Here is a 104,687-nt window from a genome sequence, read left to right on the forward strand (position 1 = left end):
TCATAAATATTATGGATTTTAAACATTTATGTACATATAAGTATATCGGCTGAAAGATTAAATTCTTGTTAATCTAACTGCACTGTCCGATTTACAGTAGCTATTACAGCGAAAACATGCCATGCGATTGTTTGTGGACCGCGCCCCACATCAAAATGTTTTTCCACCGGCACAGGTTTAATAAATTCACATATAACGTTTAAATATTAACTTACTTTTTGAAAATCTTCCTCTGATTTATCATCCAAAGGGTCCCAGCTATAACATATAGTGTCGTTTTGTTAGATAAAATCCTTCTTTATATCTCAAAAAGTCTGTTTAGTTGGTGCCATCAATTTGAGTAATCCACTCATTCAACTTGCAGAGAAAGGAATCTGAAAATCTACCCCTAACTTTGTTTCAACATGTCAAAATACATTTCTATCTACTCCTCAGATACCCTAAAATGTAATTAAACTATAATATTTCTTACGGAAAGAAGTATGTTCAATAGGAAACTGATTTTAGCAGGTGTGTAATCTCTTCATGGCACGCAAACACAAATTTACAAGACTGCGTCCTTATGCTAAAACAGATATTTCTTATTAGTTTTTGAAGTTACAAGCCTTAAACCTTGAACATAGACTGCTGACACCCTGTGGAAGCCCCATAGGAATTGCATACAGGGAGCAAATTTTCAATATATCTTTTTATAATTTATTTTATTTCACCTTAATTTAACCAGGCAGGCTAGTTGAGAACAAGTTCTCATTTACAACTGCGACCTGGCCAAGATAAAGCAAAGCAGTGCAACAACACAGAGTTACACATGGGATAAACAAAAGTACAGTCAATAACAATAGAACAATCTGTATACAGTGTGTGCAAATGGAGTAAGGAAATGGAGTAAGGAAGGAGGCTGCAGCGATCGGTGAGCTGCTCAGATAGTTGATGCTTAAAGTTAGTGAGGGAGATAAGTCTCTAACTTCAGCGATTTTTGCAATTCGTTCCAGTCATTAGCAGCAGAGAACTGCAAGGAGAACTGCAACCAGTGAGATATACCTGCTGGAGCGTGTGCTACTGGTGGGTGTTGATATGGTGACCAGTGAGCTGAGATAAGGCAGAGCTTTACCTAGCAAAGAATTATAGATGACCTGGAGCAAGTGGGTCTGGCGACGAATATCTAGCGAGGGCCAGCCGACGAGAGCATACAGGTCGCAGTGGTGGGTGGTATATAGGGCTTTGGTGACAAAACGGATGGCACTGTGATGGACTGCATTCAGTTTGCTGAGTAGAGTGTTGGAGGCTATTTTGTAAATGACATCAGGAAAATCGAGAATCGGTAGGATAGTCAGTTTTACGAGGGTATGTTTGGCAGCGTGAGTTGTTTGCGAAATAGGAATCCAATTCTAGATTTAATTTTGGATTAGAGATGCTTAATATGAGTCTGGAAAGAGAGTTTACAGTCTAGCCAGATACCTAGGTATTTGTAGTTGTCCACATATTCTAAGTCAGAACTGTCCAGAGTAGTGATGCTAGTCGGGCGGTCGGGTGCGGGAGCGATCGGTTAAAGAGCATGCATTTAGTTTTACTAGCGTTTAAGAGCAGTTGGAGGCCACGGAAGGAGTGTTGTATGACATTGAAGCACGTTTGGAGGTTTGTTAACAGTGTCCAAAGAAGTGCCAGAAGTATACAGAAAGGTGTCGTCTGCATAGAGGTGGATCAAGGAATCACTCACAGCAAGAGCGACATCATTGATATATACAGAGAAAAGGGTCAGCCCAAAAATGGAACCCTGTGGCACCCCCATAGGGACTGCCAGAGGTCCGGACAAGAGGCCCGCCGATTTGACACACTGAACTCTATCGGAGAAGTAGTTGGTGAACCAGGCGAGGCAGTCATTTGAGAAACCAAGGCTGTTGAGTCTGCCGATAAGAATATGGTGATTGACAGAGTCGAAAGCCTTGGCCAGGTTGATGAAGACGGCTGCACAGTACTGTCTCTTACTCTTGCATTTCTAAGAGGATGGTCTCTCTCTCAAAAAAAAAATCTGGTTGGTTTTTCTTTGGATTTTCTCCTACCATATCTGTTGTGTTATATTCTCCTAAATTATTTTAACATTTCTATAAACTTAAGTGTTTTCTTTCCAATGGTACCAATTATATGCATATCCTGGCTTCAGGGCCTGAGCTACAGGCAGTTTACTTTGAGCACGTCATTCAGACATTAAGTGGAGAAAAAAAGGTGCCTAGCCCTAATTAAGAACAATTTCTTATTTTCAATGACGGCCTAGGAACGGTGGGTTAACTGCCTTGTTCAGGGGCAGAACAACCTTCCAGTTACTAGTCCAATGCTCTAACCACTAGGCTACCTGCCACCCCGCAAAATAGAAGAGTCATTATTGCAGATGGTAGAAACAACTCACTTACCTTAAATTGATTTTCAAATGATTAGATATAAAATTCACTAATATGCTTTATTGGGGGCACATAGGCCTACACAGTGGCTGCATCTTTTGCGCCAGGTTAAATATACCATATATAATTCCTCTCATAAAATAATGAAATATGACAGACTGCTATTCTCAAACCCACTGTTTTGGATGACTCTTGGAGACGAGGACCAGACCCAGTCAGTCCGGGACGATATGACCAGACAGGGCTTGAAGTCAGTGTGACTGTATGTGCACTGCATGGTCGAATGTTATAGGGAGAACTAGAATTAGAACTAGAAACTAGAATTTTTACACAGGCAGATTAGCAGCAACCTGATTTTGTTTCCCCATCCATCTCCCTAAAGTAAACTAGGTCTGACCCTGCTAGATGAAAACCAGTAGGACAGAGGTTGGTGTGGTTTTGCTGACTAAAATCTTACAATAGTGCACACTGATTAAACCTGATTGTCTAAGCAGTCTGTAACATGGACGTTCGGCTTTCGCTCTGTTCGGGCAGAAGTATACACAGAAAAACAAAACAATAATCTCATGCCATAGTGTGTGTAGTTTAGTGGTAATAACCCATAATCCAGGGTCACCACGTGTGACTCAGGTACCAGCTCTGCAAAGCTCCATAAACAGAGGAAGACATGCAGCTGGCATCATGCCCATCTCACCAGATGCAACAGTCAATATTGCCTTTTCAGTCTGAAAAGGAGCAATGGGAGGACAGAGAAACAGATGGAGATGGGAGATCAAACTAGCGATATTGTGTGTAATAAGAGAGCGAGGGAGAGAGACGTAGGAATAGGTTGTTAAGGGCGTGACACAGAGACAAACAAAGCAAGGGCACTTATTTTCCATTGCTGGGCCTACAACAGACAGCACCAAGCGAGTCGAGTCAGATTAATTGGCTTTGACCATGACATGCACCCGTTTCTCTCCGGAAAGACCAGCGCTGCCGCTATAGCTTCCCCTATCCCCCAGCTAAGTCTAACTCTGCTCGGTCAAGCTCTTGAGGGTGTGTAGGAGTGGGGCTTTGGGAAGGTGGATTGAAGATGTGGGTTTGGTTTTGAGTGACAGATTGAGAACAATCGCTAAGCATGGTTTTTAGTACAGTGGTAATTGGCTGTATTGTGTACCAGCTCTGCAAAGCTCTGAGGCAAGTTTGTTTTCACTATGTTGTCATCCTTGTGTAGTCATATTTCTCAGTGCTGGCTGTGTTTATGCCCTGCTGAAAGAAAATAGCATAGGCTGGTCATCAGCCTTCACTGTGTTTTGGACACAGGTGACATTAATAAGGGATCATAGCTTTCACCTGGATTCACCTGGTCAGTTTATGTCATGGAAAGAGCAGTAGTTCTTAATGTTTTGGACACTCAAGTGTATATAATACAGTGGCTACCTCAGGTCTGCCAGTCATGTTATGCTGGTTTGCAAAGCGATGTTTAATTCATATTGGAATCCAGCCAGAGTGGGGATATCCAACAATTATTGTAACTTTTATTCACCCACAATCTGCAATCAGAATGACTGCCAGGGTAAAAAGATTAATAAATGATACTACCTAAACAATCTAAACTGGAACAACCATTTCAGTAACAGGTGCAATAAATCCAACTAACAGATTGGATTAGAATTGTTTTATCTTTGTGCAGCATAAGATTGATCGATTCATTAATGTACATGCAATATCAAAAATCAAACTTCAATAGAGCTTGCTGGGAAATATGATAATGATGGCCATGGTTTTACCTGACTAGCTTGACCAGCTAGCTAGACCATGCTGGACCAGCATACACCAGCTTGGTCACCAGCATAAACTGGTCACCAGCATACCAGCATGAGCTGCTCACCAGCATCATCAGCTGGAGCAGCTAGTCGGCCAGTCTAACCAGACAAGGGGTGGGCAACTTTGATGGGGGTGGGGGCCACCAAAAATCTGAACTCATGAGAGGCCGCAGTGGCTCGCGGGTCTGCGTACCCACATCCATACTCACACATGCAGCCTTTTGGGGGACCTATGTGAAATTTTGTTTCTCTAACAAAATCAATAGCGGCCCCCCGATCAATAATTTGACCCTGATTACTACAGGTGTAGATAGATGAGTAAGTTAGTCTAGCCAACTAAAACATGTTAGCTGACATGGGCTAATTGAGTGACTGACAAGAGAAAAACTGCTGATGCACATTCAAATTTAGAAATTGCACCCTGTCTATTCTACTATTCTAACTAAGTTACTAAGTTTTTAAAAAATTAGCATTGTGTGGAAATAGATCCGCGGGCCTACAAAAGGGGGGCCAGTTGCCCATCCCTGTGCTAGACCATGCTGGTCAGACCAGATATACCAGCTTAAACCAGCATGAACCAGCTTGAAATGTAGGCTTTTTTTCAGCAGGGCGTACTTCGTCATCAGAAAGTTGAACTGAGTTAGTATTTCATGGGAGTGTTTCCATTGAACAATATAAACTATGAAAATCCTGGAAAAGGGTCTCAAATTCCATACAATTCATAGAAAAAAACACTTACTTCACAATATGTGTTCCTTGAGCATTGCCCTATTTGCTCCAGTTGGCAAACACAGCTACCTTTCAATTAGGGCAGTAGCACTGACACTTTTCAGGTCAATTAGGCTGCGTCAGCCATTCCATCACAGCCTCAGTCACTGAGAGGAGCACTTCCTCGACAATGAGCCAGGGAGACAGTCTGGAGATGACACAGGGAGACACACCAACGCAGACAGGCTCACCTGTTTCTGACAGGGACAGAAGTGTAATGGGGTGCACGAGCCATCTGGCGGAGGTGACGACAGCTCTGTGATATGAACCCTGGTAGGGGTGGCGATGCACAGGAGTTATCCCTGCTGAGATTCCCATTAACAGAGAGACTGGACAGTGCTGAGTGACCCACGTCCAGGCGAGCACAGGGGGGAAATTAAGCTAGAGCAATGTTAATAAATTGCCTTGGACACCTGACATTTTCTAATGGGAATCTGAACCAAGTAAGAAAGCAATTAACAGTGATAGGATAGACGGACCAAGGCGCAGCGGATGTTGAGTTCCACATATTTATTATAAAGTGAAACTTAGCAAGAACAAAAAAGTACATCAATAAACTAACAACGAACCGTGACTACATAATGCACAAAATAATATCCCACAAACACGTGGGAAAACTGCTACCTAAATATGATCCCCAATTAGAGACAACGATTACCAGCTGCCTCTAATTGGAATCATACAAATCATCAACATAGTAAAATAAACTAGAACACCACATAGAAATAATAAACTAGAATACCCCCAGTCACACCCTGACCTACTACACCATAGAGAAACAAGGGCTCTCTATGGTCAGAGCATGAAAACCATGAACAACAACAGGGCCCAAAACACATGTGGAACGTCAAAAAGAGAAAACTTGAGAAGTCTTATCACTTATCATGGAGATGAGATTAAAAAAATACAAGGGTTTTAGAAAATACAAAAACATGGCTTTGGTAAAAAAAAAAGGTACTTTGTGAAAATTCCCTAAATGTACATTAGTTGCTACCTGGAGAGACAAAGAGTCTAGAGCAAAGGTATTCACTTCCTGCTGGTTTTCTGTTCTACCTGATAATTCATTGCAGACACCTGGTGTCTCAGGTCTAAATCAGTCCCTGATTAGAGGGGAACAATGAATAAATGCAGTGGAACTGCTTCAAGGCCCAGCGATAAGTATGACGGGTCTAGAGGATAAAGCTGGGATTGAACTAAATCACCTTGAGGCCACTCTAGCTGAGAAGAATGTTTATTTCTCCCTTTACTCTCAATTCGTTTTTTTGAACTTGCCCAGAGGAGTCTTTTCCTTGTAGTCACCAGAGTACACACTCCATTTGAACAGACTCTAGTCTCTACACACTATGTTTTTTGGACTACAATTTAACCTGTTGTGTGTGTTCATGATCAGTCAAAGTAGTTCAGATGATAATCAGTGAATTATCATTGTGCTCAAACTCCTAGCCTGGGTCAAAATCAGCTGCTAGAGACAAAGGAATATGCTCCTTATAAAAGTGTGAAACATTCAGGTGCACTGAATTAGATGTACAATGAATTGTATTGGAACATGCTTTGAGTGTTCTTGGATATCCCTGACCTACTAGTGATATGTCTGTGTGTACTAGATGGTTGTCCATGCTTACATGATCCTCCAGGCTATATTCACCTCTATTAAGAGTGTGTTCCTTATTTAAAGATCTAGACATTGGCGGATAAGGATTAGAGAGGAGCAAGGATGTGACATTCTCCTGATCCTCTTAACTACACTAAACAAAAATATAAATGTAAACATGTAAAGTATTGGTCCCATGTTTCATGAGCTGAAATGAAAAATCCCAGAAATGTTCCATACACAAAAAATGTTGTGCACAAATTTGTTTATATCCCTGTTAGTGAGAATTTCTCATTTGCCAAGGTAATCCATCCACCTGACAGGTGTGGCATATCAAGAAGCTGATTAAACGGCATGATCATTACACAGGTGCACCTTATGCAGGGGACAATTAATGGCCAATCTAAAATGTGCAGTTTTGTCAACACAATGCCACAGTGGTCTCAAGTTGAGAGAGCACTCAATTGGCATGCTAACTGCAGGAATGTCCACCAGAGCTGTAGCCAGATAATTTAATGTTAATTTCTCTACCATAAGCCACCTTCAATGTTGTTTTAGAGAATTTGGCAGTATGTCCAACCAACCTCACAATCGCAGACCACGTGTAACCGCACCAGCCCAGAACCTCCACATCAGACTTCTTCACCTGTTGGATCGTCTGAGAGGGGTTGTTGGGGTGCTGAGGAGTATTTCTGTCTGTAATAAAGACCTTTTGTGGAGTAAACTCATTCTGATTGACTGGGCCTGGCTCCCCAGTGTGTGGGCCTGGCTGCCAAGTGGGTGAGCCGATGCTCTCCCAGGCCAACCTATATCTGCACCCCTGCCCAGTCATGTGAAGACCATAAATTAGGGCCTAATGAATTTATTTAAATTGACATATTTCCTTAAATGAACTGTAACTGTAAAATATTTGAAATTCTTGCATGTTGCATTTATATTTTTGTTCAGTATAGAAGAGAAAGCAGATGGACTTGAAGGGAAAGTGATGTATGTTAGTCCGTTCCTGAGTTAATGCTGCGTTCAAAACAACTGGGAACTCGGAAATCTCAAGACTTCCAACTTTGGGAAAAAAACTAGCTTAATCTGTATGGACCTCGCTTTGTGCACGGGGGAATTGTGATGCTGAAAAAGAAAGGGCCTTCCCCAAACTGTTGTCACAAAGTTGGAAGCACAGAATCGTCAAGAATGTAATTCTATGCTGAAGATTTCCCTTCACTGGAACTAAGGGGCCTAGCCCCAGACCATTTGGAGTTTGGAACTCGGTAGTGAGTGTTGCAACCGAGGACAGACGATTTTTGCACGCTACGCACTTCAGCTATAGGTGGTCCCGTTCTGTGAGCTTGTGTGGTCTCCCACTTCGCGGCTGAGCCATGTTGCTCCTAGACATTTCCATCTAGCAATAACAGCACTTACAGTTGATCGGGGCAGCTCTAGCAGGGCAGAAATGTGATGAACGGACTTGTTGGAAAGGTGGCATTCTATGATGGTGACACATTGAAAGTCACTGAATTATTTAGTAAGGCCTTTCTACTGCCAATGTTTGTCAATGTAGATTGCATGCTGTGTGCTTGATGTTATACATGTTTCTGAAATAGCCAAATCCACTCATTTGAAGGGGTGTCCACATACTTTTCTATATAGAGTGTATTTTTAGTACTGGCTAACCACATTATATGAAGAAGGCAGGCTACTCCCCTAGTAAACTGGGATCCAACAATAGTAGAGAAGATAATTGCCTCGACTCCCTACTGAGTGAATACTCAGGTCATGTTCCACTGCTTGGATATTTCTGACTCCTGACAGATCATACAATGCCTGATAGGTATTTATCAGCTAACCACATATAGGTTGCGTTCCCCTGCTCAGACGTTGCAAGCATCAATCAATGGTTGGGTATCACGTCATTGATTTACAGATTGCTATAACATAATAGGGCCTGTTGACCAATCCTGAAACAAATTATGAAGAAAAAAAGACCAAAAAACATGGTAAACCAGTGTGAGCCACTTATCCCTGACCCGTCCTGTTTATGACTGCACGTCCCAGTCCAGCCCAACCCAACCCAGCCTTGCACTCACTCCCATATTTTTTGAACAAGTCAAGTGACGCCACTACTCCCTGTAGCCATATTGTTATTACTTTCAAGGCAACGAGTGAGCTGCTACCCGCCGACAGCAAGGTAGAGGGCGACTGACAAGTGTGGAATTTCATTAAACGAAGCTACAAGTTACGTGTAAATTGCTGGCCGAAGTTAAAGTCGGGTATGTGCTTTGTTGGAATGATATCTCACTATTTGTGTTATATTCTTAGCCAGTCACAGCTACTGTAGCTAGCTAACGTTAACTCACCACTTGTCCACTGCACTGCGCTAACACTACAGCAGCTAAGTTAGCTAGTAAGTTGGAAACGGGACCGAATGGAGGATTTAGCTAGCCTTTGCATTAACATTGTGGCTAATGAGCGTAGCTAGCAACGAACTAAATAAATTGATCTAGCTAGCGCTACACCAATTATGAATTATTTTGAGATAACGTTGGCCAAGTTAACCACGCGAGTAATCTTTAGTAACTAATGTTAGCTAGTTAACCAGTACACCATAGACGTCGTTAGCTAACTACTTTAGCGCCCATTGACGATATTATATCGTCTGACTGGGGGTGTTTTGTTTAAGAGCCCCGACGCTTGTTCTAAACGTTAACGCATCGTTTGCGGTAGGGTTTTGAAAACATAAGAAACGTATCTTTCATATCAGTAGGTGGGAGAAAGTACTCAATTTTCATTCTTGAATAAACCTAAAGATACCGTAATAGAAAATGACTCAAGTAAAATATAAGTCACACAGTCAAATACTACTTGAGTAAGCTTATTTGGTTTTAAATATACTTAAGGATCTATCAAAAGTAATTGGAATTGCCAAAATATACCAGATCAAAGACGGTAGGTATGAACAGGGATGTTCTCTTGATAAGTGTGTCAATTTAACCATTTTCTTGGCTAAATGTAACAAGTAATTTTGGTTAGCAGGGAAATGTATGGAGTCAAAGGTACAATATTTTCTTTAGGAATATAGTGAAGTAACACAAATATTTTAAAAACATATAAACAAAAGTACAGCCCCCCCCTCCAAAAAATGTAATTAATTTAATCTGATAGTCATGGAACCTTATGACATTGTCCACACAGGGCATCTGAACACACAAAATACACCTGGATGATTTTCATTATATGTTGGGTGTTTTATTTAACTTTTGTACACCTGTGGTGTTCCCGGTCAACAATGACCAGTCATTAGAAATGAATGGGTGAGATGACAATTAGTGTATAAAATTGAGTTCAGGCACATGCCCATTCATCAGTTGGACACTTCCTCTCCCAGACCCCCACATGCATGTGTGTTTGAGCACACACACACACACACACACACCTCACTCCCCTTCTTGGCTTCCATGGCAACCCCCATTGAACCTTTCCCAAATAGAATCACCTGTTGGCATTCTCACAAACAATTGCAACATTGTTTCAATAATATTAAGAACTTTTCTTGCAGCTCTGGTATGTAAAAGCTTTTTTGAGGCCTTGCTCACAATTCATTCTGTGGCAGCGCAATGACCAAACAATATACTGTATGTGAGGCTCTTGATCGTCATGACACTGGTGAGGAGGAGAGAGTCCTTGATAAACTGACACAAAAGTAGTCTGTGATAAATGGCACTATGTTTCATCTGAGTATTTGTTATAGTCAAAATAATCCATACATTATGCTTTTTTTTAAAAACTCAACCAGTTGTATAAGCCTAAAGGCTATAAATAACAAATAGAAGTTCAAACTTGTAATGTTCACATGAACTTAAGTTGATAAAAAGATCTAACACAACATTAGGTGACTATGTATTATGGATTTATAATCAGCTATCGTGGGGTGGTCATTTTGTACCGAGAACACAGAATTAATTAACATGAAACAAACACAACAGGAGGTTTAAAGTATTTTTACTTACAGTAGAAGATGGACGTTTACTTACACCATAGACAAATACATTTAAACTCAGTTTTTCACAATTCCTGACATTTAATCCAAGTAAAAATTCCCTTTTTTAGGTCAGTTAGGATCACCACTTTATTTTAAGATTGTGAAATGTCAGAATAATAGTAGAGCGGATTTATTTCAGCTTTTATTTCTTTCATCACATTCCCAGTGGTCAGAAGTTTACATACACTCAATTAGTATTTGGTAGCATTGTCTTTAAATGGTTTAACTTGGGTCAAATGTTTTGGGTAGCCTTCCACAAGCTTCCCACAATAAATTGGGTGAATTTTGGTCCATTCCTCCTGACAGCTAGTGTAACTGGGTCAGGTTTGTCGGCCTCCTTGCTCGCACATGCATTTTCAGTTCTGCCCACAGATTTTCTATAGGATTGAGATCAGGGCTTTGTGAATCCTTAAGCCATTTTGCCACAACTTTGGAAGTATGCTTGGGGTCATTGTCCATTTGGAACACCCATTTGCTACCAAGCTTTAACTTCCTGACTGATGTCTTGAGATGATGCTTCAATATATCCACATACTTTCCCTACCTCATGATGCCATCTATTTTGTGAAGTGTACCAGTCCCTCCTGCAGCAAAGCACCCCCACAACATGATGCTGCCACCCCCTCTGCTTAACGGTTGGGATAGTGTTCTTCGGCTTGCAAGCCTCCCCTTTCCCTCCAAACATAATGATGGACATTATGGCCAAAAAGTTCTATTTTTGTTTCATCAGACCGGAGGACATTTCTCCAAAAAGTACGATCTTTGTCCCCATGTGCAGTTGCAAACCGTAGTCTGGCTTTTTTATGGCGGATTTGGAGCAGTGGCTTCTTTCTTGCTGAGCGTCCTTCCAGGTTATTTCGATATAGGACTCGTTTTACTGTGGGTATAGATACTTTTGTACCTGTTTCCTCCAGCATCTTCACAAGGTCCTTTGCTGTTGTTCTTGGATTGATTTGCACTTTTCACACAAAAGTACGTTCATCTCTAGGAGACAGAATGCGTCTCCTTCCTGAGCGGTATGACGGCTGCGTGGTCCCGTGATGTTTATACTTGAATACTATTGTTTGTACAGATGAACGTGGTACCTTCAGGCATTTGGAAATTGCTCCCAAGGACGAACCAGACTTGTGGTCTACAACTTTTTTTCTGAGGCCTTGGCTGATTTCTTTTGATTTTCCCATGATGTCAAGAGAAGAGGCACTGAGTTTGAAGGTAGGACTTGAAATACATCCACATGTATACCTCCAATAGGCTAATTGACATCATTTGAGTCAATCAGAAGTTTCTAAAGCCATGACATTTTCTGGTATTTTCCAAGATCTTTAAAAGCACAGTCAACTTAGTGCATGTAAACTTCTGACCCACTGGAATTGTGATACAGTGAACTATAAGTGAAATAATCTCTGTAAACAATTGTTGGGAAAATGACTTGTGTCATGCACAAAGTAGATGTCTTAACCTCCTTGCCAAAACTATAGTTTGTTAACAAGACATTTGTGGAGTGGTTGAAACACTTAGGATGGAGTCATTAGTTTATGTAAACTTCCAAATTCAACTGTAAGTACTTTACACCACTGCAAAAAAAATCAAAAGGTTAAATGACCTTTTTGTAGGGTTAGGGTACCCACAGAAACATATTTCTATGTTTACAGCCTTTGTTTTCAGCAGTGATGGGGAAACGAAGCTTCCTGAAGCATTGCATATTTCCAGCCAATTGTGTCAAATAGGTTCATTACTCAAGGCTTTGATCAACACTGTGTACACTAGTGGCACCTGGGAGTCAAAACAATTTAGCACAGCCAAATTATTATAGATGACATCCCACATGCACAGTGTAGCCTTTTTGTCTTCTTCCGAAGCTGATACCTAGCCAATCAGGTGTTTGGCGCCAGGTAGCCTAGTGGTTAGAGCTTTGGGCCAGTAACCGAAAGGTTGCTGGGTCGAATCCCCGAGCTGACAAGGTAAAAATCTGTCGTTCTGCCCACTGTTCCCCGGTAGGCCATCTTTGTAAGTAAGAATTTGTTCTTACTTGCCTAGTTAAATAAAAATAAGATTTTGTTAGACGAAATGAAGCTTCGGATGTCATTGATCACGTGCCTTTGATAAAGTGATACAAAGCATCGGCACACTGCTTAAAAATAAACTGCTTAGCGATTGCCTCGGAGCACCGGTATTAAACGTAACATCACTAGTTTATGGAAGACCGTGGACTAGCTAATTAGCCATCTGCATCACTGACACGTGTGTAAACAAAAGACAGACGCAACAAACATCTTGTCGCTGAAAAATACTGTCGGGTGCAACTGTGTTAAAACATTGTATAGTAAGTGTGTGTTTTTAATCTGTGAAATTATTTTGTTGTGAGATGAAAGTAGAGTGATTTCTGTTTCTAGAACCGTACTGCAATTGAGAATCAATGCTTTCTTAAGGGCCCTTCCTAACACTGCAGAGATAATTGTATAAATAATAGAAAACAAGGAATAAATACCTAATGATAACTTGGCTATATGCACGGGGTACCAGTACCGAGTCAATGTGCAGGGGTGCAGGGGTATGGGGTAATTGAGGTAGATGTGTACATATGGGTAAAGTGACTATGCAACAGGATAAACGCAGCAGCGTTTGTGACGAGTCAAAATAGTTAGTGCAAAAAGGGCCAATGCAGATAGTCAGGGTAACTATTTACTAGTCGTATGGCTTGGGGGTATAAGCAGTTCAGGGTCCTTTTGGTTCCAGACTTGGTGCATCTGTACTGCTTGCTGTGCAGTAGCAGAGCGAACAGTCTGACCTGGGTGGCTGGAGTCTAACAATTTTAGGGAGTTTTTTTATTTAAGGACACTGACTAGTATAGAGGTCCTGATGGCAGGGAGCTTGTCCCCAGTGATGTACTGGGCCGTACGCACTACCATTAACACCTTGTGGTTGGATGCCAAGCAGTTGCCATACCAAGTGGTGCAACCATTCAAGATCCTTTCAATGGTGCAACTGTATAACCTTTTGAGGATCTGAGGGCCCATGCCAAATAGGGCTGTTGCGATCAGAACATTTTTTTTCAATGTCAAAATAAAAACGCGAAGTAAACCAAACTTTTTGGTCCTTTAAAAACCTGATGTATGTAAAATATTGTGTGCTATATGTTGGAAAATATACTGAACAAAAATATAAATGCAATATGCAACCATTTCAATAATTTTACTGATTTACAGTTCATATAAGGAAATCAGTTAATTGAAATAAATTTATTAGGCCCTAATCTATGGATTTCATGACTGGGCAGCCATGGCTGGGCCTGGGAATGTGTTTTCTCCACAAAGGGCTTTATTACAGTCAGAAATACTACTCAGTTTCATCAGCTGTCCAGGTCAATCCCGCAGTGGAAGAAGCTGGATGTGGAGGTCCAGGGATCTTTTTTTATTTCAGTTCATGAAACATGGGAACAACACTTTACATGTAGTATTTTAGTTCAGTATCAATCAATGTGTCTCTGGATGACTGATGTTTGTTTTCAACATTATGTATGTTTTCCTAAAGAAGTTGAATCTGCTTTGTGTTTTATTTTCTTGCCAACTCCTTTTGCGATACTGGTATCATCATGAACCTATTGCCAAATTTTTTCAGCCTCCTGAGGGGGAAGAGTCGTTGTCGTGCATTCTAAGAGGCATTGTTGCACCTTCTTCATGACTGTTTGGACCATGATAGTTCCTTAGTAATGTGGACACCGAGGAACTTGAAGCTCTCAACCAACTCGACCCTCTGTTTCCTGTAGTCCACAATCAGCTACTTTGTCTTGCTGACGTTGAGGGAGAGGTTGTTGTCCTGGCACCACACTGCCAGGTCACTGAACACCTCCCTATAGGCTGTCTCATCGTTGGTGATCAGGCCTACCACCTTTGTGTCGTCAGCAAACTTAAAGATGGTGTTGGAGTTGTGCATGGCTACAGGAGGGGACTAAGCATGCACCCCCGAGGGGCCTCCATGTTAAAGGTCAGCGTGCTGGATGTGTTATTGCCTACCCTCACTACCTGGGAGAGGCCCGCCAGGAAGTCCAGGATCCAGTTAGAGGGATGTGTTCAGTCCCAGGGTCCTGAGCTTATTGATGAGCTTGGAGGGCACTATGGTGTTGGAATGCTGAGATGTAGTCAATAAAAAGCATTCTCACATAGGTGCTCCTCTTGTCCAGGTGGCAGAGGGCAGTGTGGAATGCAATAGAGATTAACGCTAGGCTCCTTTAGTCCATTATTGGGCTAGTTAATTAGACAGAATTTAGATAGCTAGCCGTTTTGTTGTTTATCACCACATCCAGTACTTAAGTAGCTGGAGAGCTTACAATGGCCATAAATAGGTTCAACTCACTTAGCTAGCTACCTAACTAGTAATCATGACAAATATCAATCACCATTTAAACTTGTAGAAACTTGAATGCAGAACACCACCACAATGACAGCTCAGCTATCATTAAATGTACTTTATCCTCATCCCGGGGAGGCAAGGGTGTGTACTTAAAAATACAAATAAATTCCTTGCTCGGTTTGTAGAGCAGAATAGTGGGTTTCGATTCCCGGGACCAACCTTACGTAAATATATGTATGCGTACTGCAAGTCGCTTTGGTTAAATGCGTCTGCTTATGGCATATTTTAGCCTTCGCACTACACAACTGATTCAAATGATTAACTCATTAAGCTTTGCGGATTTGAATCCGTTGTGTAGTGCTAAGGCTAAAATATGCAACTCTTTCAGTTGCCAGGACCAAGATTAAGAAATTGCGATTACGACATCAGTTAGCTAGTTTTTCACCTGGTCAGAGCATCAGCCTTGTACAATTATGTCAAAATTAGAGGTATTGAGCAATCTAGCAGTTGCTTTTGCTCTGGTACGAAACACACACGACTACCCCGTGCCTGATGCTGCTCACTCATAACTGTAGAGTAGCCTAGATGGCTTAGGGCAAAAGGACAACGTTGTGCAAGTGTGTCAATAGGCCATTGCCTATTGAATGAAGGTGCTGTCATTTTTTCCCCCCTCGTGTAGTTTCACGTGGTCAGAGGCAAAGCATAAAATGTGCATCTGAAAAGAAGCACCTACAATAAGTTGCTTGACAGTGGTTTTATCCCTTTTTTTTTTTTTAGCTTAACGATGTGAAACCAGTTTTCTACCAGCTAGGCCTAGGTGAGGCTAAATGCAGTCGACTTGCCCAGGAGGAGGACTCCCAGCCTCAGGCAACTTGCTGCTCTGCCGCACCGGTACAGGATGTTGCTCTGGTTCCTGTAATCCAATATGGCTCTGTTTATAAATGGATGCAGATTAAATACACTAGAATACTTCCCACTCTGAAACAAAAAGGTTGCCTTCGCTTTAGTAGCTCACAGGTATTGCTTAGCTTGCTTAAGTTATCGGTGTAGTGTATGTCAATTGTGCCTATCTTTCTCACCAGGAAGTAGTTCTGTCACAGAAAGGCCTATAATGTAATAGTAAATAGTTTCCTGTCGCAACAGGAGGGTTTTTCATATTATGTAAGCATTTCACTTCTGCGTTTGTTGTGCCTGCCTCCAACCTGGCGTTTTTGAAAAAGCACAATTCAGACTCACTTTTGCAGGGCCTTTTTACTTCTGATTTATTCTCTTTTGTCTCATTGAGAGGATTTCACTTGTGACAACTTCACTTTTAGCCACATGAGGGTAAACAAACAGTTAGTAGCCTATTTTTTTCTTGCTATTAACAGACAGTTTTATTTTAACGTGGCTAACTGCAAGCCTTACCACTCAACCTTTTTACTCTTCTTTGCTACCTTTTGTATTAAAATGTCCCAGAAGTGAATATGATGAACGCATAAGCACATCTGAATGAGTGTAACAGATGTTGTTATGGTGCATTCCTGTGTAGATAAATCCTCGCAGTTTCTGCTCCTACAGACACCATGGTTGAGTTTAACGAGCGCTACCAAAAACCTGGAAAGCGTTTGGAAGAGCAGCCATTTCACATGTCATCAGAAAATATCATGTGTTCATACTCAAACCCCATATGGAGCTCAGCTACCCTTTTTTTCCACTTTAAACATCAATCTGTAGTGAATGCTGCTGCTGAGGGAGCGATCATAGCTTTCTGAGTGAGTGGTATGAGTAACAACAACTTCTCCACATAGAAGCAGAGAGCTTAAGGATCAACCACATGACACAGTGCCCTTTGACCTCTACTACAACTCGGTTGGAAAGAGGCGTGTCAGTCGGAATCTCCATGGTGATTTTACAACCCTGTGAGCAGTCTGAGCTAATGCATAGACTTACTAAAGCTCCCACGCTGCCTATACTGGAAATTGTAGAGGTTGAAATTATGTTGTCAACCTATAGGCCTAGCCTAAGAAATAATGTTAAGACAAAAAGGTACTTTGATCATTTATAGCGTGTCAACTTTTGGCCTGAGAGGCAGCTGAAGTCAAAGGGTGGTGACCTCAAAGGTTTAAGCCAAGTTCATTTGGGTCAGGCACTTTGTCTTTGACAATCATTCAATGATTTTTGTCAATTCAAATCGAATCCCATGATCCATCGCCTGTTCCATTAAATCGATTCAGAGGTTTTATGTAGCCTAGCCCCACAACACTGGGGGGTGGCTTCCCCTCTAGTCAAAGTTAACATCCTTTCTGCCAAATGCTTTTTTTTACTAGCTTCTTAGTCAGCAAAGTTATGGCAAGGACTAAATCTTTCCCTCCAAGGTTCTCGGTAGAGAATAGTAGCTGAATAATTATTTGCCATTTTAAGAGTAGAGTTTTTTTTTTATATATATACATTTTTTTTGTCCCTCAAACCAGTGTTTATTTTTTAAATTTAAGCTGTCACCTGCACAAGGTTATAATTTAGCCTATTTACAGGTGGCTTCACTGTAATAATTTACACAGTGGAATGTCCCACACCTTCACTTGAAGGTAGAGGTCCCCTAACAAAGGTTAGACTGAAATTCAAATCAAACCTGGTTGCTGTTGGATTGATAAGGGCCCTCCCTGTATTCTGTAAATGCACTGCCCTTTTGCTCTGGTTTAGAGAGCACATCCACAACAGGCCCAAGCCATTGTGCATGTCACGAATTAGGCTTGGGCAGTATACCATATGTCAGGGTATTTGTAAAAAGCCACGGGATGGTTTTTCAATACTGTTGAAACTATTTATTCGTTTTTTTTAATACATTTTAATATTTGTAGATACTTTTGAAGTAAATACCTGTAGTCAACTTGTGCAATATTATAGGAGATAAAGAACATTGCGTAATATAGTTAACCTGTCACATTTTTATGAAGTTTACGGTAGTCCCCAGTCACGTGTCACATGGTGTTTGTTTACAAGCAAACTACGACGAGAGATCGGAGCCTTGTGAGTCACTCACTGTTGTGTAGCATGCGCCAGGGGATCTGATTACAGTATGGAATTCAGAACTAAATGTTTGCCAGCTAGATATCTTATAACGTATGTTAAGTCTAAAATGTGCGAAATGTCTGCAGTTGTGCATTTGGTGTAAATTTAGTAGCTATCTAGCTAAGTGGTTAGCTTATTCCAAAATCAAGCATTAGCTTGGTAGCAGCAGAGAATCCCATCCTGGACCAAGAGCCTTGCTGGCAAATATTTGTTTTGTGTGTGCAGCAAAATTAGTGAGTAGTATTTTTGAGTTACTTGTTTAGTTCAGAAACTGTACAACGTGTTTACAAAGCGCTCTTTAGTATTTAGTTGGTATTCTCTATTGGGATTTTACAAATGCCGTGCATTCGGAAACTATTCAGACCCCTTCCCCTTTTCCAATGTTTGTTACGTTACAGCCTTATTCTGACATGGATGAATCCTGTTTCCATTGATTATCCTTGAGATGTTTATACAACTTGATTTGAGTCTACCTGTGGTGAATTCAATTGATTGGACATGATTTGGAAAGGTGCACACACACACACACACACCAGTCTATACAAGGTCCCACAGTTGACAGTGCCTGTCAGAGCAAATCCAAGGCCGAAGAAATTGTCAGAGTGCTGAGACAGGATTGTGTCGAGGCACAGATCTGGGGAAGGGTACCATATTGACTGTAGTAGCCTAAATGTGAAGTGAAAATGCCATCATGCCACTATATCATCATTGTTTTGAAAGGTTACCAACCCCCCTCCCCCCATATTTGCAGTGACGGGTTTGACCTCAACTTAGCCCTGTCCTATTCAACAGGTCAATGTGCCTGCACTGCACACCTGTTTTAGATATCACATAAACAGCCACTTCACACAACATATTTCCAACCCCCTTATCTCATATTGTGATAATGTAATCCTCTGTAGACATGCTGTGCTCATGGTAAGCCATGAGTGTGTCCTCTGCTGTAAGGCTGTATTTCCTCCGCAGAGGTAAGCGAGGATGAAGTTGTTTGTTGTAAGCTGACAATAACACAGTGCAGTAGTGTTGTCACGATACCAGAATTTTGTCTTCGATACGCCTTCTTTATTTGTTGTGGTATCGAGTATCAGCCAAAGTCAAGTAATGTCACTTGATCCAGACAGATCTTTTGAGTTCAATATCATTGCATTACAATGAGTTTTGGTTCAATTTTTTTTAACTACATAACGCTAATCACTTATTTGAGTGGTAAATCTTAGGGATGTGCAACTTTCCCTTTCTTGACAATTCAGTACATACATGGGCTCCAATACGATACAGGAACAATATGTTTTGGTTTTAAACGACTCGGTTTGATTAGAGGAACGAAACGATACGATTCGATGCACTGACATTTTGTTGTATAAACACATTCGTTTTCCATTCTAATCTGCAGCTAATGGAGCTTATGAGCTGGGTGCCTCTAAGCTGAATCTGTCTGAGCTGACCTCTCTCACTGTGTGTGTAAATGATGTGTATATGTCAGCGCCTGAGCTGAGCCATAAGCAAGACTCTGCATCTTACTACCCCACCTATCAGATAATGGGGCTAAAGTTTGCTTTTTGTCCCTCAACTTTCGATCTGAAATCCCATCACCAACTAATTTTGTCATTTAACTAGGCAAGTTAGTTAAGAACCAATTCTTATTTAGAATGAAGACCTACCCCAGCCAAACCCTAACCCGGACAACGCTGGGCCATTTGTGCGCTGCCTTACGGGACTCCCAATCACGTCCGGTTGTGATACAGCCTGGAATCGAACCAGGGTCTGTAGTGACGCCTCTAGCACTGAGATGCAGTGCCTTAGACCGCTGCGCTTCTTGGAAGCTACCGGTATCTTCTTGCAAGTGTTTTAGCCTGTAATGCTATTGAGTGCAGTGGTTCCTCAGGCCAGGCTAGAGCTAGCAAAGAGTAAGTGGAGCAGGGCGGTTGCTCTCTCGCTGTTAAGGGACATCGGCTGCCCTGATAGACATACTTGATCCTCTCTCAATCAGTAGATGACGTTAGGCACATTTGACACTGACAGAAAGTAACAAATTCTAGTAACAAACTTTCATTTTCTAGTATTGAAAAACGACTGAAAGCTCGGTATACCGTGCTACACTACAATGAAATGGTACCTGTCAGTTCCAAGGACTCAACATATTTTTTTCTGGCTGTCTGACCCTTGGTGATTGTGGCTGGCTGCAGAGTGGGCATTAGCTCGGAGAATGGAGAGCAGAGACTTGGGTGTAGTGAAGTAGTAGCCTGAATTCTTTAGGTGTCTCTGTGAGGAGGCATAGGCCTGTAGCTGTACTGTACTTCAGCTTACATAAACACCTGCTAGTGGGGGTGGTGGTGAAGTCAAATGTCTCACATATACAGTGAGGGTGTGCTTATCCTCTCATACAACCTGTGCTACATGGTCCAAGGTGTAGTGAATCATGAGCTTGGCAGTCACACTTTCACTTTAATAGCTGAAATGCTTGAGGCGGATCTTCTCTTCCTGTCTGGTTGAATTATGCTATCCTCCGTCTTTCACGCAATGCTTCCTTCAGTTAAAGGGGCAATCAGCAGTTTCTACATACATTTTAGACTTATGCACTGAGTGTACAAAACATTACAAACACCTTCCTAATATTGACTTGCACCCACCCACCTTTTTTTTTGCCCTCAGAACATGAAATCTCCAAGGTGTCGAAAGCGCTCCACCGGGATACTGTCCCGTGTTCATGCCAATGTTTTCCACAGTTGTCAAGTTGGCTGGATGTCCTTTTGGTGGGATCATATCAATAAGGGATCATATGTTTCAACTGGATGCACCTGGTCAGTTTATCATGAAAAGAGCAGGTTTTCTTAATGTTTTGTACACTCAGTGTGAATTATATATGCCCATTGATTCTTGAAGAATTTAACTTATAAATGTCTCATGACCTAAGTTCAACTGTCGTACCCCATCAGAACCCAAACTATAAACATGTTTTACTCCCACTGTTTGTCAACAAAGTAAATACAAATGCTATATAGCCTTAAAACATGGTTAAAACTATAATTTTGATATATAATGGATGGTGAATCCTTGCATCCATAGCTCTGTCTATGAATTTGAGTGGTTAGATTTCTCAAGCCCCATCCTTTAACTTTTTACTGAAACTGGTGGGGAGGTCACTTTGTTATTGTTTTACCTGCTGATTGCCGCTTTAAGGTCATGAATTCGTGTTTTGGTGAGCGGTGTAAAAATCACTTGATGCTCATCTCTTCAGATTAATGTGTGCAGGGTAATTACTTCCTCTGTAGGAGGAGGCTGTGGCAAACTGTGCATACACCAAAAACATGAGCCCCTCCCAACAGTGAGGTTGATAAGCTACCACACCACAAGAGTTTATAAACCCAGAGGTGCAACATCGCGAGACTTCCAGAAACGTCTGTGAAATAGACTAAGCAGACAGTTTGGGGTTTGAGCAGTCAATGAGAGAAGTGAAATTCTTTCTTAGTAGTTAATTTTCTCAGTATAAAGGCACAACCTAGATTCAAGTCAATGTCTTAATAAGTAGTTGAACATGTTTTTACTCCAACCTCGTGAAATTGACAAACTAACACGTTTTGATTTTCGTCAAAAACAACTTTATATTGAGTGCCTTTGCTTTGACGGCCTGCACATGCGAAGTTTGGTGCCAGACGACCGTTAGACCTGCTGACGTGTTTCTACACATGAGCTTAGCTAGCCAACGTCGCCATGACATCGCCTACAAGCGTGATCGGGGATTTCTATTGGCGAAGCAGTTTCTGCCTGTCTTTGACCTGTCATAGGCAAAAGCAGCAGCATCCTTGTCAACAACATAACTCTCTTAATTGGTTTTGCTTGTTTTGGAGATTTCTGTTTGGGTTAGAGCATACAAACACCTCTCTTTCTTCCGGCACTTTCATTCTCTTGGTATCGGAGTCAGTTCTCTGTCTTGCCAGGGTTCATGAGACATGGGCCGGTATAGAACTGCATTGCACTTTGACTCAAACGGTGATCCTCAACAAGTTTTCTAGTGTCTGACAGTTAGGCTAAGTAATGTTGTAGCCCAGCATTGAGAAGAAAGGTTGAATGCTGCTTCCCTCTGTCTGCTTCATGAAGACAAGGGTTTTGCAATGGTGACCCATCTGGGGAAACCTTGGGTTATTTTTAGATGTACTGTCTCCCAATTTGAGACTGAAAGAAGACCGTTTTGCATTGGGTGCCTCTTCTGTTCAACGTTACAGGAAGGTAAGGGCAAGGAACCATTCATTATGAGAAAGCCTTTTTAAAGCTGTTGTTTATAGGCAGTGTCTCCTATACCATTAGTTTATTATGACCATTACACCATGTAATTGGATGCCCTCCTGTCTATGGAAAATGTTAGCATTATTGGCCTTGATGTTGCCTCAGGAAGATGTTGGGTGGCAACTGTGTTCATTAGGCCCTCCCCACACACTCTTATAAACCTAACATAGAAAACATTGTGGGGAAAAGAAGAACTAACATGAGTGTTGACTTTCCCTAAGTTGTCCTATTTTCATGTCTGCCCAATGTTGGTTATATTTTCACAACCTCAATCTGCTTCTTGGCGAAATGTCTAGAAAAATAAACTTGAAAGAGTGAGAGGACAGAGCTCGTAATTAGGGATGCACGATATATCAGTGAACATATCGGAATCGGACAATATTAGCTGAAAATGCCAACATCGGTATCGGCCGATGTCTAGTCTAATGCCAGATGTGCAAAACCCATGTGAAAGCTGTAGTGCATACTAGAGGTCTACCGATTACGATTTTTCTACGCCGATACCAAAAAAACTGATACCGATTTAATCTGCTTTATTTATTTTTATATATATATATATATATATATATATATATATATATATTTATATTTATATTTATTTGTAAGAATGACAATTACAACAATACTGAATGAACACTTTTATTTTAACGTGATATAATACATAAAATCAATTTCATCTCAAATAAATTAAACATGTTCAATTTGGTTTAAATAATGCAAAAACAAAGTGTTGGAGAAGAAAGTAAAAGTGCAATATGTGCCATGTAAAAAAGCAAATGTTTAAGTTCATTGCTCAGAACATGAGAACATATGAAAGCTGGTGGATCCTTTTGACATGAGTCTTCAATATTCCCAGGTAAGAAGTTTTAGGTTGTAGTTATTATAGGACTATTTCTCTCTATACAATTTTGTATTTCTTATATCTTTGACGATAGGATGTTCTAATAGGTACTTTAGTATTGCCAGCCTAATCTCGGGAGTTGATAGGCTTGAAGTCAAAAACAGCACAATAAGCATTGCGAAGAGCTGCTGGCAAACGCATTAAAGTGCTGTTTGAATGAATGCTTACGAGCCTGCTGCTGCCTACCAACACTCGGACTGCTCTATCAAATCATAGACTTAATTATAATATAATAGACACACAGAAATACGAGCCTTAAGTCATTAATATGGTCAAATCCGGAAACTATCATTTAGGAAAAAAAAAAAATATTCTTTCAGTGAAATACAGAACCATTCTGTATTTTATCTAACGGGTGGCATCCATAAGTCTAGCTATTGCTGTTACATTGCACAACCTTCAATGTTATGTCATAATTACGTACAATTCTGGCAAATTAGTTTGCAACGAGCCAGGTGGCCCAAACTGCTGCATATACCCTGACTCTGTTGCACAGAACGCAAGATGTGACACAATTTCCCTAGTTAAAAGAAATTCATGTTAGCAGGCAATATGAACTAAATATGCAGGTTTAAAAATATATACTTGTGTATTGATTTTAAGAAAGGCGTTGATGTTTATGGTTAGGTACACATTGGTGCAAAGACTGCTTTTTTTCACGAATGCACTTGTTAAATCACCTGTTTGGCGAAGTAAGCTATGATTCAATGATAAATTAACAGGCACCGCATCGATTATATGCAGCGCAGGACAAGCGAGAACTACACAGGGTTGATGATATTACTAGTTAACTAGTGATTATCTTAAGGTTGATTGTTTTTTTGTAAGATACGTTTAATGCTAGCTAGCACTTTACCTTGGCTCCTTGCTGCATTCGCATAACAGGTAGTCAGCCTGCCACGCAGTCTCCTCGTGGAGTGCAATGTAATCGGCCATGATCAGTGTCCAAAAATGCAGATTACCGATTGCTATGAAAGCTTGAAATCGGCCCTAATTAATCGGCCATTCAGATGAATCGGTCGACCTCTAGTGCATACCTATATAATGAAGGTACATGACTTAATGATGCAAAATTTTGCGCTATACGTGCAACACAGCATTCCTAAACTACCCCACAATGTCTGCTGTGTGGATGGAGCTGTCAACAAATCAAACAGTCATTTGAAAGAGTAACAACATTTCAGCGAGACAGCTCAAAGGCAAAATCTATTAAAGCTACGATAATGGCATTCGTAGCCCTTGACAATCAACTGTTCGCCGACTGGTCGAGCAACCGGTTAACACTACCAAGTGCTCTATTTTTCAGATGTTGCCCTAAAGCAGGTACAATGTAATAGCGTCAATGTATGTCAAGAAGCTAATAGCATACTATGGAATGCCGTTTGGGTCTTTGCGTGTCAAAAAATATACAGTAGCACTGTCAAAGCTGTACAAAAATTCAGCAAACAAGCAAAACACCGGCTTGGTAATAAAGCATTATTTGTTTGACCGCAACTTCTGTGGTAGCTCATTTTAACTTGTTACCTAGCTAGTACCAATACAACGCAGCCTGAAAACAACGACCAGTAGAAACTGCAGTCATTTTCATTATTCTTAGCAATGATTTTAGGAATCCGTGTGAGTAAGTATTGTTGTTCGCCTATTGAAATTGAACTTCAGTTCATGAAAAAAATAGCTAGCCAGCTACTTAGCTTTGGGCGACAGGGTTAACGTTATAAGCAGCCAGCTAGCTTCATCTGGCTAGTGAGGCTCGACCGGACCGGGTTATGTGTTGTGAAGCTAGCCACAATAAGGATTAGTAAGCACAATATTGGAATTTTTAGTTTGCCCCAAAAATTTAAGTATTCATTGACAGTGATGCAAATTAATACAAATAGTAGAATTATACTGTTTGAAGGCTAACCGCAAAGTCCGCTATTGTGGCTAGCTTCACATAGATGGGTCCGACCACCATTTAATCCAATAAGAACTGTTTTATAAATTATGGATATTTTAGATGACACCGAGCTATATAGTTAGCTAGCTAACTATAGCTACTGAAAGTGTCATTTTTGGGGAAGAAAATTTTTGCATCCATGAGCTAGCTAGCTTTTTTATGACCAGCACTGTAGGTGCGCGAGACAACTTTACCAGCATCATAGCATATGTATCAATGAATCGTTGTGACATGAAATACGAGTGATAGTGTAATCAATGTGTAATAACTATGTAAAAAAAGGAATGAACACGTTAAATTATGTGATGTGCAGTCATTCAGGCCCTGATTGGTCAACAAACTTCTTTAACACATAAAATAGTGTTAAATAGTATCTTTTTGACACGCAAAGACCCAAATGGCGTTCCATAGAAAAACTGGTTGAGAATGAAAAGACTGAACAAATGTACAACGAAACAGCACAGCAGGTAAGTGAAAGAATTAGGTTTTGATTATGTTTTACTGGAAATGGGGACATGCGTAAATGCCAACAAAATAACTTTTTGATGTGTGTATAACCTTTATTTAACTAGGCAAGTCAGTCGAGAACAAATTCTAATTTACAATGACGGCCAAACCCGGACGACGCTGGGCCAATTGTGCGCCGCCCTATGGAACTTCCAAACACTGCCGGATGTGATACAGCCTGGATTCGAACCAGGGACTGTAGTGACGCCTCTTGCACTGAGATGCAGTGCCTTAGACCACTGCTTGTGTATGTTAACTTTTTAACTGTACTAGAATTCTTAAAAGGCCAAAGTAATTTTAAATATCGGTATCGTTTTCTTTGGCAAGGAAAATATCAGATATCGGTATCAGCCAAAAATGTCATATCGGTGCATCACTACTCGTAGTCTATTAATCATGGGTGTATCTTTAGCTACTGCTTCTCCCGTAACCTTAGGTAGGCTATAGCAACAAGTGTTGGCGTCAGCTAACCCTGCCATTCAAAATTAAGTCTTTAGTCCTGTTACTCCAACATCCTAAACTATGAGGAGTACGCTGTAAAAGGTTGTCCTTTTTCCCAACCTGTCCACGATCTGGTGTCGCTGATGACGGAGGGAAAGCTTATGAGGTTTTGAAAGGACCAGCTGGTGATGGGGAAGCCCATAGTCAACCTGGTGCTGGGATAAAGGTCTATTCACCACCTTGCTACCCTCTGCTACCTGGTAACATTCTTCCACCTGCCAACCTGGTGACCCTCTGCCATTTGCCAACCTGTACGTCCACTCCGAGACAAGGCACAAGAGCAACCAATCAGCAAATGACAAACTTAAACACTCCCAAGTGTTGTTGCTACCTGTTGCGTGGTGTCTGACCAGAGTCCAGGTTTGTGTGAGGGGCTGGTTATCCTGTATGTGTTTTGGCTAGGTACTTTTTTGCTATGTTATTTTTGTTTGAGTTTTAATAGAACTCTTGAAATCAAGTCTGTCATTATTAATAACAGTACTAAATCTTTCGGGGACATACACACGTGTTTGATGCGATGACTGACGAGTAATTACCCTGTTCCAGTGCGTATTTTCTTTCGTCACTGATCATTTGGACAAATCACAATTTCACAGGTGTGCTCATCGTTAACATTTTAGAGAGGGGAGGGGACATTTGGCCCATAAACTAGCCTGTAACCTGCAAGGAGAGGTGGTTGGAGCTACAGCTCTGCTTCCCCTCCTCGTTCTGGTGTCTTTTCTAGCTAGTCTGCCCTAGGAACTTAATCGAGCATCTGCAATCGTGCAATTTCTTGGGATTTTAGTTATGGATTTCCGAGATTACTCGATACTAGGTAGTGGACCCTGTATACCCTAATCTATTTGACAGCAGCACATCTATAGCATTAAAAGGTTGAAGTTAATTCAGTCCGTATGTGCTTACTCTTTCAGGCAGTGCACTGTTTGACCCGTTGTGCTGAAGGTGGTGTATGACCCGAGCTTAGCTGAAAGGACATGAGATGTTTTTCTGTCTTCCCCATCTGTTTACTGCGTGTCACACTGAAGAGGAGGCGGCGTGAAAGTGAGACTGATGTCTTGTAGGTCATTATGCTGTTATTTTGGATGAGAGCTGGAATCTGCATCTTCAGAACTAAATCTATTCAATCCACTGAAGCAGTACATGTACTATAGGCCTAAGACATGTTAGGCCTGTTACTGTATAAAGTTAATGCAAAATCTTTAGCCTCACTCTGAAGCACTTTTCTCTGAAATGGCATAGGCCTCCCTTTCCACTCTGTGTTTAACTTTGCAGAGGTGAGTCACAGTAGTTCAGTCACAACCAGGATTGGCAGTTGGTTTTGTCCCAACATGTTGGGCCCTTCAGATGAAAATGACCACGCCTAACCCGGTGGGCGCAGAGCATCACACTTTAATGCTGAATGTCAAAGCGTCCTCGTATGCTTTTTCCATTTACATGTAGGTGTTTGAATCGATGCCTCCATGCAGCCTCACCACCGCAAAGTATTGCTTTTTTTTTTTTTTTTTTTACAGTGTAACGAGATCAAGATCATCTGTTGTAATCAGACGTGTTGAAAGGTTTAGGCCTTCTCTCTTTCTATTGGGCATTAAGTACCAATGAAGAGACCAAGCAGTCTTGTATCTTTCTCTTAACCTAACTCCCTATGATTTATTTCCCTGACACAATCCTTCATCTCTTTTTTTCTCTCTTTCTTTTCTTTCTTTCTCAGGCCCGGCTCTAGATCTCATCTTCCTCTTGACTGCAGCTGAAGCTTGTCGTCATGGCAGTAGGCAGTGAGGCCTCACTAACAGGGCTAATATGTCTCTAAATAATGTCCCTCCCCCGGCAGGGGCACATAAGGCCCTGTACTCTATGGCTCCATATCACCTGTTGTCAATAGTGTTAGCTCTCTGGGCTAGGTGGCTAATGCACCGATCACTGTGAGCCTGTGTGCCCTCCCTGCCTGTAGCCTCGCCCCAGTGCTTATGTTAGTCTTAGCTCCTGCTGCTAATTAGCACAATCCCAGAGCAGCAACAGTGGGGCCAGGCCTGGAGTGAAATTGCGAGTGAAACCACTCCATATTAGAGATCTGCCAGCAGTGTGTTTACCTATGTTTTGAATTTGTCTTGGTATCAAGAGATGGCATAGTTGAGTAGGCTATGTGTATGTGGATCTGTATGCTTGATTTGAGATTGTGGTGATCAAAAATAATGTGCCTTTAGTATCGTATGCATGAGACGCATGTGTGCATCACCAGTTCAAACAACTGAAGTCTGTCCCTCTTGCAAGGTACCATCCCCAGGCCTACAGGGCAAATGCAGCCTTTCTCATCAATTACCTTTGACTTACAACTACCATTCAAAAGTTTGGAGACACTTAGAAATGTCCTTGTTTTTGAAAGAAAAGCATCCCAGAGTCGCCTCTTCACTGTTGACGTTGAGACTGGTGTTTTGCGGGTACTATTTAATGAAGCTGCCAGTTGAGGACTTGTGAGGCGTCTGTTTCTCAAACTAGACAGTAATGTACTTGTCTTCTTGGTCAGTTGTGCACCGGGGCCTCCCACTCCTCTTTCTATTCTGGTCAGAGCCAGTTTGTGCTGTTCTTTGAAGGGAGTAGTACACAGCGTTGTACGAGATCTTCAGTTTCTTGGCAATTTCTCGCATGGAATAGCCTTCATTTCTAAAAACTAGAATAGACTGATGAGTTTCAGAAGAAAATACTTTGTTTCTGGACATTTTGAGCCTGTAATCGAACCCACAAATGCTGATGCTTCAGATACTCAACTGGTCTAAATAAGGCCAGTTTTATTGCTTCTTTAAACAACACAACAGTTTCAGCTGTGCTAACATAATTGCAAAATGGTTTTCTAATAATCAATTAGCCTTTTAAAATTATTAACTTGGATTATCTAACACAGCGTGCCATTGGAACACAGAAGTGATGGTTGCTGATAATGGGCCTCTGTACGCCTATGTAGATATTCCATAAAAAATCTGCCATTTCTAGCTACAATAGTCATTTACAACATTAACAATGTCTACACTGTGTTTCTGATCAAGTTGATGTTATTTAATGGACAAAAACGTGTTTATTTCAAAAACAAGGACATTTCTAAGTGACCCCAAACCTTTTGAACGGTAGTGTATATGAATATACAATTACACGCTCCCACTCAGTGCCTTTGCTCGGAGTTGGGTCAAAGCAGAGAAATGTCTGTGTTTGCTTTGCTTGTTTTGGATTCACTCCAAAGAGTGGGAGAGATGAGGGGAGCATCTACCTTTTGGGATAGAGATGAATCAGGAGGATGAGCTGCAGGATCAAATCAAATTGTATTTGTCACATGCACCGAATATACCAGGTAGACCTTCAAGTGAAATGCTTACTTACAAGCCCTTAACCAACAATGCAGTTTTAAGAAAAAAGTTTTAAATAAATAAAATAAAATAATTAGAGTAGCAGTAAAATAACAGTAGCGAGGCTATATACAGGGAGTACCAGTACAGAGTCAATGAGCAGGGGCACAGGTTCGTCGCGGTAATATGTACATGTAGGTCGTCTTAAAGTGACTGGATAGCCATTTGTCTAGATGATCATGAGTCTTATGGCTTGGGGGTAGAAGCTGTTACAAAGCCTTTTGTGTTTAGACTTGGCGCTCTGGTACTGCTTGCCGTGCGGTAGCAGAGAGAACATTCTATGACTAGGGTGACTGGAGTCTTTGATCATTTTTAGGGCCTTCCTCTGACACCTCCTGGTATAGAGGTCCTGGATGGCTGGAAGCTTGACCCCAGTGATATACTGGGCCGTACGCACTACCCTCTGTAGTGCCTTGCGGTTGGAGGCCGAGCAGTTGCCATACCAGTCAGTGATGGTGCAGCTGTAGAACTTTTTGAGGATCTGAGGACCCATGCCAAATATTTTCAGTCTTCTGAGGGGGGAAAAGTCTTTTGTGCCCTCGTCACGACTGTCTTGGTGTGTTTGGAACATGATAGTTTGTTGGTAATGTGGATATTAAGGAACTTGAAGCTCTCAACCTGCTCCACTACATTGAGTAGCATTCTCACGTTGGTGTTCCTTCTGTCCTGGTGGGAAAGAGCAGCGTGGAGTACAATAGCGATTGCATCATCTGTGGATCTGTTGAGGCGGTATGCAAATTGGAGTGGGTCTAGGGTTTCTGGGATAATGGTGTTGATGTGAGCCATGACAATCCTTTCAAAGCACTTCATGGCTACAGACATGAGTGCTACGGGTCGGTAGTCATTTAGGCAGGTTACCTTAGTGTTCTTGGGCAAATGGGGCTTTCTGGTTTCATGCCATGGTTCTGTGAAGCTGCAGATGGAGGTGTCCTCAGGATAGAGAGAGCAAGGGAATTAGATTGGGGGAGACCGATGGTGTCTTCTGGGCAGAGAGCGAGGTTAAGGAGGCGAGCGAGTAACGGAGAATGTCATCATTAGGAAAGTTAGATAGGAGCAGCTTGGTTTTTCTACTGGTATGTCAGAACCTGTTAGAATATAATGTCACAGTGAAATTCTCTACTGGTACATTAAAGGGATTGTTCACCCAAATTACATATTGGTTTCCTTACTCTAAGTGGTCTATAGACAAGGTATGACAGCAATCCATGCTTTGGTTTCTGTTTCAACATTTTCCAAGTCATGGGACTGATATTAGCGTTTTTCGTGCTTCATGTTTAAAGCATCAACAAGTGACTTTATTGAGCTTTACAATCAATGTTAGATACTTTCAGATAATTTGGATATGACGTGTGAAAAAAGCTATCGGTCCCATGACTTGAGTGGGATTTGTGCCTCAAATGCCACAATGTTAGCATGTGGAAACCGTGCCAGGCAAACTAAACCAAAGCGCGGATTGTTATACCTTCTCCATCGACTGCTTACAGGGCATAATTTAGTAATTTCGGTGAACTATCCCTTTAAGACCCATATTAAACTCTTTTTGATTTTGACACCCATCTTCTGTGGACACCGTTATTCTGCAGCTATCAACCTTCATTCAAATGTTTGTCCAGATCTGTTTTTGGGGACGATGGGAGTTATTAATACTAAGTGTTTGCGTCTCTGTGTGTGTGTGTTCATCGTTCTTTGAAGCAGTTTTCCCCTATAATAATTTAGCAGCGGTGCCGCCACTGAAAAAATACATATTTCTGCCAAGATACGCTTTTAAGATCAGAGTGGCAAGTCACAACAAGTTGCATATCTTCCTCAGATTTTCATCAGCTCGTCCGAGAACCTCCAAGGTAATTTGTAATCCTGGAAGTGTAGCCAACCCATAGAGAGGGAGAGGATTCTAGTGCCCAAGGGTCCGTTTTAGCATGGGCAACGCTATTGAGGACTTTCACCATTTTGAAGTAGTTAGCATGGTGGGACTTCCTATGAGTAAAGGAAGGACCACATAATTCCATACAGGTCATCAGGAGGGATCAGCCAATGAATTATACTTGTAAGAAAACATTCCATAACTGCAGGTGGCAGTAAATGTATACCTGTTCAAACCGCACACTTCAGGTGGCAATATGCACCCTTTCACTTTGTTTACTAACTCATAGAAGTAGTAGAGGAAAAACATTTGCCTACTTCAAAATGGAGATGGCCAACCTTATTAATAGATGTATTTAATAATTGTTAGCTAAGAGTTACATTTACATTTACATTTAAGTCATTTAGCAGACGCTCTTATCCAGATACGTTACGCTAGTTAAATAACCTTTTGGGTTAATATAGAATGGTCTGGTGATGTCATTGAGATTAAGAGAGAAAATGAAACTGTCCTTGATTTTCAGATGAATTTTAAAGGAAGATAACATGTATTTTGGAGTAGGATGTTCAACAAAAACAATGCTCATTTTGAGTGAGTCTTATGTTAATAAAGCAGCTGACTAAATGAGAGGCCTAGTCCATGGACATTTTGCTAGAAGTTCTCTATTGAAACGTGTCTGTGTTGCCTGCCAAATATTTCCTATATCGCTTTTCATATTCTTATAATGCAATGAACTGGATGACACTTTTTTTTCCACTTTCAATCTTTGTATCGCAGCTTTGAAGGGATATTTGCTAAAAATTCAAACACAACAGTTTTTCTCTCCCTCTCTGTCTGCTCCAGGCGAGGCTAAGATGGTGGACCGGCTGGCGAACAGCGAGGCCAACTCCAAGAGGATCCAGGTAGTCGAGGGCTGCTTCGGCGCGGCGGGCCAGCCACTGGTCATACCGGGCCGCGTACTCATCGGTGAAGGTGTGCTCACCAAGCTGTGTCGCAAGAAGCCCAAGGCGCGCCAGTTCTTCCTGTTCAACGACATCCTGGTGTACGGCAACATTGTCATCCAGAAGAAGAAGTACAACAAGCAGCACATCATCCCGCTGGAGAGCGTCACCATCGACACGGTGGCTGACGAGGGCGACCTGCGGAACGGCTGGCTCATCAAGACACCCACCAAGTCCTTCGCTGTCTACGCCGCCACCGCTACTGAGAAGTCAGAGTGGATGAGCCACATCGGCAAGTGCGTGGGCGACCTGTTGGAGAAGAGTGGCAAGGCACCGACTGGCGAGCACGCCGCCGTCTGGATACCAGACTCAGAGGCCACCCTCTGCATGCGCTGCCAGAAGATCAAGTTCACGCCCCTCAGCCGCCGCCACCACTGCCGCAAGTGCGGTTATGTGGTTTGTGGCCCGTGCTCTGACAAGAAGTTCCTGCTGCCCAGCCAGTCATCCAAGCCGGTGCGTGTGTGTGAGTTCTGTTACCTGCAGCTGGCCTCCGCAGGAGGGGGGGTGGGCTTAGGCCCATGCTCGGACTCCTACAGCCGGTCAGGGTCAAAGTTCAACAACATGTCGGACGACGAAGATGAGGAGGACAGCAGTGACTGAGGAAGGCCTTCCTGACAGCCTTCCATCTTTCCCCTTTTAGTAATCAATTAGCAATATTCCACTAATAATTACTTTTTTTTTTTATCCCTCCACAGCTTAAAAATAGCGTAGGAAGATTAATTCATTGGACAGCAGTGTTTTGAAGAAACATTCTCTTTTTTCTTCTTGCTGAAATAAATGTTTTTAACGATAATATAGTGAAATGCCTGATGGGAATTGTAGTAAGTTCGGTTAAAAATATCCCTCACACTATTAGTAGTATGGCTGTTTCCTGTATGGCATGCTCCATAGTCCATCCTCTTTGTTCTCCATTAAACAGTGGACCTCACTACAGGAGTGAATGATGCTAGGAGTAATGTAGCCCCTCTCATTGTCCTCTCTGCTAATGTCATCCTCGCTTCTATTACATTCTTGATTTAATTTCCCCTTATATTTTTTTAAATTTTTACCAATGAACCTTAAGAGGTGTGTTTACATGCCTCAATGCTGATATTTCTGCGGGGAGAAGTGATTAGCATTCAGTCACACTTTACATAGTCTTACCTACCCCTTTAAATATTTCAGGTAAAATACCTGTAGGTGCTTTTTTTTTCTCGGTTTTTAAACTGCTTCAGTATTTTCTAACATAAATAACCCCTCCTTAACTAACCTCTCAAATGATTACAGTATCAAAGCCAGAAACGTGAACAGTCTGATATGTTGTCTGTTGATTTGTCTTTTGTAGTTAGTTGCTTATGACAAATCGGCTAAAGCTTTATAATTGTATGGTGAAGCTCCTCTAGGTGTGTGTCTTAGCATAGAGTGGTGGCCAACTTTCAGTTTTGAAGTTTTTCTCCACAGCTTAACTTGTAATAGCATGTATTTGAAATGCACATAGTCAATCATCCCAAAAATGTACCTCATACAGACCTTAATTTTCACACAGTGCCTTTTGAGAAAGTGAGTTGTCTGGGCAGGACTGTTTGAATGAGATATTGCATCAGACCCTAGTACTGTAACTTCTGTTTTGAGGCTGTGTTCTGTCGGTATAACCCTAAGTTGAATAATGGCTGTAGGGAGAAGTTTGTGTGATCATTGTGTGTGTAGATGCACTAGAAAGCTTTACTTCTGATATTTTTTTACTAAATCAGAGAAGAAAACATGCACCTAAAAATACAGTCATGCTTTATAAGGTACTGTCCAGTGTTGGAGATGGGTTTTGGTTCATCTAGAGTATTTGGCAAGTTTCTGGCTGGAGTTTCCACTGAGTGCCTCTAGAGTGCTGTGAGAGCAGAAACTTGACCTGTGATGATCAGGAAATCAGCCCATTGTCTTACTGTGGTCTCCTCAGTATGTGACTGCTTCCTAACCTGCCCTCAAAGTTCCAGGGTATCCTGACCTGTCAGAAAATAAAGCTGAACTGAACTTGCCTGACCACAGAGAACGGGATATCATTGCATAACGTACAGGAAGTGTCTACCATCGACTTCTCTCAGAGGAACCGAGACCATCCCTGCCCCCTCCTGTCCCTCTTCCAACTGAGCTTCCCTATAAGGTATGGCCAGTCTGTGTCAGCTGACGCTGACATGTGAAAGGCTTGTTGGAGGACCAACAATGACCTACCCGCAACCACCATCACTTTTTCACGCTGTGAAGCGAACGTGAAATGCACTAACCATTTCAGGTTTTACACTCTGGGCCAGACAGATCTAATTCACTTTGTCTAGGCATAGTTTATCTTCCTGTGTTTCCATGGGAATCCTTTCTCTCCTTTTAAAGCAACTTGTTTTTACACTTAAGCAGTCAGGCTCACAGGTGGCATAGACTTGGAACTAATTTGCAGTCTTTCAGAGTAAAGTGGAACGTTTATCCTGAGAAGTGTGTGTGTGTTTCAGAGTGACAGAACTGGTAAAAGGGATCATTTCTTTCCTTTTATTTTTTTAGCTTCTCTAAGAAGTAACTGTAGAACCCTATAAAAGTCAATCTCTTTGGCAAGCAATAAGACGTCATACAGTACTTCGATGTAAATCTCCTACCCCGTTGTCTCTGATTATCAGGTTGTATTGTTGAAGAAGCAGATGCTCAAAATACTACATCACTCACTCTATTGAAGGTTTATCATTATACTCACTTAAGCAAGTTTTGCTGTTGATCCTATTTATAGATATTGGGCACATCTATATTAACGCAAATCCTACCATAATCTGTAGTTTCCTTAACACGTTTGTTCTTTCACCTCACTTAATGAATATTTTGAAATGACTGTTTTAATCCTGTTGATTTTGTATATTTGTATAGTATTTGGGATTTGTTTTGTACAGTATACTATGTAGTTATACAAATGCCGCTGTTTCAGGTCTCTTGTGCTCGTCTCGTCTTCATGTATGGACCGGATTAAACACCAGCACTTTACTCTCTTTCTCTGGAGAGAGGTCGTAAACAAGAGCTACTGTGCCCCTGTGACCGTAGACTGACAGGACTGGATTTCCTGTATGATATCACCTCAGGAGAGTGAGCTAGGGGGACCTACACAACCTGAGATTTAACATTGTATACCCATTAAGCAAAAATGATGTCTGAACACAGAACTGAGGGAACAATGTGAGATTTCTGAAAGAGAGCATACCATACTGTTTTGAGTTCGTTTTCTTTGCCTGATTATCTGGTGTGGTTTGTTAACCACTCAAGTCTCATGGAACTGAAGTTCTCTCGATTGCTATCGGGTGACGTTTTGTCTTCTCTCAGATTTTGATTTTGATTTAAATTCTTGTTTAAAACATCTTTAATAAAGGGCTTAAACCTGAATGTAATACAGCATATCATCGTTAGATACTAATTTTCTCAATTGAAATATATATGTATAAAATAACATATTGCCTAAAATCTGTCTTGTCTTCTTCGGCTTGTTGGAAAAAAAGTCCTCATGGCTTCAGAGGGGAATGACTATTTACCATGGCGTTTAGAGGGAGCTTGCTAGGTGGTGGTGACAGTCTTCTCGGGGAGCTGAGAACTGACTGCTCCATGACCTCATAGGCTGCCTGATAGTCACATGGCATGTAGTGCTCATAACAATCATGCCATAATCCAGCAGCCAAACTGTTCTCAGTGCAGTTTTCAAGCTTTGTTTGTCCAGTGATTCAATGAGAAGCCCAGAAAATTCTGAGATGGTATTTTTTTATTTTCTTCCTTGTGCAGATCTTAACATTAGTGATTAAGTCAGCGTCGTCCGGATTAGGGAGGGTTTGGCCGGTAGGGATGTCCTTGTCTCATCGCGCACCAGTGACTCCTGTGGTGGGCCGGGTGCAGTGCACGCTAACCAAGGTCGCCAGGTGCACGGTGTTTCCTCCGACATATTGGTGCGGCTGGCTTCCGGGTTGGATGCGCGCTGTGTTAAGAAGCAGTGCGGTTGTGTTGTGTTTCGGAGGACGCATGACCTTCGTATCTCTCGAGCCTGTACGGGAGTTGTAGCGATGAGACAAGATAGTAACTACTAATTAGGGAGAAAAGGGGGTCAAATTTTTTTTTTAAACATTCAGAAAGAAATGCACCAAGCATTTCTGAAAGCTATTTGAATCATTCTGAAGATGCCATGTTCATAGCTGTCCTTTCATTTATTTATTCGACATCTTACATTCATACGTTTCTGATGAAGTATCAAGATGCCCTCAACTAAGCCTGTGGTGTCTTGACATAAAGTCAAATAAAATAAAGATTATAGGGATGGTTGTTTGTCACATTTTCCAATCCCATTCCCTGAAACAATACATGATGTATGAAGCTTAACTTGTCTAACAAGTGCAATTTTTAAATGTTTTATTATGGAGTATTTTACTGTCCCCCTCCCCGCAGTACAGGTATATTAAAACTTTCAGGTTGCAGTTGGTTAAATGCCCCTAAATCCAACCGAAACACCATCTAGCCCCAAATCCTCCGATACACCATCCAGCCCAAATCCCGCTCACTACAGCCCCTGGCTAATCTCCACTGTACAGTTCCCATGGTAACCGCAGAGGGCTGCAGCCTGGCCCTTGCTGTGATTATGACCTGCTGTTGAACTTTGACCTCTGTCTGGGAGAATTTTCAGTGCTATTGAGTTTTTACTGAGACTTCACAGAAAATATATATTTTTTAATCCCATTGAGAAACTTGGAAGGTTTAGCGTTTGTATGTTGATACTTGTGATAATGTTGCAGATGGTATTAGTTTGACTAATTTATCAGACCATTATAAACTTGTGGTAGTTATACATCTTCAGAATTTTCTTACTAAAATGATGGCAAGGCTATTGACTGGGGTCAACCAACCCTAATGGTCCAAGCTGGGGGGGATTCAGCCCCTACATGGCAAAAAAATTGTGTACAACATCTTCAGAAAAATAAGTATTGATTGCTTAAAACCTACGACATCAAGCTGAGGAAATGGCTCCCAGCCTGATTGTCTGTCATCAGGACTGATGTCCATCCGGCCTCTATCACTGGCAGGTCGGCAACCAAAGACTCGTGGAGGAAGAGGAAAGAGGTATCGATTAAGCTAGCTGCCAGTGGGATGTGGCAGGTTAACGCCACTAAGAAAGAAAGATGTACTTGCTCAGGTCAGGTTGGGGGTGTGATCAGCGGGGAAGCTAGACCACGTTGTCTGTGAACAACATGTAATGAATGCACAGACAACCATTAAGTGGAGTGTTTGGTGTAGAAGTGTGACTGCTCTCTTACAGATGGGAGCGATGGCTGGTCCTGATGTAACTTCAAAAGCTGCAGGGCGCTTCCTACTGGCAGACGTTTAAACTGGTTGCATGTAGGTGACTGTAGCAGTCTTCTACAAGTCACAGTGTTCATACTGAGAACAGAAACTGACATTGTCACATGAGGCTGGTGGGTATTAGGCAGGTTACTCCACACATGCTTTACATCCTCTTGCAGCGGTTTTGAACTCTGTACGGTTGGGATTCCTTCTCCTGGCGTTCTCCTTTTCTACTTTCTTTTTGACTGAGAGGTGCAATAAAATGCTATATTAACTCATTTTCTATCTGAGAGTACCTTATTCACACCGCTTGTGTATGAAAAACTGATTCAAATGAACAGAGGTAGAAAAGCTGTTTTGAAAGTCAGCTGTACGTGTTCCATGTTTCATTCTACAAAGTCCCATTGTTTCGCTCCACAGGTATTAATGACCTTACTGTTGTGTCAAATAGCCTGCCTTGTCTCTCCAAGGTGGAGTCTGATGAACTACCCTGCATCAGAAACAGAGGTGCATTGTTTCAATAGGGATGGCTGTTATAGGAAATGCATGAACATACTTGAGGAAGATGCCCGTTGGGTTCCCACAAAAGTCAGTTCAATAATGTATGTCAAATACATTTCAAAAGAAAGAGGCCTAGAGAACAATTTTTAAAATGAAATGTTTTAAGTCAGCTTTATTTAACCAGGTAGGCTAGTTGAGAACAAGTTCTCATTTACAACTGCAATCTGGCCAAGATATAGCAAAGCAGTTAGACGCATACAATAGAGTTACACATGGAATAAACAAACACAGTAGAAAAATATATATACAGTGTGTTCAAATGAGGTTGGTTAAGGGAAGTAAGGCAATACATAGGCCATGGTGGCGAAGTAATTACAATATAGCAATTAAACACTGGGGTGATAGATGTGCAGAAGATGAATGTGCACGTAGAGATACTGGGGTGCAAAGGACAAGATAAATAAATAAATGCAGTATGGGGATGAGGTAGTTGGATGGGCTGTTTACAGATGGGCTATGTACAGGTGCAGTGATTGTGAGCTGCTCTAGCAGCTGGTGCTTAAAGCTAGTGAGGGAGATATTAGTCCCCAGCTCCAGTGATTTTTGCAGTTCGTTCCAGTGATTAGCAGCAGAGAACTGGAAGGAAAGACAGCCAAAGGGGGAATTGGCTTTGGGACTGACCAGTGAGATATACCTGCTAGAGCGCGTGCTACGGGTGGGTGCTGCTATGGTGACCAGTGAGCTGAGATAAGGCGGGGCTTTACCTAGCAAAGACTTATAGATGACCTGGAGCCAGTGGGTTTGGCGGCGACGTATGAAGCGAGGGCCAGCCAACAAGAGCATACAGGTCACAGTGGTGGGTAGTATATGGGGCTTTGGTGACAAAACAGATGGCACTGTGATATATTGCATCCAATTTGTTGAGTAGAGTGTTGGAGGCTATTTTGTAAATGACTTCTCCGAAGTCTAGGATCGGTAGGATGGTCAGTTTTGAGGGTATGTTTGGCAGCATGAGTGAAGGATGCTTTGTTGTGAAATAGGAAGCCGATTTCTAGATTTCATTTTGGATTGGAGATGCTTAATTTGAGTCTGGAAGGAGAGTTTACAGTCTAGCCAGACACCTAGGTATTTGTGGTTGTCCACATATTCTAAGTCAGAACCGTCCAGAGTAGTGATGCTAGATGGGCGGGCAGGTGCGGGCAGCGATCGGTTGAAGAGCATGCACTTAGTTTTACTAGCATTTAAAAGCAGTTGGAGACCACGGAAGGAGAGTTGTATGGCCTTTAAGATCGTCTGGAGGTTAGTTAACGCAGTGTCCAAAGAAGGACCAGATGTATACAGAATGGTGTCGTCTGTGTAGAGGTGGAAAGGAGAATCACCAGCAGCAAGAGTGACATCATTGATGCATAACAGAAAAGAGTCAGCCCGAGAATTGAACCCTGTGGCACCCCCATAGAAACTGCAAAACAATGAAAAAAGAGGGCACATAGCTATCAGAAAAGCTTCAGCTATGCAATTATGACTTTAATGATGTTCTTCACTGACAGTAATACAATGGAACGAACTTGTAAAAGAATGCATTGACCATTAATAAACCGAATAATAATAGTAACCGTGATTATGATTGTGTAATCAGCAGTGCTTCCCAATGATGAATCATAGCTAACTGAACACAGGAGGTACAACGGCAAGAGTATGTTGTACTTTACAGTACAACCATCCCCACACATTTTAAATTATGCCTCTGCTGTTTTCAAACATCTTGCATAGCAGGTGACTGTCAAATAATGCCAGGATCAGCAAGAGTGAAGCTGTTGCAGATAATTGGGGTACCATCATTTCTATAGAAATACAGTAAATCAAATTCAAAGTTAAACTTCCTCTTCCAAGGAGTTGCTCTGTCTCCGTCAAACAGATTACATTTGATTAAATGGATGTCTTGTTGACGAGTGCAAAGATGTGTGAAGCACACCACCAACAATCACCCTTCGCCCGTCCTTGTCAATTAGCTCCAGTGAGCAACAGTAACAAGACAACTAAAGAGAGAGAGAGAGAGAGAGTCTTGACTTAACTATTGCGCAGAAGAGAGACAGTAGAATGTTCTCTTTGGCTAAGTGATCGTTTATTCTGGTCTTGTTCTGTGTCGAGTGGTCAGAATAACATCACATCAACAGTTGGTGAAAGTGAGAATTGTTGTTGAGCCAAAGTCCCTTCAGAAGTTCCGTGGAAACCCTACGTCATCGGAGTGTTAATCACCAACTTGCCATGTAATCCATGTGAGTCATTGTGGATGCTTACTGAGGTATATGATCTGTAGTACAGGGATAACGGTATATGGAGAGTTGTGAGGTAGTGGTGTGTGCTTTGATACACCAATCAGTATCATGGAGACCTGACCTACTGTATAGTACTGTAAGGACTCAAAAGGGTTGTGAACCTGTTCTGGAGCAGGATCTATTGGGTGGTGGGTTGCAGAGTTGTTACACAACCCTCCCCTATTGAAAAGCATGTCAACACTGACTCACTAACTAGTCCTTCATAGGACTTCTGGAGTGATGGTTGTCATGGTCACGATTCCACTTCTGCCACCAACGTAACAAAGCTTTGGCCTCATGTATAATGACTATACAGTATATTGGCCTTGTACAGTGTGTATAAAGGACACATTTGTTACAAAAGCACAAGAGAAATGAACATACATTATTGTCTTTCTGGATCTGCTACAACATTTCAAATGAGTTTGGGCCATGTTCTGGGCCCAGGCCTTCTGCAGGCTCATCAGACTGAAGGAGTCTGTGTTTGTGTATGGTGTAACCACATCTCATTGTCAAACGATTCATGATCAATGGAGGAGAACATCAAGGGTGTAATAATTAGTCCAAACAGTTGTTTTGCAATGAAAACAAGAGTTTCTATTGGACAAATTCAGGTAGGTCCCTCCCAGTTTCATTCCGTTTAAGAAAGGTTTTGCAACAGAATTGGTGTAATGAATATGCCCCAGTTGTGGGCGTACTGGAGGTTTAATCATGTGTACTCAATGACACCCATAGGACAGGATATTAGTTGGTTATGAAATCACACCTACTCCTCCCTTGGGCATTCTGTCTGAGGCAATATTGAACACTATACCTGAGGTCTCAAAGTGGTTTTGGTTGTGGTGGGAAATGCGTCACAGAATAATTTTATTTAAGTAAACAGCCAGACTTAGCAGTCATGTCCATTCCTGTCCGCAGTCCAGCTGTTTTAGAGGGAGATAATGATTTGTTGTGTTAAAAGTGTTTTTGTAAATTGCTTGTTAATGTAGTAGGTAGTATAAGTAGGTAGTGTTACCATTGAAAAGGGTATCTGTAAATATGCAAAACTATTCAAACCAATAATTGACTCATTAATGAAATGTCTCATTAGATAATATAGGCATGCCTTCTATAACTTTCTCCAATTATAGCAAGTTACGACCTTGTGCCTCATGCAAATCAGTCTGTTGACATCCACCCAGCCCTCGAGTGGTTCAAGTGGCTTTCCTGTTCAAACCAAAAGCCCCGTGGCGGTAGAAAATACATTTAGTTAGGGGGAAACCCTGAGTCTGATATCAAGCCAGGGCTGAGTACCATTCCAAAAACTGTGACCTTGTCCATCTGGCCTTAACCAACCTCTTTCACATTGGAAGGTTTAGCTGCTGCTTTCGCCTATCTAGTACTTTCCATTCTGCAAGGTTTAGTCGTCAAGGGCAGAGGAAAGATGTAAGGTTTTTGGAATGGAATGCAGTCCAAGACTAGAGCCACACAACACCTCAGCAAACAGGTGAAAGTAATACAAGGTTGGCTTGGGTAAATGAAAGCTATTTGGTTAGTTTCTCTTCTAGTGTCAAACTTGGCAGTAGTTACCAAATGCAATTAGGTCGTTTTTGACAAAGGTTTCAAAAAAATTATATTTGATTTATCGTGCATCTTCAGTAATCTTTGTCCAGGGGATGACTCATTCCATGTTGCTGGAAACATTTATGATGCACTGCACTCGGCAAGAAAACGCCAATGTATGAGCAGTACATCATGTACACACATACTTACCACCCCCATAGCTATCGACATGGTTTGAAAGTCTTTGGTGTGAAGAGATGACACACTGACCATCAGCTATGTCCAATAACTCAGCATGAGAAACACAATAATACTGCACCACAGCCTATTTGTCACCCTACCTTCCTGGCTATGTTGCTGGTAACCATTCTATGGTAGTTTCGGTATATGTTACATTTGTCATTTCTCTGTGGGACAGTGTATCAGACACCTAGTCTGGATAAATCTGGAAAACCAGCCCAGTGATAAACATGCAGATAGGACTGACTGTGATGGTTGGAGGGGCGGAAGTAGTCTTCTTATTTGATTGAACATGAGAGGATGCAAATTACAGTATTTAGTACCCTGTTGAATGTTGAAATAAAGAATTGTTCAATATTCTTCCTTTAGAAGTGGGGTATATACAGTGGGGCAGAAAAGTATTTAGTCAGCCACCAATTGTGCTGATCTGGAGATCTGCATGGAGGAATGGGGCAAAATACCAGCAACAGTGTGTGAAAACCTTGTGAAGACTTACAGAAAACGTTTGACCTCTGTCATTGCCAAACAAAGGGTATATAACGAAGTATTGATGACCAAATACTTATTTTCCACCATAATTTGCAAATAAATTCATTAAAAATCCTACAATGTGATTTTCTGGATTTTTTTTTCTCATTTTGTCTGTCATAGTTGAAGTGTACCTATGATGAAAATTACAGGCCTCTCATCTTTTTAAGTGGGAGAACTTGCACAATTGGTGGCTGACTAAATACTTTTTTGCCCCACTGTATATATACACACTACACATGTTGACATGACTTCACCATAGTTCACACATTTTTCAAATACAGTTGTTTATTTTCAATGGCATACTGTAATTACTGACTGAAAGCATGGTTTAGAAAGGTCTTCTGAAACTGACTGAGTGTCATGAAATTGGATGACAGAACTAGTCTGTCATCCAATCCTTATTTTGGTTGACAGAATGAGGTGGACTTGAACGAAGGAAGATATTTGACGTCCATTCGGAACAATTGTGGATGAAGTTAGATTCAGAGCGAGTGACTGGTCTGCCTCTATGGGTAGAGGTGAGTCACAGTACAGTGTTAGGGGACTATTTCAGCGGCAGCTGTAAGCGGAGATGTTGCCGAAGCAAAGACATTGTTCTGAGTCGTTCTGCAGAGTTATTTGAGGAAGGAAAGCGAGGAAGGCTCCTGCCACTCTCATTTGAGTATCTTACCTAGTTATTTTCTCATCTCATTTAGCTTTTTTGTAGTTTTGTGTTTCCCAGATAACTGGTTTTACAGATGCTCCCAGCCCCGTGGCTGCAACCTTTCTAATTTAGTGCACCCTGCGTGCACAACCCATGTTGAATTCCTAGCCTCTGGCAAAGTTTGCAACTGCCAATCTGCGGTCCCTTCACTTTTTTGTCCCTGACGGAGACATGGATTTCCCCAGAAAACACTGCTACTTCAGCTGCTCTCTCGTCATCTGTGTTCTCACATAGTCCGAGAGCATCAGGTCGTCGCGGTGGTGGCACAGGGCTACTAATTTCTCCTAAGTGGAGATTCTCTCTTTTCCCCCTCTCTCGTCTATCTCCTCATTTGAATTCCATGTTGTCAGTGTCACTTGTCCACTCAACTTAACATTGTTGTTATCTAATCGCCCATCAGTCACCCTTGGAGAATTCCTCAATAAGCTTGACACCTTGATAAGCTAATATACCGACGCTGGCTCACCACTCATCGTACAGGGTGACTAACCTCCTCACGCCTGACTTCAATTAATTTCTTTCCACCTCTTTCTTTTCACTCCTTTCCTCTTTTGACTTCACCCTTTCCCATTCACCTCCCACTCTCAAGTCAGGCAATACACTTGACCTCATCTTCACTAGAGGCTGTTAGCCTACTAACCCCAATCAATGCCTCTGATCACTACTTTGTTTCCCTTGGTGGTCAGATGTCATGCACAGCCGCAATCTTCACTCTTTCTCCCGCTACTCTCTCCTCTTCTATCCTATCCTTTCTTCCTTCTAAATCCTTCTCCCTCCTGTTTTCTGACTGCCTCTTCGACTCTATTATCCTCCCTTTCTGCATCCTATGACTCTACCTGTCCCCTTTCCTCCCGGCCTGCCCACTTGACCACATCCCATCCTCCTTTCTTCAGACCTTCTCACTTCCCTCATCAACTCATCCCTGACCACTGGCTGCGTGCCCTCTGACTTAAAGATGGCCAGAGTCACTCCCCTTCTCAACAACCAACACTTGACCCCTCTGACTTAAAGATGTCCAGAGTCACTCCCCTTCTCAACAACCAACACTTGACCCCTCTGACTTAAAGATGTCCAGAGTCACTCCCCTTGTCAACAACCAACACTTGACCCCTCTGACTTAAAGATGGCCAGAGTCACTCCCCTTCTCAACAACCAACACTTGACTCTGACGTCAAAAAACGACAGATAGTATCCCTTCTTTTCTTTCCAAAACACTTGAGCCATTTCTGACCAACTCTCTCGTTATCGCTCTCAGATCGATTTTCTTGACCCTAACCAGTCGGCTCACTCAACTAAGACTGCTCCCCTCTGTGCCACCAAGTCTCTTCGCTCTGCCAAAGCTGACTCTCTTTCATCTATAATAATCCTTGCGACACTCATCTCTGTGTGCCTGGCAGAGATGAGTAGGGTATGAGCACCCACCACCTCAAGCTCAACCTCAACAAAACGAAGCTGCTCTTCCTCTCGGGAAAGGCCTGCTCGCTACAAGACCTCTCCATCACGGTTGACACCTCCACGGTGTCCCCCTCCAAGAATGCAAAGCAATGACTATAAGCTTTCCTTACACAGGAAGTTCTGCAGGTCCTAATCCAGGCACTTGTCATCTAGACTACTGCAAATCTCTTGTTGGCTGGGCTCCCCGCTTGTGCCATCAAGCCCCTGCAACTTATCCAGAAAGCCGACGCCCACATGGTGTCCAACAGTCCTAAGTTCTCCCATGTCACCCCGCTCTTCCGCACACACAACTGGCTTCCATTCGAAGCTCGCATCATCTTCAAGACCCTGGTGCTTGCCTACGGAGCAGCAAGGGGAACTGCCCATCCTTACCTTCTGGCTATGTCAACCCTACATCCCAACCCTAGCACTCCGTTCTGCCACCTCTGGTCTCTTGGCCCTCCCACCCCTGCGGGAGGCCAGCTCCCACTCAGCCCAGTCAAAGCTCTTCTCTGTCCTGGCACCCCAATGGTGGAACCAGCTACCCCCTAAAGTCAGGACAGTGGAGTCCCTGCCTATCTTTAGAAAATGTCTGAAACCCTACCTCTTTGAAGAGTACCTTAAATCAGGGCTCTCCAACCATGTTCCTGGAGAGCTACCGTCCTGTAGGTTTTCACTCCAAACCAAATCTAGCACACCTAATAATTAGCTGGTTGATAAACTAAACCAGGTTAGTTACAACTGGGGTTGGAGAGCCCTGCCTTAAATAACTCTCACGCACCCTGACGCTCCCTAAAATGTATTAAAAAATGGTACTGTTTAACACGAACCCTGTTAAAGAGCCTTTATATACATTTATTGGGCAGAACAGACACCATTATGTACAATAGAGAATGACTGTTTTAATGTGTAGGAGTAAGACATTGAGCATCTCTTTACAGTACTCACCCCCAGCATTACAGATTTTGTGGTAATCAATTTTCCATCCATTCCTTATAAGTTGCTAAACGATCACACTTTTCAGACGTGCGCGTGTGTGTGTGTGTTAGAGAGAACACAAAGTTAGAGAGAAATTACTTCCACTCTAGTGAAGGTACACTACATGACCAAAAGTATGTGGACAATGGCTCGTTGAACATCTCATTCCAAAATCATAAGCATTACTACGGAGTTCTTCCACACCGATCTCGCCAAACATTTTCTGTATGGACGTGGCTTTGTGCCTGGGGGCATTGTGATGCTGAAACAGGAAAGGGCCTTCCCCAAACTGATGCCACAAAGTTGGAAGCACAGAATTGTGTAGAATGTCATTGTATGCTGTAGCGTTAACATTTCCCTTCACTGAAACTAAGAGGCCTAGCCCAAACCATGAAATACAGCCCCAGACATTATTCCTCCACTATGCATTGGGTGTGGCTGCTCGGCCATGGAAACCCATTTCATGAAGCTCCCAAAGAACAGCTCTTGTGCTAACGTTGCTTCCAGAGGCAGTTTGGGACTCTGTAGTGAGTGTTACAACCGAGGACAGATGATTTTTACCCACTTCAGCACTTGGCGGTCCCGTTCTGTGAGCTTGTGTGGCCTACCACTTCACGGCTGAACCGTTGTTGCTCCAAGACGTTTCCACTTCACAACAGCACTTACAGTTGACCAGGGCAGCTCTAGCAGGGCATAAATTTGATGAACTGACTTGTTGGAAAGGTGGCATCTGTTGAATGTCACTGAGATCTTCAGAAAGGCCATTCTACTGCCAATGTTTGTCTATGGTGATTGCATGGCCGTGTGCTGGATTTTATACACCTGTCAGCAGCGGGTGTGGCTGAAACAGACAAATCTACTCATTTGAAGGCTTTCCACATACTTTGTATATATAGTGAATGATAACCACTTATTACTAAGAACAACAGCAGTTTGACTTCCTCCTCACTTTATATTCAGATTGTTTGGAGGGTGGAAACTGTTTGAACTGTGTTTGGAGGGTGGAAACTGTTTGAACTGTGTTTGGAGGGTGGAAACTGTTTGAACTGTGTTTGGAGGGTGGAAACTGTTTGAACTGTGTTTGGAGGGTGGAAACTGTTTGAACTGTGTTTGGAGGGTGGAAACTGTTTGAACTGTGTTTGGAGGGAGCAAATCACAGGTGTCTTTGTCCATAAACACACACACACACACATAAACACACACAAACACACACAGCTGTTTTTAATCTCTCTCCACTGCTTTCTTTCATCCTTGTCTGAGGGTCATTGCCAACAAAGCACAAATTGATATTTGGGCAATTTTCTAAAATGTTTTCTCATTGGGTGTTTATGCAGAGCTTTAAAGATATGGCTATTGACCAGAAAATGCATACCTAACCTATTTGTTGTGGATTCAGAGAGCTTAGGGGTCAATAGCTGAATTGACAAATATATTTTTTACCAAACTAAGTAGGCCTAGTGATGATAAAAAGTTTGACTGTATAGTGTAAGGTCATATTAGGCTTTTTGTAGCTGATTAAATTAGTCAAGGGTTTGTTGTTGATCAGCTATAGTTTGATCAGTTGGTATGGGTTCAAACAAAAGCCTGCACTCTCTGTGGGTCTCCACTCTCCATGGACCAAGATTTCAAAAACAGTTGTAGGGGTGTGAAGATTTTGTTGTTAGCATATTGTTAGCATATGACGTCACAAAATGCAAAGTAGGGCTGCTTTTCTCTTGGCTTTGAACCTTTCTCTTCATTTCTAACCCATGAAATGGAGGAATGGGTCATATCAGGAATCTCAGGTAAAAGCAACAATTTAAGGCGATTTTGAAAGAACTAATAGCGCCCTCTTTTGGGTTTTCCAAGTACAGGCACAATTGAACTCATAAAGCAGGTGTGGGAATCAAACTACATTGACCTTGTTATTATCAAAAAACTGAACCTAATATTTAAATATCTGTTGAAAAGGAGGTTATCATTAACTGATTGCCCCCCTCTGTTCTCCAACAGCTCTGACCAGGGTTGGGGTCTGAATGGAGGCGGAAGAGGAAAAGGTCTGGGTTCCACATCGCCAAAACTGCTTCCCCCAACTTAGAATGTAGCAGGTCCAAGGAGCCAAAGGCTTTCAAGGAGCTATTTGCTGTGGCAGCTCCCCCTGCACCCATGGTCCTGTGCCGGCTCCCCCTGCACCCATGGTCCTGTGCCGGCTCCCCCTGCACCCATGGTCCTGTGCCGGCTCCCCCTGCACCCATGGTCGTGTGCCGGCTCCCCCTGCACCCATGGTCGTGTGCCGGCTCCCCCTGCACCCATGGTCCTGTGGCGGCGTCCAGGGAACGTTAGCCAGAGATGCAACGCTGTGACCTCCAGGGCCTGGGGCCGAGGCAGGGGAGGTTGGATGGAGCCTGTATGCCATGGTCCAGCCCTGAACCAGACTCAAGGCCCCTGGCCACTGTGCCTGGTGGGGGCAAAGGGTGACTGCCCCTCCACTTCCCGCCCTAAAGCCAATAAACGCCACCGCAAAGGTAAAAGTGACCACCAAACAGATTCAGAAATAATTTCTGGTTCCATCAGGAGGGAATTCATTTTCACAGCTTTGTTTCATTTCAGCCTGGCTGGAAAAGCTGTATGTAAAGGGGGCATTGCTGGGGAAAGGGGGCTCAGGCTCCGTCTATGCAGGGACCCGCAAATTTGACACATGCCGGTGAGACAACACACAACTCTTCCCTTTCCTGTGAAAACACATGTTGTCTGTGTGACACTTAATATTGTTTTAGTGTCATACAAAATCTAAAGCCAGTCTGGTTACACAGTCTGTTTCTGCCTCAGCCAACTTGTTGTTGTCCTGCTTGTTTAGCAGAGCAACAAATAACTGATATATTGTTGAAAGCAGAAACAGACTGGTAGTGTTATACATGTTTCTACTCTTACATCGTCAATCTTACACACTCGCAGACTCACACACTCAAGGGATCTAATCATTATAGACAGCCTTACAGATTTATATATTTTTAGAGTTTGAGACATTCTGTCTCATCGATGCTATAACTTTTGATTGTCGGCTCTCTATGGCAGTTGACTATTGATTTGTGTTAGTTTTACACGGTGCTCGACTTGGGTAGGAGCTCACCGGAGCTGAGTACCGGCTCCTCACATTTTCTACTGCTTGGAACTCCTGTTCCTTTTACAGAATAGGCCTGTCAATACAATGGCCCAAGGCATTTATTACCGCAGAGCAGTCTCAAATGCTGAGTCACAGCTCAGTCCCATTTGGGTTATAGCTCAACACTGGGCCCTGTGTTTGTTCCTGTGTCAGGTCACATTGACTTTGGATGGCCATGTCACAGTACAAAAGAGTGTGATCCACTACTCCAGAGGAATAGTTGGTCTCCATTCTCTCACCATTGCAACTGCTTCAGTTGAATCTTGCCCCCTGGTGGACCAGGGAAGGTGAGTGTGTGCTTGATCCACTGGACAAGAGTTATGGGAGTTTAGGTGTAAGATGGAATCGAGAGCAGCCTCTTTGTTTTAAACACCCATGGCTGGTTAAATAAGCTACAGTTGCTTCATTCAAAAGCACTGCTTGACTTGAAATAGGTGCCGGTACTCATTTTGAGTCCGGTACTGATTACATTTAGGTGCAGGATCTCCACAATACATTTGAGCTAATATTCTCACCTAGGTCATCCTGTTACAGTACATTTTATTTCTCTGTGGGCTGTCAGTCAATATAACTGACAGCCCCCCCCCGGTCTTTCGCTCCATCTATCCTGCAAATTTAGCCCCTTTCCTTTCCTAACAGTGGCAGTGTAGGAAGGTAGTTACACAACCTCACCTAACTTTTATTTCCAGTAGAAAATCTCAACTTTCTTTTCATTTAGTAAGATCTTGATCTGCTCCCTTGCAAATCAGGAAAAATGACCCAGTCATTAAACGAGCTTGTAATTATACAGAATAAATATATAAATGCAACATGCAACAATTTCAATGAGTTACAGTTCATATGAAGAAATCAGTCAATTGAAGTACATTCGTTAGGCCCTAATCTATGTATTTCACATGACTGGGCAGGGGCGCAGCCATGAGTGGGCCTGGGAGGGCATGAGCCCACCCATTGGGGAGCCAGGCCCAGGCCCAGCCAATCAGAATGAGATTTTTCCCAGCATAAGGACTTCATTACAGACAGAAATACTCATCAGTTGTCCAGGTGGCTGGTCTCATGATACCGCAGGTGAAGAAGCCTGATGTGGAGGTCCTGGGATGGCGTGGTCTGCGGTTGTGAGGCCGGTTGGACATACTGCCAAATTCTCTAAAACGATGTTGAAGGCTTATCGTAGAGAAATGAACATTTAATTATCTGGCAACAGCTCTGGTGGACATTCCTGCACTCAGCATCCAATTGAGCACTCCCTTTAAATTTTGATATCTGTGGCATTGTGTCAGAACTGCGCATTTAAGAGTGCCATTTTATTGTACCCAGTACAAGAACCATCTGTGTAATGATCATGCTGTTTAATCAGATTATCGATATGCCACACCTGTCAGGTGGATGGATTATCTTGGCAAAAGGAGAATTGCTCACTAACAGGGATGTAAACATATTGGTGCACAACATTTGAGAGAAATAAGGTTTTTGTGTGTAATCAACATTTATGGGATCTTTTATTTCAGCTCATGGAACATGGGACCAACATGTTGTGTTTATATTTTTATTCAGTATAGATTCTCCTGTTTCTCCGGCCACAATGTGGGACGCTGCCAAAGCCACACTAAGAGGTCATCTAATTGCATATGCTTCCTCTAAGAAAAAAGCAATGGAAGCACACAGGCTAGATCTTGAGAGGGAGCTAGAATGCTGTGAAAAAGTACATAAACAATCCCCAGACAGCACCTCCTGGAGTCAACTTAAAGCAGCCAAACCCAAACTGAATTTGGACTATACTCGGGAGATTTTAAAAAATGAATACGTTTTCTTTACTAAACAGAAAAACCATGAGTATAGCAATAGGCCGAGAAAACCCAAGAAAGATCCATTTAACTTTTCATGATTTACTGCAAACTATATACCTCTGAGAGAAAACACACGGAGGCAGAACTCCACTCCTTCCTAGAGGGAATCTCGCTACCTAAACTATCAGATACCGACCAAGAAGTTCTCAACTCCCCCTTCACTCCTGAGGAGATCCTGGAGGCAATTACCTCCATGCCACCTAACAAGTCCCCAGGCCCAGATGGATTCCCCAGAGAGTTCTACAAAGCTTTTTGGCCCCAGCTCAGCCCTATTTTCATGCCAATGCTGGATGATTTTTTGCAAAAACAGAGTTCTCCCAGACTCAATGCACACAGCTCGCATCACAGTGTAGCTCAAAAAAGACAAGGACCCTCTATCCTGCTCGTCCTTCCAGCCCATAAGCTTGTTGGATTTCGACTACAAAATAATTACCAAATTGTTCGCCAAAAGACTAAACAATCTTCTTTCCAAAGTTATAAAAGCAGACCAAACTGGATTTATTAGAGACAGATACTATTCTGATAACATTCACCATCTTTTTGATATTATTGATCAAGTAAACGCACAGAAGATCCCTGTCCTGCTGGCTTCACTGGATGCTGAGAAGGCGTTCGACAGGAGGGAGTAGAGCTTTCTGTTCTCAGTCTTAGAAAAGTTCAATATGGGCCCAGACTTTATTAAATGGATCAAATCACTATACTCTCATCCAAATGTCATGGTGACTACTAACGGACTGAATTCTGACAGATTCCCTTTGGGACAGGGGCACAAGACAAGGGTGCTCGCTATCCCCCCTGCTCTACTTGTTGGGGGCGGAGCCGCTGGCAGAGTTGATAAGGAGCAATCCAAGTATTATGGGTGTTTCTGCAGGCGGCCTGCCGCACAAGATTTCGCTTTACACAGATGATGTCTTGCTCTGCATATCCAACCCTGAGACATCCCTCCCATTTTAGACAAAATTGCTCAGTATGGCAAGTTCTCAGATTATAAAATAAATTTAAACAAATCCACTGTCTGCCCTCTCAATCTTACACTCACCAGCTCTATGAAGACACTGTGTCCATTACAATGGAAGACACAGGGGTTTCAATGCCTTGGGATCTTCATAACACCAGATCTGAATAGCCCTTTCAAGGAAAACTATCTTCCACTCCTGGATCGAATCAAGAACGATCTCCAAACCTAGATCTCCCTCCCAATTAGCTTAGTAGGAAGAATTAATGTCATCCGTATGAACATCCTCCCTAGACTGAACTATTTTTTTCAGATGCTCCCATGCTATCTCCCAGTTTCCTTCTTCAAAACAACTAACCAAACCATCACCAAATTTATATGGGGCAATAAAAAACTTAGGATCAAGTTCTCCACTCTATCGAAACCTGAATCTAAGGGTGGTCTTGCCCAATCCTGTGGTTCATTGCCACTAAGCTCAATTATATTCATTAATAACTTTAGTGAAGTGGGCAACATAGCCAAAACCTTTGATTTACAGCACCCTACTAGCATGGAGGTCCTGTAAGAAATACCTGGGCATTTCCTCCCAAATATGTTCTCACTCGCCCATAGTAGGCAACCCACACTTGCCAAAAGTCCTGAAGGATGCCAACTTTTATCTTTGGCAAACTCTCGGAATCAGGACCTTTTCAGACCTATTTCATCAGAAAACCACAACACTGAAATCCTTTCAAGAGCTCTGCAGTGAATTCAATGTGCCAAGATCCCATTAAAAAAATATATATATTCAAATTAGACATGTAATTTCCTCCCAAATAAATGAGGAAATTAAGTCGAAACCCTTCTTGTCACAGCACAATCCATTAAAGGCAAAATATCTTATATCTATAGACTCCTTTCTGAAAAAGGAGGCTCCTCCTTTACTCCTTTGAAAATAATCTGGGAAAAGGACCTTGGTCTGACTATTAGTGATGAGTTATGGGCGGAGGTTTGCGACAGGGTATACTGCTCCTCTACTAATGTAAAAATGAAAGAATCTAATTACAAATTTTTGTTCACATTTTATTACACTCCTTTGAGACTCCATAGAATGAAAACGGACATCTCTTCTAACTGTAAAATATGTACCTCTGAAAGTGGAACCTATATGCATGTATTTTGGAACTGTAGAGAGATTGCCAGATTTTGGCAATCTATACATACTGCTGCACAGAAAATACTAATGTACAGTTTTATATGACCCCTGTATCTATCTTCTTAATGCCCAGCAGGACTTTGTTCTTGATCCTGACAGAGAACATTTGCGTATGACTATTACATACTTTGCTAAGAAATGTATTCTTCTATTGTGGGCCTCTAATACCCCTCCTACGTTTAAAATGTGGATTGACCAGATTGTTGACTTTCTCCTTGAAAATCTCACTTATGACCTCCGCAAGAGAGCCCAGGTTTGATAGACTCTGGTCTCCACTACTCAACTATATTTCAAATTGGACAGAGTGAATGGGGTGATTAGGGAAATGAGCAGATACATGTTGTGTAAGGTGCTGTAAAATTATTTGCTCGTCGTCTCAGCTAAGGCTGGAAATAGCTAATAAGAACCTTGATAGTGCTGCTGCAAGTTTTATATATATATATATATACATTTTTTGTAATCATTAAAAAAAAAAATATTTAAATATTTTTTTTTTTTTTTCTATTTTTTTAAAAGTCTGTCACATCTGTGAATGTGGAATGGGTGGGACTGGTCGCTGGGTAGCCTAGTGGTTAGAGAGTTGGACTAGTAACCGGAAGGTTGCAAGTTCAGACCCCCAAGCTGACAAGTTACAAATCTGTCATTCTGCCCCTGAACAGGCAGTTAACCCACTGTTCCTAGGCCGTCATTGAAAATAAGAATTTGTTCTTAACTGACTTGCCTAGTTAAATAAAGGTTAAATAAATAACAACAGTCAGCGCTTTCCTTTTAGTTGCCCAGCTGTTCCTGTGGCTGACCGATGATTTTGCTGGCTGACAATTGTGGCCAGCTTGTTTTTACTCCTCACATTGAAGTTGCTGTATCAGACTGTCATGTTGATGATTAGGATGCTCTCCAAACTGCTGTACACCATCTCCAGAATATCTTGACCATCTACCTTGTTCTCTTTCTTTCTATCCTTTAACCCAGATTTCTAGTTTGCAAAAAACTGTCCTCACAAAACAGACTATGCATATGTCCGAAAAAGGGAAGAATTAAGATAAAACTGAAAATACATTTTGACCTCAGTCTGAAAGTCTGGTAAATGATCTAGACTTATTCAGAGCATAGACAGAGCTTGGAAAAGTCTCAAACCTTTTGGGGGTTATTCAAGCATAACATTGGCTCCAATCTCTACTGTTTTCTGATAAGTACAGCCCCACTGCAAATGCTGGGGCTAGTTCAAAAAGTGAGATATATCTGTACAATTCATGATTGAGTTGTGAAAGACATTTAAATAAAGCAGATGATCTATGTAAAACTTCAAAATATAAAGATTGAGACAAAGACAAGTTGGGGAAAAAAATCACAAGTTCTCTTTGAAATATTCTTACAAAACAAATCAAAACATGAATGAATGGAAGAGAGATGGTTGCTGAGTTTCTTTAAAGGAGAGTAAACTAGTCCTTTTCGTTTCTTTTTCGATTCTATTCCATCTATTCAATTTAGCTGAATCTCGTTGATAATTACTTTGTTCACATTCTCGTATTCCTTGGCAACATATTAGCTGCACTATCAAACCAACATGTTTGGTATTCAGTCAGTGTCCAAAATGATCCATTTAATTTCAATCGAGATGCGGCTCTGTCAGATGAGAGTTGATTATTTATATTAATAGAATCTTATGTGTGTCTGCCTGCTGGGCTACTGAACTGAAGCATACATTTCCCAGAAATAGTTTTCCCATCAAAAAACTGGAGAAGTTAGATATCAAAGCTACACACTATGAATGTATTTCCTAGCAGGTAGCTGTCCTGTAGCACAACAGTGTAGACAACCAAAGAGTTCTTACCTTTATGCATTTGAGTTTCTTGAGAACATTGTTTAGTTTTGGGAACAAAACAATTCTGTCAGTGCAAGAGTTGTTTTTATTAATACAATATGTGATTGAATAGGGTTCCTAAGTTTACAAAGGGACACCAAAAGTACGATTAAATGGGGGTGAAAGAGGGTAATTGTAATTGGAACGTAAATGATTCACATTTGATTTCAGAATGTTGTACTATTTTGAATGCAGAATGCAATATTCAACCTGTTTTGGGGTTTTGTTCATTTTGATTAATATGAATTCAAGTCTAAATTATCACTCTGAAGCTGAAACATTGTTTCCTTCATTAATCAATAGGAATGACAGGAACAGAAATAATAATTGTAATGAAAGAGATCAAGAGACCATAATACCAATGTCATTGGGAGGAACAGTGATCATTTGAATAAGATGAGAACAGCTCAAGCCCCACTCTGTGACAGGTAATCTCCATTGCCCATTGTCTGATTGTGACCACATTATGCTAATGACGGAGTCTGCGTTAATTTATGCAAGACCCTGAGGGCAGTGGGAGGCGATGAAGTCACCAGACTGGAAAGGTAGGTAGGAATCGTATTATTATATAAAAAGGAAGAGACATTTAGTCATGGGAACTGACCTTCATGGCATCGTTTGGAGATACTCTGCAGGGATAACAATAAAAGGTACTGTAATACAAATTTAAGACATAGGTTTAACTCAAGTAATAATTAACATGATGAAACACTAAGGTTTTTCATTGTCCTCAGCTTACCTAACGGAAAAAAAGGCTATATGGTTGTTGTATCAGTCACTAGGATACTCAGTTGATTATATATTTTCCCATCATGTCACAGGCATGTCTGCAGAGCTGTCATTTAGGAGAGACGTGATTGACATATGACTTAAAAAGTCTACTCCGCTCCCAGAACAACTCTGGGCAAGTCATCCATCTGTCACATCCTGACAATGCTTTATTTAACTTGCCATCGGCGGATTAGATGTTGTCAGTCATGTATCAAGCTGAATAAAAGCTGCCCCAAAAGATACAAAGTAACGAGATGTGGGGGTGAGAGAGGAGATGAAAGAAGATGACAGAAGTGAATGTCATCATTGAAAATAATCTTGCAGCAACAAGAAATGAGAATTATAATTAATTTAAAAATGTATAGGGGTTGATACATTTTTCCTAGGGGAAAATCAAGTCTCAAATGTCTTTTTAAACCTCAAATACACTACTAGTTTTACATTTCCTACAATGCAGGAAGGTTGTCCTGCAACAGGGTGATCAAATTAAGAACCTACATCTGTATGTTGACTCAATATATTATGGTTGATACAGTTATTGTATTAAGTCAATCCCCAGGAAATGAAAGTGAAGTCACCTCTCATTGAGTAGTGTATGTTTTCCAACAAACTTTCAGACTCAATGGAGAGCATTAAGAAACCCAAGGTCTTCTGGCACTGATGAATCAAATGAAATGAGAAGCCAACTGAATAGAAACCCAATTCTAAAGGGTGTCATGGTGAAACAGGGTCAAGGTGTGTGAAGCATGATTCACTTTCTCTAAAGAGTTAAATGGATAGGGAGGTTGACTAGGCTGACTCTTGGGAGCTCTGCTGTGGTGGCTAAAGGCAGTGTGTATTGACGTCCCTAAACCTGCCTCCAGGCTCCAACCATAGAGCCAGGCCTGTACTGGCAGCTTCAATAGTACTAATTAGATTGACTGGAATAGGCCCGGTCTGTGTGGATGAGGAAGGTTCCACGATAACTTCCTGCCTGGCCCTCAGGTTTGTGAGGTGTCTTCAAGGCCGGGAGAAATACTTTTTATTTCAAATAAAATGATCTTGATGACTTTTGGTATATGGGTACTCCATTATATTCAAGGCTATGGTACAGCCAAGGCTTAGTCCATTCAAGTGCAGTTCAGCTGCCTCACATAAAAGGAAACGTGTACTTGTTAGAGGTAGTCTTTATTGGTAATAATGGTGGCCTTTGCATACTGAAGTTCAGGATGTTTGTGAAGTTCTATCATAAGATAGATTCCATTACTGTGTATGGGGACAGCTTCTACACAACTCCTTTATTTGCTCAGACTGTCGAAGCAGACAGGCAGACCTTCCATGCCTTCCCCTACTCTGGGCCTATAATTTACCAGCTGAATGGTACTGGAGTTGGTCTTTGTTCACAATCACACAAACAAAGTGCTAAAATTGTTCTCCAGCCCATGTAAAACTGATGAAAATGTATTAGCTTCGATCAATTTTTAATTTAGACTGTAATAATATCGTTTTAGTATTGCCAGTGGCTACAGCTTTTCTCAAAAATGTTCTGGCATATAAGGCTTTTCAAGTAGATGTATTGTTGTGTTGGCATGAATCCTAAAACAGGGTTATTTGGCTCCGATTCATTTTACATGCTCCTCTTTATCAATATAAGGAGATCATTGTAATTTGGGTAAACATCTTTTAAATTGCATATGAATTTGAGTTTGTTTATTCAACCTTTTTTGAGTGTCGTTGGGAGGTTAAAATTAGTTGTCGAGGGGTGTTAGCCAACAATGAAATATCTTGTAGTTGTGTGTGTACGGCAGTGGGTGTATCTCACAGCCAGTCTGTGTCTGAGAAAGTAGTGCTCTACAGACAGAAGCCTATTTGATTTTGTGTCAGAGACGATGCTTGTGGAAAACCACAAGTTGCAGCAGTGCAAACAGAAATATAGTGAGTACACAAGTTCTGACATATAGAACACTGCTTTATTCATGATAAGATCAGTAACTTGCATTATTTGTTTGATTGTTATTAATATTAAAAGAACAAAGTTGTTTCCGGTTGAGGAGTATGCTCAAAGGACCCCGGGCCTAACTGTTTTCTGTGAGATGGAACTGTTCAGGACAACAATACTTCTGTCAGTTCTGGTTCTCTCTCAAGGTAACATAGTTTCATCTAATATTTCTACTTTGATTGTATTCAATTATATTATCTTCATTGGCTCTTTTGATGGAAAGTATGACGGTTGTACTCTATGTACATCAAACACAGCATCAAATGTATTTTACAATTGTTTGTATGAGTTGTTTGTTAATACTAAAGATATGCACATCAAAATAGTTGGCAGTGGAGTCACATTTGCTTTCTTATTATGCTTCAACATCACCATATTTTAAAATGAATTTGTTTGTTTCGTTTTATTCTACTTTTTGACAGCCATGTGTTGGTGTGTTCAAACAAGTAATAAAATATTTATACAAAAAGGGCTGACCGGAGTGATGCCAACTAGTTGTAGGCTAAATGCTGCACAATCTTACAGAGGATTACTTTACTTGCCAATGTAAGAAGTTTACTGCAACAGCCAATACGATTCATCGAACACCAGCTAGCTAAAATTCAAAGACCGCTTGACGCAACATAAAAGTACAGGGAATTCAAATCAACCAACCATAGTGAACAAGAATTGGCTGAAACGTAAACATTTTGTATGAATCACTAATTTGTCACAGAGATACATAAACAAAGTGACAGTTCAGAATGATTTGCTTTCCGAGGAGGAGAGCTGTGACATGGGTTAAAGCATGAACAACTATTTTGCTTCACAAAGATGATTCATTATCTGCATTGATTCCTCAAACATTGCTAGTGTGAAATTGGTTTTAATTCAACATTGAGCCACAGATGTTATTCATGGCATATCCATCTAACAACTAAATTAACCAACTGAGGCAGTTGATAATAGCTGTTATGAAATCCAACGTAAATATAGTGATTTACAGACTCCATATTATATCCTTCTAATGGGACTATTGTGTAGCCACCTTGAAATACCATCAACAGACAGTTTACAAAATGGAAAAGATTATTCTGATTAGAGCCAAATTCAATAACCTGTTGGTAATTTACCGCTGCCTGTCCTGGTCTTCATAAAGCATTGACAACACGTGGTAAGATGAAATAACTGATTGGACAGCTGCATGAATACTCTCATAACTACACTACGCATAACTACAATCATTTTTCATTTATCTTAGTTTACTTTGTTTTTTATCTTTTCAGGCTTTCTAAATAAAGACTACTCTGTTCCGGGGAACTTCTCTGGGTCGAGAGAGACTGATGAGCAGCAGACATCCAATCTTAGTGAGTTCCAGTTTTATTTAAATGGTTGGTATTATGCTAAAAAGATCCTCAGAACCCGAGCCTCCAATCAAGCTTCATTTGGTTCCGGAGGCCACTGCAATCTACATCGATCTTACTCTCTGAATACCACCCCCCATTCCTTCCTAAACCCCAAATTCCAATCCCTCGTGCCCATCCAGTCAAATTGCTAGGTGCTAAAATAGAAGGATGAATGGATAAGGTGTCTGTGTGCTTCTTAGAGGGAGGAGACAACCTCAAGCAACGATCCTGCAGAGAACTTGATTGCTCACAAGTCATTATACTGAGATCGAAATTATATGAGGCAAAGGCATTTGTTTTACTATAATGATACAGGTCACCATCAAATAAGCCATAGTGAGACGATATTTTCATTGTTCTGAGGGTTATGATGATGATGTGTAAGGCTCCTTTAGGGCAAAGTGGGAGGAACATCCCATACAAATATGCTCTCTCTAACACACAAACATGCTCTCTCTAACACACAAACATGCTCTCTCTAACACACAAATATGCTCTCTCTAACACACTAACATCAAGGCGGTGGCCCGTTCCTGTAGGTTCATGCTCTACAACATCCGCAGAGTACGACCCTGCCTCACACAGGAAGCGGCGCAGGTCCTAATCCAGGCACTTGTCATCTCCCGTCTGGATTACTGCAACTCGCTGTTGGCTGGGCTCCCTGCCTGTGCCATTAAACCCCTACAACTCATCCAGAACGCCGCAGCCCGTCTGGTGTTCAACCTTTCTGGTGTTCAAGTTCTCTCACGTCACCCCGCTCCTCCGCTCTCTCCACTGGCTTCCAGTTGAAGCTCGCATCCGCTACAAGACCATGGTGCTTGCCTACGGAGCTGTGAGGGGAATGGCACCTCAGTACCACCAGGCTCTGATCAGGCCCTACACCCAAACAAGGGCACTGCGTTCATCCACCTCTGGCCTGCTCGCCTCCCTACCACTGAGGAAGTCCAGTTCCCGCTCAGCCCAGTCAAAACTGTTCGCTGCTCTGGCCCCCCAATGGTGGAACAAACTCCCTCACGACGCCAGGACAGCGGAGTCAATCACCACCTTCCGGAGACACCTGAAACCCCACCTCTTTAAGGAATACCTAGGATAGGATAAAGTAATCCTTCTCACCCCCCTTAAAAGACTTAGATGCACTATTGTAAAGTGGCTGTTCCACTGGATGTCATAAGGTGAAAGCACCAATTTGTAAGTCGCTCTGGATAAGAGCGTCTGCTAAATGACTTAAATGTAAATGTAACACGCAAACATGCTCTCTCTAACACACAAACATGCTCTCTCTAACACACAAACAGAAAACAAAAAGAAGAAAAGAATGATCAATTGTCATTTGTGTCATAGAGGATATCAAATGGTCCGTAGAGTCAGATTTTTAAGGAAAATGCTATCAATCAGTTATAATCATACTACACTAACCTGGTTTTCATTCTCTATTTGTTGAACCTAAATGAAGTGCAATTCCACATTTAAACCGGGAAAAAAGTGAAGACTAAAGTGTGATATGCAGAACTAAAGGCTCCAGTGTCACATGGTTTGAAACCACTGAGTATTTGGTCCCGTGGTGTTTCTAGAATCAGGTTGGTCGACTTCAGTGTCCCCCTCCGAATTCACCACCCAGTGACATTTCCACAGGACATGACTCACAGGATGTGGCTGCTCTGCTGAACGTCTGCAAAGAGCACAGCAACCGATAGGCCAACAAACAGCTAGGGCATTCAATGTGTGTGTACTATGCTGTATAACATGTACTGTACATGTGACTACACTACATGGGGAAATATAAACAGCCATCTGTATTTCACTCTCATATTGATTCTGCATCTCCCCACCCCTCCAGCCATATCTCACCCCCCCAGGCTATCTCAGCACTGCTCTGGGGTTGTCGAGGTGCTCCATCGAGGGCTGTGGAGGCCGGTGACCTTTGACCTTGGGTCTGCAGAGTGGGCCAAAGTGGTGGAGGACATATGTACCAACCTGAGCTGCGGGGCAGTGTATGAGCTCCGACAGAATGGCACAGCTACTTTAAACTACTCCAGCTCAACGTGTCTGAGCCAGTGTGTCTACAGAGACCTACTGGTGGAGAACTGTACAGAGCTCTCATACACGGACTGCTCTAACCTGACTGAGATAACCTGTGGTAAGACCCTCATTGCAAAGCTTATGAGTGGATCGGCACAATTTATCTTGAGCAAGAGTAATAGCTACCACTGTTAACAAGCAACCCCAAACACATTGTTGCAGTAACGCCTGCAAATTGCATGCCATGGAGAGCCATCATATGGGCTGTCTCAAGTGTTTTGTGGACGCTTTGCAACAAGTTCCTCCCTTCAGCACGCTTCCATTTTCAAGCTGCTTTTTAATGATCCTGAGCGAGGCCCAGCTTCTATCTAGGTATTCTGATGATCTATGAACTGATTGGTTGATCTGTTCATTCCTCAGGGCACCAGGCCGTGCGATTGGCTGGAGGCTCACACCACTGTGAAGGACGGGTGGAGTTGTGGAGAGAGGAAAAATGGGGAACGGTGTGTGACGATAGTTGGGACCTGAGAGATGGGGGCGTGGTCTGTGCTCAATTGGGCTGTGGCTCTGCCCTAAATGTGAGTGGGGAGGACGGGTCCTTTGAAGCGGGTGTTGGTCTGGTTCTCTTAGATGAAGTGAACTGTGGGGGGAGCGAGAGGAACCTATGGGAGTGTCCCTCCATGGGGACAGTCAACGACTGTGGACACAAAGAGGACGCTGCAGTGGTTTGTTCAGGTAAGCCTGCAGCTATAATATTATCATTGTCAGTTACTGTTTTCAGAATCATGTCATAGTGTTTTTATATTATCTTTAGATTGGTCTGAATATGGATAGTGCAGTAATAACATGTAAAACACATTACCATGACTGAACATCCGGTGTCTTGGTGACGAACCAAGTCCCCATCATCTTAGCGCCGATTTTCAGCGAATCAAGAATGATTTGACTCGTGACCTTATCAGCGTGTCTGAATGGATAGCACTCAGAGTCTCAGTCACACTCAGCACTGATACTGACGAACAAGCTTCAAATCCTCCTACAGTAGCGCAGAGATCAGGTGATGTGAGAGAGGTCGTAAGCAGAAAAGAGACAGCTGCTTTGCATATGAATTATTGTTATTTTCATTAACGGGAAAAAAAAAAAGAAACACACAGGCAGCACAAAAACACACAGGCCTAAGTATAATGCATGTCACTCAGAAAGTAGACTTACCACCTCAATACCACGCTCTGTCTGAGGAAGACCCTCAATGGAAGATGTTCAACCTGGGAGCCAAGTTCAAGAGTTCCTTGGTGAGAAAACATCCAAACTGCCTTGACCTCAACATGACAACAGTTGTTCGGCACGTCCATGGGTTTTGAATCTTGCATCTAAATGAACAATGTTTGCTAAATGTATAGTGTGAGTTTTAGTGTCTGAGACTCCAGTTCTGTCAAGGCCATGGCTTGTTGACCATGTTTCCGATCCATTTCGAACACCTCAAGTGATAGTTCATTATGTAGGCCTACTCAAAAGGCTACATCCATCAATATGTGAGTCCTACACATTTCAAAGTACTTTTTTTTTTAAAGAGAAAAACTCAAACATTCCTGGCAGTAATTGCCAAATGACTGACTGAAATGTCTAACTTTTGAATAAGAGTCCGATATTGGTTCAATAGATCATTAGATACACAGATGGACAAACACAACTCCTCTTGGATTTACAATTTTTGAGCAAATGTTTTTTTAAGCAAAAATGTTCCCCGTCTTTCAAACAAGAGTGCCTTGAGCACTCAGGAGAAGTGAGCCATGCATCTGTTATACATTCTAGTTCTCTAACACCTCTAGGACTTGTCCATTTCCCTGACAGGAATTCCATCTCAACCAGGCAACGAGACGGCAGAACAGAACACCCAGACTTCAACCACAGGTACCTTCAATAGATGCTGACACACATGACCCTCCATCTGTGTAATAATACACCAAGAGTGTCTGCTCTGCTCATTAGAACATGTCAAGAAGAATTTGTTATCTAGTCTGTACGCTGCACTATGATTTGTTCTTGTTTCCATCAGGCTCAGTTCTACTAGTCACCAGTGCAGAGAGCCGGTCCTCTCCTCCCGTAGCTGCTGTCTGGGGCTGCATCGCATTGTCTATAGCCCTCCTCCTCACACTCCTCTCCAATGCTTCACTCTTCCTGTCTTACAGGAGGAGAGCTGGTGAGTCATCGTGTTTCTCTATTTTTCTTTCTCTTTTCTTGCCTCAGACTCAACTGTCACTCTCCCCATTTGTTCACACCAACAACAACAAACATGCTATCATCAATGAGTAGTAATTAAGACTGAGAAACTGCTTAGTCAGAAGGGTATTACATATTCTTCTCAATGGTTTGCCAATTATGATAATACAACAACACAAAGCAATGTGATTCAATACAGTACACAAAGGATATCACCAAACTGGAACAGTATTCATTCCCCTGGGTTGGTTGATTGCTCATTAAGAGAGTCCCACCACCAGTGTTGTTTTCACACCAACTTTAAATTTAAAAAAGCAGCATTTATTATTTCACAAGGATGATGTATGAATATGTGCCATATGTGACGGCGGTCTAATTCAAATATTTAATTGGTTTTGAGATGTGTTGTCCTTATTTTCTTGTCCAACATCAAAGACAACAAAGGCCAACAAACCTATTATCCTAGCTTCGGTAAAGATACGTTTCAAAGGCAAAACTTTCCCTTCATTACTAGCACTTCTGGTTCACCAAAGACAAGATGGCCGCTTGCTGTCCATCCAGTCTCAACACACCGACCGAGGGGAGAGTGTCAACCTCCTCACAGTCACCATGGACACAGCTGATTACAGTGAGTTCCTACTGGTGCACTTGTCCTCTCTGTGCCCATTAGTTACTTGCAATTTTAGGGAATGTCTTATTAGTTCAAGTGTCCCATTTGTCATTTTCTCTGTGGCCTTTCATGCAGCTCCACAGTACCTTTCCAAACAGCCCTCTCAGAATGACACCGAAGCCTCGTGTGACTCTGACTATGAAAACGATGACTTCAATGACCAACCCTCTGTTGCCATGGCTACTGCACTTGGTCAGTTAATCTTCATAGTTTTGGATAAATAGTGCAATTCTAAAAGAAAAAATATGGGAAGTGACACATGGCTATTAAGGGAGAAAGTGGTCCAAGGACTTGCTCACAGTGCCAACCAAATGGTCTTTTATGTTTTCATTAGTCAGGGTCCTTGACAATGGAGTGAGCACAAGCAGAGAGCCATGGGAAACCACGCAGACAGCAGAGACCTCTGACGCTCCTGAGAAATATAATATTGTTACTGAGACAATCAATGGCATTGAGAGAAATAACACTGCCACCCAAAGCTGTAAGTTACTGTCAGGTTGGGTGAACCAGATTTTTTACCATGATCGTATTGTGTCCATATAGAACAGATTTCTTCATCCTCTTAAAAGGACATAATGTCCTCTTAAAATCTGGGACTTTACTATAACCGTTTGCAGAACAAGGAATCAGAAAAGTTCTAATTTTCAAAAAATTGCCATGGTGACAGAAAAGTTGAATAAGAGCCCTAATTGTAACATACTAGCACTAACAAACATTTGTATATCCAGGTCATTCGCTGGTGTCATCCAGCACGTCTTCTGGGGAATGCTATGAGAACATTGAGACACTGGAGAAGGAGCTGCTGGACTCAGGTCAGTCTAAAATGCTCAACGGCAAATGCTGCAAAAAATAAACAAAATAAAATAATTGTAGTCCAAAAATGCTTTTGTGGAGTCAGTCAGTGCATCTATGAAATCCATTCTCATGAGTCAACGTTAACAGAGTAACTGTGTGGAATGCTAACCACCCAGGTCCAGATTTGAGAAAAACTGCCCTCACAGACTTGATCTGTGGAAGAGAGCCATCCTTGGGATCGAGTAGCAGTACATCATCAGGGGAATCCTACTACAACGTGGGGATGGCAGTGGAACAGCATCTACAGTCAGGTCCGTTCAAATCAATATCACGAGAACAACAAACACCTCATTTATCTGGCTGTGTCTAAGCACTGGGTGGAGTAGACACAACAAACACCTCATTTATCTGGCTGTGTCTAAGCACTGGGTGGAGTAGACACAACAAACACCTCATTTATCTGGCTGTGTCTAAACACTGGGTGGAGTAGACACAACAAACACCTCATTTATCTGGCTGTGTCTAAACACTGGGTGGAGTAGACACAACAAACAGACACAAGACACAACAAACACCTCATTTATCTGGCTGGCTAGACACAACAAACACCTCATTTGTCTAAACACTGGGTGGAGTAGACACAACAAACACCTCATTTATCTGGCTGTGTCTAAACACTGACACAACAAACACCTCATTTATCTGGCTGTGTCTAAGCACTGGGTGGAGTAGACACAACAAACACCTCATTTATCTGGCTGTGTCTAAACACTGGATGGAGTAGACACAACAGCAAAGGCTTTTTGCACTACACTTTTGTTTTTGGGAGAAAATATGTAGATTCGTAATTACTTCACTGGGAGCACATTTTCTCATTTTCTCCTCAGAGAACACCTATACGCATTCCCCTGTGCAATCAACCAGTACACACCAGGATCAGCAACAGCCTGTGAACAGTAGCTGCCACCTACTGAGCAATCAAAATCAAGGTACCTGATATTTCTGATGAGTCTCTGCATGTGTGTTTCAAAGGTGGACAGAATTTCCATTGAACCGTGTAATGTTCCCTGCAGAGACTAATTCTCAGTCTCCTTGCTGGTGTCATCTTGTGTTTCAAAACCTGACATTAATTTGACGACCACCGGTGTAATCCCTGAAAGAAACAGAACAAATCATATTCAAAAGGTTTCTCTAAGTTTATAAGCCAATGTGATTTCAAGTTGTGTCAAAACTCAATTCAAAGAACTAAGGTAGTCTGACAGATGGGGCCATTGGGTATGGGGCATAAACATCTGTGAGGATTTAAATTGTACTTAATTCCCTTAGTAAATCTGGCGAAAACTATCACAGTGAATAATTGAAAGGGTAAATATTTCTGGCAGGCGCATGCTTGAATCCAACAGAGAGCGGAAGAGAGAGACTGTCCTCATTCAGATGGAGGAAATTGGCCAGCTCTGTTTTTTCACTAATCTGCCATTAAACTATGGACACTAATACCCTTTATAGACAGACTTCACTGCATGTTGCCTGTAAAATGGTTTTATCTGCCAATGTTTTTTAGAACCCAATTCATACGGTCCCATTTTTACCACATTCTTGCCGGGATAAGCATTTTATATCTACTGTGCACAAGCCGGCATGATTAGGAGTGGGAGTAGATGTGGGTGGATTTATTTTAATAAATATACACCATCACAAAGAAATCTACTATTCATTTGTTTTTTTGGCAGGTCCTAAGAAACATTATAGGACCGATACAATTTATTTGAAAAATAATACAAAATAATGCCATATTTTGAGTTTAATTATGTTACTGGTCTGTGCACCCTATAGGCTAAATGGCTGTGCCATAAATATAAAACCAAGTTATTTGGTTCATTAAACAGATAAGACACACTTAGGCTACACTGGTCACAGTCAACACATTTCATAGTAGGCTGAGAATATAATGAAATATAACAGAATAAAATCCAGAATATTTTTCCCACACAATTTGCGTCACGGCAACGTGTGGAACTGCTGTCATATAAATAAAAGTGATTTTGAAACAGAGCCCAAGGCAAGCCCATGCTTTTTCTCTTTTCTATCCTCCCTCTGCTTTGATAGGGAGCAGCCGTAGGGTCTTACATTGAGAGTGTCTTCATCATGATACCCATAGAAAATAATAGCAATCTATACTTTCAAAAGCATGAGTCTCCTGTTCATATTTCACAACCACTGCTGGCTTTTGGAGTTGCCTATACACGACCTAGCATAACAATCGGCCTACGCTTGATTTAGGGTACATTACTGCATGCTAAATGTTTCTAATCAGTGATAGATGAGCAAACAAATAGATGAGTTACCACCTCAGTTACCACCTCTACTTATTTGCCCAGCCAGAGAATTAACCAAATATAGATGGAGATTCAGGTGAAACAAAATCACATTGACAAGTCACAGGCTTTTGGTCGGGAGTAGAACAGGCTACTAAGCGACTGAAGATTAGTATTTTTCTCCGCTCATACAGGAGTAATTAAGGCTTTGTTCTCTAATTGTACTTTTTTTGTTCATTAGAATTGTTTATTTATTATTTCATTTTGAATTAGTAGGGGGTGCTGCATCACCCTCAGCACCCCTATTTCCTGTGGCTATGCCGTTAATACAAAAGGGTGATTTAAAATGTTCAAACATTGATGCATTATCATTAAGGGTAGGTTCCCTTGACAAAGATTAAGCCTGGTCCTTGACATTAAGTCATGTTCAATGGCGGCACCAGGTACCCGTATTCCCCTACATGGATCACAACTGTGCAGTAGATTCTAGAGTCATGTACTGTCTGTAATGTACATTGCCTTCATAAAGTATTCATACCCCTGGACTTATTCCACTTGGTTACAGCCTGAATTCAAAATGGATAACATAAATAAAAACACACAATACCCCATAATGACAAAGTCAAAACATGTTTTCAGAAATGGATAACATAAATAAAAACACACAATACCCCATAATGACAAAGTCAAAACATGTTTTCAGAAATGTTTGCACTTTTTTAGAAAATGAAAAATATATTTTAATTTAAATAACATGTTAGAATCACATTTGGCAGTGATTACCAATATGAGTCTTTCTGGGTAAATCTCTCAAATCTTTGCACACATGGATTCTACAATATTTGCACATTATACTTTTTTACATGCTTCATGGTCTATCAAGTTGGTTGTTTATCATTGCTAAACAGCTATTTCCAAGTCCGTCCATAGATTTTCAAGCCGATTTAAGTCAAAACTGTAACTATGCCAGTGTATATTTGGCTTTGGGTTTTAGTTTATTGTCCTGCTGAAAGGTGAATTTGTCTCCCTGTGTCTATTGAAAAACAGACTTAACCAGGTTTCCGCTAGTATTTTGCCTGTGCTTATCTCCATTCCGTTTTTTTATCCCCCCAAAAAACTCTACTCCTTGCTGATGACAAGCATACCCTTAACATGATGCAACCACCACCATACTTGAAAATATGAAGAGTGGTACTCAGTGATGTGTTGGATTTGTCCCATACATAACACTTTTCATTTTTTATGAATTTGTTAAAATGTCTACAAGCATAATTCCACTTTGACATTATGGGGTATTGTGTTTAGGCCAGTGACACAAAATCTCAATTTAATCTATTTTAAATCCAGGCTGTGTAACAACAAAATATGGAAAAAGTCATGGGGTATAAATACTTTCTGAAGGCATTGTAGATGCAATTGCTGAAAACATGTAGCCTATTGTAGATGTATGTAGATGGTAATGTAAGTCTTTTATACAGAAGATTCAAGCAGCTCATCCTCTTCGGAGCTTTATGAGAACATAGGAGTCCAAGATGAAGAGGGGATTGGTGATGCTACTGTGAAAGAAGACCCGGACCAGTCTCTTTCTGACAGTGACTACGATGACATAACAAATTACTAGCATTTCATCAAACATAGCAGTGAAGTGAGAACTATCATCATTTACATTTTAGCAGATGCTCTTATCCAGAAAGACATACAGGGGAAATGAAGTGTAATTGCCTTGCTCAAAGGTACAGACAGATATGTTTTCACCTCGTTAGCTTGGGGATTCGAACCAGCGACCTTTCTGTTACTGGCCCAACGGTCTTAACCCCATTCGCTTCTCCACTACACAGAATGACCAGCATTGTCAACAAACTACACTGTCACTGATATTGATTTAATACAGTGATCTGAGCCACACAAAGCACAGTCAATGCACATCAAACTTTTTAAACTTGAAATTCAATTGTGTTAATATTATCAAGGAGAAAAAGCTAAAAAAAAATAATAAGTGCATACAACATCTATTCAACTATGACTAAATATGAATAGCCTAGTCTATACACGCATATGCAGATGTTTTGTACAGAATATGAGCACATTTTTTACTATCCAAAATACCTACTTCTGACTGGGCTATCACAACAAATCCTCACAACAAATCCCATGAATGTCTTTGGCAGTTAAGCGTTTTTTATGGTTCCCTGATGATGAATAAATTAGTACATATTTAATAAACTATACACAGACTACTTAATTTGATTATGATTCATTTATCAACTACTTGGCGGTCAGAGTGAAGTAATGCTTTTATGTTTAATATTGTATGTCTAAATGTCTAGCACAGATGCAACAGGAAAAGCTTGCATCATTTAACTCCACACTAATCTCAACTTCATATTATACACAATACATGAATGGTAAGATCAGGAATCCCTGAACAGAGAACACATTTGACTCAAAGGGACAGAAGAGGAAATAAACAAAAGGACAAGGGAGATAGAAACTAAGACAGAGAAGGAAAGGCTACAGAAAAGCATGTAACATACTGAAATACTACACACACACATTATATATATATATTTAGCCTCATCTTTCCTAAGTACCGTTTTCACACAAATATGGTCTGACATATACCTGCTCTTAAAACTGAGCTAGCTAAAATCACATCTCTAAAGATAGCAGAAGACCTACCGTGTTCATTTAAACCCAGAACACACTAAATGTAATGCAGAGAAAGACCTATATCATTCTCAAGGCAGAAAAATATGTGTTGGGATGTCTATAACAAGAGGACATTGGTTTTCAAGTAACTTCAAAGTGATGTGTGTGTGTGTGTGTGTGTGTGATAGAAAGAAGGCTGTCACACGTCATGCTTCCCACAGACCCATTTGAGCTGGTGCTGTCCTCTCAGGTCGGTGAGGTCTCGAGCAGAGTGCCAGCTACACTGGCAGGCGTATACTCGCGCCCCCTTTCTTCTCCTCAGCTTGGCCCGCAGCTTCTGACAGTCTCGCATGTTGCTCCTGCAGAGATACAAAGAGACAAGGCTGGTTAGCTAAGCAATGAGCTAGATGAATAGATTAATTTATCTCACAGTATAATACTGGTATGTAGAGTTATAGATAGGATAAGTAGTACTAAATTCACAAAGTACTTGACCCAAATTGGTCATGTGCATGGAACAAAACCAGCATCCAAGGACCCTTGAAAGATTGTTGAATGATTGGAAACATCACAAATATTCCAGAGTTAACCTGCAATTTACAGCTGAAATAATACATTTGGGTGGAAAGACAAATTAGACAAGACACAATGGACATGGAAGTATGGTAAGGATGGTAAGCATGTCCATCCTAAAGCTTCATTTCAGCATCATTTGCACAATACGTTATGTTGCATTTAACAAGCACACTTGAATGATAAATGAATCCCCCATGTCTTGTAGAGGAGCCCTAGTCTCTCAGCAACATAGTAAAACCTCTATACTCCAGCACAAAGCCTGAAACCACCAAGTGTCCACCAGAACACCGACAGCAAAACCCACAAGCTTGGAACATCAGCCACTGCACATGCTCTTTTTCGATTTTAAAATGTTTTTCTCCCATTTGAGCACAGCCCTTCTGTCTATTGTCTTAGTTTGCATTTCAAGTCGACTCTCACCAATAGTATCAAATTAGTGTAGCCTAGAATAATTTAATTCCTGTCTTGGTGTTAAGAGCGCCAAATACCCACGCCTGCATACTTACAGCGCTACTGTTATAACGTCTTCCACTTCACTGCATTAACTAAGCTTAAGTGTCTTTGTTATCATGGGCAAGCTCTCTGTCAGTGAAACAACACAATATTGAACCAGAGAGGCACCCAAGGTGGCATTGTTGTGTTGTCTGTCTCCATCCACTAGTACCAGTTGTCCTATGAAATTCCTATCTGCCATGCACTGATCTCAGAGCACGGTTAAAAAAAGTTTTAAATTAAACCACTGTGTAGTCATTCTCACTTTGGCAAAAAGTTACCCGTTTCTCTGAAAGGGTGGATATCAATCAAAGGTTGAAAGTCATAATCCTCACTGAAAGGGTATTTTACATTAAGAATCAAATGAAGATTATTCCAGTTTATTTTCACGAAGTCCCAAAATAAAAGGTTTACACTGCCCTCTTCTGTTCAAATCTGAGAAATTTGGGATTTGTGGTTTTCTGTAACAACTTCAAACTTGTTTCAAGATAATAACAATATTTAAATTCCGCAAAGAGTTTGTTAACCCATAATGACAGATCCGGCCCAATGAGAGGAGGCTCACCTGAAGAATAGGTAATCACACGAGGGGTCCCATTCATGATCGTCAAACATGGCCACCCGAAAGTCACAGGAGATACATTTCAGCTGGTCACACGACCTGTCAGCCCATGTTAAACAACGAGTCATTAAAATGTGATCCATGCTTACACACACTTAACATTACAACAGGGTTCCCCAACTGGTGGCCTGCGAGTGATTTTATTTGGCCCCCCACGTTTTCTGAGAAAAAAATATATATATATATTTTATAATTTTATTGTTGGACATAAGACTGTCAAATATTTCACATAAGAACAAATTGGGATCGAAAGAGAGCGTTGATCAAACACATGCTTTACCAAAGTCTCATTATACTAGACTTTATGGCTTCCTGTGAATGACCATTTTGGTCTGCCTAAGATAATGACAACTGTAAAACATACAATAACATTGACAGCATGCAACAGAGATATACCGATGTCTTAGATAACATTTACTGAGTTTCAATAATAATGAACACATCTGAATTTTTGCAGTATAACACTGACAGAACGATACAGCCAGATATTATGATTCAACAGGCTGCAACACAAAACAAACCGTTGTCGGCAGGATTCGAACCTGCGCGGGAAGATCCCAATAGATTTCTAGTCTATCGCCTTAACCACTCGGCCACGACAACTGCCTACATGTACGTCTACTACCTACCTACATGTACGACTACTACCAACCAACTATGCTCACATGAATATGTGAGGTTCTTTAAATTTGAGTTATTGGCACAAACTTACTTACTTTCTTGTTGCCTGTGGCAATGACTTCGTCTTTGCCGTTTTAGGAAGCTGTCCTGTCTGCAAATGTGTAAAGTTAAGCAAATATGAGACTACCTAGGGGGCAGCCCTTTTGCAATGTAACGTTGGCTAATACATTGGAATCAGAAGGTTAAATATGATAGCAACCTTCCCATTGGAAACAGGCTAAATACAATCAAACATAGCCTTGTATTTATCTAATTATAGCTAGCTAATACTGTGATATCCAGCTAATTAGCGACTATGGGTTGCTTATCTACTACTGGACAGTAGATGCTGTTATGTTTTAGCCAACAGCATTCAACATTGCAAGGCGATGTAGCTAAGGTTATTTACTCACGTTTAGCTCAAGGGAATCGAAGTCATCGTCAAGTATGTCCTCAAGACGGGCATCTATATCTTCGCTGTCCGTTTTTCTGGGTGTATCGTCAGTGGTGCTGACGGTGTGAAGCGAGGAACAGTTTTAGCAAGCTAACGTTACATAGCTAACTAGGTGATTTAGCTAACATGCTTGATGAAATAACAATGCATTTTAGGAAGGCTGGCGTTTGCAACTAATTAGCTAACGTTACATAGCTACCGCCGTTAGTTACGTTGCATAAGCTTCCACTGTGTCAGTCATGGTCAACCACTTGGTTTGCTAACGTTAGTCCATTTCCCCCGTACTAGTTAACGTTAGCCTGTTAACACTTGCATTTTACTATGCACCAGTTTTTTTTCTCCGTCAGTTTGTGTTAAACATTCCCTTGAAGTTGTGGCGTCAATGAAACATTGCGACAGAACTTTGTTTCAACCTCATCTAGCAATTCGTCCGCCATAGCTTCAGGTACTGCTGCTGTCATGAACAGGAGTGCTTGATTGACAGGCGTAACCTCATTTCAAGTAGGTAAAGATTGATACCGTGTAGCTAGTGAATTGTGTGTTGTGATACAATAAGAGATACTGGCTATCTATGATAGCTTGGGCAACCACTGGAGAAAAATATCACGTTGTCGGCAGGATTCGAACCTGCGCGGGAAGATCCCAATGGATTTCTAGTCCATCGCCTTAACCACTCGGCCACGACAACATCTGATTTAAATTTTTGACAGAAATCTTTCATATCCAACATCTTTTGTCTATAAAAAGAGACTTCTGACATTTGAACTTATATTATGATTCAGCAGGCTACAGCACACAACAACAACCCGTTGTCCGCAAGATTTTGACCTGCTCGGGAAGATTTCTAGTCTGTCGCCTTAACCACAAGGCCTAGATAACTACCTCCTAATTTCACTTGTACGTGTAACTATGTTTCAATTATTACCATGTTGGGTAGTGAGTTAATTAATTGGTTTCTTCATATTGACTGTGGCAATGACGCTTCTCAGAAATGTTACTTAATCAATGACCAAGTACAAACATTTGTGAATAAATGAATTCAACATATAAAATAAGCATTACAAACTGGGTGGTTCGAGCCCTGAATGCTGATTGGCTGACATACTCGTGACGTGTTCCACGGGTATGACAAAACATGTATTTTTACTGCCCTAATTACGTTGGTAACCAGTTTATGCAGGAATAGGCTGGCGAACAATTGGCCGGTGTAGGCCATAATTGTAAATACGAATTTGTTCTTAACTGACTTGCCTAGTTAAATAAAGGTTAAAACATAAATAAAATTATAATAGCAATAAGGCACCTTGGGGGTTTGTGGTATATTGCCAATATACCACGGCTAAGTGCTGTATCCATGCACTCCACTTTGCGTAGTGATTAAGAACAGCCCTTAGCCATGGTATATTGGCCATATACCACACCTCCTCGTGCCTTATTGCTTAAACATAAAACACAGGAGGTTGGTGGCACCTTTATTTGGGAGGATAGGCTCGTGGTAACGTCTGGAAGCGGAATCAGTGGATTGGTATCAAATACATCAAACACATAGTTTGATGCCATTCCATTTGCTCCATGCCAGCCATGATTATGAGCTGTCCTCCCTTCAGCAGCCTACACTGATATAAAATGTACTTTATAAAGAGAACACTGATGTAATACCACCCTGCATACCACTGTTGGCTTGCTTCTGAAGCTAAGCAGGGTTGTTTCTGGTCAGTTCCTGGAAGGGAGACCAGATGCTGTTGGGAGGGCCAGTAGGAGGCACTCTTTCCTCTGCTCTAAAAAAATATCCCAATACCCCAGGGCAGTGATTGGGGTCTCTGCCCTGTGTAGGGTGTCGTCTTTCGGATGGGACGTTAAACGGGTGTCCAGACTCTCTGAGGTCATTAAAGATCCCATGGCAAGAGTAGGGGTGTTTAACCCCCGTTTCCTGGCTAAATTCCCAATCTAGCCCTCAAACCACCACAGTCACCTAATAATCCCCAGTTTACAATTGGCTCATTAATCCCCCTCCTCTCCCCTGTAACTATTCCCCAGGTCGTTGCTGCAAATGAGAACGTGTTCTCAGTCAACTTACCTGTTAAAATAACGGATAAATAAAATGTACTTTATAAAGAGAATGTTAGTGCAAACCGTTAATACAGAAAGAGCTGTTCAGAGCAAAGGAAAACAGTATGTTCCCTGACCGGGAATCGAACCCGGGCCGCGGCGGTGAGAGCGCCGAATCCTAACCACTAGACCACCAGGGATCAGTTACGAGCCTATATGGACATTTCGAATTTAATAGAACAATACTTACATGTCTCTACAATATTCTAATACTATTGTTCGTGTTTCTTATTTTGTATTATGTTGCGTTTATTTATTAAAACACTCACTCCCTGAACTTGCTTCCCGACTCTCAGCGCACATCGTTACAGCCTGACTATACCTTAATTACAAAATAATGCTATCACTGCATTCTTACAAAACACAACCTATTCTTTTTTTGTCATGCTTCTTACCTCTCATATGTCATACCTCTCTTATTTTAGCCACCACTTACTAACTTAATGACTCTATAATGGATGGGGAGCTGTGGTTTCTCTTTTATTTTACAGAATAAGCTCTCACTTTAACTTTCATTCTGTATAAGTTTGTCATAATGGCCCTGATACTTTCAATTTATCAGAAAGGGTGTAGGCTACAGTTTCTGTTTTATTTCTTTGAAAAGCCTACACATATTGGTTCTACAGGACCGGTCAGAGGGTTGTCTGCCTCCCTCTGCTCTAGAGGTGAACTCTCCAGAAAGTAGACATGACATTTAGGCTCCTTGCTCAGCTTCAAAAGTTCACTAGTCTTTCTCTGCCTTTCCTCATTCAAGTATATAATGAGCCCAAACTAGCTGAACAGGATCTCACACACAGACATCATGTTTTATGGAACCCTGTCCCGACCAGTTTGGCCCCAGAGTGTAGATCAACATTAAATCCTTCTTCTCAAAGGGTGCATCTAGAAGATGTTGTTATGAATTCTTCTTGCTCCTTTGTATTAACATATTTGTAATGGTTACCTATGATAAAGATAATCATTTTTTTGTAAAAAATATATTTAAAAAACGGAAAGTGAAATACATTGAAACTATCACCATTGAATGAGAGGACAGTGGACAACTCACATAGCTGATGGTGAGCAATGCTGCCATAAGCCCCACAATGGAAAGAACTAGGATGGTATTGCTTTCTTCTGATTGGTCTGTGGACTTATTGTCAAGGCAACCTGCAAATGAAAAAGTCATAATACACTAGAAACTAATACACTGAGTATATATCAGCACAGAGGAACTTTCTGGGGTGTCAAATTTAAAACACCCACATGCAGTATACAGTTTGCTTACATACCAAAACAAGCACACAATGAGATAAGAACAAACTCACCAGTCACTCTGAGGTGAACCTGCCCCTCCTGGTTCTGCTCTCCTACAGACACTTGTACCTCCCACTATCAACAGCCGTTACATTGGGCAGGAAGATATCAAAAGAATGATCAGCCAAAAGTTCCACTTCACGCTCCAAACCTGCGTACCATTGGGTGGTGCTGTTAGGTGATAGCCTCTTCATCAATAGACCAGCCTCCTTATTATAGGGCTTCTCACCCAGCTGGGAGAAGAGGGTGTGAGGTTACTTTATGCCCTTAACAGCTGGTCTGGAGCCAGTGCTGTAGTTTCAATAATGATGATTACAATGAGGACTGAGGACATACCAGATTGTAAATCACTAGTATGAGCCACTTATGTGTGAGCAGCCAAAGATCTCCAGAAAAACAGCAAAAGGCAGATAGTCAAATAGTAGTTAAATCAAGTTCCATGGTTCAATTGCTAAAATGAATTAACTCAAGACACATTTTGCTCACCAGGACAGCAGGAGACAAACCTGAGGTTAAATTGGCTGGGAACATAAAAGTTGTGAGTTCTGCTGTCTTTAGATGGAGGAAAGAGTGGACGAAGATTGATATGATTAAGTGGCTAGACAAAGGCGGCCTACAATACTAGAAAAGTACATTTCCTGAAGAAAATGTGGTGTGCTTGCTAACTTGCTTAAAGTATTTATGGTTTTGAAAAAAGTTATTGTAGTGGTACTGACTGCAGTAGTAATGGTAATGACTGGTTATATTTGAAAAAGTAGGTAGCTGTAAAAAAAAATATATATATATATATTGATTGGTTTGGTGTCTCTAGCTTGAACAGTTCAATAGTTACTGTTGCTGAGTTGTTTTATGTTAATTTACATAGTTATTAAACGTTTCTAAGAATTTGAAGTTAGGATAGCCAGAACCTGTGAAAGTTGGTTTGGTGTCTCTAGCTGAATGGTTCAAGAGTTACTGTTGGTGAGTGATTTAGTGCTAATTTATGCAAATGAATATAGTTATAGTTGATTAAAGTTTTTAAGAATTGGAAGTTAGGATAGCCTGAAAATGTAAAAGATGGTTTGGTGTCTCTATTTTAATATGGTGTCTCATAATTATGTGAGGTTTTATGTGTTGTTGGAGGTGCCTCTTGGTCAGTTTAGCTCAGATATGGTTGCCTTCGTCAATCCGTCTAATCCTGCCTAATGAGAGGCCGGCCCTGAGGTCTCTGATCCAGGGCTTTAGTCAGCATTAGCAGGCCACACTAATGCCCTGGAAAAGAGTAACACAAAGTAGTTTACCTTGTACCACCTCACTGACCAGTGCCTGACCCCAGGTAAAGAACCGAATCCTCACCGCATATTGACCTTGTATCTTCAGCATCCTTCATATACCTGCTGTGCACACAAACTGGAAAATAGAAGGCAAATGACAAGACGAACCTTGTTGGACAGCCCTTACGAAAAAGATTGCAGTCAGAGTGCAGTATCACTGCAGTATGCTGCTTCCAAAATAAACATTTTTTTTTACTGCAGTAATGTTGCAATGTAACTGCAGTCAGAGAGCAGTATAACTGCAGTATGCTCCAAATACTGCGTCCAAAATAACACCGTTTTTTTTACTGCAGTAATTTTGCAATGTAACTGCAGTTAGAGAGCAGTCTAAAAAAAAGGTGGAAGGGAGGACATAAAGACTTGTTAGCCCTGAAAGGAAATGTCAACCTACCTAGTGGTAGACAAAATGGATTATTAGTTTGCTACGAAAAGTGTATTTGATCGAATATAAATACTTTCTTAATGGTTAAGTTGTTACAAGTGTACTAATATAAGTAGGACACGTGACATCCCGGCAACTTTGAGAAAAAATACTTTATATCGGAGTCTCGAGGGGAATATGCATATTCATGTCTGAGGCTAGTAGCGTAGCATCTCTCTTCATTGAATACAGGCCGTGACGTCACCAACCCTCATCGAATATTCAAAAATATTGATACAATAATGAGATGTGTCCACCAATCCAAATAAAAGAGAGGCGGGAGCCAACTACCATTTTTAGAGCGGAGAGACATGTGTTTTGTCAGAAAATCTATAATCTTTGACTGCAGTAAATCTGTTGACTGTCCTATTTCCAAACCCCGCATTTATTGATTAACTCGTCAAGCATCAAACATGGAGCTCTTGCCTTTGATTAAACGTTTTTGGTAAGTAGGAAAAGCAACGTAAAACGCAATTGAAATGAGACATAGTTATGGTCTCTATGTAATATATTTCAGACTATAACTTTAACATGGACCTTATTTTGATAAGAAAAATGTATCGAAACCACTAGGCTGCTACAGTCTCGCGCACCAATCAGATACTCCTCATATTTCCCTGTGCGCAATCGCGACGAGGGTATGTTGTCTATGTGTGACTGCATATAAAAAAATCCTATAGGTCTGTGTTTATAAGAAAATGTAATAATTTACATCTTAACCATATTTAAAAGGTGTCAGCCGAGGAATTCCCCTTGCTCTGGACCAGGGTCGGCTGTGCTCTCCACGCACTGGACCAAGATCTAGAATTCCCCTAGCAGGGTCTGCCCCTGGCAGGAGTCGAGTCACTGGTATTCTTTTAAAGGTCCACCAAAATGTTCATTTACATTTTATCTCGGTATAGTCAGTTCTCCCTCACAGCACAGGTATTTGAATAAAAAGTCAAATCATTGCCTGATCTTTTCCCAAAGGGCCAGGGCATCGCAATCTTTTCTTTTCCGAGGCCCCTTAAAACAGAAAGAAAATCTGGGGTCCCCCATGGGCATTAGGGCTCTGCTTAGTTGGCCACGGCTTACTTACTAAAAATAAAAATAACAAATCTGGGGTCCACCTACATTAGAGATACCACAGAGTAAACTGTCTGATTGATATTAATTGTTGACACTCACTATATAAAATTGAACATTGTTTTTCATATTTTAATGCATGTCAAACTTTAGTTTGTGATTTTCTATTTCTTAGTTTTCTCCTTATATTTTCAAGGGCTCCTAAAAGCTCTGGGTCCCTCTCCCCTGGGGTTCCTACGTCCCCTGGTTGAAAACCACTTATCCCTCTTTTTTTACAGGGTAAATTGACTGAGGATACATTCTCATTTACAGTAACAACCTGGGAATATTTACATTTGTGTGTGTGTGTGGGGGGGGGGCAGATTGGGAATTTAGCCAGGACACGATAAGTACCATGGGATCTTTAGTGACCACAGAGAGTCTGGACACCCATTTAACTATCCCAAAGACTGCACCCTACACATGGCAATGTCCCCAATCACTGCCCTGGGGCATTGACCTTCCAAAACCTGTTCAGCAGCATCCAGGGACCAACTCTGCTTATCTTCAGAGGTAATTTAGCAGTGGTATGCAGGGTGGTATGCTTCTGGCTAAATGTGGCCTATGTGACAGCAGTCTGAATTCTACAACAATGTTCCATAATAGATCTAATCTCAGATTGTCTAATGTGAAAGCATTAGATGTCCTGAATACAAAGCATTATGTTAGCCGCAAATCCAACACAACACATCATTGATTACCACTCTTCATATTTTTAAGCATGGTGGTGGCTGCATCATGTTTTGGGTATGATTGTCATCAGCAAGGGCTAAGGAGTTTTTTAGGATAAAAATAAACGGAATAGAGGTAAGCACAGGCAATATCCTAGAGGAAAACCTGGCTCAGTCTGCTTTCCAACAGATACTGGAAGACAAATTCACCTTTCAGCAGAACAATAACCTAAAACCCAAGGCCAAATATACACTGGAGTTGCTTACCAAGACGACATTGAATGTTCCTGAGTGGCCTAGTTACATTTGTGACTTAAATCGACTTGAAAATCTATGGCAAGACTTGAAAATGGCTGTCTAGCAATGATCAACAACCAATTTGACAGAGCTTGAAGAATTAAAAAATAATAATGTGCAAATATTGTACAATCCAGGTGTGCACAGCTCTTAAGAGACTTACCCAGACAGACTCACCACTGCCAAAGGTGATTCTAACATCTATTGACTCAGGGGTGTGAATACTTATGTAAATTTGAGATTTCTGTATTATAATTTTTTATTTATACTAAAAACATGTTTTCATTTTGTCATTGTGGGGTATTGTGTGTAAATGGGTGAGATAAAAGTTTTTATTTAATCCATTCTGAATTCAGGCTGTAACACAACAACATTTGGAATAAATGAAGGGGTATGAATACTTTCAGAAGGCACTATAGATGTTAGAGATGCCGAGCAGTAACAGAAAGCTCTCAAGATTAATCGGTTCATCTTGGACTTGGAAGTGATTAAATTAACTGGCAATTGGAGATTTACTGGTCTGAAATCCTAATGCTGTTGTGTTATAAGGAAGATACTCACTTAACCTGTGTCAAAATTAGTAAGGATTAAAAAAACATTTAACATATTTTTATACTGTCCACTATCTACTCTGCAATTTATTATTGGTACAGAAATACATTTCTTTTTGAAGTTACAAGCTACACTTATCCCTATCAGACAATAAGCTCAGAGACAAGTGACTGACTGAATAGGTTGATACAGTGAGGGAAAAAAGTTTTTGATCCCCTGCTGATTTTGTACGTTTGCCCACTGACAAAGAAATTATCAGTCTATAATTTTAATGGTAGGTTTATTTGAACAGTGAGAGAAAAACACCTGTCAAAAATGTTATACATTTATATGCATTTTAATTTCCCTCACTGTATCACTTTGTACATTTCATGGAGACTTACCAAATATCAGTTTTTTAAAAGTTTTTAAAATTAACTGACAGATGTCATTTGATACACACTAGTATTACATGAGCCGCAAATAAGCAAATGTTTTTTAGGTCAGATGCTTTGCATTTGCACTCTTTAATTCTGTTACACTTATTATTATTGTGCAATAATGTGTTGAGTGCTATGATCACACAGTTGACGTGAAAAAAGGTCACTGTTATTGTATATGACCCGAATCCATGCACTCCTTATATCAAATCTGTCCTGTGATATGGTGATGCAATAAAAAACAAATATAGATTTATTGTATAGTTACATTTTTTTAAGCTACATGAAATTTAATTTTTCTAAAGGATTTTAATTTTCAATGTGGTTTAGATCACATGTAACCTAGCTTCCATTTTATGCTGTGTGATGTTGTTACCTTATAATGTATTTGGGGTAATGTGATTGTCGATGACAGTGACAGAGACTTCACAGAACGGTTGTCACTCAAGAGATTAGTGAAGAGGTATTTATGGATTTAACAATTAAAACAGCTATCCAAAAATATCATATTTCAGCTATCACTGTGTCAGCCCTTGAGGATAATTGGGATCATCCCTTTTAAAATGTGCACATTACAAGTGATGGAAATGACTCGTGTCAAGAACCAGTATATAACTAGTATAAAATATGACAGAATGTGTCGTATGAAATAGGTATAGATTTGTTGCCAGCCATTTAGCACCTCAAACAGTATACTATGCAGAAACATAGTTATGTATCTAGTTTGCAAGCCTCTGTAAAATGGTAAGGTAAATCATTTATCTTAATAACATGAAATATTCTGAGTAACAATCAACTTTTCTAAGAGAAACATCACTACTGTGGTGACTAAAAAAGTGAAGACTCGTCTTAAGAAAAAGTTAAATAACATTTATCTAAGAACACATAGCACATGTACGTCAGATACAGTACATTACAATTATTTACATGTCTTTATTTTCAACGTATACACAGAATTGCTGATCATATTCAAAAACCGGATAAAGATTTTTCAAAGTTTATTTTCTGTCAGTTACTTTTTGCCAATATTCACTATTCACCAAAGACCACTTTTCTATTGCTTGGATGACATTTTTATTTTTTGGTTCTGCATAAAAAAGTATATACTGTTTTGACCTCACAAAAGAACTAAAAGTTATCGATCATTCCTGAGAATTAGAGTTAATTGAGAGCTTTGCTTGCCTCAGATGGAATGCAGTCTTGGTTGATTTCATCTCTCTGTGCAGAGTCCAGCATGTCCCACCAAATCCTCCCAACACGGGTGAGTCCCATTGAACAGTGCTCAGATCAATTCCATTTCAATACTTGTCAATAAAGGATTTTAATTAGGCATGAAATTCAATGCAGTACACATTGATAATTTTCCAGTTCAAAATCCATTTCAACTTCCAATTACTGAAACTTCAATTGACTGGGTTGACTGAAATGTAAATGGATTTAAACCCCAACATTGCCATGGAAAGACCCTGCAGAATGACCCCTATTAGGTTCTAATTTTCAGAGTAAAAACTCAATGGCACTATGAAAGCTTTACCAAGTTTATTCTTCCCAGAGAATCAATACAGCTGCATTAGACAAAAGGATTTTCACACAAGCACTGATATTTAACCCTTTCTCTTAGGCTGAGTCTCCTCCTACTCATCTGATTGTATCTTTACTGCTAGGCAGGAAACTAAGTAATATGGCCATAAACTTTTCTTTGTCCCTTAACGTGACCTGACCTGACCTCGACCCCCTTCATCTAATCCATGGCTCTCTCCCCTTATCAATGCCTGGCACATGTGATCGCTTCCCTGCACTCAGCACATTCCAAGCTTAATTGAACACACTATATACCTTCCTCCTACAGATAACCATAGGATCCCTGATATAATGTAAACATTATACATTACCCTCTCTCCCTCAGTGACATGAATAAGTATATTTAATATTCTCAGAACCCCACACGCCTTATCATTAATGATTTATTCTCCCTTTCCTGAAGCTCCTTGTTGGGGTTTGATCTTGGGGCTTAGATCGTGGGGTCCTTTCACCAGGCCCTGCTCCTTGCGCATCACAGGCTCTTGAATGCTGCAGTCATGCCTACACAATTAGTTCTACAGGATCGTCCAGAGGTTTGTCTGCCTCCCTCTGCTCTAGACATGAACTCTCTGGAAAGTAGACATGACTCTTAGGCTCCTTGCTCAGCTTCAAATGGGCTCTAGTCTTTCTCTGTGCTTCCTCTTCACATTCAAGTATACAATGAGCCCAAACTAGCAGAACAGGATCTCACACACAGACATGCTTTATGGAACCCTGTCTCGACCAGTTTGGCCCCAGAGTGTAGATCAACATTAAATCCTTCTTCTCAAGGGGTGCATCTAGAAGTGGTTATTGTGGATACTTCTTACTCCTTTGCAATAACATATTCCTTAGGATGACCTATGGTAAAGATTAGCATTATGAAGTAAATAAGGAAAATGAAATAGATGGAAACCATCACCATAAAATGTTTGTTTCTTTCATCTGTTTAAAAAAAACAAATAACTCAGAGGAACAGCTGACAGTGTAGTAACTCACATAGCTGATGGTGAATATCAGCAATGCTGCAACAATCCCCACAATGGAAAGAACTAGAATGGTATCCATTTCTTCTGATTGGTCTGTGGACTCAAGGCAACCTGCAAAACAAGTGTCCACAAATCCTTGAGCCTCACTGGAAATGTTTTAAAAGATTAACTTTCTCTGGCTCCAATTTAGAAACACTCACATGCAGTATACAGTTTGCTTACATACCAAAACAAGCACACATTGAGAGTAGAACCCACTCACCTGTCACTCTGAGGTGAACCTGCCCCTCCTGGTTCTGCTCTCCTACAGGTGCTGCCAGGAGACACTTGTACCTCCCACTATCAACAGCCGTTACATTGGGCAGGAAGATATCGAAAGAATCGTCAGCCAAAAGTTCCATTTCACGCTCCAAACCTGTGAACAGTAGGGTGGTGCTGTTAGGTGATAGCCTCTTCATCAATAGACCAGCCTCCTTATTATAGGGCTTCTCACCCAGCTGCAAGAAGAGGGTGTGAGGTTACTTTATGCCCCTAACAGCTGGTCTTAACCTGCTTAACCTTAGAGAATGTCATATTATTCTTTACGTAAATCTGTATGATATGTATCATATGTTACATTTAGTATGGTATGTAATAATTTGTGGATGTCCATTACCCATTTTGTATGATATGTTACAAATTACAATTCCTATACAATTCCTATACAATTCCTACAATTCCTATAATATGTTACGAATTTGCTAGACTTAAAATATATTATGAATTTGCAAAACTTATGATATGTTACGAATTCTAGCTACTCTAGCTAATGTTAACTAGGCTAGGGCTCAGGGGTTAAGGTTAGGGTTAAAGTTTAGGAGTTAGGGTTAGGGTTAGGGGAAAGGTTAGCTACAAATATTAAGGTTAGGTGAAGGGTTAGCTAAAATGGTTAAGGTTAGAGGAAGGGTTAGCTAACATGATAAGTAGTTAAAAAGTTGCTAAAATGCTGAAGTTGTCCCTGATGAGATTCAAACTCGCAACCTTTGATTTGCTAAATATTTACATTGCATGCCCACCTATCCACTCTGACCAATCCCCTTCCTTTAGTTTTTGCCTTTAGTAACCATCTGTCTTATGTAACCATAACAAACGTAATATATCACACTAAATGGAGTTTCATGGATTTACGTACAGAATAATACAAAATGCTCTGAGACAAGTTGCTGGTCTAGGACCAGTGCTGTATATTTTTTTAACATATATTGCATGGTTCAAAACACAACATTTGTGCTATTATAATAATAGAAAGCTTACCTTGTACCACCTCACCGCCCGGTACTGGACCCCAGGCTTACGTATTGCTTTACATTTCAGAATTGAGTCCTCTCCACAAACTGACTTCACCTCTTGTGTAGGCTTATCCTGTGTAAGCCCACCTTGCAAGTAGGCAGCTATAGACAAACACAAGGTAAATCATCATTTCAGGTGAGTCTGCAGTTAGACTGATATCAAAGTCATTGTTTAATAGAAATGACAACATACCTAGAATGCAGACGAGTTGAAAAAACATATTTGTAGAACTACAGCAATGAAGATGATGATCCAGAAAAGAAGTGAATCATTTTATATAGTAAGCTAAAATGGAAGTGAAACTAAGGGGATTCCCGTAGAGTGCTTCGTGACAGTGGGTGTAGATGGATGAGAAACTATCCACTTCAGTAAGAAATTAAGACGGGACAGCCAGGGTCAAGTGTGAGGTGTCATTGAATGACATATTCTGGGTGTGATGTCTCAGGTGCGCGTGCACTCTCCACTGGAATTGTATTTCTTAAGCATATCATGGCGATACGAGGCATTATCCTGGTGTGTTTCGGTAGGCTGTTTTTCATACATATGTTTCCATACACAACCTTAAAATTAAGCACCGTTGTCACTGGATGTTATTTCTGAATGTTAACTCAATACTTTATTTAGCAGTTTATTAGTAGATGGGCCAAATATGGTGGATAAATGAAGATATTTAATTCAGGTCATTTACAATTGAAAAATTAAAGGTCCGTTCCTGTTTGCTTAACGGGGTGGCTATCCCATAGGCGATAGCAGCTCGGCCTCGTCGACTTAGTTCATTGACTTCAATTGAACCAGAAAAAACAGGGAGTGGGGCGTCTCGTTTCTCATCCGTCTCTGGCTAGGCATCAGATGCATTTTACGCACGCTCACACATGCGATGTGTCTGTCTGCTTGGCATTACTTAGATTTATTTCGGTAGATGAGAAGGCGTTAATTCGAAAATATATATATATATATATATATATATATATATATAAGCCTAAATATATATAGGCGTTTTGCTTACTGAAAGTTTACATTCATTTTCCATCGCCTGTGAATAACCACACTGGCTGCGCAATCGCACACATGTCTGTTAAAGCAAAATTAGGGAATCCCCTAACCATGAGATAGTTACTTGCTCTGAGCCCTTGTGGCGCGATGGGTAACGATGCTTCGAGGGTGTCTGTAGTTTATGTGTGTAGAGGGTCCCTGGTTCTAGCCCAGGTAGGGCGAGGAGATGAACGAAAGCTATGCTGTTACATATAAAACTATTTTTTGGAAGGTCCTGTAAAGAATTGCTATTATGCAGGAGACCAACCTACTGCTAAATACATGGCTATTGCATTGTTATAACTGAGACAACACATAGCAACGTATTTTCACAGTAAAGCCTGTGAGGTCCCCTACAGGATAGCTCCCACATTACACACATAATCTCCCTTTTAACCGAACACTGTGCCCGAAAAATATTCTACGATGACGGACAGACAACTGAGCCAATGGCGGAAGACTACAGACTACAACCAGCTGAACCAATCCGGAGATCCGATCTTCCTAGAGTCAACCTACTTTCTGTGACGTATATAAGGGCTGTGCTGACTGTTTACGCTCTCTCTGCCTGCTGTTCCACACGAACTAACGGAAGAGCCGTAATTACGCTGTACTAGATATTTTCACTCTGAATAAACTGTTACTTGTCATAAAATTTACCACTTAGTCTGAATCGATCCTTGACCGGCTCACCCATCTACACATTTAATTACTAACAGAACTTGGTACGCAGAGGATTGTTAACTAACGGTCCAGTCGAAGCGAGCAGATTGGGTGTGAGAGAGGGGGTGAGCTCGTGGAAAGGACGATTCAAGGAGGACGAGTGATGATTTTCGCTGGGTGGACAACAATTCTGCTCAACTCGGGAAACTGATCTAAAGGTGCACCATAAATAAGGTAAGCAAAACCTGTTAAATCAAACTTTGCATATTGTCGTATAGTCTGCCTAAATTTTGATCAGTATTTCCGAGTAAGTATGAATTCTTGTGTAAATTTATAATTTGCTGACAAGTCGAAAAGAACAGTGTAGTGAAGATATGTAGAAACAAGCCAGCGACGGCTGGTGTGATATAAATCATTGATGAGATATCAGTAGGGGATAGTTAATTACTATTCATTAAACCTGGCACCGAGGGGGTAAATGGTAATTTTGTCCCGCGACCCGGTCAGCACAGTCTGATAGCTTTCAATGATGAGAGATCACTTAAAGGCCTAGATAGTTCCGATAGGGGTCGAACATATATAAATTCAGTTTCGATAGGGGTCGGACATGTGTATTAATTCTGATAGGGGTTAGTTCGATAGGGATCAGGAATAGAGATCGGTAAGGGGATAGTTAATTACTATTTATTAAATCTGGCACCGAGGGGGGAAATTGTAATTTTGTCCCGCGACCCGGCACGGCTCAGTCCGATAGAAATTCACTGATAAGGATCGGCTTTCAGAGGTCAGAGAGATAACGTGTATTAATTCTGATAGGGGTTAACTCGATAGGGGTCAGTAGGGGATAGAATTGGATTCTAGAGTTGAATTCTATCCAGTAAATCCGCTTAGTCCGGTCTGATAGGGGTCGATTAATAGAGGTCAGAGATATAACCTGTATTTGTATGTTTTGTCTTGTTTTGTCTATTTGTAACTGTTTATATTAAAATGCAAGGTGGTTGTAATTGTTTCCATTAAGATTGTTGGTGGTTACATAGAGAGAAAGAGGCAGAAAAGAACAAAAATCACGTATTTAGGAGGGAGGGGTCAGATACGAAGGGAGCGAGATTGTAAGTCGCTCTGGATAAGAGCGTCTGCTAAATGACTTAAATGTAAATGTAAAATGTGATGAGAATCCTGATTGAGGGAAAACTTTGGGCGTTTAGGTTGGTGCTGTTTTCTGTTGTTCAGATGCCGGAGTAACAAATGCAGATAACTGAAAATTAGGTCTATTTGCGAGATTCTCAGTTCCATAAGCATTGGTGGTTCAGTGGTGGAGTTCTCGCCTGCCACGTGGGAGGCCGGGGTTCGGTTCCCAGCTGAGGTGTAAAGAATAGTTATATATGTCTGAGTTTTTGGTTGTAATTGAACTGGTTGTTTTGCAGAGAAAGTTATAGTCACTAGTATTGGTATAAGATATAAACTGAACGTTTTAAATAGTTTGTTTGGTTCAAATTGAAAGACTAATTCATTCAACTTAATATAAGAACAGAGATTTTGATGCAAGGCGATGTCTGTTCACTAAATGATTTGTTGGGAATAATACATTGGGAAAAGAGTCGTAATTAAAATGCTAATTCAAAGACGAGACAGTAACTTAAATCAAATTAATTCTGAATAATAACGGGGGAACAATTACGATAGATTTGTGTCCATCGAAATGTTTTTATAAGATTAGCGAATTGAGAGATGTTGATTGATGTTGTAAACTCTAATTCAGGATTCAACAGATGTGATAAATTAGGTTTGGTTTATCGAACCCGAAATACTGTTGTTGCAGACAGCCAACCATTATTTACAATGAGTTGAAAATCGTTGCGAAATGAGTCAAGATTGAGCGCTTGTTGATGACATCACTGGCGAGGTTTCCGTCGCCACGGAAATGATGTCTTGACTGGGGGTGACAAAGAAAATGGTTAGTGTCCTTTAGAAGGAGGTGCGGGCATTAATGTTGAGTCACTTTTCAGAAGTTGATAAACATTTCAAAATACATTTTTAAAAAGGAGTATGTAAATCGTCAGGAAAGATGCTAAAAACTAGCAGCTGATTCGCTGGGTGGGTATCATTGATTTGTGGCGTTTATTTGGACTGTAATTGGGCCGTGAGAGAGAGGGATTGGATGTCTGAGTCATAAAACATCGTGATGGTGGATTCTGATGGTTGTTGATTCTTGGTTTGATCGTTTGAATAGCACCAGTGAATTTGAGCACTGTTTCCATTATGTGGAACGGTGTCAGGGTATTAATGGTGAAAAGCAACGGTAAAATATGGTAAAAAAAACATAATTGTACATGTTTCGGTAAACTAGCGAGGTTGAATTTGGTTATTTGAACATTTCCCTTGATACGTAGACATACGTAACAGGGGCAAGTTGTTTTTTCTTGAGGAACACGCAGATGGTGTTTTGTTTTATTGAGATGTAAATGTGAGTTGAAGGAGCCAAGGGAAAATAGGTTATTTTTATTAAATATCTGGGATTATAATCTTGGGGAGAATGAGGCCATAGACGACCAAATTGGAAAGGCCTGGAAGTTTTGATTAATCATTAAGGTTTGCAAATATATACACATAAAACATTTGATAGGACTATTTGTTTTGGTGCAAAGGTATTTTAAAGAGACACGCTCAAATATGGAACTTTATGAGTTTTTATTTTATGAGTTTTAAATTACACAAGTGAATTTGGATTTTAAGGATAAAGGGTTCTTTAATATGTCTAATGTGGTGTAGAACTTGACTGTAAAAGGGTGGGTTGACTCATGGACCTTATCATGACTGTCTTCTATGGTCTGATCAGCCTTAGGGGAGAGTCATTGGTATAATGAATGTGGTCATATTGAGTTACTAGTTTTAAGGTAAATTCATTATAAAGGAGTTTAGGTTAGGAGGTTAGGATAGGAGATATATTAAGCCAATAGGGCAGGGAATTACATAGAAAAATAAGTTTCAGTTCTTAGGGGTGATAAATTACTGTAGATAAGGAATTCTGCACTCTGCAACATATATTAAATTCATGTTATTGTCGGATAGAATACTGAGGGTCCTTGAAGGAAGGATTTTGATATGATAAGCATTTGTTTTGAATTTTTTGACCATTAGGAGTTAAAAAAAAAAAAAAAAAGAAATAGTATTAAATTTAACAGGTATATAGGACATCTGTGATGATTTAGGATTATTGTTAGGTTGATTAAGGAAATGTAAGGACTTTAGAGATTGACACTCATAGACATGATTTTAGATAAAGTCAAACAGTTAGAAGCTTAGTGGTATTTGAGAAATATGAGAGAAAAGGTTTAAATTGGTAAATATATATTTAAGAAAATATATAAGTAGCGCAGATAGTTCTTAAGTTGATAAGAAACTTGACAGGGAATTGGTACTGGATTGACGCCCAAGGGAGAATTGGACATGTGGAAAACTAAAAGGGGCTCCTTCATGATGATGTCAGACATAAGGATAATATACTAATCTTACCTAAGTCATTATTTAGAGTAGGTAAGGTTGATACCTGGGCAGAGTCAGGTATCAAAAGGGGGATGGGTAAATTGTGGTCTAGGATAGGATGGGGCTTATTGGATAAGAAACTAATAAAATAAAAAAATGTAAACAAACAATTGGGAATAGAAGTTAAAGATATAATCAGATAAAACATATGAGAAATTGTTTGTTAACCAAGCCTGTATGTCCAGGATTTTATGCATTACAGGTGAACTACAGGTGAAGTCACTCAATCCAGTCCCAGAGGCTTGGGGACCATAGAAGACCCCTGGTGACAGCTAGCTGAAAGAGCTACCCAGATTCATATCGCACGGCGGAAGGGTAAGACATTTTTTCACTGTCGGACAGTAAACAGAGTTCGGGAGAAGAACTGGAATTAACAGAATTCCGGGGGCCAACTCTCGAATGAAGTAACCCTACCTGTCCTATCACCCCTGTTTTTGTTCATAGAAGTGAAGATGTGTCTGGCTCTGGCTAAGTGATGTGTATTTTGTTCCAAAATAAGCATAAGAGATCCCTAGATCTGGGTAGACAAGAAGTTAGAGTAGAGATTACATGATAACCGACTTCGGACAGTTCTAGGATTGGAGAAGAGGGTATCCTTATAGCATGGGGGATCCCACAAGGGTGGATAGGTTTTCCATGATATGGGGAAACCTGGGAGCAATGTTGAACTTTGTAAAGGTGATGAAGGTGATGAAATCCTACTAACCATCAAAACTATTAAGCTCTCTGATGCAGGAACTCACACCCTCGGACTACAAAGGACGAGGACAGACATGATGGGTGTGTTTTCTATTAAGGTACTGCCAAGACCAGAGGTAACCGGACACACTCCTCTACCACCACTGTGTTAAAAATACCATTCAGGTAATTAATGTTAGAGACTATTCGGCTATTGATCAATTAGGAACTGAGACTGGTTTTGATAGTAGGGACAATTTGTGGCTGTCTTATATGAGGTACACAGCTAAAACCCTGAGAGGAAAGGACTGCATTATTTGTAGTCATGCTAGACCTGTTCTGGCTACACACCCATTTGCTGTAGGAGAAGGAGAGGGGTGGTTGTGTATTCTGAGAAGTTTTTACCAGGTTAAGCCCAATTCAACCCTCTGTTCCTCTTTGAGCCTTGTGTTTCCTGCAGTACCTCCTCATCGGGCCTCTTGGGGTGTTGAGGCATATGGGGGCAATTACGAGTGCATCACGGGTACAGGTAATGTGTCATGTTATGTCTTGTCCCTGTGCTTTCTCTTCTCTTCGTTTCCCCCTGCTGGTCGTATTAGGTTACTATCTCTCTCTCTCTCTATCGTTCCGTTCCTGCTCCCAGCTGTTCCCCATTCTCCTAACGACCTCGTTTACTCTCTCACACCTGTCTCCTCTTTTGCCCTCTGATTAAGTCTCTATTTCTCTCTCTGTTTCTGCTTCTGTCCTTGTCGGATTCTTGTTTGCTTTGCCCTTGTCCCGTCCTGTCGTAATCTGCCTCTTCATCAGATGCTGCGTGTGAGCAGGTGTCTCTGTCTTCTACGGCCCGCGCCTACCCAGAGGGACCTGCAGTCTGTTGCCGCTAGCCCTGCAATTCTCCTCTACTACTAGAAGGAGGACTCTCCTGCAAAGATAGAGGATTTATGTTTTCCCTGTTTGGACATCTCCTGTAAAGATTGAGGATTTATGTTTTCCCTGTTTGGACATTAAAAGACTCTGTTTCTGTTGAATCGCTGTTGGGTCCTCACTCACCTGCATAACAGAAGAATCCGACCAAGAATGGACCCAGCGACTTCGGATCCTCTCTACTCAGCCGTCGAGATCCAGGGAGCGATGCTAGGCAGACACGAGCAGGAATTGTCTGCTGCTCGACAGGCCGTTGAGACCCTGGCCGCCCAAGTCTCCGCCCTCTCGAAACATATTCACAATCTCCGCCTCGATCCACCGGCTACTTCCAGGGCTTCCGAGTCTCCGGAGCCCAGAATTAATAATCCACCGTGTTACTCTGGGGAGCCCACTGAATGCCGCTCGTTCCTCACCCAGTGTGATATTGTGTTCTCTCTCCAGCCCAACACATACTCCAGGGGTACAGCTCGTATCGCCTACGTCATATCTCTCCTTACTGGACGGGCTCGTGAGTGGGGCACGGCAATCTGGGAGGCAAGGGCTGAGTGTACTAACCAGTATCAGAACTTTAAGGAGGAGATGATACGGGTTTTTGATCGTTCAGTTTTTGGGAAAGAAGCTTCCAGGGCCCTGTCTTCCCTATGTCAAGGTAATCGATCCATAACCGATTACTCTATAGAGTTTCGCACTCTTGCTGCCTCCAGTGACTGGAACGAGCCGGCGTTGCTCGCTCGTTTTCTGGAGGGTCTCCACGCGGAGGTAAAGGATGAGATTCTCTCCCGGGAGGTTCCTTCCAGCGTGGATTCTTTGATTGAACTCGCTATTCGCATAGAACGACGGGTAGATCTTCGTCACCGAGCTCGTGGAAGAGAGTTCGCATTATCCGTTCCCCCCCTCCGCATCACTACCATCTTCCTCCACTGGCTCAGGTGCTGAGCCCATGCAGCTGGGGGGTATTTGCATCTCGACTAAGGAGAGGGAACGGAGAATCACCAACCGCCTCTGTCTCTATTGCGGTTCCGCTGGTCATTTTGTCATTTCATGTCCAGTAAAGCCAGGGCTCATCAGTAAGCGGAGGGCTACTGGTGAGCGCTTCTACTCAGGTCTCTCCTTCAAGATCCTGTACTACCTTGTCGGTCCATCTACGCTGGACCGGTTCGGCAGCTTCCTGCAGTGCCTTGATAGACTCTGGGGCGGAGGGTTGTTTTATGGACGAAGCCTGGGCTCGGGAACATGACATTCCTCTCAGACAGTTAGGGAGCCCACGGCCATGTTCGCCTTGGATGGTAGTCCTCTCCCCAGGATTCAGCGTGAAACGCTACCTTTAACCCTCACTGTCTCTGGTAATCATAGCGAAACCATTTCTTTTTTGATTTTTCGTTCACCTTTTACACCTGTTGTTTTGGGCCATCCCTGGCTAGTGTGTCATAATCCTTCTATTAATTGGTCTAGTAATTCTATCCTCTCCTGGAACGTCTCTTGTCATGTGAAATGTTTAATGTCTGCTATCCCTCCTGTTTCTTCTGCCCCCTCTTCACAGGAGGAGCCTGGTGATTTGACAGGGGTGCCGGAGGAATATCATGATCTGCGCACGGTCTTCAGTCGGTCCAGGGCCACCTCCCTTCCTCCTCACCGGTCGTATGATTGTAGTATAGATCTCCTTCCGGGTACCACTCCCCCGGGGTAGACTATACTCTCTGTCGGCTCCCGAACGTAAGGCTCGGTACCGTAGTCCCTTCCTCCTCTCCCGCCGGAGCAGGGTTTTTTTTGGTTAAGAAAAAAGACGGGACCCTGCGCCCCTGCGTGGATTATCGAGGGCTGAATGACATAACGGTTAAGAATCGTTATCCGCTTCCCCTTATGTCTTCAGCCTTCGAGATCCTGCAGGGAGCCAGGTTTTTCACTAAGTTGGACCTTCGTAACGCTTACCATCTCGTGCGCATCAGGGAGGGGGACGAGTGGAAAACGGCGTTTAACACTCCGTTAGGGCACTTTGAATACCGGGTTCTGCCGTTCGGTCTCGCTAACGCTCCAGCTGTCTTTCAGGCATTAGTGAATGATGTACTGAGAGACATGCTGAACATCTTTGTTTTCGTTTACCTTGACGATATCCTGATTTTTTCACCGTCACTCCAGATTCATGTTCAGCACGTTCGACGTGTCCTCCAGCGCCTTTTAGAGAATTGTCTTTATGTGAAGGCTGAGAAGTGCGCTTTTCATGTCTCCTCCGTCACATTTCTCGGTTCTGTTATTTCCGCTGAAGGCATTCAGATGGATTCCGCTAAGGTCTAAGCTGTCAGTGATTGGCCCGTCCCTAAGTCACGTGTCGAGCTGCAGCGCTTTCTCGGTTTCGTGAATTTCTATCGTCGTTTCATTCGTAATTTCGGTCAGGTGGCAGCTCCTCTCACAGCCCTTACTTCTGTCAAGACGTGCTTTAAGTGGTCCGTTTCCGCCCAGGGAGCTTTTGATCTCCTCAAGAAGCGTTTTACATCCGCTCCTATCCTTGTTACACCTGACGTCTCTAGACAGTTCATTGTCGAGGTTGACGCGTCAGAGGTGGGCGTGGGAGCCATTCTGTCCCAGCGCTCCCAATCTGACGATAAGGTCCATCCTTGCGCGTATTTTTCTCATCGCCTGTCGCCGTCGGAACATAACTATGATGTGGGAAACCGCGAACTGCTCGCCATCCGCTTAGCCCTAGGCGAATGGTGACAGTGGTTGGAGGGGGCGACCGTTCCTTTTGTCGTTTGGACTGACCATAAGAACCTTGAGTACATCCGTTCTGCCAAACGACTTAATGCGCGTCAGGCTCGTTGGGCGCTGTTTTTCGCTCGTTTCGAGTTCGTTATTTCTTATCGTCCGGGCTCTAAGAACACCAAGCCTGATGCTTTGTCCCGTCTCTTCAGTTCTTCAGTAGCCTCCACCGACCCCGAGGTGATTCTCCCTGAGGGGCGTGTTGTCGGGTTGACTGTCTGGGGAATTGAGAGGCAGGTAAAGCAAGCACTCACTCACACTCCGTCGCCGCGCGCTTGTCCTAGGAACCTTCTTTTCGTTCCCGTTCCTACTCGTCTGGCCGTTCTTCAGTGGGCTCACTCTGCCAAGTTAGCCGGCCATCCCGGCGTTCGGGTACGCTTGCTTCTATTCGCCAGCGTTTCTGGTGGCCCACTCAGGAGCGTGACACGCGTCGTTTCGTGGCTGCTTGTTCGGACTGCGCACAGACTAAGTCCGGTAACTCTCCTCCTGCCGGCCGTCTCAGACCGCTTTCCATTCCCTCTCGACCGTGGTCTCACATCGCCTTAGACTTTATTACCGGTCTTCCTTCGTCAGCGGGGAAGACTGTTATTCTAACGGTTGTCGATAGGTTCTCTAAGGCGGCTCATTTTATTCCCTCGCTAAGCTTCCTTCTGCTAAAGAGACGGCACAAATCATCATTGAGAATGTTTTCAGAATTCATGGCCTTCCGTCAGAGGCCGTTTCGGACAGGGGTCCGCAATTCACGTCTCAATTTTGGAGGGAGTTTTGCCGTTTGATTGGGGCTTCCGTCAGTCTCTCTTCCGGTTTTCACCCCCAGTCTAACGGTCAAGCAGAACGGGCCAATCAGACGATTGGTCGCATCTTACGCAGTCTTTCCTTTCGAAACCCTGCGTCTTGGGCAGAACAGCTCCCTGGGCAGAATACGCTCACAACTCGCTTCCTTCGTCTGCGACCGGGCTATCTCCTTTTCAGAGTAGCCTCGGGTACCAGCCTCCTCTGTTCTCGTCCCAGCTCGCGAGTCCAGCGTCCCCTCCGCTCAGGCTTTTGTCCAACGTTGTGAGCGCACCTGGAAGAGGGTCAGGTCTGCACTTTGCCGTTATAGGGCGCAGACTGTGAGAGCCGCTAATAAGCGTAGGACTAAGAGTCCTAGGTATTGTCGCGGTCAGAGAGTATGGCTCTCCACTCGTAACCTTCCCCTTATGACAGCTTCTCGCAAGTTGACCCCGCGGTTCATTGGTCCGTTCCGTATTTCTCAGGTCGTTAATCCTGTCGCAGTGCGACTTCTTCTTCCGCGACATCTTCGTCGCGTCCACCCGGTCTTCCATGTCTCCTGTGTCAAGCCTTTTCTTTCGCGCCCCGTTCGTCTTTCCCCCCGTCCTTGTCGAGGGCGCACCTATCTACAGGGTCCGGAAGATTATGGACATGCGTCCTCGGGCCGTGGTCATCAGTACCTAGTGGATTGGGAGGGTTACGGTCCTGAGGAAAGGAGTTGGGTTCCATCTCGGGACGTGCTGGACCGTTCGCTGATCGATGATTTCCTCCGTTGCCGCCAGGTTTCCTCCTCGAGTGCGCCAGGAGGCGCTCGGTGAGTGGGGGGGTACTGTCATGTTATGTCTTGTCCCTGTGCTTTCTCTTCTCTTCGTTTCCCCCTGCTGGTCGTATTAGGTTACTATCTCTCTCTCTCTCTATCGTTCCGTTCCTGCTCCCAGCTGTTCCCCATTCTCCTAACGACCTCGTTTACTCTCTCACACCTGTCTCCTCTTTTGCCCTCTGATTAAGTCTCTATTTCTCTCTCTGTTTCTGCTTCTGTCCTTGTCGGATTCTTGTTTGCTTTGCCCTTGTCCCGTCCTGTCGTAATCTGCCTCTTCATCAGATGCTGCGTGTGAGCAGGTGTCTCTGTCCTCTACGGCCCGCGCCTACCCAGAGGGACCTGCAGTCTGTTGCCGCTAGCCCTGCAATTCTCCTCTACTACTAGAAGGAGGACTCTCCTGCAAAGATAGAGGATTTATGTTTTCCCTGTTTGGACATCTCCTGTAAAGATTGAGGATTTATGTTTTCCCTGTTTGGACATTTAAAAGACTCTGTTTCTGTTGAATCGCTGTTGGGTCCTCACTCACCTGCATAACATAATGGCATTGATTATGGGAGATTGCCTGAAGCTGATTGCAGGAGTAACATAACCATTAATTCCACTTGGCCAGTTACAGGCCTAAACCAAACCAGTGGTCTGGCTGATGTGTGTTGGATGTGTGGAGACAAAAGAGTGCTGAGACCCATTCTTAGAGGAGAATGGCAAGCTACGTGTGGTCTGACCAGTTTGATAATTCCACTGACCATTGTTGATGTTGCTGCTGAACAGCTGTTGGGTTCTGTATCCAGGGGACCTGAAGACATTCCATCCCATGGGAGACATAGATGTAGTGCTCCATGGACAGAGGATGTAGTCGACATACACACTAACCTGTTGGGTGTGCCAGTGGGGATTCCTCATGAGTTTCAGGCCTTGGGTAGGAATGATGGACTCTGGCACTTACTACCTACTATGGGTCCAGCCATGGTGGATGCTAGACAGACTGCATGGATTAATTATATCTACTATAATCAACAGCGTTTTGTGAATTACTCCCGTGATGCACTCACTGGTATGTCTGAACAGCTTGAGGCCACATTTGGGGTTTCCAGACAGAATAGACTTGCCTTGGATATGCTTCTTGCCAGTCGGGGACGTCTGCAAGATGTTCGGTGAACAATGTTGCACGTATATTCCTAATAATACCAGTCCAGATGATAGTTTTTAAACTTCACAATCTAAGGCGGGCTTGATGCACTATCTGCTAAGATGAGGTCCACGGGGGGGGTGGAGGAGTCTGTTCTCTTGGCCTGGTTTGGTAAGTACACTGGTGTGATGGTTAGTGGATTTCTGACCCTAACTCTTGTATTATTTGTTATTGATGTGATGTGCTGCTTGCATCATACCGTGTTTTAAGAAATCTGTTACAGATGTGGTGAAGGCTTCAGGCATGCTGTCTTTGCTTGATGCTCCAGTAGGAGATGCCGATACGGACGCATGCTTTCAGGGGAGGATGGGACTGACTGATGATGACACATGGTTTTGAGTCCCTGGGTGGCAAGGAGCCCACCTGGTACAGGATAGGAGTAGTTGAGAGGACCAGATGGTTTCTAATAATTCTTTACTCTGTTTTCCATGACCAAAGTTTTATCCTACATCTTACATGTCAATAACAATAAAGTTTTATCCTGTTTTTGATAAGTGACACCCTTGGGGGAAACAAAAGCATACAACAAAGGCATATATAACTTGTTATTAGTAATAAACTTTTTATTATTTTCATGAAATGCTATGACTGCTGAAATAAAGGATAATGAGTGACACCCTAGCGGGTGTCAAAAGGGGGACCTAAATTTCACACTATTTTCTTTTGTTCTGTTTTTGAATGAGCTGTTCTCTTTTGACATGAAGGTAGTTTAAACTTTGTAACTGTTATATGATTCATTGCTGAGTTTTTGTTCACACCCTTGGGGTTATTTTACATTATAGCCATTACCATATATATGATTGAATATTATCTGCTGTTGCCTTGTGTGGATGTAAGTATGTGTTATGCTACCAAGCTGATTTGAAACATTGTTAAAAGTATCAGGGCCATGGAACTTTCTCATGCTGGAAAAATACAGAAGGGAGGGCACATTCAGAGCGTGGGGCTGTGAGAACAAGCGGTCTTTTTGTTAGATAACAGGAGCCAGGTGCGAGATAACGGTATGGAGCATGAGACCCATCTTTCAGTTTTTGCAGCAATTTTAGGAGGGGGATCCAGTTGCTTTTATTGATTAAGCTTCTCCATTGTATGTCGTGTCCCATCTGGGATGGGAAGAGGGGGAAATTATTTTTCTTTGTGGGCCATTTCCGGATAGACATACCTAGTTTAGGATATTTTTCCTTTTTGGATTATGTTTTCGTTTTTGCTTGGAGTAATGTATCTGGACTATATCACATCTCTTAGATGTGAAGAGAGGGTATCACAACTTTTTCCTGCTGGAAAAAGTTGGCTAATGTGGACAATCATTTTACTTTTATTTTGAGCTGTTCTCCGCTCTGTTAAATGAGGGTTGTAAGTTCCTAGGTGGCTGGTAGCCAACTTAGTACATAGTGGGATTGAATGGAGAACATGATGGTAATACATAAATATCTATTTCTGTTTAATACCGTGCCTTATTTCATAGTCCTTTTTGGAGAAGTTTCTCTTTGTGTCTGGATCTAGTTAGGTTGTGTCACGTCTCTGGTGAGACGTGAAGAGAGGGTTTTGTAAAGAATTGCTATTATGCAGGAGACCAACCTACTGCTAAATACATGGCTATTGCATTGTTATAACTGAGACAACACATAGCAACGTATTTTCACAGTAAAGCCTGTGGGGTCCCCTACAGGATAGCTCCCACATTACACACATAATCTCCCTTTTAACCGAACACTGTGCCCGAAAAAGATTCTACGATGACGGACAGACAACTGAGCCAATGGCGGAAGACTACAGACTACAACCAGCTGAACCAATCCGGAGATCCGATCTTCCTAGAGTCAACCTACTTTCTGTGACGTATATAAGGGCTGTGCTGACTGTTTACGCTCTCTCTGCCTGCTGTTCCACACGAACTAACGGAAGAGCCGTAATTACGCTGTACTAGATATTTTCACTCTGAATAAACTGTTACTTGTCATAAAATTTACCACTTAGTCTGAATCGATCCTTGACCGGCTCACCCATCTACACATTTAATTACTAACAGTCCTATAAAGAACCATTAAAAAGGTCAAATAGCTTTTTAATTTTTATTTAATACATTTATTAAACTTTTATAGTGCTTTTCATTACAGACAAAATCTCTAAGTGCTTGTTAAACTAAATAAACAAGTCATTTTTTAAGAAATATAGTCTATAACAGTAGCTAGATCAGCTAGATGAAGTCGAATGAGTGTTTCTTGACGCCTCCAGCAGATGGGCAGCCATAGTCATGAGGATCTGGAAGCTCATAGCTAGATGGTCAGCGGAGGTGGTGGTCAGGTCAGCATGTCCAAGGGCATGCAGGTAGTGCGATGTCATCATGGCGTCTCTGCCGTCTCTAGAGTTTCTGTATTGTTAGGACTCGATGATAAAGTTTGAGCTCCACACAGTGAACAGCCCACTCCTTACTTCAGAAGTATCCTCCCGAGCAATTAAAAAACTCACATCATGACAAGAGACACCACAACACTGCATAAAGAGAGACCTAATACAACTACACAGCATGGTAGCAGCACAAAACATGGTACAAACATCACCCAATCCAATGAACCCTTGAGGAACCCTAATTTCTTAGTGTGTGACAGTGTGGCCGTTCGGGTAATTGGGCTGTGACAGATTAGGTTACATCTCACATGTGAGATGCATCGTGAAAATAGTTCACGCATGCTGAATGGGGATATCAACAGCAGCCTAGGCATACCTAATTTAGGATATGCAGTTTGCATGGTAATGTATCTAATCTAATTTCCAGACACTTCCGCCCAAATGCGCGAATAGTCTAGTGGACCAAGGCGTCAAACTTGGCCTTCATTAGCCAGTACAGAAAGATTACGAGAAACTCCAGACGCATAGGCATTGATTTAGTCTGCTTAATCCATCAACCAATCATCTCTCACAACACCTTCCCCCTAACCCTCCCCGTACATGTCTTGTGCTTACCACAAGTTCCTGCCCGGTGTAATATTATTGATGGTTTGTCAAGACTTATTCGTTTTTTCAGAAAAGTCATCATACCCTGTTGTTTACAAGTACCACCTGTCATTTCAATAAGTATAGTCCTATGTACTGATGTAACCAACGGAATTTGATCCTAGGTTGTTTTCACAAGACTTAGCCCTCTGAACTTCTGGCTTCGCATGGGGGAGCAAACACGAGTGCTCCGCTTTCTTGATAATTGGCCCAGAACAGAGTAGCACGGCAGGCCCTTAGATGTACACGGAGAGCCATGCATGTCAATCTCTCCAGGCGAGATTGACTGCATCAATGCTTGTTTTTGTGAGAGGTATTGACATGTTGAAATCACCAAGCTGTCTGTTTAAGTGTCTAGCGCACAGCTCAGACACCCATGCAATCCCCACACGACATACCACACCAGATGTCTCTTCACAGTCCCCAAAACCAGAACAGACTACGGGAAGCACGGAGTACTACATAGAGGGGGCGGCAGCGTATCCTAGTGGTTAGACCATTGGACTAGTAGCTGAAAGGTTGCAAGATCAAATCCCCGAGCTGACAAGGTACAAATCTGTCATTCTGCCCCTGAACAAGGCAGTTAACCCACTGTTCCTAGGCTGTCATTGAAAATAAGAATTTGTTCTCAACTGACTTGCCTAGTAAAATAAATAGAGTCATGACTACATGGAACTCTATTCCATATCATGTAATGCAGTAAAAACAGATACAACTACAGTGTGGACTGTGCAGAGACACACATATGCTAACACAGGCACTCTACACACATTTTAATATTGTTATTTTTCTGTATTATTGATTTTGTATTGTATATATGTTATGGCAGAGTAGTGTGTATTAATGTGTTGTGTTATGTATTGTTTTGTTGTATGTAATTGTGATTGGACCCCAGGAAGAGTAGCTGCTGCCTTGGCAGCCGCTAATGGGGATCCGGAATACATGCAATTATACTATAGTGACCACCTCCATTAAGCTGACACTGCCTAGGATGTAGCATAACAGTGGATTTAGGTCGACATCATCCTTTCTTAGTGCTAGGTGGATTCCAGTGGAGGCTGGTTGGATGTGCTATAGGAGGACAGGCCCATTGTAATGGCTGGAATGGAATGGTATCAAACATATGGAAACCACACGTTTTGACTCCGTTCCATTCATTCCATTCCAATGAGCCTGTCCTATAGCTCCTTCCACCAGCCTCCACTGGTGGATTCCCAATCCCATTCAAATCCTTTTCTTTATTCGCTTTTCAGTCTTATTGTCCGCAGCCCTTGTCGTGGAGAACATTCTCTACACATGTCAAGAGGGTACAATCAATATTATAGAGCATTGTTGTCATCATATTGCTCTTTTTGCTCCATTAGTGATAACCAGACCAACTGTCTCTATGACAACCACTAACACTGCAAACAAGCAATTCTATGGTAAAGTAATATTTAAAAAATAATGGATTACATTTTGATTGCACAAATAAGCACTGTTATCAAAATATACATTACTAGCAGTAAATCATTGCAAATTAATATTTTGATTTAATGCAATTCCCCCCTCCCACAAAGCAAATAGCCTATGTACAATGCCTTCGGAAAGTATTCAGACCCCTTGACTTTTTCCACATTCTGTTACGTTACTTACCGCCTTATTAAAAAAATAAAATAAATAATAATTCCCCTCATCAATCTACACACAATACCCCATAATGACGAAGCAAAAACAAGTTTAGAAATGTTTGCTAATTTATATATATATAAAAAATGGAAATATAACATTTACATAAGTATTCAAACCCTTTACTCAGTACTTTGTTGAAGCACCTTTGGCAGCGATTACAGCATCGAGTCTTCTTGGGTATGACACTACAAGCTTGGCACACCTGTATTTGGGGAGTTTCTCCCATTCTTCTCTGCAGATCCTCTCAAGCTCTGTCAGGTTGGATGGGGAGCTTTGCTGCACAGCTATTTTCAGTTCTCTCCAGAGATGTTCGATCGGGTTCAAGTTCATGGTCTGGCTGGGCCACTCAAGGACATTCAGAGACTTGTCCTGAAGCCACTCCTGCGTTGTCTTGGCTGTGTGCTTTGGGTCATTGTCCTGTTTGAAGGCGAACCTTCGCCCCCGTCTGAGGTCCTGAGCTCTCTGGAGCAGGTTTTCATCAAGATCTCGCAGTACTTTGCTCCGTTCATCTTTCCCTTGATCCTGACTAGTCTCCCTATCAGGAATCAAGGTAAGACCCAGATACAGACTGCCGAAGTAACAATGTTAATTGTGGCAACAGGGGCAGGCAAAGACAGGTCAAGGCAGGCAGGGGTCGAAGATTCAGGGTAAGGCAAAGGTACAGGACGGCAGGCGGACTCAGGGGATTAAAGGGAAGATGGGCGACACCTGGAGAGGGGTGGAGACAAGCACAAGGACAGGTGAAACAGATCATGGCCTGACACTCCCAGTCCCTGTGCTGAAAGCATACTCACAGCATGATGCTGCCACCACCATGCTTCACCGTAGGGATGGTGCCAGGTTTCCACAAGACTTGACGCTTGGCATTCAGGCCAAAGAGTTCATTCTTGGTTTCATCGGACCAGAGAATCTTGTTTCTCAAGGTCTGCGAGTCTTTATGTGCCTTTTGGCAAACTCCAAGCAGGCTGTCATTTGCCTTTTACTGAGGAGTGGCTTCTGTCTGGCCACTCTACCACAAAGGCCTGATTGGTGGAGTGCTGCAGAGACGGTTGCCCTTCTGGAAGGTTCTCCCATCTCCACAGAGGAACTCTGTCAGAGTGACCATCGGGTTCTTGGTCACCACCCTGACCAAGAGCCTTCTCCCCCAATTGCTCAGTTTGGCCGGGCGGCCAGCTCTAGGAAGAGTCTTGCCGGCTCCAAACTTCTTCCGTTTAAGAATGATGGAGGCCACTGTGTTCTTGGGGACCTTCAATGCTGCAAATATTTTTTGGTACCCTTCCTCAGATCTGTGCCTCGACACAGTCCTGTCTCAGAGCTCTATGGAAAATTCCTTTAACCTCATCGCTTGTTTTTTTCTCTGACATGCACTGTCGACTGTGGGACCTTAAATAGACACTGTGTGCCTTTCCAAATCATGTACAATCAATTGAATTTACAACAGGACTCCTAAATTGTAGAAACATCTTAAGGATGATCAATGGAAACAGGATGCACCTGAGCTCAATTTCGAGTCTCATAGCAAAGGGTCTGAATACTTATGTAAATAAGATATTGCTGTTTTTTATTTCTAATACATTTGCTAAAATAAAAAAATAAAAAACCGTTTTCACTTTGTCATTATGGGGTATTGTGTGAAGATTGCTGAAAATATATATATATTTAAATGATTTTCAAATAAGGCTTGTAACATAAGAAAATATGGAAAAACTCAAGAGGTGTTTTCTGAAGGCACTGTATGAGGCTATCAAGTCAGCTCGGCTACTTGTGTTGCTGGCACGTTTCGTTAGGCCTAAATCATGTTATCCATTAAAACAGTAGCCTACAATAGAAAATTAACTTTGTGATGCATAATTTTGTGCCTTGCTTTGTTTGACCTCATTATTTCAAAGGAATTTAGGCTTGGTTTAAGAATTTGGGAAAACAGGACAACTGGTCATGAGACTATGCTGTTGAAGGTTTTACGCACGGGCCTTCCATAGACTGACTATAAGCGCAGCAGGTCACTTGCAGTTGATAGGAAGTACTGTACCTTGGATATCGCAGATTGCTGGCTGCATGTTGCATTAAAATTGTGACGCATGATTGCCATGGGAATTTGGAATGTCCAGTCCGTAGCCATGAGACTCTCTGTTTGGACACGGCCGAGGTGGCAGCCTGGCGCACTGTACGCACCTTATGACTCACCTCCTCATCACTGTCATCTTCTCTTGGGCGTACTCTTAGTGGCCTCTTATTGTTATACCCACTGAGTAGCTGGACCCTCGCGGTTATAGGCCCAGGCTTTGCCTTGGCAGCAAAATGACGTCATAATGGCATCGACATGATGCAATAGTAACCGTGCCATTCCAAACCAGTGTTGTGTTTGATACCACCTAAAGCGAGACCAATTCAAAACCAAGACCGGAGCAACTTGAGTCGAGTCAAGACCAAGACCAGAGGTGGGGCTAGATCAAGTCAAGACCGAGACCAGGAGGGGGGTTAGGGGTCCGACACCAAGTCAAGACCTGAAAAATGCCAGACCAGTTCAAGACCATTAATTGTGCCAAATCTCCACCATAATAAGAGTTCAAATTGTCCAGTATTGCTGTGTTGTTATGTCAGATATGTATTCTTTAGACATTCAGAATGGTGAGAATAAAAACAAATCATGCTGACAGCAAATAGAGAGCCACTCTGCAAATGATCACGAATTTCCCCAGTTTCCCCTTACTAATAATAGTAATAGTACTCTTCCCTACCAGCGAATCAATTCTGACGAGCGCGACAATATTTGAGGATCATTTTCTGAGAAAGTGAAGGACAGTAATGTAATGGGTAAAGTAGGAAGCCCTGGTTTCAATATGTATGAGGAGACCCCCCTGCAGCTTAGAATCCTTAGCGTATTACAGTATAGATAACTGCATATTATCAGAGCTCTATTAGTATCAAAATACGTTTTGATGCTATAATGAGAGATTTGAAAACACAAAATAACTTATTATTTAACAACTGTCTTCTTCTGTTTATATTTTAGGACTCGGGGCATTCCTGATTCTTTCGGTCTCT

At 41.8% G+C, this 104,687-nt stretch overlaps 4 protein-coding genes and 3 non-coding genes across 15 annotated transcripts; 2 read left to right on the top strand and 5 right to left on the bottom strand.

Annotated features, from left to right (window-relative positions):
• Positions 1 to 8,654: 8,654 nt before the first annotated feature.
• Positions 8,655 to 37,974, top strand: LOC115103491 (pleckstrin homology domain-containing family F member 2-like). Of its 3 annotated transcripts, XR_003859605.2 has the most exons (3): positions 8,655 to 8,824; positions 32,220 to 34,511; positions 35,313 to 37,974. XR_003859605.2 is itself a non-coding variant. In XM_029624328.2 (2 exons), exon 2 carries the CDS (start codon positions 32,231 to 32,233, stop codon positions 32,975 to 32,977), a length of 747 nt encoding a protein of 248 aa, XP_029480188.1. In that variant the 5' UTR covers positions 8,655 to 8,824; positions 32,220 to 32,230; the 3' UTR covers positions 32,978 to 37,974. The 3 variants fall into 3 exon arrangements, 2 of the variants coding, with proteins under 2 accessions (XP_029480188.1, XP_029480194.1); XM_029624328.2 differs by having other exon boundaries at positions 32,220 to 37,974; XM_029624334.2 differs by lacking the exon at positions 8,655 to 8,824 and adding an exon at positions 17,947 to 18,227 and having other exon boundaries at positions 32,220 to 37,974.
• A 19,543-nt stretch (positions 37,975 to 57,517) lies between these two features.
• Positions 57,518 to 69,335, top strand: LOC115103512 (T-cell differentiation antigen CD6-like). Of its 6 annotated transcripts, none has more exons than XM_065009181.1 (13): positions 57,518 to 57,625; positions 57,727 to 57,835; positions 58,955 to 59,035; positions 60,912 to 61,211; positions 61,514 to 61,828; positions 62,945 to 63,004; positions 63,150 to 63,293; positions 63,828 to 64,175; positions 64,318 to 64,464; positions 64,712 to 64,795; positions 64,955 to 65,089; positions 65,666 to 65,767; positions 68,572 to 69,335. In XM_065009181.1, exons 2-13 carry the CDS (start codon positions 57,784 to 57,786, stop codon positions 68,712 to 68,714), a joined length of 1,911 nt encoding a protein of 636 aa, XP_064865253.1. In that variant the 5' UTR covers positions 57,518 to 57,625; positions 57,727 to 57,783; the 3' UTR covers positions 68,715 to 69,335. The 6 variants fall into 6 exon arrangements, with proteins under 6 accessions (XP_064865253.1, XP_064865246.1, XP_029480206.2 ...); XM_029624346.2 differs by having other exon boundaries at positions 57,523 to 57,835; positions 63,828 to 63,941; positions 64,059 to 64,175; XM_065009184.1 differs by having other exon boundaries at positions 57,529 to 57,625; positions 57,720 to 57,835.
• LOC115114147 (cilia- and flagella-associated protein 418-like) lies at positions 69,336 to 75,598 on the bottom strand. Its single transcript, XM_065009196.1, has 5 exons — positions 75,051 to 75,598; positions 72,506 to 72,602; positions 72,149 to 72,204; positions 71,376 to 71,471; positions 69,336 to 70,101 (listed from the first exon to the last, which is right to left on the bottom strand). The coding sequence occupies exons 1-5, from the start codon at positions 75,062 to 75,064 to the stop codon at positions 69,942 to 69,944; spliced, it is 423 nt and encodes a 140-aa protein (XP_064865268.1). The 5' UTR covers positions 75,065 to 75,598; the 3' UTR covers positions 69,336 to 69,941.
• Positions 71,954 to 72,035, bottom strand: trnas-aga (transfer RNA serine (anticodon AGA)). Its single transcript has one exon. It is a non-coding gene; the product is annotated as a tRNA-Ser (tRNA).
• trnas-aga (transfer RNA serine (anticodon AGA)) lies at positions 73,153 to 73,234 on the bottom strand. Its single transcript has one exon. It is a non-coding gene; the product is annotated as a tRNA-Ser (tRNA).
• On the bottom strand, positions 74,724 to 74,795 carry trnae-cuc (transfer RNA glutamic acid (anticodon CUC)). The gene has a single exon. It is a non-coding gene; the product is annotated as a tRNA-Glu (tRNA).
• Positions 75,599 to 81,577: 5,979 nt separating the features above from the next.
• Positions 81,578 to 84,899, bottom strand: LOC115103540 (CD83 antigen-like). 2 transcript variants are annotated; one of them, XM_029624385.2, is made up of 5 exons: positions 84,799 to 84,899; positions 84,571 to 84,707; positions 83,540 to 83,774; positions 83,288 to 83,388; positions 81,578 to 83,149 (listed from the first exon to the last, which is right to left on the bottom strand). In XM_029624385.2, exons 1-5 carry the CDS (start codon positions 84,824 to 84,826, stop codon positions 83,099 to 83,101), a joined length of 552 nt encoding a protein of 183 aa, XP_029480245.2. In that variant the 5' UTR covers positions 84,827 to 84,899; the 3' UTR covers positions 81,578 to 83,098. The 2 variants fall into 2 exon arrangements, with proteins under 2 accessions (XP_029480245.2, XP_029480236.2); XM_029624376.2 differs by having other exon boundaries at positions 81,578 to 83,388.
• Positions 84,900 to 104,687: the final 19,788 nt, after the last annotated feature.

The sequence above is a fragment of the Oncorhynchus nerka genome, linkage group LG3 (assembly GCF_034236695.1).
Source record: "Oncorhynchus nerka isolate Pitt River linkage group LG3, Oner_Uvic_2.0, whole genome shotgun sequence".
In the NCBI taxonomy this organism is placed as follows: Eukaryota; Metazoa; Chordata; class Actinopteri; order Salmoniformes; family Salmonidae; genus Oncorhynchus; species Oncorhynchus nerka.

Coding starts and splice junctions, on each gene's coding strand:
- LOC115103491 (XM_029624328.2), top strand. CDS start 32,231: ATGGTGGACCGGCTGGCGAACAGCGAGGCCAACTCCAAGAGGATCCAG.
- LOC115103512 (XM_065009174.1), top strand. CDS start 57,667: ATGATAAGATCAGTAACTTGCATTATTTGTTTGATTGTTATTAATATT. Junction 57,836..58,954: donor AGTTCTGGTTCTCTCTCAAG/GTAACATAGTTT, acceptor TTATCTTTTCAG/GCTTTCTAAATAAAGACTAC. Junction 64,176..64,317: donor TGCCATGGCTACTGCACTTG/GTCAGTTAATCT, acceptor TGTTTTCATTAG/TCAGGGTCCTTGACAATGGA.
- LOC115114147 (XM_065009196.1), bottom strand. Junction 71,472..72,148: donor TTGCCACAGGCAACAAGAAA/GTAAGTAAGTTT, acceptor ATGGGCTGACAG/GTCGTGTGACCAGCTGAAAT. Junction 70,102..71,375: donor TGTGATTACCTATTCTTCAG/GTGAGCCTCCTC, acceptor GTATCTCTGCAG/GAGCAACATGCGAGACTGTC.
- LOC115103540 (XM_029624376.2), bottom strand. CDS start 84,826: ATGTTTTTTCAACTCGTCTGCATTCTAG. Junction 84,708..84,798: donor TCAACTCGTCTGCATTCTAG/GTATGTTGTCAT, acceptor GTTTGTCTATAG/CTGCCTACTTGCAAGGTGGG. Junction 83,775..84,570: donor GGGCGGTGAGGTGGTACAAG/GTAAGCTTTCTA, acceptor CTCTTCTTGCAG/CTGGGTGAGAAGCCCTATAA.